The sequence below is a fragment of the Diceros bicornis genome, chromosome 21 (assembly GCF_020826845.1).
Source record: "Diceros bicornis minor isolate mBicDic1 chromosome 21, mDicBic1.mat.cur, whole genome shotgun sequence".
Taxonomy (NCBI): domain Eukaryota; kingdom Metazoa; phylum Chordata; class Mammalia; order Perissodactyla; family Rhinocerotidae; genus Diceros; species Diceros bicornis.
This window is the reverse complement of record NC_080760.1, coordinates 8,236,219-8,379,086: the sequence shown is the minus strand read 5'-3', so window position 1 is coordinate 8,379,086 and position 142,868 is coordinate 8,236,219. Positions and strand designations below refer to the sequence as shown.

The following is a 142,868-nucleotide window of genomic DNA, read 5'->3' as shown; positions in this document are numbered from 1 at the left end:
CCATATACTAAGAAAAAAGCATGCCTCTATAAATTTAAGAAGATTGAAATCATAACAAACGTCTTTTCTGACCACAATGCCATGAAGCTAGAAATCAACTACAAGAAAAAAACCAGGAAAGTGACAAATATGTGGAGACTAAACAACATGCTACTGAACAATCAATGGATCATTGATGAAATTAAAGGACAAATCAAAACATATCTGGAGACAAATGACAATGAAAATACACTGTACCAACTCATATGGAATGCAGCAAAAGTGGTCCTGAGAGGGAAACTTATAGCAATACAGGCCTACCTTAACAAACATGAAAAATCCCAAATAAGTAACCTCAAACTATGCCCAACAGAATTACAAAAAGAAGAATAAACAAAGCCCAAAGGCAGCAGAAGGAGAGAAATAATAAAAATCAGAGCAGAAATAAATGAAATCAAAACAATCAAATAAAAAAAGAGTAGAAAGGATCGATGTAACAAAGAGCTGGTTCTTTGAGAAGATAAACAAAATTGAGAAATCTTTAGCCAGACTCACCAAGAAAAAAAGAGAGAAGGCTCAAATAAATAAAATTAAAAATGAAAGAGGAGAAATTACAATGGATATCACAGAAATACAAAAGATTATAAGAGAATACTATGAAAAACTATATGCCAACAAATTGGACAATCTAGAAGAAATGGATAAATTGTTAGACTCATACAACATCCCAAAACTGAATCAAGAAGAAATAGAGAACCTGACTAGACCAACCACAAGCAAAGAATTGAAACAGTAATAAAAAACCTCCCAAAAAATAAAACTCCAGGACCAGATGGCTTCTGTGGAGAATTTTACCAAACACTCAAAGAAGACTTAATACCTATCCTTCTCAAACTATTCCAAAAAATAGAGGAAGAGGGAACACTTCCTAACACATACTATGAGGCCAACATCACCCTGATACCAAAGCCAGACAAAGACAGTACTAAGAAGAAAAACTACAGACCAATATCTCTGATGAACATAGATGCAAAAATCCTCAATAAAATATTGGCCAACCGAATACAGCAATACATCAAAAGTATCATACACCATGATCAAGTGGGATTTATACCAGGGACACAGGGATGGTTCAACCTCTACAAATCAATCAATGTGATACACCACATTAACAAAATGAGGAATAAAAACCACATGATCATCTCAGTAGATGCAGAGAAGGCATTTGACAAGATACAACACCCATTTATGATAAAAACTCTTAAAAAAAGGGGTATAGAAGGAAAGTACCTCAACATAATAAAGGCCATATATGACATACCCACAGCCAACATCAAACTCAATGGGGAAAAACTAAAAGCCATTCTTGTGAGAACAGGAACAAGTCAAGGGTGCCCACTCTCACCACTCTTATTCAACACAGTACTGGAGGTTATGACCAGGGCAATTAGGCAAGAAAAAGGAATAAAAGGAATCCAAATAGGCAATGAAGAAGTGAAACTCTCACGGTTTGCAGATGACATGATCTTATATATAGAAAATCCTAAAGAATCCATTGGAAAATGATTAGAAATAATCAACAACTACAGCAAAGTTGCAGGGTACAAAATCAACCTACGGAAATCAGTTGCATTTCTATATGCCAACAATGAACTGACAGACAGAGGGGTCAAGGAGACAATCCCATTCACTATTGCAACAAAAAGAATAAAATATCTAGGAATAAATTTAACCAAGGAAGTGAAAGACCTATACAATGAAAACCATAAGACATTATTGAGTGAAATCAATGATGACATAAAGAAATGGAAAGATATTCCATGCACATGGATTGTAAGAATAAACATAGTTAAAATGTCCATACTACCTAAAGCAATCTACAGATTCAATGAAATCCCAATCAGAATCCCAAGGACATTCTTCACGGAAATAGAACAAAGAGTACTAAAATTCATAGGGGGCAACAAAAGACCCCGAATAGCTAAAGCAATCCTGAGCAAAAAGAACAAAGTTGGAGGTATCACAATCCCTGACTTCAAAACACACTACAAAGTGATAGTAATCAAAAGAGTATGGTACTGGTACAAAAACAGACACACAGATCAATGGAACAGAATTGAAAGGCCAGAAATAAAACCACACATCTACGGACAGCTAATCTTCAACAAAGGAGCTAACAACATACAATGGAGAAAAGAAAGTCTCTTCAATAAATGGTGCTTGGAAAACTGGACAGCCACTTGCAAAAGAATAAAAGTAGACCACATTCTGTCACCATACACAAAAATTAACTCAAAATAGATCACAGACCTGAAGGTGAGACCTGAATGTATAAATCTCCTAGAAGAAAATATAGGCAGTACACTATTCATCATCGGTCATAAAGGGATCTTCTTGAATTCCATGTCTACTCGGACAAGGGAAACAAAAGAAAAAATAAACAAGTTGCGGCTTCATCAGACTAAAGAGCTTCTACAAGGCAAACGAAACCAGGATCAAAATGAATAGGCAACGCTGCAGTTGGGAAAAAATATTTGCAAACCATATATCCGAAAAGGGATTAACCTCCATAACATATAAAGAACTCACACAACTGAACAACAACAAAAAAACCTGATTAAAAAGTGGGCAGAGGAAATGAACAGACACTTTTCCAAAGAAAATATGCAGATGACCAATAGGCACATGAAAAGATGTTCAACATCAATAATCATCAGGGAAATGCAAATCAAAACTACACTAAGATACCATCTTACACCCATTAGAATGGCTATAATCACCAAGACAGAAAACAACAAATGCTGGAGAGGCTGTGGAAAACAGAAACCCTAATTCACTGCTGGTGGGAATGCAAACTGGCACAGCCTCTACGGAAAACAGTATGGAGATTCCTGGAAAAATTAAAAATAGAAATACCTTATTTCTATTTTTAGAACAGCAACTAGAAGGATGTGCAGCTATGACATACAACTATCTACTGGGGCTTTGGGGGGAAAAAAATAAATAAAATCTTAAAAAAAAAAGAAAAAAAGAAAAGAAATACCTTATGATCCAGCTATCCCACTACTGGGTATCTACCCAACAAACCCGAAATCAACAATCCAAAGAGGCGTATGCACCCCTGTGTTCATCGCAGTGTTATTCACTATAGCCAAGACATGGAAGCAACCCAAGTGTCCCTTGACTGATGAGTGGATAAAGAAGATGTAGTATATATACACAATGGAACACTACTCAGGCTTAAAAAAAGACAAAATCGTCCTATTTGCAACAACATGGATGGACCTGGAGGGTATTATGTTAAGCAAAATAAGCCAGAAAGAGAAAGACACACTCCACATGATTTCACTCATAAGTGGAAGATAAACTAACACATGGACAGAGAGAACAGTTTGGTGGTTACCGGGGCAAGGGGGTGGGGTGTGGGCACAAGAGGTGAAGAAATGCATTTATATGGTGACTGACAAACAATAATGTACAACAAAAATTTCACAATAAAGAAAAAAACAACTACAAGGGCAAAAGGAGTCCTACACATATTCTGGGGGTTTGAGAGTTACATGAAAATGTTGTGTTTGTATTTGGATTATAATTTAAAAACACATACACATATTTACACACACATGTACGTATATTTAACCAGTATACATGTTCGTATACATGGATACATTTATTTTGCAGTAATAATGTGTAATTCAATAGAACAAGACTACTTTTAGCTCAGGATGACAGTGAAGAAAGACTCTTCAAAGGATCAGACTGTTCTCTGTGGTCATATCCTCTGCATGGCCTTGCAGTGTGAACTTGCACACAGTGACATTTCATTTTCTGCCAGCTCCCCAGAGCCTACCCTGGGTGCATGGTCATCCTATCCCTTCAGGTCCCCTCATTCATCCTGGTACTTGTCTTCCTTCCCAATTCCTCCCTGCCTTTCACCTCTCCTATCTTTCTCCTCTCTTGGACCCGGTGTCTACACCTCAAGGTTGGGGAAGACCACACATATCCAGCTCCTTTCCCCTTCATTGCAGTGAAGTAGCTGATTGTGCCCCACCTTTTTTCTTTGCCATCTCCTCACATTAATGATTAAATGGAGGGATGAATTCTAAAAAGGTCTGGGGTTGTTTGTAGGGAAGGCCCCAGTCTTCTGTAGTATTTGCTATATTACCACCCAAGAGCAGTTAGACAAGATGGGCCCCCTACTTTGCCCCAATAAAATAGCATCAGCCTTCAGATTGAAATATCTAATTAGTTGAAATTTGCTGCTCATAAAATTCAAGAGTCTCCAATTCATTTTCTGTCTCTCAGATGCCTTATTACTTCTAGCACAGACTCCCTGTTCTTTTAATGGGATTTCAAAAAGAAAGTGTGCGATCTGATGTCTTTAAGCCCTGTGAACTCTAACTGCACAATCTTACAAAAATGAAAAACAGTTTTTCCTTAGTTGGAAAATTATATTGTAATATAATAGTTGATAAAAAAAATTGAAATCAGTTTGAAAATTGCATATAGCATCTGTCATGACAATTTCTATATGCTATCTGCTGGGATTATTTAAAACAGAGTTTACAGCAAAAGATTTCCTGAAATTATCGTTTACTTCTATGTTATCAGATACATTCTGAACATTTGAGAGACCAGAGGGTCAAACTCAAGCTCAGTGCAAGCTGCATGTAAAGTGTGTGAAATCTCTTCCCCTGAATCATGGAACTTTGGAAAGGGCTGAAGGCTCTAGAGAATTAAATCATTATTTAATTGGTAAAATACTCCTCCTCCTCAGTACTTTTGGCATTATTACAGACACAATATTTGACTCAAGAATAAAGTTTAATGACTGTTTCTTAGAAGACTCTTGGAAATTAAAAAAGGATACAAATAAATGGAGACAAAGAAATAAAAATTATGGACAAGCACAGAGAAGAAAGCTTTAGAACCAGGTAGAACAAACACTTGTTTACTTATTCAGTAAATGTCTGCAAACATTTATAACAATTGTACATTATGACCCAAACCAATTCTCCCAGTGGCTTTGTCACAGAACCTAAAATTGCCAAATCATTCATGACTGGAGCTTAGCATTGAAGTTTGTTGTCAAAATGCAAATATTTCTAAGGAGTCACACATTAACCTACTATCAAATGTGAAATTTTACTTGAATGAGTTTATAAATTAGATGAGACTACAAGAGAAAAGATGCCAGGTTGGCAAATTTTTAAGTATGTTAAACAATTTGCTTCCTTATTCTCAATATCAGATTTCCAGATTGTAGATGATCATATGTAAACTCTGGTTCTCATCGACAAAGAATAGTTTCATGAAACAGGTGTGAATGTGGTGTTCCAAATGGTTTTCAAACTGTAGAATCTGCTGGTGCCATGATCCTAGACTTCTCAGCCTCCAGAACTATAAGAAATAAATATCTGTTGCGTATAAGTCACCCAGTCTCTGGTATTTTATTTTGTTACAGCAGCCAGAACAGACTAAGACACCAGCTTTCCTTCATATCCGCCCTTGCTGCCTCTGAATGTACGGCAGTTCTCTGGACTTGCCATGCTCTCCCTCACTCTGTGCTTCTGCACAAAATGCCTTTTTTCTTCTCTGACTAGCTCCCGCTCGTTCCACAAGATTGAGGCCAAGATGCACTCAGGAGCCTCCTCTAGGTCCTCACATCGCCGCACCTTCTCTATCACGATCTTGCTCCACATTGCAGTGCTTTGCCTACCTGCTGCCGTGGCTCTCATCTTCTCTCCCCAGAGCCCAGTGCAGGGCCTGAGTCCTCAATGAAAGTGAAAAAATACATAAATACAACTAGAATGCACCTGTAGTCCCATGAGCTCTTACCTAAATTCAGCATATAGAATATAAATAAAGCTTCATGCTGTTGTTAAAAGATAATTTTTTGAAGGAGGATATAATTAAGGCACTGAAACATAAAATGAACATGTGTCAAAGATTTTATTTAACTCAATTAATCAAGGAATCAGTAAGAAATTACTACTGGTTCAAATGAAAAATCAGGGATAAGAAATTTCACATATTGAGGTATATGGGGTATGTTCTGGTTCAAACCTGATTTGGCCTGAACTGTATGTGAACTAAAGAAGCCTGACTTATGTCAAACATACACTGTACATCTGCTTTAACCATTAAAGTAAGAGATGCATTAAATATTATCCCCAAGTGAAGAATGCACTCTTTGAAGACTGGGATGCATACTTCCTTTCCTACGATGCCAGTATTCGTACTCATTTGAAGATGTTTCCTTTGCGAGACATCAGATCATGTTGACCTGCTAATCTGTAACTAAATATCTCTTTGAAACTTTGAGGAATAAGTAGCCTGGACATGTTTGCTGTATGTTCTTTGTTCTAAAAAGGTATAAAACTGTGCTAAAAACCATGCTTCTCCAGAGAGATTTCTTCCGTTCTGGAGACTGCGATCCCAGGCTAGTCCTCAGTTTGCTCAAGTAAAACTCACCTTACCTGTCTTATCTATAGATTGGTTATTCATTATTTGCATTGACAAAAGAAATACTGGCATGAATTTACAAATTGAAGAAATAGGACTATACACAGGGAATAATCAATTACAATCCACTGGACACAATTTCTTTGTATCTCTATGGACAAGAATTATTGCCATCGTTATCAGTTTTCTACAGCTTAAAGAGTTGTAAAATAGCTCAAAAACGGCAAAAGGAGCAGAGAACCTACAAAATCGGGTAACCCAGACAATACCTAGTTTCCATCATATATGTCCAGTAGGCTTCTTGATCTGTTTCAAAGTCTTTTATAATTTTTCCCTATACTGTTTTAAGTTTTAAATTGCCAGAAGCATTAAAAAATTTTTTATTATAAATGGCAACAGCAGGGAGACAGCAATTGAAACCATCATAAGATATATTTTCTTTTTCTTCTTTAATAATTTTTATTTATTTATTTTTTACCCCCACAGCCCCAGTAGATAGTTGTACGTCATAGCTGCACATCCTTTTAGTTGCTGTATGTGGGACACGGCCTCAGCATGGCCGGAGAAGCGGTGCGTCGGTGCACGCCTGGGATCCAAACCCAGGCCTCCAGCAGCCGAGCGCGTGCACTTAACCACTAAGCCACGGGGCCGGCCCAGATATATTTTCTTCTATAAATAGTATGAAACAAGTACTCTACTTTAGATCAAGGTGGAAAAGAAAAAGGAAACAGTGAATTCACTGTAAGTTCAGGTGTATCTAAAATAATTAGGTACATATGCATTTAATTAGCACTATCAAAATCACTTATGAGTTTGGTGATGATCTAAAATATATTTCATAAATTCTGACGGCATCTTGTCAAGCATAAAATTATGATTTGGATGGGTAAAAGGAGATTCTGTGCAAACCCATTTGATGAGTGTCCTTATCTCTGCACGTTGAATTAGTTGGATAGACAACAGGTAGAATATGTAATTTATGATAAAAGTTAGAACATAGTCCAATTTAATCTTACATGAAGCTTTCACAGCCTCCTGATTTGTCAACCAACAGATTATTTATTCAGTTCTTGGGTTATAAATATTCTGTGCCTGCGGTGGTTTTGTTCTATGTCAACTTGATTAAGCTAGAACTTTGTTTTGCGGAATTTCCCTGTATCGTCTGGGTTGGAATGGCCACAGGAGAGATTTGCAGCAGGTAAGGAAGGTGCAGTAAAGAAGCAGCCATTCTGTCTGCAGGTTGTGCTGTCTCTCAGGTACAGAGTTGCTGGCTCACCTGTTGGTGGGAGGCAGACCCCTCCTTCAGGAGCAGGTGTGACCACAGCCTTATGGCAAAGGGCACCACCTTCTCTTCAGGTCCTCAAAACTGTGCAGACACGACACAGGCCCCTGTCTGTCCTGGCTCCCCCAACATCATGTGCAGCTTTCCTGCCTGCTGACCCGCGGCAGCTTCGGCAGTAGTTTCATCTTAACAAAGCTAAGTCCTCCAATCCATGAACACGGATGTCTTTCCATTTATTTACGTCTTTTAAAATTTCTTTCAATAAGTGGGTTTTTATAGTTTCAGTATACAATCTTTTTCTTCCTTTTTAACTTTATTCCTAAGTATTTTTTATGCTATTGTAAATGAAATGATTTTCTTAATTTCCTTTACAGATTGTTCACTGTTAGTGTATATAAATGCAACTGACTTTTGTGTGTTGATTTTGTATACTACACTTTGTTGAATTGGTTTCTTAGTTGCAAAAGTTTATTTTGTGGAATTTTTAGGGTTTTCTACATACAAGATCATGTCATCTGCAAAACAGATAATTTTAATTCTTCCTTTCCAATTTGGATGACATTTACTCCTTTTTCTTGCCTAATTGTTCTGTCTAAAACTTTCAATACTGCATTGAATAGAAGTGGCAAAGTGGGCATCCTTATGTTGTTGCTGATCTTATGGGAAAAGCTTTCAGTCTTTCACCACTGAGAATGATGTCAGCTGTGGGTTTTCCTTTTACGGGCTTTATCATCCTGAGGAAGTTTTCTTCTATTTCTAATTTGTTAAGTGTTTTTATCATGAAAAGGTGTTGAATTTTGTCAAATGCTTTTACTGCATGAATTGAGATGACCGTGTGCTTTTTTTCCTTCATTCTATTAATATGATGTATTATTATATTGATTGATTTTCCTATGTTGAACAACCTTTGCATTCCTGGAATAAATCCCACTTGGTCATGGTGTATAATCCTTTTAATATGCTGCTGATTTCCGTTTGTTAGTGTTTTGTTGAGAATTTTTGCATCAGCATTCATAAAGGATACTAGTCTGTAGTCTTCTCTTCTTGTATTGTCTTTGTCTGGCTTTGGTATCCGGGTAATGCTGACTTCATAGAATGAATTAGGAAATGTCCCTTCCTCTTCAGTTTTTGGGAAGAATTTGAGAAGGATTGGCATTAACTTTTTAAATGTTTGGTAGATTCACCAGTAAGCCATCTGGTCCAGGGCTTTCTTTGTTGGGAGATTTTTGATTATTGATGCAACCTTCTTACTACTTATAGATCTATTCACAGTTTCTATTTCTTCATGATTTAGTTTCGGTAGACTGTGTGTTTCCAGCAATTTGTCTATTCCACCTCGGTTATCTAATTTGTAGTGTACAATTATTCATAGTATTCTCTTATAATCCTTTTGATTTCTGTAAAATCATTAGTAATGTCCCCACTTTCATTTTTGATTTTAGTCATTTGAGTCTCCTCTTTTTAGCTTACCTCATCTAGCTAAAGTTTTGTCAATTTTGTTGATCTTCTCAAACAAACAACTTTTATTTCGTTGATTTTTCTTTATTGTTTTTGTATTCTCTATTTTATTTATTATTATTTATTTCCTTCTATCAGCTTTGGGTTACTTTGCTCTTTTTTTCTAGTTCCTTAAGTTGTAGTTAGATTATTAATTTGAGATCTTTCTTCTTTTTAATATATATGTTTACAGCTATAAATTTCCCTCTTTACAGTGCTTTCACTGCATCTCCTAAGTTTTGCTGTGTTGTGTTTTTGTTTTCATTTCAAATTTTCTAATTTCCCTTGTGATTTCTCTTTTGACATATTGGTTGTTTATGAGTGTGTTGTTTAATTTCTACATATTTGTGAATTTTCCAGTTTTCCTTCTGTTAATGATTTCAGGTTTCATTTCATTGTGATCCGAAAAGATACTTAGTATGATTCCAGTCTTTTAAAATTTATTTAAGATTTATTTTGTGGCCTAACAGATGGTCTGTCCTGTAGATTGCTCCATGTGCACTTGAGAAAAATATGTATGATACTGTTGTTGGGTGGAGTGTCCTATATCTGTTAGGTCCAATTCATCTACAGTTTGTTCAAGTCGTCTATTTCCTTACTGATCTTATTTGGTTGTTGTATCCATTATTAAAAGTGGGGTATTGAAGCCTCCAACTATTACTGTAGAACTGGCTATTTCTGCTTTCAAGACTCTCTCTTGTCTTTGTCTATGTCTTTTACAGCCTATTTCTCCCTTTAATTCTGTCAACGTTTGGTCCATGAGTTTTTGAGCTTTAGTGTTTGGTGAATGCTATAGACTGAATGTTTGTGTTTCTCCCAAATTCATATGTTGAAACCTAACCCCCAATGTGATGTTATTGGGAGGTAGGGCCTTTGGGAGGTGATTATGTCATGAAGGCAGAGCCCTACTGAATAGGATTAGTGCCCTTACAAAAGACAACCCAGAGAGCTCCCTCGACCCTTCCATCATATGAGGACACAGCAACAAGATAGTTGTTATAAACCAGGAAGCAGGCCTTCATCAGACACCAAATCTGCCAGCATTCTGACCTTAGACTTCCCAGCCTCACATTTCTGTTGTTTATAAGCCATCTAGTCTATGGTATATGGTTGTAGCAGCCCGAGCAAACAAAGATGGCAAAAATATATCTATAGTTGTTATATCTTCTTGGTGAATTGACCTTTTTGTCAATGTATTAAGCCCTTCATTGTCTCTTATAACAGTTTTTGACTTAAAAGCTATTTTGTCTGATATTAGTATAGCTATCCCAGCTCTTTTGGTTACTATTTGCATGGAATATCTTTTTCCATCCTTTCACTTTAAACTTATTTGTGTCTTTAGATCTAAAATGAGGCTCTTATACACAGCCACAGCATATAGTTTTTTTGTAAGTCTACACTTCCAATATCTGCCTTTTGATTGGAGAGTTTAATCCAGTTAAATTTATTAATTCCTGTTGAGGAAGAACTTGTTTCTACCCTAGGCTCTTTGTTTTTTGTATGCCTTCTCATTTTTGTCTCTCATTTCCTCCATCACTACTTCCTTTTGTGTTTAGTTTTATAGTGACATGTTTTGATTCTCTTCTCATTTCCTCTTGTGTATATTATATAGATAATTTCTTTCTGTTGTCATGGGGATTACATGTACCATCCTGAAGTTATAACAATCTACTTTGAATTGATACCAACTTAACTTCAATCACATACATACAGAAACTCTACTCCTACACATCTCCATTCCTTCCTTTATGTTACTGACGTCACTAATTATATCTTTATATATTATGTGTCCAATAACATAGATTTATAATTATTTCTATGCATTTTTCTTTTAAATCCTGTAGAAAATAAAAAGTGGAGTTACAACCCAAGATTTTGATATTACTGGCTTTTATATTTGCCCATGTAGTTACCTTTACCAGAGATCTTTTTTTTTTTTTTTTTTTTTTGCTGAGGAATATTAGCCCTGAGCTAACATCTGTTGCCAATCTTCATCATTTTTTGCTTGAGGAAGATTAGCTCTGAGATAACGTCTATGCCAGTCTTCCTCTAATTTATGTGTGGGTCGCTGCCACAGTGTGGCTGAGGAGTGGTGTAGGTCTGTGCCTGGGATCTGAATCCACGAACCTGGGATGCTGAAGCAGAATGCATCGAACTTAACCACTACACCATGGGGCTGGCCCCACCACAGATCTTTCTATCTTCACAACAGCTTCTAGATACTGTCTAGCAGTCTTCCATTTCAACCTAAAGGACTCCCTTTAGCAGTTCTTGTGGGACAGGTCTAGTGGTAGCAAACTTCCACTAGAAGTTTTGTTTATTTGAAAATGTCTTAATTTCTACATCATTTTTGAAGCATAGCTTTACTGGATATAGAATTTTTTTTCCTATATAGATTTATTGATTGACAGTTTTTTTCTTTCCACACTTCAAATATATCATCTCATGTCTTTTGACCTCCAACGTTTCTGATGAGAAATTAGCTGAGGTTCTTATTGAGGATGCTCTTATGTGATGAGTTGCTTTGAAGATTATTTGTCTATGCCTTTGGACAGTTTGATTATAATGTGTGTTAGTGTTGTTCTCCCTGGGCTTATCCTATTTGGAGTTCATTGACCTTCTTGGATTTATAGATTCATATCTTTCATCAAATTTGGGAAGTTTTTGCCATTATTTCTTCAAATATTTTTTGCTCCTTTCTCTATCTTTTCTCCTTCTGGGACTCCCAAAGTGCATATGTTTGTCCCCTTGATGGTGTCTGTATTAGTAAGTTTGGGCTGTTATAACAAAATACCATAGACTGGGTGGGTTAAACAATAGAAATTTATTTTCTCAAAGTTCTGGAGGCTAGAAGTCCTAGACCAAGGTCCAGCAGAGTCAGTTTCTGATGAGAGCTCTCTTCCTGGCTTGCAGATGGCTACCTTCTTGCTAACTCCTCACATGGCCTTTCTTTGGTGCATGAACATGGAGAAAGAAGGCAAGCTATCTGGTGTCTCTTCTCATAAGGACACTAATCCTATCAGATGAAGGCTCACCCTTACGACCTCATTTAACCTTAATTACTTCATACTCTAACCTTAATTACTTCCTACTCCAACTTCCTGAAGTTACATGGGGGTTAGGGCCTCAATATGTGAATTTGGGGAGAATACAAGCATTCAGTCCATGATAGTGTCCCATAAATTCCTTAGGCTCTTTTCATTTTTTTCATTCATTTCTCTTTCTGCTTCTCAGACTAAAATAGTTCAATTATCTTATTGTTAAGTTTGCTGACTCTTTCTTCTGGTTACACAAATCTGCTGTTGATATTCTCTAGGGAATTTTTTTTTTTTAATTTCAGGTATTGTAATTTTCACCTCCAGAATTTCTGTTTGGCTCCTTTTAATAACTTCTATCTCTTTTTTAATATTCTCATTTTGTTCATATATCATTTCCCTGATTTCCTGTAGTTCTTTTTCCATATTTTCCCTTAGCTCTTTGAACATATTTAAGACAGTTGTTTTAAAGTCTTTGTCTAGTAAGTTCAATGTCTGTTCTTCCTCAGGGATGATTTCTGTTAATTTATTTTGTTCCTTTGATTGAATCACGCTTTTCTGTTTCTTTGTATACCCTTTGTTTTTTTCCCTGAAAATTGGGCAATTGACTGCCATAATGTGGTAACTCTGGAAATAAGATTCTCCCCCTTCCCTAGGTTTTGCAATTTTTTTTATTGTAGAAGATTGTAGTTGTCCATTTATTTTGAGAGTTTTCCAAATGATTTTTGTCTCTGGATATTCTGTGATTTCTCCTTTAATTTCTTCAATGATCCATAGGTTGTTCAGTAGCATGTTGTTTAGTCTCCATATGTTTGTCACTTTCCCAGCTTCTTTCTTATAGTTGATTTCTAGTTTCATAGCATTATGGTCAGAAAAGATGCTTGTTATGAATTCAATCTTAAATTTATTGAGGTTTGCCTTGTTTCCCAACATATGGTCTATCTTTGAGAATGTTCCATGTGCACGTGAGAAGAATGTGTAATCTGTTGTATTTGGATGGAGTGTTCTATATATATCTATTAAGTCCACCTGGTCTAGTGTTTCATTTAGTTCCACTATTTCCTTGTTGACTTTCTGTCTGGTTGATCTATCCATTGATGACTGTGGGGTGTTAAGGTCCACTACTATTGTTGTGTTGCTGTTAATGTCTCATTTTAAGTCAATTAATAGTTGCTTTATGTACTTTGGTGCTACTGTGTTAGGTGTATATATATTTATAAGTGTTATGTCTTCTTGGCAGAGTGGCCCTTTTATCATTATATACTGCCTCTCTTTGTCTCTCATTGTCCTTTCTATCTTGAAGTCTACTTTGTCTTATTTAAGTCTTGGCAACACCTGCTTTCTTTTGTTTGCCATTAGTTTGGAGTATGTCTCCCATCCTTTCACTCTAAGCCTGTGTTTGTCTTTAGAGCTGAGATGTGTTTCCTGGAGGCAGCAAATTGTTGGTTCTTCTTTTTTAATCCATCCAGCCACTCTGTGTCCTTTGATTGGGGAACTTAATCCATTTACATTTAGAGTGATTATTGATGTATGAGGGCTTACTGCTGCCATTTTATCAACTGTTTTTCAGTTGTTATGTGTGTCCCTTGTTTCTTGTTTTGTGTATTTTGGACTGCCTGTTCAGTTTGGTGGCTGTCTGTGATGGTTTTCTCTTTACTTATCATTTATGCCTTTGCTCTGATTTTTTGTTTAGTGGTTACCGTGAGGTTTGTATAAAAGGTCCCGTAGATGAGATAGTCCATTCTCTGATAGCCTCTTATTCCCTTAGTCTAAGCAGGTTTCATCCCTTTCCTCTCCCCGCTTTAAGTTGTTGTTATCACAACTTATTCTGTTACATTTTGTGAATTTGTGGTTAAAACGAAGTGATTATATGTATTTTTAATATTTTCCTTCCCTTTATCTTTAGAGTTATAATTGTTTGCTAATTAGTTCTGATAGAGAGTTGCAATTTTCTGAATTTTTCTGCCAATTTATCTCCTTGCGGAAGGCTTTGTAAATCCTTTCTTCTTTCTTTTTCGGATATGAGGGCCTTGTTGATCAAATCTTGTAGGGGGGCTCTTGTGGCAATGAACTGCCTCAGCTTTTATCTGGGAAAGTTTTATTTCTCCACCATATCTGAAGGATATTTTCACTGGATATAGTATTCTTGGCTGAAAGTTTTTGTCTTTCAGAATTTTTAATATATCATTCCACTCTTGCCTAGGCTGTAAGGTTTCTGCTGAGAAATCCACTGAAAGCCTGATAGGGATTCCTTTGTAGGTTATTTTCTCCTACCTGCCCTTAATATATTTTCTTTGTGATTGACTTATGCCTTGGAGAGGGTCTTTTTGCATTGATGTAGTTAGGGGTTCTGTTGGCTTCATTTACATGTAGTTCCAGCTCCTTCTCCAGGTTTGGGAAGTTATCAGCTATTATTTCTTTGAACAATCTCTCTGCTCCTTTCTCCCTCGCTTCTCCCTCTGGAATACCTATTATCCTTATGTTGCATTTCCTAATTGAGTCAGATATTTCTCAGAGAATTTCTTCATCTATTTTTAGTCTTAGTTCTCTCTCTTCCTCCATCTGAAACATTTCTGTATTCCTATCCACTACATTGTTAATTCTATCCTCCATATTGTCAGCTCTGTTATTTAAGGATTCCAGATTTTTCTTTATTTCATCCATTGTGTTTTTCATCTGCAACATTTCTCATTGGGTTTTCTTTATAGTTTCCATCTCTTTTGTGAAGAATTCCCTCTATTCATTAATTTGGTTCCTGATGTCATTGAACTGTCTCTCTGAATTCTCTTGTAACTGGTTAAGCTTTTTTATGATGGCTGTTTTGAATTCTCTGTCAATTAGATTGTAGATTTCTGTACCTTCAGGATTGATTTCTGGCTGTTTGTCTTTTTCCTTCTGGTCTGAAGTATTAATATATTTCTTTATAGCATTTGATGGAGTGGGTTTGTGCCAGCACATAGTAATAGTATCTGGTAACCAGTTCCACCTGCTGCCACTGGGTGGTGGGGCAGGAGCTGTGTAATCTGAGCCCACTGCCACAATCCCTGTCAGGTGTGCCTGTCAGAGCCTGGGACCCTCCTTGGGATCATAGCAACCCTGTGGGGTCTCCTACCAAATGGGAAAGCAGTCACTCAGGGGGCTCAGTGCTGCTGCCACCTGCTTCCACAGTCCCGCCAGGTCTCAATCCCCACTTTGGGGCTGCAGCAGTACTATGGGCATTCTTGGCAGCCGGGAGCTCATTGAGTTCATCCAAACTTGCAGCTCATCTGCCGTCTGCTCCTAGTTCACACCAGCCATTGTGATCGGTGGGAAGGGCCTCCCCACTGCATCTGAATCAGAGCCACTCCCTGGGACCATGGTGGGATTGTGACTCTCCCACCTGACAAGAGAGTGATCACATGGGTGCTCAGGGCTGCTGCTGCCTGCTCCCACAGTCCTGCCAAGTGTTGAACCCCTCTGTGGGGCCGCAGCAGTACTATGGGCATTTGTGGCAGCTGGGATCTTGTTTGCCTGGGCCACAGCTCTGCTGCCGTCTGCTCCTAGATCTGCTCTTAGGTCACACCAGCCTTTGTGCTTGGTGGGCAGGGACTCCCCACTGGATCTGAGCCTGAGCCACTCCCTGTGGACTGCATGGCCATGAGGACTCTCCTACCAGATGGGGAAGTGATCACACAGGGGCTCAGGGCTGCCATCACATGTTTCCACAGTTGCATGAAGGCATGCTCCCACCATCAGGGCTGCAATGGTGCTATGAACATTCCAGCTGGTAGAGCAGTCACAAGTATGCACTGGGCTGCCTGGGGCCCAGAGGGTGCTCACCTATCTCTACCACCTCCTCGGGGATAGTCCATCCACCTTCAGATGTATAGCTGCATGGATCTCTCAGGCATCCTGATGTGCTGTGTTGGTATCCTCTGCTGATCAATGAATGTCCATTTAGTTGTAGTTCGAAGGGAGAGAGACAAAGGGAGCAGCTCACTCCACAATGTTGCTCCCATCACCTGAAATGATTTTTGCAAATACTATTCCTTGTCATGTGTGATCACTGAAGTCTCTGTTCCTTTAGTTAATGTTCAGCTAATATTTTAACAGAGATTTCCTTGAATGGCAGGAGCTGAAACAAACAAATAAAAAACACCAAAAAACCTAGAAAAAAGAGAAAGCAAACACTAGGCTCAGGGTTTGCAGAATGGCTCTCTGGTGGGGCAATCTTTCACCACTCAGCTAGGCTTGCTCTGAGCCTAGGGATCAGCCACAGTTGAAAGCTTAAGGTCTTGTCAAGACTTTCTGAGCACGCATCTTGTCTGGACTTATGTATGGCTTTTTAAATTCCCAGAAATGGAGAATGTTGTGAACTTACTTAAGTCACTTTGGTCATTCACAATTACTAGATTTCTTTGGGTTGATATTGGTAGCTTCTAAAAATGCCTTCTCTTTTCAACTTTGCTACCAGATAATTTTTTTAATGAAAGCAAGTATCATGCTGAATTCTGTAGACATATAAAATTTATAGGACAAATTCTTTTAGCAAGTAGGCACAAAAAATTTATATAATGTTCCTAAGCTCAAAGGTGTCCTGGCTGTCCATATTTTTAGATGATTGGGCCACACCTAGGCCAATAGAGTAACATAGAGACAAATGCAAGATTCAGGTAATGTCCTCTGGAATCATAGCTGGATCTAGAGTCACTGACCTCCATGATCATCCTAAAAGATGGAGGGGAAGAGTTTGCTAGATTTTAATGGCCTATGTATACAGGGGTGCAGAAGGTCTCTAAATCATTTTATCCTATCTTTATATCTTAAATTCAACTAATTTCACCAATAAAATCCCATTTCTAACACTCATTGTACTAACTAAGCCACTAATTTCACCAATGAAAGCTCATTTCTGATATTCATTGTGCTAATTAGTAAAGTTTCTGATGTTGAAAGACATAAAGACACCTAAGGGCTTATAGTGTCAACCTAAGTAGATTAGCCTTTCTGATAAAATGCTAGGAAGTGTAAATTCCAGATAACAACTCCCTTAAAGTTTATCTTAAACAAAATAACTCTCTATGTTGTAGAGCTTTAAAATAAATTGATGATGTCAAAACAGAGAGGGTGGCATGGGGATGGGCTTCAGGCAGGGCTTCTCCAGGTGATGGAGACTAAAGTCAACTTGGAGCTTGGTGGCTAGCAGGAGGGTAGTAATGACTACAAGATGGGCCAATGTGATTAGATTCTAGATTTTAAAATTTTTAAACTTTGTTTCTGAATAGGGAATGCACTTACATAGTGCAACGCACTAAGGATCTAAACTAGCACACAGTGGATGTTCTTTCTCTTTTTCTTATCTCTCCAGCTCCCTTCTTAGGAGATGAGAAGTGTTACTCTATTCTTATGTATCCTTACAGATATACATTACACAATTTGCTTTATTCTTAAGCTTTCTAGAATAAACTTCTTAGTTTTGTATCAAGAAAAATGTCAGGGCCGGCCCCGTGGCTTAGCGGTTAAGTGTGCGCGCTCCACTGCTGGCGGCCCGGGTTCGGATCCCAGGCGCGCACCGACGCACCGCTTCTTCGGCCATGCTGAGGCTGTGTCCCACATACAGCAACTAGAAGGATGTGCAGCTATGACGTACAACTATCTACTGGGGCTTTGGGGGGAAAAATAAATAAATAATATCTTAAAAAAAAAAAAGAAAAATGTCATAAAATAAAGAATACATGCTGTTATGGATTAGATTGTGTCCCCTAAAAGTGTATGTCCAAGTTCTAACTCCTGGTATCTGTGAATGTGACCTTATTTGCAAATAGATTTTCAAAGATGTAATCAAATTAAGATGCAATTATATTGGGTCAGAGTGAGCCCTTAATCAAGCACCAAGAAGAGAGAAATTTGGATATAGAGACACAGGGAGAATACCATGAGATGATGGAGGCAGAGATTGGAGTGATGTGTCTATTAGCCAAGGACTGCTGGCAACCAGAAGCTAGGAGAGAGGCATAAAACAGATTCTTTTTAGAGACTCCAAAAAGGAACCAACCTTGCAGACACCTTGATTTTGGATTTCTAGAATCCAGAACTGTAAGACAATAAATTTCTCTTGTTTTCAGCCACCAAGTTTGTGATAAGGTGTAATGGAAGCCCTAGGAAACCAATACAGACCCATACTATTTAAAATTTGAAAACTATTTAAAATTTGAAAACACCAAGGCACAAACAGCACTAACCATGCCTTGTCTTTTGTGTGTGTCAAGTGGCTGTGACCATATACAAAGTATGGTTGTCTTATTAACACAACCTACCAGTGTTGAAACACTAACTGGGTGTCCCACAATTCAATTTAATTCTGACACTAACTACCCAGAGTTAGCACAGATCTCACAGGTTAAAGGCAAATTCAGTTGCAAGACTATCCCCACTTCAGATGCCAGCTACAATTCTTGTGGACCACCTGCAGTTCTAACCAACCAGCTATAAATTCAGGGATTCTCACAATCCCCTCAGGTTCAATAATTCACTAGAATTACAAAACTCAATGAAAGTGCTATACTTACAATTACAGTTTTATTATAAAGCATATTATGATGGTTAATTTTACATATCAACTTGACTGGGCCATGGGGTGCTCAGATATTTTGTCAAACATTATTCGAGATGTGTCTGTGAGGGTGTTTCTGGATAAGATTAACATTTTAAGTGTTATACTGAGTAAAGCAGATTGCCCTCCCTAATGTAGATGGGCCCCATCCAATCAGTTGAAGGCCTGAATAGAAAAAGAAGGTGGACCCTACCATGAGTAAGATGGAACTCCTCCTGCCTTTCTGCTTTGAGGTGGGACATCAGTCTTTTCCTGCCTTCAGACTTGAATGGAAACATCAGCTCTTCTTGGGTCTTCAGCCTGCCAGCCTTCATACTGGAACTTCCACCATTGGCTCCCCTGGCTCTCCAGCTTGCTGACTGCAGGTCTTGAGACTTCTCAGCCTCCATAACCATGTGAGCCCATTTCTTATAATAAATATCTTTCTCTCTATGTAAACATCCTATTGTTTCTGTTTCTCTGGAGAACTCTGACTAATAACACAGGTAAGAACAGTCAAATGAAGAGACACATAAAGCAAGGTCTAGGGAAAAGGGGCAGAGCTTCCATGTCCTCTCTGCATGGAATCCAGGCGTGTTATCCTCCCAGTACATCAATGTGTTCGCCAGCCAGCAATCTCCGTGGAGCCTCTGTGTCCATATATTTTATCAAGGTTTCATTATGGAGGCATGATTGGTTAAATACTTGGACATGTGATTGAACTCGATCTCCAGCCCCTTTCTTTCCCCAGAGGTTGGGCTGTCCCAAAGTTCCAACCCTTGTTCTTTTTTTTTTTTTTTTTGTGAGGAAGATCAGCCCTGAGCTAACATCTGTGCTAATCCTCCTCTTTTTGCTGAGGAAGACCGGCTCTGAGCTAACATCTATTGCCAATCCTCCTCCTTTTTTTCCCCCCAAAGCCCCAGTAGATAGTTGCATGTCGTAGTTGCACATCCTTCTAGTTGCTGTATGGGGGAGGCGGCCTCAGCATGGCCGGAGAAGCAGTGCGTTGGTGTGCGCCTGGGATCGGAACTGGGCCGCCAGTAGCTGAGTGCGCATGCACTTAACAGCTAAACCACGGGGCCGGCCCTAGATATACTCTTTATTCTACCACACTAATACACTCATTGTTTCCTCTGAAGAGCCCTGCCATCCAGTAAGCATTTGATGGTGTTATGACCCCCTCAGGTTTGACAATTCACTAGAATAACTAGAAGCAGTACATCCTGAAGGAATCTGCCAGTAATGGGGGAGACTATTATTATATACTTCAGGTCTAAACCCCCAAAGTTATGTACTTTAGGTGGGAACCCTCAATATTTTTTAGTTTTATTACTAGTACGTCTTGGGGAGAGAGAAATTCCTCCCACTACCCTTTTTGTGTTCTGATGGTTGGACTAACAAAAAAATTGACATAAGACCAGATTAACAGGAGAAAAATCAATTTAATATTTGTGCACTGGAGATCACCATAAATGCTCAGGGGCTGGCCCCATGGTGTAGTGGTTAAGTGCGTGCCCTCCACTCTGCTGCTGATGGCCCAGGTTCGGATCCCGGGCGTGCGCTGATGCACCACTTGTCAGGCCATGCTGTGGTGGCATCCCACATAAAGTGGAGGAGGATTGGCATGGATGTTAGCTCAGGGCTGATCTTCCTCACTAAATAAATAAATAAATAATAAATAAATAAATAAATAAATAAGTAAATGAATGAATGAATAAAAAGCAATGCTCAGAGACTGAACAGAGCAGGCATTTTATATATCTTTTTACACAAAGAGACAACAAATATATGAGGAATTGACAGGACAAAGAAACTTAGGTTTGGTGTATGTAGTGAGAAATTTAAGCAGAGTTAGTTTAGGCTTGCGGTAGTACATTAGCAAAAGTAATAAGATTTGTTTAGACAGGCTTCTCAGCCCTCTTTAGGCCCTCTCCCTAGCTCTGGTGATAAGGATTTCTCTCTATCTCCTGCTGCAAGGGAGGTACTTATTTCTTTTTTGTGTGTGTGTGAGGAAGATCAGCCCTGAGCTTACATCCGTGCTAATCCTCCTCTTTTTGCTGAGGAAGACCGGCTCTGAGCTAACATCTATTGCCAATCCTCCTCCTTTTTTCTTTTTTCCCCAAAGCCCCAGTAGATAGTTGTATGTCATAGTTGCACATCCTTCCAGTTGCTGTATGTGGGACTCGGCCTCAGCATGGCCGGACAAGCAGTGCGTCGGTGTGCGCCCAGGATCCGAACCCGGGCCGGCAGTAGCGGAGCGCGTGCACTTAACCGCCAAGCCATGGGGCCGGCCTGGAAGGTACTTATTTCTTGCTTTCAGGGGGAACAGAGAGAGGAGGGTCAAAGTTTTACTTTAAGTCAAAACAAGTAACTTTAATTCAAAATAATCAATATGCCATTGTGGGATATTTGGGGCAGGCTGCCCAACATATGTAAAAACTGTCTTCTAATACCTTCATATTCACATGTGATCTGTTCTCATATCAGAACTGAAACTTTGTGAGGCAAGAAAAAAAGTATCTTCATTTTCTTTCCTAGAATATTATTCATTAATAAAAATAGTAAGAATTAATAAATGTTTGCAGAGAAAATATTGAAAACTGATGATAAACTTCACATTCTGTTAACAGGACAATGTTTCTCTAATATAGACTTAGATTAATTTACTCAAAAGTGGCTGGGATTAACACTTGTCTAGTTAAAAAAAAATAATCTTGTACCCAGAAGTCACTAAAGGTCTATTTAAAAAATTCTAGTATTTGATGTGGAACATCAACCAACACATAGACAGATAGAACTGTTTGGTGGTTACCAGGGGCAAGGGGGGTGGGGCGTGGGCACGAGGGGTGAAGGGATGCATTTGTATGGTGACTGACAAACAATAACGTACAATAAAAATTTCACAATAAAGAAAAAAGTCTGTTATTTGAAAATAATTTAGAAATAATGAAATTATTTGTGTTTCTGGACACACTACTGAGGATTCTCTAAGTGTTCATGTGCACCTGAATGATACCACTTGGATATTGTATAAGAAGTGTTATTACAGTCATCTGGAATGAAGTACACTTCCTTTTCGATTAAAGTTTTATGGAGATTTTCTTTTTTGAAACACAGCCAACTAATCCTCTGATTTCCCCCATTATGACCTTAGATGGTTAGAAATGGAAGGAGCTCTCATGTCTGTGGTGATTATCTTATGTCTCAGGTCTAGATTTCAAGCATGTTCTGCTGGTTAAAAAAAAACAATTTTAAAAAAGAAAATAAAAACCTAACATAATGCAGAGAAATGGAAAGTTCAGTAGGAATGATTGAGTCATCTTCAATCAGTCAGGTTACTTTCCAAACCAAGGTCTCCAGCTATAGATTCCTTCAGCTTAATTTAAATGAGGGCAGCATTAAAGGCTTAAGACTATTTCTTCATTATAACATACTCACTCAGAAACTTGAGAATTCGTGGATCTGTAAGAAAAGTAAGAGAAATCTTACTGTGACTAAAAAGAGATGTTCTACCATATGTTGTCAAGCCCATTGAATTATTTTAATGATGACCACATATTGGCACAGACACTGATATTGCAACTGTTTGTAGCAAACATACAATTAAAATTTTAATATCTAATGGCAATTATGTAGGAAGAGCTATGTAAGACATATCATCTGATCCAGCTATTACATTCCTAGAAACATATCCTATTGCAATGGTTCAGCATAAGCAAAAATATGCTTACTCTAGACTTGTCAAAAATAGTAAATATTGGGAGCAGCTGACAAGTGTCCAAAATTAAGAGAATGACTTGATAATGTGATAAATATTTTAAAGCCTTTAAAATTATAATTATGAAGACTGAGTGGAAATAATATTTTTACTGAAAGTAGTAAATAATATATAGACTATGAAAGCAATGATAAGAAAATATGTTTATGCAAGAGGCATACAAGAAAGGAAAGGTAGATGTGTTAAAGTGATAAAGTTATGAATAAATTATTATAGTGGAATTATCAACAAAATATTTAATGTTATTATCTCTTTTCTCTAAAAAAGAAAAAGGAATTTAGATATCTAGGAAATTTATGACTTTATGTCAGACCCTCCCTCTCAATGAGTTCTGTGTAACCCTAACTGAGTTATCACCCTACTTTCAGCATACATGTTGTTTCAGTTGTTATCCATTTTACCCAGCTAAGCACTTGAAAACTTCAAAAATTACCCATATTCCTAAGAATCCCCTTACATAGTAAGAAAAAAACCAAGAGAGTAACAACAAATTCCATCTGTATTATCTTGGTTTCATCATCTCTTGTTTATTTAGATTTAAGAATACTTCAGCTGCTGAATATGAGGACGGGGAAGAATGGACCCACCGAATTTGGACTTGACACTGTGACAATCAATCAATATTCAGTCAAATGAGAGATGGGGAATTGAGAGTGTCATACATTTTAATCTTGGCATTGTGGTGAAAATGCTTATTTGCAGGGTTCTGGGCTTGAATAATCACCTCTCAGTAGGTGGCCAAGAATGAAGAATGAGTGTACTTTCCCCCAACAGCTTTGTCACTCCTGGACCCCTCAGAAAAGACCCATTACATCTGAGGATGATTGGAACTGGCAGCAGAAGTGTGTGGACCTTCCCTCAGGAGTTTGTCCTTAATGGAGCACAGCCAGCAACAATCTCTGTCCAAATCTGAGGTGATGGGATCTGATCAGCCTGACTGAGAATAGATGACCATTTATGGACTTTGGCCAGAGGTACTGCCAAGACACTGCAAAAAGCAGGCAGGGCTCATGTTCAGCTGATATGTATTAGGAGGAAAGCAGGCCAAGGAGAAGTAATGGCCAGTGAAAAGACCTGGAGTGTCTGTGAATCTGCGTTACCAGAGGGATAGTGAAGAAGCCCGTGGTTTGGATATAAAAGAGCACAGAGGACAGGAGTAAGAGATGAGTATGGGAAATAAGTGGGCAGGCATGAGACTAGATCATATAGAGCTTTCTAGACTGTTGCAAGAATGTTAGGTGAGTAAAATGGAAGCCGCTGGAGGATTTTTTTAAAAAAATAGACTTTATTTTTTTTTATAGCGGTCTAGGTTCACAGAAAAATTGAGTGATTTCCCATATACTCCCTGCCCTCAAACATGCATAGCTTCTCCCATTATCAACATCCCCCACCAGAGTGGCACATTTGTTATAACTGATGAACCTACACTGACACATCATGATCACCCAAAGTCCATAAGTTACATTAGGGTTCACTCTTTGTGTTGTACATTCTATAGGTTTGGACAAATGTATAATGATGTGCATCCACCATTGTAGTATCATATAGAGTATTTTCATTGCCCTAAAAATCCTCTGTACTCTGCCTTTTTGTCCCTCTCTTTCCCATAACCTCTGGCAACCACTGATCTTTTTACTGTCTCCACAGTTTCGACTTTTCCAGAATGTCATACAATATGTAGCATTTTTCAGATTGATTTCTTTCACTTAGTAACATGCATTTAAGTTTCCTCCATGTCTTTTCATGACTTGATAGCTCATTTCTTTTTAGTGCTAAATAATATTCCATTGTCTGGATATATCAAAATTTATTTATCCATTCAGCTACTGAAAGACATCTTGTTTGCTTCCAAGTTTTGGCCATCATGAGTAAAGCTGTTATAAACAACCACTTGCATGTTTTTGTGTGGATATAAGTTGTTAATTCCTCTGGGTAAATACCAGGGAGCACAATTGCTGAATAGTATGGTAAGAGTATGTTTAGTTTTGTAAGAAACCTGCAAATTGCCTCCAAAGTGGTTTTGCCATTTTGGATTCCCACCAGCCATGAATGAGAGTTCCTGTTGCTCTACATCCCCACCAGCATTTGGTGTTGTCAGTGTTCCAGGTTTTGACCATTCTAATAGGTGTGTAGTGGTATCTCATTGTTGTTTTAATTTGCATTTCCCTGTTGGCATATGATGTGGAGCCTCTTTTCCTATGCTTATTTGCTATATCTTAATTGCTATATCTTATGCTTATTTGTATATCTTTTATGGTGAGGTGTCTGTTAAGGTTTTTGGTTCATTTTTTAGTTGGGTTGTTTGTTTTCTTATTGTTGAGTTTTAAAAGTTCTTTTTGTATTTTGGATAACTGTCCTTTATCAGATGTGTCTTTTGCAAATATTTCTCCCAGTCTTTTCATTCAGGCTTGTCTTTTCATTCTCTTGACAGTATCTTTCACACAGCAGAAATTTTAAATTTTAATGAGGCCTAGTGTATCAATTCTTTTTTTCATGGATAGCACCTTTGGTGTCATATCTAAAAGTCATTGCCAAACCCAAGGTCGTCTAGATTTACTCCTAAGCTATCTTCTAGGAGTTTTATAGTGTTGTGTTTTATATTTCAGTCTGTGATCCATTTCAAGTTAGTTTTTGTGAAGGGTGTAATGTCTGTGTCTAGATTCACCTTTTTTGAATGTGGGTGTCAAGTTGTTCAAGAATCATTTGTTGAAAAGACTATCTTTGCTCCACTGTATTGCCTTTGCTGCTTTTCAAAGATCAGTTAACTATATTTATATGGGTCTATTTCTGGGCTCTCTATTCTGCTCCACTGATCTATTTGTCTATTCTTTCACCAGTACAACACTGTCTTGATTACTGTAGCTTTATAGTAAGTCTTGAAGTCCGGTAGTGTCAGTCTTCCAACTTTGTTCTTTTCCTTTAATATTGTGTTGGCTATTATGGGTATTTTGCCTCCCCATATACCCACAAAATAACTTACTGGGATTTTGATTGGGATTGCATTGAATCTATAGATTAAGATGGGAAGAACTGACATCTTGACAATGTTCTCTTCCTACCAGTTGCCATGGAATATCTCTCCATTTATTTTGTTCTTCTTTGATTTTGTTCATCAGAGTTTTGTAAGTTACTTATATAGATCTTACATATAGTTTGTTAGATTTATACCTAAGTATTTCATTGTTGGGGTGCTTATGTAAATGGTATTGTGTTTTTAATTTCAAATTCCAATTGATCATTGATGATATATAGGAAAGTGATTGAATTTTGTATATTAACTTTGTATCCCACAATCTTGCTATAATAGCTCATTAGTCCCAGGAGATTTTTTTGTTGATTCTTTCAGATTTTCTACATCGACAATCATGTCATCAGCAAATAAATACAGTTTATTTCTTTCTTGCACAGTATAATGTTAAAAAGGAGTGGTGAGAAGGGTCATCTTTGCCTTGTTCCTGATATAAGTGGAAAATCTAGTTTGTCACCATTAACTATCAGCTCTTGGCTTTTTGTAGATATTCTTTATCAAGTTGAGGAAGTTCCCCTGTATTCTTATTTTACTGAGAGTTTTTAAAATCATGAATGGGTGTTAGATTTTATCAAATGCCTTCCTGGATCTATTGATATGATCATGTGGTTTTTTTTTTAAGCTGTTGATGTGATGGATTACATTAATTGATTTTTGAATGTTGAAATGGCTTTGCATCCCTGGGATAAATCCCACTTGGTTGTGGCATATAATTCTTTTTATACATTGTTGAATTCTATTTGATAATATTTTGTTGAGTATTTTTGCATCTTTGTTGAAGAGACATATTGGTTTGTAGTTGTCCCTTCTTGTAATGTCATTGTCTGGTTTTGGTATTAGGGTAATGCTGGCCTCATAGAATGAGAGAGGAAGTATTTCCTCTGTTCTATCTTCTGAAATAGATTGTAGATAATTAGTATAATTTCTTCCTTAAATGTTTCATAGAATTTACCAGTGAATCTATCTGAGCCTGGTGCTTTCTGTTTTGGAAGATTATTAATTATCAATTCAATTTCTTTAATAGATATAGACCTATTCATATTGTCCATTTCTTCTTCTGTGAGTTTTGGCAGATTGTGTCTTTCAAGGAATTGGTCCAGTTCATCTGGGGCATCAAATTTGGCGCATAGAGTTCGTCATAGTATTCTTTTATTATCCTTTTAATGTCCATAGGATTTGTAGTGATGTCTTCTCTTTCATTTATGATGTCAGTAATTTGTATTGTCTCTCTTTTTTTCTCTCAGCCTGGCTAGAGGCTTATTGATTTTATTGATCGTTTCAAAGAACCAGCTTTTGCTTGTTGATCTTCTCTGTTGATTTTCTATTTTCAATTCCATTGGTTTTTGCTCTAATTTTTATTATTTCTTTTTTTCTGCTTACTTTGGATTTAATTTGTTCTACTTTTTCTGATTTCCTAAGGTGGAAACTTAGATGATTGATTTTAGTTCTCTCTTCTTTTCTACTATATGCATTCAATGCTATAAATTTCCCTCTAAGCATTGCTTTCACTGTATCTCACAAATTTTGGTAAGATGTGTTTACATTTATTTAAAAATATTTGTAATTTTTTCTTGAGATTTCATCTTTGACTCATGTTATTTAGAAGTCTATTGTTCAACCTCCACATATTTTGGGAGTCACTGGAGGTTTTTGAGCAGAGGAGTAACATAATGTGATTTATGCTTTAAAATGATCCCTCTGGCTGCTGTGGTAAGAATGAGCTATTTAGGGGAAGGGTAGCAGCAGGGAGGCTCTTGGAATAAGCCAGGTGAGAAACGATGGTGACTTGTACTAGGGCAAAGCAGTGGAGGCTGTGAGCAGTGATAGCATGTTAGATATATTTGGAAGGTAGAGCTAACAGAACTTCCAGATGGACTGGATGCGTGATGCGAGAGAAAAAGAAATCAAGGATGACTGCCAGGGTTTTGGCTTCAGCAAGGAGAGATTTGTCATCAACTGAGAAAAGAAAGGCTTCAGGTAGAACCGTATTGGAAGAGATCAGGATCACAGTTAAATTTGAGACATCTAGTAGACATACTTTTAGATGCTAAGTTGAGTAGGTGGTTAGATATTAGAATCTAGAGTTTAATGGAGAGGTTCAGGTCTGAGATACAAATTTTGGAGTCAAAGCATACAGATGCCACTCAAAATCATGAGCCCAGATGTGATCATCAAGTGAATGTAGAGAGAGAAAAAAAATGTCCAAGGACTGAGAACTAGCCCGCAATGCTATGAATTCATAGAGAAAGGGACGAATCAGAAAAGGAGACTCAGAAGGAATAGCCAGTGAAGTAGGAGGAAGACCAAGTGTATTAACCATGTCTTTTATTTTTGGTATTTTGATGTTTTGCCATTTTGGGGCCTTGCTGACCCTTGAGACATGGCCTTTCTCAGGGTTAGCTGATTCCCAGAGGTGGTAAATAACTTGCCTGGGATTGTGCCTTTCAAAGGCAAACCAAGCAATCTAGAGTCTACATCCCCATCACTTCCTTTATTAGGCTTTCTTGCTCTGAACCGCTATTCCGCTGCCCGAATCACTCCAGTGCAAGGCATCAGGATGACTAGGGATATCCCTTATGTCCCAGAGCCCACCAAAAGTATTCAAAGTAGGCAATCCTAAGCCTGTTTGTTCTGCCTTGTCCATTCTTTCTTGTGGAATCCACAGTACAGGCTGTTATTCACATTTTCCCCTCACTCTCCCTGCCTCCTGACAGACCCTGGTGCTTCCCCATGTGGCCCAATATGGTGTACCTGTCTTGACATGAGTACAGCCATGTTTGGCCGCTCCATTGACCTACAGCCACCAGCACAAAAAAGAAATACAAAGCTGCTTTCTGTGTGGTGGGAACTGGCCTTTTCCCGGGAACTGGCCTTTCTCCCACGGAGGGGGTTGCAAGTTATAACATTTCAAGGCTCTTGGAGCGTCGTAGCGCGGGATGGACTGGCCACCTGTGCCGGGCTAAGATGATAACCAAAGAAAACAATGCACGTACACACTACTGGGCTGGGACGTTAGCCAAGGGGCTCAGTGCACGTACGCCACTGATAACTATTTTGTGCGTGGGAACACTAGATGCTTGCTCTGTAAACTCTGTGACTGCTTATATAAACTGCTGGAGACTGAGACCTGGTGAGAGTTCCACTTGTGGAAGGGACACCTTGCCCAGGACGTGTGATCCTTGCCAAGCCGCGTCGATTGACAGGGCTCTCCCAGCAGTGGGGTGTGGATATTGTGAGTAACTGATTTGATGTGAGTAATTGATTTACTGTGAAGTAACTGATTTGATGTGTTCTCTTTTCGGTCAACCTGGTGTTTCTCTTTCCGGTTGATTTGTGTCATTTCCCTTCAGTCGATCTGGTGTTTCCTTTTCCGATTGATCTGATGTTTTTCCCTCTTATTATATGACCTATTCGGATCTGCTGCTATCTCAGCCGATGTGGATGTTTTCCCTTTCCAGTCGAGCTGGTGTTTTTTCCCTCTTATTATTTGACCTATTCGGATCTGTTTGCGGACTATCGCCTTTACCATCCTCTATATAATAAAATATACCTTCAGTCCATTTGTTTGGAGTGGAAAGTGTCTTTTACGTCTCCGATCGAATCCCCAAACCTCTCATAACAGTACCATGCCTACTTTTTCTAGGGTACTGTGAGTATACAAATTTATACCTTTATGATAGTCATTTCTGTATCTGTGTGTCTTATGATACCGGCTTTAGAAAGAAAATCCCAGTCACCCTTATAACACCAGGAAACTGTGGTGACTTTGAAGCAAAATGAAAAAATTCATCCTCATATAACATAATGGTCAATTGTGCTATCACCTGCTTACAGGTCAGGTAGGATGAGCACTAGGAATTAACCATCAGATTCCATAATTGGATGACACTGCAATACTGGATGGCATGTAACCAAGGAAAAGATAACACAAGTGGAGAAAGGTAAGCTTTAGAGCAAAGACTTTAAGTGGTTGAAATTTGTCCCAAACAAGAGAAAAAAGCTCAGCTGCAAAGGGCAACACAGGGAACATCGCATTAAAATGTTGAGAATACAGACATATTCCCAGAATGAATAATGAAATTTTACGTGTGTACATGTGCATGAGTGTGTTTTAATCACAGGTACCGAGCTTCCCATTTGTGATAAGGTCCATGAATGCATTGGGTTTTGAGGCCTCATGACTTTGTGGGTCAAAAAGTCAAGTGGCTCCAAATGGATCTGATTTTTATGTTGCAGACAGAACCTGTTAGCTTTTTCTTGTACTACCTCCTCAGTACAGACTAAAAGACCTGGAGCACTTTAATGAAAGGACAAGAAAAATTAATTAGGAAACAACTCAGGAAAGTAGGATTTGATTGGGCCTGGAGAAAGGATAGGACATTGAAAGGCAGAGGGGAGAGGGGAAATCTAAGGTAGAGAAACAACCATGGAAGTGGCAATTAGCATATAGCAACAGCACACCTAAGAGATGGCTTGGTGGTAGTACGGGGTGTCCATTGGAGAGTGATGGAAATAATGCAGGGTAGGTCGGTGGAGGCTGGATTGTGGAAGATTGTGAAAGTCAGGCAGTGGTGTTTGGACTTGATATCCTTGGCCAGTTTGTTAGATGGACAATTGTTTGCTGTAACTCCCTATGGCAGACATCAACACTTGATGACAGCACTTTTTTTTTTTTTCTGTTGAGCATGAATATAGCCTTAGAACTCACCAAATAGCTCTTCAGGTAGCCATTATGAATTATTAGAACTGGCAATCAATATGAAACTTTTTGCCAGCCCGGTGGTAGGCAAAAGGGAACAAATGCAGGTTTTCTCAATTAGAAAGGGCATAATGAAAGCAATGTTTAAGAAACTTTGATAATTAGGATAGTTCAGCTGAGAGGCTGTTGCGATCTAGGTATGTAATGTAATGCTGAGGTCAGTAGGAGTCGAGAAGACAAACTTGGGGAAAGTATATTTAATAATTTGATGATTGTATTGGGGTTTTTTCCCACACTGGTAAGAAATTCCAGTTAGGTTATTCTGTCCCTCTCCTTTGTGAGAAAAAAAGACTCACTCAAGCTTTGTCAAGTCACGGGGGTTTGCTATAAGGATACTGTATTAGTTTTCTATTGCTGTATAACCAATTACCACAAACTTGATGGCTTAACCAACACACATTTATTTTTTCACAGCATCTGTGGGACAGGAGTCTGGGCACGTCTCAACTGGGTTCTCTGCAGGGCTGCAACCCGTATATCAGTTCAGGGTGTGTGGTCTCATCTCAAGGCTTGACTGGGCAGGGAGCTATTCCAGGCTTATGTGGTTGTTGGCAGCATTCAATTCCTTGCTGGCCATTGGACTGAGGGCATCAGTTAACTGCTGGCTGGTAACGAGAGGCCACCCTCAGTTCCCTGTCACATGGCCCTCTCCAAAGTGAAACTTGCAACATGGCAGCTTGCTTCTTCAAGTCCAGCAAAGGAAAAAGCTTCCTTGCAAGATGGGCATTACAATAGTATGTATCATAATTCCACAAGTGACATCCCATTACTTCACCATATTCTTTTTTTTTAATTAATTAATTTTTCCCCGAAAGCCCCAGTAGATAGTTGTATGTCACAGTTGCACACCCTTCTAGTTGCTGTACGTGGGACGCGGCCTCAGCATGGCCGGAGAAGCGGTGCGTCGGTGTGCACCCGGGATGCGAACCCGGGCTGCCAGCAGCAGAGCGTGTGCACTTAACTGCTAAGCCACGAGGCCGGCCCACTTCACCATATTCTAATGGTTAAAGACAAGTCACAGTACAGTCACGGAAAACAATATGGAGGTTCCCTAAAAAATTAAAAATACAACTACCATATGATCCAGCAATCCCACTCCTGGGTACATATGCAAAGGAAATAAAATCACCATATTGAAGAGATATCTGCACTTCTGTGTGTATTGCAGCATTATTCTCAGTAGCCAAGATATGGAAACAACCTAAGTGTCCATTGACAAATGAATAAAGAAAATGTGGTGTGTAAACACACAACAGAATATTTTTCACCCTTAAAAAAGAAGGAAACCCTTCCATTTGTGACAACATGGATGAACCTGGAGTGCATTATGCTAAGCGAAATAAGCTGGACACAGAAATACAAATTCACTTATACGTGGAATCTTGAAAAAAAAAAAAAGTAACAGAGAGTAGAATGGTGATTTCCAGGGGCTGGGATGTAGGGGAAATGAGGAGATATTCATCAAAGAGTATAAACATTCAGTTATAAGATGAATAAGTTCTGGAGACCTAATGTATAGCATGCGACTATAGTTAATAATAATGTACTGAATACTTAAAATTTGCTAAGAGAGTAGATCTTAAGTGTTCTTATCACACATAAAAAATGGTAATTATGTGAGTGATGGATATAGCTTGATTGTGGTAATCATTTCCCAGTGTATACATATATCAAAACATCATGTGGTACAACTTAAATATATACATTTTTTGTTTGTCAATTATGCCTCAATAAAGCTGGACAAAAAAAAGACAAGTCACAGGTCCTGCCCACACTCAAAGGGAGGGGATCACACAAGTGAGTGAACACCAAGAGGTGGGATCATGGGGCATCTTATACTGTCCACCATAATGGAAACGTCACACTAATGGAAATGAGGGAGGCAGAAACTTCATGGGAGTTGTACGTCTACTCCTTGGAAGAAAAGGAACAGTTATTTTGGCAACTAGAAGCATCTGACATGGATCTAAGGACTGGTCACCTTAATGCCTTCAAATTCCCATTAAAGGGGTTCTGCAACTCCTCTCCTCTCTGTGTCTATGTGTCTTCTTGTGTGTCATTCTTTGCTTCCCACTTCAATCCATAGTTGCTTTCTGTAATTTCCAGGACAGATGAGGGGGAGGTGGGGGGGAGAAAGAGAGAGAGAGAGAGAGAGGGAGGGATAGAGGGAGGGAGGGAGGGAAAGAGAGAGATTGATGATCATATTTGGCAAAGGTGTTTGTTGCAACAGACCTCCACGTAGGCTGCAAGTCAGTCTACAGAATGGATGCCCTTGGATCCATCTATATTAGCTGTGGTTGGCAGGAGGTGGTCAACATATTGCCGCTTGACCACTTTTGTTTGAGGAAAAGCTTAGGTCATCTTCCACTAGAGCGCATGATAGGGCATTTTTTTTTTTTAAAGAGGGGATTAGAAAATGGCACAGGGACTCAGTTATCCAGTGGCTATATAGAAATCAAAGGCCTATAAATAGCTTATTTATCATCTTTTAATACTGTAATTCTTTCTAAAAAAAAAAGAGAGAATTTGTGGTAGCTTATAGAGATATATGAAATACCATAATAAAGAAGCAAATAAATACAAAACATGATGAGGGGAGAAATAAGAAAACAAGGTGAATTGAGAGGTGAAGTCAGAACATACATTATATAACAGAAACATTTACTAAGAGACATGCTAAAGATTTGGCTTTGAGTGTCCTAGCAGCCAGAGCCAAGAGGAAAAGACAAAATTCCTATAAGAATTATTTGCCTAATAGTACAAAGAACAGTTTTCTCTTAGGGTTTAACCATAATAATTGCAACCATTTATTGTGCACATATGATGTGCCAGACACTGTTAAATATATTAAGTATAAATGCTAAGATCACTCCCATTTAACTGGTGAGGAAATGGAGATTAAAAGAGATTAAATGCTTTTTTTAAGGTCACCAAGTGAACAAGTGGTTGGACTTAGATCTCTCTGGCTCCAAATCCATCCTCTTTCTTCATCATACACTGATGAGCTCAGTGAGCAGGGGTGGGAAAATGATGGGGAGCTCTATACCCATTGGGTATAGGGGAGACAGGGGTACAGGGTTATTAGGTATTGGGATTGGGGAACTCTATACCCATTGGGTGTAGGGGAGATAGGGGTGCAGAGGTATTGGGTATTGGGGAGCTCTATACCCATTGGGTATAGGGGACATGGGGTACAGGGGTATTGGGTATTGGATTGCGGAGCTCTATACTCACCTTGGTCTTTACTGCCTCTCCTGGGCTCTTGAGCCCTTCACACTGTCCTTCCTGGTGCTGACACCCCACAAACACCAGACTTTGCTTCCGCAGCTGTTCTATGACTGCTTCTTTCTAATACTCCAGATATCTTTTTTTTTTTTTTTTTTTTTTTTGTGAGGAGATCAGCCCTGAGCTAACATCCGCCAATCCTCCTCTTTTTTTGCTGAGGAAGACGGCCCTGGGCTAACATCTGTGCCCATCTTCCTCCACTTTATATGGGACGCCGCCACAGCATGGCTTACCAAGCAGTGCGTCGGTGCGCGCCCGGGTTCCAAACCAGCGAACCCCGGGCCGCCTCAGCGGAGCTCGCGCACTTAACCGCTTGTGCCACCGGGCCGGCCCCTCTTTTTTTTTTTTTTTGAGGAAGATTCATCCTGAGCTAACATCTGTTGCCAATCTTCCTCTTTTTGTATATGAGCCACTGCCACAGCACGGCCACTGACAGACAAGTGGTGTAGGTCTGTGCCTGGGAACCAAACCTGGGCCGCTGAAGTGGAGTGCGTTGAACTTCATCACTAGGCCACCAGGGCTGGCCCTCCAGATATCTTTTGAGTTGCTTCTTTCTACAATTTCATTTCCATACTGTTCAAAGATTTATTAGTCAATTTTTTTGATTTCTGTGATCTTCTCTTTTTCTTTTCTGCTTGTTTCTGTTTCTTCTTTGTCTCCCACGAAATTTGATGTAATTTTTCACCCTTACTTTTTCCTGCTTGTCACTGAGGCTTGTTGCTTTATATACTATTGAGAATACGCAAAAACGGAGCATCTTGTTTTTCAAGTTACACAAAATCTGACTTCCTCCCATATATTGTAATTTGCTCTTCAAAGAACTTTAGATAGAAAGATGGCAGGGGCTGGCCCCGTGACTTAGTGGTTAAGTGCACGCGCTCTGCTGCTGGCGGCCCGGGTTCGATCCCGGGCGCGCACTGACGCACCACTTCTCCGGCCATGCTGAGGCCGTGTCCCACATACAGCAACTAGAAGGATGTACAGCTATGACATACAACTATCTACTGGGTCTTTGGGGGGGAAAAAAATAAAATAAAATAATTAAAAAAAAAAGAAAGATGGCAGGACTACTACTGGCTTTGCAACTTTGTTCACAAAATGTGACAACAATATTTATGTATTTTGTTATTAATATTTAAGCATTTCCTGAGAAAATATTTACAATTTGTAAAGTAGAACTGAATTTGGTCACTGTTTTTCTAGTTGTCACTTTTGATTCTGTTGGTTGAGGGATAATACTTAAAATTGCCATTATCCATCAGTCTGCCATAATAAAATGGTAAATATATGTCACTAGAGGTTTATCAACATCCAAGTGTAATTGGGTTGGACATTTGTGAAAAATGTATGTTACAGAAGCAGGTTCGTTTTGCCTACTGCACGATTATGCCAATCACTGTGACAATGAGTTTGCAGCAGAGAAAGGGTTTAATTCACAAGGCAGCCGAATGAGGACATGAGAGAACAAATCTCAAATCCACCTCCCCCAAAAATAGGGATTAGGGATATTTATGGAATAAAGGGGTGGGGTGGTCTGAAGTGTGGCAATAGCTGATTGGAGGCAAGGAGAAGTGAGGTAATTGATGATCTGCTCAAGTGTAGTCAAACTTCATGGCTCTTCATACAACGCTTGTTCACAAAATCGTGGCTTTACTGTGATCTGAGGGTGGAGTTTTTAGCTCCCTGACATTGGGAGGTCACTTAGTCATCCTCACAGGCCCAGTTGATGATTTGGTGATCTAAACTGCCCTGAACCAGACCAGGAGTAGGCTCTCAGTTCCCGAAAAACTTCAGCACCCTGCCCATTACTGTGGTGACCCAAGCATCAGAGATGTTATCTACAGGGTGGGCTTTAGTAATTCATTGTCTAACTACTTTTGCAAACAGACAACTAACTGAGTAAAGTTAAAGCAAGTTGGCCCCCAGTTTTATGTATGATAATGGTTACTTGTTTTATGTATGATAATGGTTACTTGTTTTATGTATGATAATGGTTACTCAATGTTTGTAAGATTAGGTAATGTACAATAACAGTAGCTACCATACAATAAAAGTACCACTGTAGCAGCTTCAGCTTTCACTACCAGGACCAGCATTGTCACTGAAACCAGGAATGAAAAGAGCATTGACTTTGGAGCCAAAACTTTGTCAGAATCCCAGCTCTCCTCGAACTCTTGGTAGATGTGCACTCTTAGGAAAGTCATTAAAGTGCTTTGAGGTTTAGTTTCATTTCTTATAAAATAGGGATGATAGTATCAAATGCTACTAACTATATTTGTGAAGCAGCTCTTGAGAGCTGTCATGGTTACATAGCACTGGATGGCAACATTTCTACTGTGTTGCTAGAGTGAAAATTAGGGATGTAAAATTTTTGCATTTTGAATTACATAATGCTTCCTAATTACTTAGAAAATTTTATACTTTTTGAAAGAACATTCTAGACTTAGACATAGATTTTAATCATGTTTCACTATCATGCTTATCTCAAAAGTAAAATATGAATAAGTTGGTTTAATTCTAAGGAGTTCTTTAAATTTTTTGTCCACCTCCAATCATTTCTCAACAAAGAATTGTCAACACCCACATTTTGTTACGGCTTTTATTTTAATACTGTATTTTATTTAGCTCAGTATATCAAAATATTATCATTTTCACATTTAATCAGTGTAAGATATTCTTATTTTTGTACGTGGGACACCACCACAGCATGGCTTCATGAGCGCGTGTACGTCGGCACCGCGGTTCCGAACCCGCAAACTCAGGGCCACAGAAGCGGAGCGCTCAAAATTAACTACTACGCCACTGGGCCAGTCCCTAAAATATTCTTAATGAGATTTTTTAAAATATATATATAATATTACGTTCTAAGAGTTTTAAAATCGGCAGCTGTTCTCCCTCACAGCACGCAAGCCGCCTTGGAGCCCGCAGCACCACTGCACATGCCTTTTAAAAAACCCTTTCTCTTCGTCCTTTTGCTCTATATTACGGTGACGGACTCAACTTTGTCTCCCAACCCTCCCACTGAACTTTTTCTTGAAGGTTTTATACTGAGTTAATCGTGGAGTCTCAGGAAGCCGCCCAACAGCAGCGACCCGCTGGGACCAAGAGCACGGGCGCCCCGGCGGGGCGGAGTCCACGGTTACGCAAGCAGGGAAGCCGTGGGGTGGGCGCGGCAGCACGCTCCCGGAAGTGACGCGTGACGTCGCCGTGCGTGCAAGCGGCTGCGTCGGGCTGCAGGAGAAGATGGCGGTCTCCACAGGTCGGTTCCTTGGCCAGGCTGCCTGCTTTCCCACTCCGACGCGGCTCTGCCCTTCCGCTTGCTACTGGCGGCAGGGCACTGGCCGTCTGGGAGAAGCCGGAGTGCGCCTTCTCGGACGCCGGGCTCCCCGGCGGCGAAGCCGGGCGCAGGGAGGGTCCGGGCGGGACAGGCGCCTAGAGCCCGTGGCGGCCGTCGGGGGTGGCGGGTCGTGCTCGCGCGTCGACCGTGCGCCTCCGGGCTGGGGGCGGGGTGCGGGTCCAGTTGGTGCGCGGAAGGCCGTGCGGGAGGGAGGAGGGGAGGCCCCCAGGGGGCGGTGTCAGCCTCGGGAACGCGGGGGCTCGTGGTAAGGGGTGTCCTGGATCCAGGAGTTCCGGTTTCCTTGGACTCGCCTTGACGTGGGTGGAGGAGGACAGGACTGTTGCTCTTCGTTATAACCGAGAGATGAATATTTTTAGTTGACTGGATACGTGTTGTCTTTTTTCATTTAAGTAAACAACTGCAGTGCACATAGAAGCACAGAGCAAGATGAAAGCTAATTGAAGAAGTAATTTCTTAGATAAGCTGTTCAACTCTTCTCTTGTACAGAATACAATGTTTGGTTTCCCTATGAGCACAGACTTTGAAATTGTGTTAACGCTGAGGTTTTAGAAGTTTGACCGTTTAAAAAAATGTTAAATTTAAAGTGTTAAGCTTTAGTGCTTAAGAATGTTAATACTTATGATATTTCATTTTCCTTATCATTATTGAAACGAGATTGTAGAACGGTGTGGTTTAATATTTCATGCCACTGTTGCATAATAAAATGAATTTTCAAATCTGTGTCTGCTAAAATGGAAGGCTTCAATGTATATTGTGATTGGTACTTTTAAAGTGATACCACAGGATACATTGTTCATACATTTTAGTGAAAAATTGTCTTTTAAATCTCGTCTTTGTTACGTACGTCATAGATAAGATCTTTAACGATTTTAGCATTAGGGAAATATTTCCGTATACTTGAGGTCAGAGCTAACTAGTAAAGCAAGGATTATTTAAAAAGTGACATTTTGGTGTTACAACTTTATTTGCTATTTGAAATCAAGTGTGCATGTGAATGGGGCCATATCTTTTTAAGAGAAGTGCTTAGTACTTAGAAGTTCTTGAAAATTTAGTAATAAAATAGTGCAGTTTAATTTGATAGTTTTAATTTTGTGGATTGCATTATTTAAACACGATTTTTTTCTAACATTGTACATACGACTGTGGAAATATTTTGAAAAGACCAAAGATTAGATCATATTAATGGCGGGTACTTTTTGTTAACCATGTTGAGTAATTTTTGGAAGTTGAATATAAATTATAAAGAAGTTGCTGATAGATATTAGCATATTTGTCCTACGTTGGAAGCCTGTACTTTCTAGTTTATATTTCAGCATTCTAATTGTTAGATTTTCACCTCGTTTATAGATTTATGAAATTTGAAGTCCTAGCATAATTAAAAAGAATATATTTTAGGCATTTAATTGAGTTTTCTTAAATCACTGAAATTCATTTTGAAACTGTTGCTAAAAACTTGCCCAGGTCACTTTCTTATTGCATTTATCCGTTTCCTGTGCTTTACATCATTGACAGTATTGTTGAACTGGGAGAGAAATGAGTGCAGAAGCAGCTTTGGACTATGTTTTGAAACTTTTTAAATTATGCTTTCTTTTAGCTGTACTATTTAACTTCTTGGCATTGGAGGGAAACAGTACCTGTATATATGTGAAATAAATGTTACATAGCTTGAAATTTAAAATTAGATGAGCTAGATGGATTTAATGTACATGTTTTATATTTAAGCCAAAATAATCTTGATAAAAATAGTTGTTTGATAGGCCAAAAAGAAAAAACACCTGACAAATATGTTTTGGTCTTTATTAAGCATTATATTTTAATGTGCGTTATCTAAGTCATATACTTTTAGCCTTTTTCTTACTAGAAGAAAAATTCGGGGGAAAAAATTCTAATTAGACTGACATCTTTAAGCTGAAACATACTTTGCCATACCATTTAGTCCTCTTATTCTGCAGATGAGAAAACTGAGGCCTAAAGAAATATAAGGTTTTACATAGTTGGTTAGTAATAGAGTCAAGATTAGAATCCAGGTTGTTTTACCCTCAGTCTAGTGTTCTTTCTGTTATGAGGAACTGTGAATTTGCAATATTCCTCAAATCGTGAATCTTGCTCCCTTTCAGTCTTGAGAGTGGCTTTCACACTTTTATTCCTAGCAAAATCCTTGTTTCAGATTCTTAGATACTTCTCAAGAATGGAAGTAGGACTGTGGTGGACACCCTACTGGCTAGGTTACCCTTTTCTAACAGAGTCATCTCTGGGGATCAAGAGAATTTCATAGGACATAGCTTAATAAACACTACTCTAGAGAATAGAAATTTATTAGTACATTTAGTACCTGTGATTCAAAAATTTAATTAGATCCCAGCCTAATAAAAGAATTAGTGTCAGATAAAAGTTTGTCCAGTACTTTTTTAAAAATTAAAAATTTTTAGTTTTAGATTTACAGAAAAGTTGTGAAGATAGTACAGAGTTCCCATATACCTCATATTCAATTTCCCCTGTTAACATCTTACGTTAGTATGGTACTTTTGTCACAATTAATGAACCAATATTGACACATTTATTATCAACTACAGTCCATACTGTACATATTCTGGTTTCCTTTGATTTTACCTAATGTCCATTTTCTGTCCCAGGATCCCATCCAGGATACATTGTAATGTGAAGCGTTTTAAAATTTCTTATCACTTAAATTATTCTAGTGTTACAGTGGGGCTCTAGTCTCTGAATGCAAGTGATTGTAAAATGTCTTTAAGTAATGAGAGGCTCAGAAAAAATGGAATATTTTTTCTTTGACAGTAGGTCTATGTAAGCTGTATGGATGGAAAACAAAACCAAAATAAAACCTAATTACCCTCTTCAGAAGTGGGCAGCATTGTGTATACTTGGACCAGGAACTGGATTGGCAGTGTTTTAATTCCCCTGCTGCCCCTGATGGATTACTGTGCCATGGTAGGCATGCCACTGGATCTCTTAAACCTTACTTTCCCCATGCTTTCCATGAAAAGTTTGGAGAACAGTTTTGTTTGTTTTCCACATCTTCAAGATGAAGGTAACTGAATGTGGGCAGAACTTGGGAGTAGTAATAGAAGAGATTTGCACGTGTAAATTATAACATGGAAACTGGGAGCTAAACAATAGAAGAGCTGAAGTGTAGTGGTCTATAATATTTCCCTCGTGAGGCTTTAGTCACTGGCCTGGTAGATTTTTCTATGTCAGTTAGGAACCTGGATGGTCTTGATATACATTTGCTCTTGATAATGATTAAATAATACAGCCTTACTACACAGGCAGTACTCTGTTTGCACAGTAGTACAGGTCAGTAAAAATGACCATGCAGACTGAGGCTATTCAAAGCAGTCTTACTAACTGAGAAGAATTTGGTTTATTCTGTGACCTTGAAAATGTTTGCTAAAATGTTAAAAACTCTTCCCGTGGTTACAAGTGTATAGGAAAATGAAAAAAACAGTAAAACTAATATTTGTGTAGTACACTGTAATTTAAACATAAGAGACATTAAGAATTACAGTGTTTTTTTTTTTTTATAAAAAACTTGTCAAGAGTACTTTGAACAACGCTTGCCTTGTTTTTCTCATTGTACTTATGTTGAGCAGGCATCTTTTCTATGCTTTGGTGAATTGTCATACTCTTAAATATAGATCAGCTTCCAATATTTTATCTTTTGTGCTTTCCCTGTTAAGAAATATCTGGAGAGTTTCTTTATTGTGAAGTTTTTCACTTCCTCTGGGACATTGTCATCCTTTTCTGACAACCACTTTCCTCATTTACATCCATAAGCTCACCTTCACAAAGTTCCTCTGGCTGCTCATCTAGAGTCTCTCCCACGTTCCAGTGGTCGGGTATTCTATACCTACTTACATTTGATTCAGATTTCACTTTCAGTGTTACCAGTTTTTGTTTCTTTGCTGCGTTTTCATCTTTGTTAGCTAATTTCCTTTATTGTCTGTTTTTATAGAATATCACAGGGTAGACACAATTTGTCTACCTTGTCACCACTGGTAGACAAGGAGGCAACACTACTACATGCTTTGATGTCTGTATGTGAACTGAGTAACAGACGTGCAGTGACCTTTCAGCAGACTTTGAGAGATGTGGAGTGTTTGGCCACAGATCAGGATGCTCATCTGTTATTTACATAGTGATTTGTGGAATGAAGAGCTAGCAGCAAAGTTTGTACTTGATGCAATTACTCATAGTTAATCCACTGTGGCAACTGAAGTTTGAACCGTGTGTTGGGGGACTGTTGTTAATTAACTAAACTGTGGTAATTGAAAATCATGTGTGTGGAAACCATGGAAAGCAAAGATTGCTCATAATGTGGAAACATCCACTTAGCAATTATTTGGGGAGCTGTTTGACACAAAACTTGAAAGTGGATATGCAGCATGTAGACTAGAATAAATGGAATAAAATTCAGTGTTCAAAAGTTTGTTTTAAAAGTAGTTGACTTTTTAAAAGAGCTGATGTATTTATAAGTAAATCTTTGAGATATTACTGTAAGATGGGACTTCAGGACTGGGTTTGGGAGTGATTTATTCTTGTGTACAAAGTCTGCACTGATTTGTATAAGAGCAGATGTTATTTTCAGTTTAAGTTGGAACTTAACTTCAAATCACAGTTTCAAATCACAGAAGGAGACAAGTCCTTATGGCCTTGTATAGGTCTTTATATATGTTGAAATAGTGTGTTGAAATAGTTCTAATGGAAAGTACATTATGGGTCATCTAGGCTCTAGGCCAAGTTCATTTTATAGATGAGCAATGGAAATCTAGATATAAAATAATTTTCACAGGATTATTTAGTTAGGTGTTGAGTCCAGAGCTAGTTTCTTGATTTCAGCTTCTTTGATGCTGCGTTGTATTACACTGTATTCTATAAACGTTTTGGTTGCTTTCATTTTGTGGGAACCCAGTAATGTTATTTCATAAATAAATGCCATTAAGGATCAAGACAACACTTGATAGAGTCTAATGGCATTATAAGTAATTGAAACTACAAGTTCTTTTGAGGAGTAGATGATTGTGTTGAAAAGAATAACAACAAATTTAGGAAAACTGATTTTAGTGACTAAATATTGTTAGACATTTACACAAATCTTTTTTTGTGAGCACAAATTTGGTATTGCAGGCAAATAGTAGTAATTGTTTGCCTTAGTGATTCTTATAAATCTGAGATTTTCTCTCTGAGCTTATTTTGGAGAGCAGGGGGAGGTTATTGGGTCTGCTGTGAGAGGTTTATAGAAACTCATCACTGTATCAGAAGTAGGAACCACAACCTAATGAGTTATCTTAAACATTTCTAGTGTTGCTGATAAAGTGGCCCTTTAGAACATTTAATACTCATCCTCCCCCGGCCCCCCCAATTCTTCCTTTTACCTTCTCCAAATAGCATGCCTCTGCACAAGACTGTGTCTGTTTATCAGGTAGGAAGAACTTGGTTCCAAGATTGGTGGGACTAGGAAGACTGGGCAACAGCTATGTAACCTGGGTTCCTTATTCTCTCCTGGGGTTTTGAAATGGTCTCAAATCCAGGGTCCTGTGGAAAAAGGCCAGTCTTCTCCATAAGGTCCTTAACTCCATCTTTGAGTGATGGGTCATAAGAAAGCTGAAGCGTCTGGGAGATAGAGCTGTAAATGAATATTGTTTGGTTTCAGGAAGTTGCTCTTTTCTACTTTATTGTTTTAACACGTTTATTGAAATATAATTCACATACCATACAATTCACCTATTGAAAGTGTCCAATTCAGTAGTTTTTGGTATATTTACAGATGTGTGCAACCATTACCACAATAATTTTAGAACATTTTTATCACCTCAAAAAGGAAACCCTGCACACTTCAGCTCTCACCACCCTGTCGCCCCACTCTCCCCTCCCAGCCCTTGGAAACTACGAATCAATCTACTTTCTGTCTCTGTAGATTTGTTCATTCTGGAGTTTCATATGAATGGAATCAAATAGTATGTGGTCTTTTGTAATCTGGCTTCTTTCACTTAGTATAATGTTTTCAAGGTTCATTGATGTTATGGTATAATATTTTCAAGGTTGATTGATGTTATAGTATGTATTAGTGCATGTATTCAGCTTTTAATAGGTGGATAATATTCCATTGGTGATATATACTACATTTTATTTATCCATTCATCTGTTGATTTGGATTGTTTCTACCTTTTGGCTATTACAAATAATGTGTCTTTAAACATTTATGTACAAGTTCTCTACGGACATGTTTTCATTTCTTCTGGGTATATACCTAAGAGTGGAATTGCTGGGTCATATGGTAACTCCATGTTTTATTGTTTGAGGAACTGCCATACTATTTTCCCAAGGGAAGTCATTTTATATTCCCACCAGCAATGTATAAGATTCCCAATTTCTCCACATCATCATAGACACTATTGCCTGACTTTTTGGTTCTGGTCATTGTAGTGGGAGTGACATGGTATTTCATTGTGGTTTTAATGTGCATTTTCCTGATCACTAATGATTTTGAACATCTTTTTAGGTGATTATTGGCCATCTGTGTATCTTCTTTGGAGAAATGTCTATTCAGATCCTTTGCCCATTTTTATTTTTTTTATTTTTTTAATTCTCACCAAGTGTCTCTCTCTCATTTTTTTGTGAGGAAGATCAGCCCTGAGCTAACATCTGTGCTAATCTTTCTCTTTTTGCTGAGGAAGACCAGCTCTGAGCTAATATCTATTGCCCATCCTCCTCCTTTTTTTTCCCCCAAAGCCCCAGTAGATAGTTGTATGTCATAGTTACACATCCTTCTAGTTGCTGTATGTGGGACGCGGCCTCAGCATGGCCGGAGAAGTGGTGCATCGGTGCGCGCCCAGGATCCGAACCCGGGCCGCCAGTAGCGGAGCGCACGTGCTTAACCGCTAAGCCACGGGGCCGGCTCTGCCCATTTTTAAGTTGGGTGATTTTTTTTTTTATTGTTGAGTTGTAAGAGTTCTTTATAAATTCTAGATACAAGTCCATTATCAGATACGTGATTTGTAAGTATTTTATTCCATTCTGTGGGTTGTCTTTTCGTTTTTCTTGATGGTGTCCTTTGAAACCCCAAAGTTTTAAATTTTGATAAAATCCAATTTGTCTATTTTTTTCTACTTTATTAGGATGCAGATTCTGGTTTTTGGTATGTACTTAATTGTCTAACTGGCTCTGTTTTAAAAATGTTATGTTGACGTAAGTTCTGATTGATGGTCTGGTTGTGATTATTTTACATGATTAACTCTCTGACAGAGGGGCAAGAATCTAAGCTCCGCATTGCTGGATGTGTGGTTTAACTTTACATTAAAAAAAGTTATATAGCTAGATATCAAGTATACTCCAAGGACTTTATTCTTTATAAGTAGTGTAATTATGTCCTAGATTTTTCAGTCTAATGACTGGAATGTTATTGAACAGTACAAACAATGCATAGCTTGGTGTACTGTTTGTTATTCATGCTAGTGTCACCTGCTACCTAAATTATCAGTTGTGGTTTACTAAAAGTATTGATTTAAGTGGTTATTTTCTGAGAGGAAATACTTAAGTTACTGAAAAGATTTTAATTTTCTGAAGTGTTTACCTTACAAGCAATGTTTGGAGGGATATTTATGTATTTTGTTTAATATGGTTTTCTGACTGTGCAAGGTAACTGCAGCTTCCTGGACTCCCAGGAGAACAGTTATGCTCATTTAAATGGTGTTTGTCAGGAGAAGATCTCACATCTTCTAGAGTGTATGCCATTCCTAATTTTACTTAGAAATTCATACTAGAAAGGAACCAGAGTGTATTATAGCTTACTTAACTTTCCTCCACTCCTTAGTTTATTCCAAGGGAAGTGTCCCTTCATAGTTCTGAAATAAACATTGTTAGCTACTATCCTGGAGAATCTTAAGTAACTTCTGTATTCTCCCTTCGTTTGTCTATCTCATTGAGATATGTATAGTGTGTTAGAGCAAAATCTTCTGCAACAACTTATTATTGCATTGTATTTGAATGTGTCTGCTTGCATCATTGTCTTTACCACCATTGGAGTGTAAGACCTTGGGGAAAGGATTCTGTCTTTGTGTTCAGAATCAGCAACACCTGTTGCCGGGCTTGTCCATAAAATTAGAGAGAAAGATTGAAAGTAAGCATCTGCTGTAAATTCACCAAGTGTTTGTTGAGTGCCTCTTGTGTTGTCATCATTTTCTTATGGTGTAGTTTCCATGTAAGTGACTTAGTAATAAAAGTGAGAAAATAATAAGTGAGAAAATAAATGGCTCAAGTAAAATCTAGTTTTCTTCCTTTGTATGTAATGGCGTTTTACTCATAAATTTTGTTTTTAGTGTACTCTTCTGAAGTGAAACAGTACTGAAAGGATATTGTTCAAATACATTCACTAAATAAACACATTAAGCTACTTATTTTTTCCTTATCCAGCTAAGTTTGTATACAGCACATAGACTCCTGAATGAATTATTCATATAGTTGCAGAATTTTGGGGAAGTGGCTGGAGGCGGAGTGGTTTTGGTTGTAACCTAAAGAGTACCAGTAGCATGATTCATATTCTCTGCTACATAATGCATCCCCCACACCACTTTGCAAATCTTCTAATCCAGAGGTTTTTTTCTATCTGTTTGAAGATATAGTACAGATACTTGAGATGTGCAATGTTTGATTTGAATTTTGTTTTTTCAGATATATTTTACCATATTTTATCAATTCTAAGATACATGTTAATATCTGAAATTGGTATATGTCATGTATTTATTTAATTGGTGGTGTTTTTTAATTTCCTAAAATAACGGTCCGTCATATAGTTGATGCCGTCTTAGATTTGATGAAAGACAATATTTTTTTTTTTTTTTTGTGAGGAGGACCAGCCCTGAGCTAACATCCAATGCCAATCCTCCTCTTTTTGCTGAGGAAGACTGGCCCTGGGCTAACATCCATACCCATCTTCCTCTACTTTATATGGGATGCCGCCACAGCATGGCTTAACAAGCGGTGCGTCGGTGCGCACCTGGGATCCGAACCGGCGAACCCCGGGCCGCCGCAGCGGAACGTGCGAACTTAACCACTTGCGCCACCGGGCTGGCCCCTGATGAAAGACAATATTTAAAAATCTACTAAAACATACTTACTGGTGTGAATATATATCAGATTTTAAAATACTGGGTTCTACAAATAGGCTAACATGTTCTCGTTTATTAATTGAATATTAAGCTGTTGTTATAAATTTAAACTTAAATGTATTTCAGTGAAATAAATTTTAATCTCGTAATTTTTTTGAAATACTTGAGCAAAAGTTAAAATTGTTGTATCTGATAAACCTTCATTTCAGCAAAGGAGTTTATCTACTGATTTTTTTCTGTGAATTATATATAAATATAATTTTTAGGATTAAGTCAGTATTTGTGTAAATTCACACCATCTGATGGATGTAATTTAATTCTAAAGTTTTTAAAATGTAAATCGTATGCTTTGATGCCAACAATTGTGTATTCTTGACATTTTTGACATCATTCTTTTGCGTTTCCTTGTTTCTTGTCCCATTTGCTTCGGACTACCAATTCAGTTTGGTTGTTCTGTCTTATGACTCTTCTAGTTTTCTCTTTATCATATGTGATTTTGTTTTGATTATTTGTTTAGTGGTTACCTTAAGGTTTGTGTAAAAAATCTTGTGTATGAGATAGTTCATTATCTGATGGCCTCCTATTTCCTTATACTAAGTCAATTCAATCACTTTTCTCTTCCCCTTCTAAGTTGTTCTTGTTATACTTTATTCTGTCTTGTGGCTGTGTGTTTACAGTGATGAGGTTAAATTTATTTTTGGTGAATTCCTTCCTTTGATCTTTGATTTTGGTATTTAAGTGGTTGCTAACCTATTCTGGTAAAGATATACGATTTTTCTGAGTTTATCTACCTATTTTTCTCCTTGCTCCAAGCTTTGTATTCCCTTTCTCTTCTTTTTTTCAGGCCTGAGGGCCTTCTTGAGTATTTCTTGTAGTGGGGGGTCTTGTGGCCATGAGCTCCCTTAGCTTTTGTTTATCTGGGACAGTTACTATTTCTCCATCATATTTGAAGGATATTTTTGCTGGATAGAGTATTCTTGGCTGAAATTTTTTGTCTTTCAGTATTTTGAATATATCATACTAGTCTCTCCTAGCTTGTGAAGTTTTTGTTGAGAAATCCACTGAGAGCCTGATGGGAGTTCCTTTGTACGTTATTTTTTCCTTTTGTCTAGCTGCCCTTAATATTGTTTCTTTGTCATTGACTCTGGCTAGCCTTACCACTAGGTGTCGTGGAGTGGGCCTTTGCCTGTTGACATATTTAGGTGACCTATTGGCTTCACTTACTGGTATTTCCTGCTCCTTCCCCAGATTTGGGAAATTCTCAGCTATTATTTCCTTGAATAGGTTCTCAGTTCCATTTTCCCTCTCTTTTCCCTCAGGAATACCTATAATTCTTATGTTACATTTTCTAATAGAGTCAGATATTTCTCAGAGACTTTCTTCATTTCTTTCTTTTTTGTTTTTTTTTTCCCTGTATTTGTTTGTTTATTTTTTAATTTTTTGTTTATTGCAGTAACATTGGTTTATAACATTGTATAAATTTCTGGTGTACATCATTATACTTCTATTTTTGCATAGATTACATCACGTTGACCACCCAAATACTAATTACAACCCATCACTACACACATGTGCCGAATTATCCCTTTCGCTCTCCTCCCTCCCCCCTTCCCTCTTCCCCTCTGGTAACCACCAATCCAATCTCTGTCTGTTTGTGTTTGTTTATTGTTGTTATTATCTACTACTTAATGAAGGAAATCATATGGTATTTGATCTTCTCCCTCTGACTCATTTCACTTTGCATAATACCCTCAGTGTCCATCCATGTTGTCACAAATGGCTGGATTTCATCGTTTCTTATGGCTGAGTAGTATTCCATTGTGTATATATACCACATCTTCTTTATCCATTCGTCCCTTGATGGGCACTTAGGTTGCTTCCAAGTCTTGGCTATTGTGAATAATGCTGCAATGAACACAGGGGTGCATGTATCTTTACGCATTGGTGTTTTCAAGTTCTTTGGATAAATACCCAGCAGTGGAATAGCTGGATCATATGGTAGTTCTATCCTTGATTTTTTGAGGAATCTCCATACTGTTTTCCATAGTGGCTGCACCAGTTTGCACTCCCACCAGCAGTGTATGAGTTCCCTTCTCTCCACATCCTCTCCAACACATGTTGTTTCCTGTCTTGTTAATTATAGCCATTCTGACGGGCATGAGGTGATATCTCATTGTAGTTTTGATTTGCATTTCCCTGATAGTTAATGATTTTGAACATCTTTTCATGTGTCTGTTGGCCATCTGTATATCTTCTTTGGAGAAATGTCTGTTCAGGTCTTTTGCCCATTTTTTAATTGGGTTGTTAGTTTTTTTGTTGTTGAGATGCATCAGTTCTTTGTATATTTTGGAGATTAAGCCCTTATCAGAAGTATGGTTTGCAAATATCTTCTCCCAATTGTTAGGTTGTCTTTTCGTTTTGTTGACGGTTTCCTTTGCTGTGCAGAAGCTTTTTAGTTTGATGTAGTCCCATTTGTTTATTTTTTCTGTTGTTTCTCTTGCCTGGTCAGACATGGTGCTTGAAAATATGTTGCTAAGACCGATGCGGAGGAGCGTACTGCCTATGTTTTCTTCTAGAAGTTTCATAGTTTCCAGTCTTACATTCAAGTCTTTAATCCATTTGGAGTTAATTTTTGTGTATGGTGTAACGTAAGGTCTACTTCCATTTTTTTGCACGTGGCTATCCAGTTTTCCCAACACCATTTGTTGAAGAGACTTTCTTTTCTCCATTGTATGTTCTTGGCTCCTTTGTCAAAGATTAGCTGACCATAGATGTGTGGGTTTATTTCTGGGCTTTTGATTCTGTTCCGTTGATCTGTGTGTCTGTTTTTGTGCCAGTACCATGCTGTTTTGGTTATTATAGCTTTGTAGTATATTTTGAAATCAGGGAGTGTGATACCTCCAGCTTTGTACTTTTTTCTCAGGATTCTTTTACTTATTGGGGGTCTTTTGTTGTTCCAAATAAATTTTAGGATTCTTTGTTCTATTTTTTTGAAAACTGTTGTTGGAACTTTGATAGGGATTGCATTGAATCTGTAAGATGGCTTTAGGAAGTATGGACATGTTAACTATGTTAATTCTTCCAATCCAAGAGCACGGAATATCTTTTCCTTTCTTTTTGTTGTCTTCAGTTTCTTTCAGCAATGTTTTATAGTTTTCTGTGTACAGCTCTTTTCACCTCTTTGGTTAAGTTTATTCCTAGGTATTTTATTCTTTTTCTTGCAATTGTAAATGGGATGGTATTCTTTTTTTTTTGAAGATTCTTTTTTTTTTTTTTTTTGATTTTTATTGATATTTTAATGGTTTCTAACATTGTGAAATTTTGGGTTGTACATTTTTGTTTGTCCATCACCCCATATATGACTCCCTTCACCCCTTGTGCCCACCCCCCACCCCCACTTCCCGGGTAACCACAGTCCAGTTTTCTCTGTCCATGTGTTGGTTTATATTCCACATATGAGTGAGATCATACAGTGTTTGTCTTTCTCTTTCTGGCTTATTTCACTTAACATAATACGCTCCAGGCCCATCCATGTTGTTGCAAATGGGACGATTTTGTCTTTTTTTATGGCTGAGTAGTATTCCATTGTATATATATACCACATTTTCTTAATCCAATCGTCAGTCGAGGGACACTTAGGTTGCTTCCACTTCTTGGCTATGGTGAATAATGCTGCAATGAACATAGGGGTGCATAAGCCTCTTTGGATTGTTGATTTCAGGTGCGTTGGATAGATTCCCAGTAGTGGGATGGCTGGATCATAGGGCATCTCTATTTTTAATTCTTTGAGGAATCTCCATAGCGTTTTCCATAGAGGCTGCACCAATTTGCATTCCCACCAGCTGTGTATGAGGGTTCCTGTTTCTCCACATCCTCTCCAACATTTGTTGTTTTTTGTCTTGGTGATTATAGCCATTCTAACGGGCGTGAGGTGGTATCTTAGTGTTGTTTTGATTTGCATTTCCCTGATGATTAGTGATGTTGAGCATCTTTTCATGTGCCTATTGGCCATCTGTATATCTTCCTTGGAGAAGTGTCTGTTCATTTCCTCTGCCCATTTTTTGATCGGGTTGTTTGTTTTTTTGTTGTTCAATTGTGTGAGTTCTTTATATATTATGGAGATCAACCCCTTGTCAGATGTATGTTTTGCAAATATTCTCTCCCAGCTGGTTGGTTGTTTGTTCATCTTGATTCTGATTTCATTTGTCTTATAAAAGCTCTTTAGTCTGATAAAGTCCCACTTGTTTATTTTTTCTTTAGTTTCCCTAGTCTGGGTAGGCATGTCATCCGAAAAGATTCCTTTAAACCCAATGTCAAATAGTGTGTTGCCTATATTTTCTTCTATGAGTTTTATAGTTTCAGGTCTCACCTTCAGGTCTTTGATCCATTTTGAGTTAATTTTTGTGAATGGCGATAGCACATGGTCCACTTTCATTCTTTTGCATGTGGCTGTCCAGTTTTCCCAACACCATTTATTGAAGAGACTTTCCTTTCTCCATTGCATGTCCTTAGCACCTTTGTCGAAAATTAGCTGTCCGTATATGTGTGGTTTTATTTCTGGGCTTTCAATTCTGTTCCATTGATCTGTGTGTCTGTTTTTGTACCAGTACCATGCTGTTTTGATTACTATTGCTTTGTAGTATGTTTTGAAGTCAGGAATTGTGATGCCTCCTGCTTTGTTCTTTTTCTTTAGGATTTCTTTAGCTATTCGGGGTCTTTTGTTGCCCCATATAAATTTTAGTATTTTTTCTATTTCTGTGAAGAATGTCATTGGGATTCTGATTGGGATTGCATTGAATCTGTAGATTGCTTTAGGTAATATAGACATTTTAACTATGTTTATTCTTCCAATCCACGTGCATGGGATATCTTTCCATTTCTTTATGTCATCGTAGATTTCCCTCAATAATGTCTTGTAGTTCTCATTGTATAGGTCCTTCACCTCCTTGGTAAGATTTATTCCTAGGTATTTTATTCTTTTTGATGCAATTGTAAATGGTATTATCTTTTTGAGCTCTCTTTCTGTTAGTTCATTATTAGCATATAGAAATGCAACTGATTTTTGTAGATTGATTTTGTACCCTGCAACTTTGCTGTAGTTGTTGATTGTTTCTAACAGTTTTCCAACAGATTCTTTAGGGTTTTGTATATATACAATCATGTCATCTGCAAATAGTGAGAGTTTCACTTCTTCGTTACCTATTTGGATTCCTTTTATTCCTTTTTCTTGCCTAATTGCTCTGGCCAAAACCTCCAGTACTATGTTGAACAGGAGTGGTGAGAGTGGGCAGCCCTGCCTCGTTCCTGTTCTCAGAGGAATGGCTTTCAGTCTTTCCCCGTTGAGTATGATGTTAGCTGTGGGTTTGTCATATATGGCCTTTATTATGTTGAGGTACTTTCCTTCTATTCCCATTTTATTGAGAGTTTTTATCATAAATGGATGTTGTATCTTGTCAAATGCCTTCTCTGCGTCTATTGAGACGATCATGTGGTTTTTATTCTTTGTTTTGTTGATGTGATGTATCACGTTGATTGATTTGCGGATGTTGAACCATCCCTGCGTCTCTGGTATAAATCCCACTTGATCATGGTGTATGATCTTTTTAATATATTGTATTCGGTTTGCCAATATTTTGTTGAGGATTTTTGCATCAATGTTCATCAGCGATATTGGCCTGTAATTTTCTTTCTTTGTATTGTCTTTGTCTGGTTTCGGTATCAGGGTGATGTTGGCCTCATAGAATGATTCAGGAAGTGTTCCATCTTCCTCTATTTTTTGGAATAGTTTGAGGAGGATGGGTATTAAATCTTCTTTGAATGTTTGGTAAAATTCACTGGAGAAGCCATCTGGTCCTGTGCTTTTATTTTTTGGGAGGTTTTTGATTACTATTTCAATCTCTTTACTTGTGATTGGTCTATTCAGATTCTCCATTTCTTCTTGGTTCAATTTTGGGAGGTTGTATAAGTCTAAGAATTTATCCATTTCTTCTAGATTGTCCAATTTGTTGGCATATAATTTCTCATAGTATTCTCTTATAATCCTCTGTATTTCCATGGTATCCGTTGTAATTTCTTCTCTTTCATTTCTAATTTTATTTACTTGAGCCTTTTCTCTTTTTTTCTTAGTTAGCCTGGCTAAGGGTTTGTCTATTTTGTTTATCTTCTCGAAGAACCAACTCTTTGTTTCATTAATCCTTTCTACTGTTTTTTTGGTCTCAATATCATTTATTTCTGCTCTGATTTTTATTATTTCTCTCCTTCTGCTGGCTTTGGGCTTTGTTCTTCTTTTTCTAGTTCTGTTAGGTGTAATTTAAGGTTGCCTATTAGGGCTTTTTCTTGTTTGTTAAGGTGGGCTTGTATCGCTATGAGTTTCCCTCTCAGGACCGCTTTTGCTGCGTCCCATATGGTTTGATATGGCATGTTATCATTTTCGTTTGTTTCCAGATAGTTTTTGATTTCTCCTTTAATTTCATCAATGATCCATTGGTTGTTCAGTAGCATGCTGTTTAATCTCCACATTTTTGTCACTTTCCCAGTTTTTTTTCCTGGTTCATTTCCAGTTTCATAGCCTTATGGTCTGAAAAGATGCTTGTTATGATTTCAATCTTCTTAAATTTATTGAGGCTTGCTTTGTTTCCCAACGTATGGTCTATCCTAGAGAATGTTCCATGCGCGCTTGAGAAGAATGTGTAGTCAGCTGTTTTTGGGTGGAGTGCTCTGTATATGTCTACTAGGTCCATCTCGTCCAGTTTTTCATTTAAGTCTAATATTTCTTTATTAACTTTTTGTCTGGATGATCTATCCATTGCTGTAAGTGGGGTGTTAAGATCCCCTACTATTATTGTGTTGTTGTTGATTTCTCCTTTTAGGTTTGTTAATAGTTGTTTTATGTACATTGGTGCTCCTATGTTGGGTGCATATATATTTATAAGTGATATGTCATCTTGATGTAGTGTCCCTTTTATCATTATATATTTCCCTTTGTCTTTCTTAACCTGTTTTATCTTGAAGTCTACTTTGTCTGATATGAGTATGGCAACACCTGCTTTCTTTTGTTTGCCATTAGCTTGGAGTATTGTCTTCCATCCTTTCACTCTGAGCCTGTGCTTGTCTTTAGTGCTAAGATGTGTTTCCTGAAGGCAGCATATTGTTGGGTCTTGCTTTTTAATCCATCCTGCCACGCTGTATCTTTTGATTGGAGAGTTCAATCCATTTACATTTAGGGTAATTATTGAAATATGAGGGTTGAATGTTGCTGTTTTGTCACTTATTTTCTGGTTCTTTTGCATTTCCTTTGTTTCTTGTCCCATTTGTTTTGGACTGCCAATTCAGTTTGGTTGTTCTGTCTTATGATTCTTCTAGTTTTCTCTTTGTTTATCATATGTGGTTTTAATTTGATTATTTGTTTAGTGGTTACCTTGAGGTTTGGGCGAAAAATCTTCTGTATGAGATAGTCCATTATCTGATAGCCTCCTCTTTCCTTATACTAAGTCTATTCAGTCACTTTCCTCTTCCCCTTCTAAGTTGCTCTTGTTATACCTTATTCTATCTTGTGTTGTGGCTGTGTGTTTACAGTGATGAGGTTAAATTTATTTTTGGTGAATTTCTTCCTTTGATCTTTGAGTTTAGTATTTAAGTGGTTGCTAACCTATTCCGGTAAAGATCTACTATTTCTCTGATTTTGTCTACCTACTTTTCTCCTTACTCCAAGCTTTGTGTTCCCTTTCTCTTCTTGTTTTCAGGTCTGAGGGCCTTCTTGAGTATTTCTTGTAGTGGCGGTCTCGTGGCCATGAACTCCCTTAGCTTTTGTTTATCTGGGAGAGTTACTATTTCTCCATCATATTTGAAGGATATTTTTGCTGGATAGAGTATTCTTGGCTGAAAGTTTTTGTCTTTTAGTATTTTGAATATATCATTCCAGTCTGTTCTAGCCTGAAAAGTTTCTGTTGAGAAATCCGCTGAGAGCCTGATGGGAGTTCCTTTGTACGTTATTTTTTGTTTTTGTCTAGCTGCCCTTAATATTGGTTCTTTGTCGTTGACCCTGGCTAGCCTTACCACTAGGTGTCGTGGTGAAGGCCTTTGTCTGTTAATATATATAGGAGTCCTGTTGGCTTCGCTTATTGGTATTTCCTGCTCCTTCCCCAGATTTGGGAAATTTTCAGCTATTATTTCCTTGAATAGGCTCTCTGTTCCTCTTTCCCTCTCCTCTCCCTCAGGAATACCTATAATTCTTATGTTACATTTTCTAATAGAGTCCGATATTTCTCGGAGTCTTTCTTCATTTCTTTTTAGTCTTAGTTCTCTCTCTTCTTCCATCTGGAGTATATCTGCATTCCTATCCTCTAAAGTACTAATTCTTTCCTCCATATTGTCAGCTCTGTTCTTTAAAGATTCCAGATTCTCCTTTATCTCCTCCATTGTGTTCTTCATCTCCATCAGCCCTGATAGGTTTTTCTTTATGATTTCAATCTCTTTTGTGAAGAAACTCCTAATCTCATTTAATTGTTTGTCTGTGTTGTCTCGTATTTCGTTGAGTGTTTTTATGATAGCTATTTTGAAATCTCTGTCATTTAGTTTTTGGATTTCTGTGTCTTCGGGGTTGATTTCTGGGTGCTTGTCATTTTGTTTCTGGTCTGGTGATTTCATATATTTTTGCATTGTGTTTCCTGTGTTGGTTTTGATTTTCCTCATCCTGGAAGTCTCTGGTTGCAATTTCCACCTGCCGCCACTGTGTGGTGGTAAAGGGCTGTGTAGTCTAAGCCCCCTGCGCTCTGCCCCAGTTTTTCTGCTGCGATCCGCAGTTTTGTTTTGTTTTGTTTTGTTTCTTTTCCCCACTGCGATCCACGGGTCCAGTCCAGTTTATTCAGGTCTGCCTCGGACCGCTAGATCTGGTCGAGCTGCAGACTCCGGGTTGCGGGGAGGGGGGAGCTCTCTCCTTTGCCCTCTGGGTCCCTGACGTGGGAGGCTTCTCGTTTGCCCCTCTTTATCCGCTCTCTGGGGTGCTCAGATGTTGATGGTAGCCCTGTGGCTCCTCTGAGCCCTCTGTGCGGGGGTTTCCCACTGGCTGAGAGAGCCCGAAGAGCTACAGTTTCCCGCCGAGGGCTGCCCCTCCCCCCTCTCTGGGAGCCGCGCGGACCGGATCGCTGATCTGATGGGGAGGGAGCGGAGTTCTCCTTACCTCTCCCCACTTCCTCCGGGGGCCCAGCACGTTCCGCTCTCAGATGTGCGGCAGTGTGGATCCCTCCGCTCCAGCTTTTGACTGTCTGGGATTCCGTTGTTGGTCTGTGGCTGTTACTTTTGTTGTATTTTGTGGGGGAAGAATTCATGGGAAAGCTCACTCCGCCATGATGCTGACGTCACTCCTCGGGATGGTATTCTTAATTTCTTTTTCTGCTACTTCGTTGTTAGTGTATAGAAATGCAACTGATTTTTGTATGTTGATTTTGTATCTTGCAATTTTACCATATTTGTTTATTACTTCTGAAAGTTTTCTGGTGGATTCTTTAGGGTTTTCTATATATGAAATCATGTTATCTGCAAATAGTAATAGTTTCACTTCTTCTTTTCCAATTTGGATCTCTTTTATTTCTTTCTCTTGCCTGATTGCTCTGGCTAGGACTTCCAGTACTATGTTAAATAGGAGTGGTGGCAGTGGGCATCCTTGTCTGGTTCCTGTTCTTAGAGGGATAGCTTTCAGTTTTTCACCATTGAGGATGATATTAGCTGTGGGTTTCTCATATGTGATCTTTATTATGTTGAGGTACTTTCCTTCTATACCCATTTTATTCAGAGTTTTTATCATAAATGGATGCTGTATCTTGTCAAATGCTTTCTCTGCATCTAGTGAGATGATTATGTGATTTTATTCATTTTATTAATGTTGTGTATCACGTTGATTGATTTGCGATTGTTAAACCATCCCTGCGTACCTGGAATAAATCCCACTTGATCATGGTGTATAATCTTTTTAACGTATTGTTGTATGCGTTTTGCTAGTATTTGGTTGAGGATTTTTGCATTGCTGTTCATCAGTGATATTGGCCTGTAATTTTCTTTTTTTTTGTGTTGTCCTTGTCTGGTTTTGGTATCAGGGTAAGGTTGGCTTCATAGAATGAGTTAGGGACCTTCCCCCCCTCCTCAGTTTTTTGGACGAGTTTGAGAAGGATAGGTATTAAGTCTTCTTTGAATGTTTGGTAGAATTCACCAGGGCAGCCGTCTGGTCCTGGACTTTTATTTTGGGGGAGGTTTTTGATTACTGTTTCAATCTCCTTACTGGTGATTGGTCTATTCAAATTCTCTACTTCTTCTTGATCCAGTTTTGGAAGGTTGTATGATTCTAAGAATTTATGCATTTCTTCGAGGTTGTCGAATTGGTTGGCATATAGGTTTTCATAGTATTGTCTTATAATCTTTTGTATTTCTGAGGTGTCTGTTGTAATTTCTCCTCTTTGATTTCTAATTTTACTTATTTGTGCCTTCTCTCTTTTTTTCTTGGTGAGTCTAGCTAAAGGTTTGTCAATTTTGTTTATCTTTTCAAAGAACCAGCTCTTGGTTTTATTAATTTTTTTATTGTTCTTTTGGTGTCTATTTCATTTATTTCTGCTCTGATTTTTATTATTCCCTTGTTCTACTGATTTTGGGCTTGGTTTGTTCTTCTTTTTCCACTTCCTTTAGGTGCATTGTTAGATTGTTTATTTGAGACTTTTCTTGTTTGTTGAGATAGGCCTGTATTGCTATAAACTTCCCTCCTAGAATTGCTTTTGCTGTATCTCGTAAATTCTGGCGTGTTGTATTTTCATTTTCATTTGTCTCCAGGTATTTTTTGATTTTTTCTTTGATTTCTTCGTTGACCCAGTCGTTGTTCAGTAGCATTTTGTTTAATCTCCATTATTTGTGGTTTTTCTGATTTTATTCCTATAGTTGACTTCTAGTTTTATACCATTGTGGTCAGAAAAGATGCTTGGTATTATTTCAGTTTTCTTAAATTTATGAAGACTCGTTTTGTGGCCTAATAATGTGATCAATCCTGGAGAATGTTCTTTGTGCATTTGAAAAGAACGTGTATTCTTCGGTTTTTGGATGGAATGCTCTGTATATATCTACTAGGTCCGTCTGTTCTAGTGTATCATTTAAGGCCAGTGTTTCCTTATTGATCTTCTATTTGGATGATCTATCTGTTGGTGTAAGTGGAGTGTTACAGTCCCCTACTACTATTATTTTACTGTCTATTTCTGTTTTTATGTCTGTTAATAATTGTTTTATATATTTAGGTGCACCTACATTGGGTGCATAGATATTTACAAGTGTTATATTCTCTTGTTGGATTGTTCCCTTGATCATTATGTAATGCCCTTGTCTCTTTTTACAGTTTTTGTTTTAAAATCTATTTTGTCTGATATGAGTACTCTTACCCCAGCTTTCTTTTCATTGCCATTTGCATGGAGTATCTTTTTCCATCCCTTCACTTTCAGTTTGTGAGTGTCTTTAGGTCTGAAGTGTGTCTCTTATATGCAGCATATATATGGCTCTTGTTTTTTTATCCAGTCAGCCACCCTATGCCTTTTAATTGGAGCATTTAGTCCATTGACGTTTGAAGTAGCTATTGATAAGTATGTCCTTACTGCTATTTTTTAACTTTTTTCCTCAGTGTTTTAGTAGTCCTTCTGTGTTCCTTCCTTCTTCTATACAGAATTGATGGTCTCTTTAGTTTGACCTGTGTCTGAAAGCTCTACTCTTTAACTCTCCTCCTCCCTCCTTTGATGTTTTTGATATATCTAATCTCTTTTTTGTGCATTTGTATCCACTTCCCTCTTATCATGGAAATAGATAATTTTTCCTATTTGTGGTCTTCTCTTTTCCCCTTAAAGCACTCCTTTTAACATTTCTTGTAGTACTGGTTTCTTGGTGACAAACTCCTTTAATTCTTCATTTCCATCAGCACTGATTGGATTTTCTTTATGATTTCAACCTGTTTTGTGAAGAAACTCCTAATCTCATTGAATTGTTTGTCTATGTTGTCTCGTATTTTATTGAGTGTTTTTATGAAAGCTATTTTGAAGTCTCTGTCATTTAGGTTATGGATTTTTGTGTCTTCAGAGTTGGTTTCTGGGTGCTTGTCACTTTCCTTCTAGTCTGGTGATTTCATGTATCTTTGCATTGTGGTTCCTGTGTTGGCTTTGTTTTTCCTCATCCTGAAAATCTCTGGTTGCAATTTCCTCCTGCTGCCACTCTGTTGGGGTAAAGGGCTGTGTAATCTGAGCCCCCTCCGCTCTGCCCCAGCTGTTCGCTGCGATCCGCGGATCACTTAGTCTGGTCTGATCGGCTGAGCTGCAGGGTCTGGTTTGCGGGAAAGGGGGTGGCTCTCTCTTTTGGCCGCTGGGTTCCTGGTGTGGGGGGCTTCTTGTTCGCCCTTCGCTATCCACCCTGTGGGGTGCTCAGATGTTGATGGTACCCCGTAGCAGTTCTGAGTCCTCTGTGTGGGAGTTTCCCCCTTGGCTGAGAAAGCCCAAAGAGCTATGGTTTCCCCGCAGAGGGCCGACCTTCCCCCCTCTCTGGTAGCTGCATGGACCAGGATCGCTGATCTGATGGGGAGGGAGAGGAGTTCTCCATACCTCTCCTCACTTTCTTCAGGGGCCCAGCATGTTCCACTCTCAGATGTGCGGCAGTGTGGATCTTTCCGATCTTGCTTTTCCCTGTCTAGGATTCCGTTGTTGGTCTGTGACTGTTCCTTTTGTTGTATCTTATCGGGGGAAGAGTTTACGGGAAAGCTTATCGGGGGAAGAGTTTACGTGATGCTGACGTCACTCCCCTTGACATCATTCTTGATGATAGTATTTATAGTGGGGTTGTAATTTCTGTGTTTGAAACAGCCAGTAGAGTTTACAGGTCCAGTTAGAATTATGGAACAGGATTTTTCCTGACTGAAGAACTGTGATAGGGATTAATGATTCAGGCCAGTTTGTTCATGTACTGAGTGAGTATTCAGAGCTAATAGGATGACAGGCCCACCCAACTAGAAAATCCACTGATGGTGCCTGGAAGGGAGCAAGTGCATATAGTCCTGAATGGAGGGCAGTAAAGTGATCCTATGGAATGACTTCATTTACTTTTGGGAAGACTTTTTTTTGTTATGTTCTAAAATATTCTGTTATTAATAACTTTATAAGGTAAAAAGGGCCAGGGAGTTTAAAGCATCAGTTGTAGCTTATCTTTGAGTTCATACTGACCTACATTTAGAAGCTTTTGATAATTATGATCAATGTTTATGTGTTGTTATTAGGTCTGTTTTCTCACTTATACACTGTTAATATAATTCATGTACTTTAAAATGAGTTTACATAATGTTTTAAATATGTGACCTGGTTTACCTGAGTGTATGCCAGTTGGCCTCTTTAAGGTTTGCACTGCTGAACATTTTTCTCCAGGTTGCTTTTCCACCTGCTCTTCTCCCCTTCAGTCATCTATTGCTCTGTAACAAATCACCTCAAAACTTGGTGACTTCAAACAGTGATTATTCTTTTGCACGATTTGGGAGTTGACTGGTGGTTCTGCTGGTCTCACTTCACTTGATGATGGCTGGTCCTCTTGCCCAGGTGCCTTGGTTCTGTTCCACGTGACTACTCTAGGTGGCTTGTTTGGACTTGCTCACATCCTGGTGGTATCAGGGTGGTCAGACTTCTTACATGATGGTTGGCTTCCAAGAGAACTAAATAGAAGCTACAGCCTCTGAAAAACAAGTGGGCCAGCCCGGATTCAAGGGGAGGGGAGATAGCTGCTATTTCTTGAGAGGAGGCGGGACATGTGCCTAGAGGGAGGAGAAGAATTGTTCACAGCTGGCTTTGGAGGCAGTCTACACTCCTTGTGTTTTGTTCTTGAGTGTGAATTTCACAAAGTGGAATTTTAAGTCAAAGCATATGAATATGTAAAAATTGTATTTTGTCAAATTACCTGTTCAGCAAGATGTAATTGATTTCCCAGTGATTGTATAATGACGTATAATTATGTATAAGTATAATTTTTCTACATTTCAACCACCATTTCATTTAGCATGTTTTTAATTTTATATTTCGATGGATATATGATAACCTCATAATTCTTTTAGCTTGCATATTTTTATTATTTTCTTGTTTGGTTTATTTTCTTGTTGGATTATCAGTTGTATTTCATATCTGTCTATGAAATATATACTATTCATTACTACTTGTTATATATATGTATATATCCACTTACTACTTGTTCAGTGGAATTGGTTATTGATAGGATACGGATTTAATAGTTTAAAAATAAACCTGAAAATTTTATACTTTATTACTTTTTCCCTTTGCTTTTTTTTTTTATTAAACTTTTAAGGATAGGGTCATGTATGATGTTCTTAGACAGTCTTCCAAATGAAATGAAGGAAGGTTTTTAAATGGGGAGGAAAATTAGACTCCACATCTCAGTGGGAGGAGAAGTAAAGAATTGCTGGCCTTCTTTAATCTGTCACAGAATATAATGTTTCTTGACTGTTTTGACTGATTTAATAAATACAAGAATCATGAATTTTTAGGAAGTAAAACAATATAAATTACACAGCACTAAAACTACATTTGATCTGTGATTGAAAAGGCATTTCAAGCATCATATAGATTGTTTTATTTTAAAATCAATTTATGATAGCTTGCTTTCCTGGAGTTCAAGAATCCTGAATTTGGAAGGAGCTTTAGACATAAGGCAGTTCAGCAAGGATTCTGAACCAGAGGATAGAGATGGGTTAGAGAAAAGATGATAGAATTCCTTCTTCCTGTTGCCTCCTCTTCTTTCTCCACAGTCCAGAGGACTCCCTCCTGTAGTAGGCTTTTATGTGTTGGTCATTGAGATACGTTGGGGTGGACAAAAGGTCATACATACATCACTCATGTAGTTTAGTCCCACATTTTACATCAAAATATGCAAAGTGTAAAAAGAAAACACTGTTTGCCCAAAGTTATCTGGCTAGTTTCATGGTAGAGCAAAACTACTACTTTATGAAAATTTCATGTTGCCTTTTTTCATTTTAGCATTTCTCATATTCTAATTGATTTCTGTGTCTTGCTCCCCTGTTAATTTGTAAGATCCATGAGAACTGGGACTGTGACTATCAGTGCTAGATCCCATTGGCTTAGTACAGTTCCTTGCTTGTAGTTGATATTTGATTTTGATTAATTGGAAATAAATAAAATTACAGAATTACAGCAATAAAATGAGCCACAGTTTTCTTGGTTGAGGCACTTAACATTTCTTCCTTGATGGGTCTTTCTTCATGACTGCTGCTGCTCTCACCCTCTTCCCTCCCAATCCATGAAGTGTATGCTTAAAATCCCTTCCTGGATCCTCATTGCTGCAGGTAAAGTCTGAATTTGCAAGCGCATCTGTCCTTCCTCTGCTGAGCCCTGCCTTCCAGTCGATTTCTGGATCTTTGATCCTTCATACTCAACTACTACCTTCAAACATTGTCTGCCATTCTCTTTCTCTCCTTTTTTTTTTTTGGAATGTCCTTCCTTCTTTTGATAAATGAAAGATTTTAAACACCAGAAAAATGCATGAATACACATGTACCCACCCCAAGCTTTCTCAAATTCTAATAAAATATTCTTGTTTCACATTCTTTGAAGAAATAAAGCATTACAAGTACTCTTCCAAGTACTAGGCCCCTTCCTCTTTGCCCAGAGGTGGTCACTTTCCTGATTTTGAAGTATATTCCACAAACATCTTTATGCGTTTGCTGCATATGTATGTACTCATGCACACTATAAAGATCTATTTATATATAGATTTTTGTGGGTTTTTTCTTTTTAATTGTGATAAAACTTACATAACATAAAATTTATCTATTGTTTTTAACTGTGCAGTTCAGTAATGTTAAGTATATTCACTTTGTTGTGTAACTAATTTCCAGGATTTCTTCAACTTCCAGAACTGAAACTATATACTCATTAAGCAGCATATTTGAAAAATTTTAGGCTTGATTGATACTTGTAGCTCCAATTCTTTCATTTTAATTGCAGCAGTATCCTGTCATTGATTATACCGTGTTATGCTTACATTGTTTCTAAATTTCACTATTAGAAGTAATGCTTAGTGAGAATCTTGTTCCTGCCTTCCTGTGAGCACTTGCATGAGTTTCTCTAGCTCTATGCCTGGATCTCCATAAATTTTACCAATTCGTCACCAAAGTAGTTGTACCAGTTTGTTCTAACCTCAGCAGTGAATGAGCTTCCATTGTCTACATCTTCGTCAAACCAACTATTGTCCGACTTAATAATTGTCAATCTGGTAGATAGTCATTATGGTTTTAATTCATGTTTCCCTGATTACTGCTGAGGTTGAGCATCTTTTTATATGTTTATTGTTCATTCTTATTTAATAGTTTATAACATTGTGAAGTTTCGCTTGTATATTATCATTTGTCAGTCACCATATAAATGAGCCGCTTCACCCCTTGTGCCCGGCCCCAAACCTCATTTCCCCTGGTAACCACCAAACTGTTCTCTCTGTCCGTATGTTAGTTTATATTCCACATATGAGTGAGTTCATGTGGTGTTTGTCTTTCTCTGGCTTATTTCGCTTAACATATACCTTCAAGGTCCATCCATGTTGTTGCAAATGGGATGATTTTGTCTTTTTTTATGGCTGAGTGGTATTCCATTGTGTATATATACCACCTCTTCTTTATCCAATCATCAGTTGAGGGACGCTTGGGTTGCTTCCACTTCTTGCCTATAGTGAATAATGCTGCAGTGAACATAGGGGTGCATAAGCCTCTTTGGATTGTTGATTTCAGGTTCTTTGGGTAAATACCCATTAGTTGGATAGCTGGATCATAAGGTATTTCTATTTTTAATTTTCTGAGGAATCTCCATACCGTTTTCCATAGAGGCTGCACCAGTTTGCATTCCCACCAGCAGTGAATGAGCATTCCCTTTTCTCTACAACCTCTCCAACATTTGTTGTTTTTTGTTTTGTGGATTATAGCCATTCTAATAGATGTAAGGTGATATCTTAGTGTAGTTTTGATTTGCATTTCCCTGATCATTAGTGATGTTGAACATCTTTTCATGTGCTAATTGGCTATCTGTATATTTTTGTTGGAAAAATGTCTGTTCATATCTTCTGCCTATTTTTTGATTGTTTTTTTTTTGTTGTTCATTTGTGTGAGTTATTGATATATTATGGAGATTAATCTCTTGTCAGATATGTGATTTGCAGATACTTTCTCCCAGCTGGTGGGTTGTCTTTTCATTTTGATCCTGGTTTCCTTTGCCTTGCAGAAGCTCTTTAGTCTGATGACGTCCCACTTGTTTATGTTTTGTTTTGTTTCCTTGTCTGTGTAGACATGGAATTTGAAAAGATCCCTCTTTGACCAGTGTGTAACAGTGTACTGCCTATATTTTCTCCTAGGAGTTTTATGGTTTCAGATTTTACCTTCGAGTCTTTGATCCATTTTGAGTTAATTTTTATGTATCACAAAAGATAATGGTCTGCTTTCATTCTTTTGCAAGTGGCTGTCAGTTTTCCCAGCACCATTTATTGAAGAGTCTTTCCTTGCTCCATTGTATGTTTTTAGCTCCTTTGTTGAAGATCAGTTGTCTACAGATGTGTGGTTTTATTTCTGGGCTTTCAGTTCTGTTCCCTTAATCTTGTGCCAGTACCATGCTGTTTTGATGATTATAGGTTTGTAGTATATTTTTAAGTCAAGGATTGTGATGTCTCCAGCTTTGTTCTTTTTTCTCAGGATTGCTTTGGCTATTCAGGGTCTTTTGTTACCCCCTATGAATTTTAGTGTTCTTTGTTCTATTTCTGTGAAGAATGTTATTGGACTTGTGGTTGGGATTGCATTGAGTCTGTAGATTGCTATAGGTAGTGGAGACCTTTTAACTATGTTTATTCTTGCAATCCACCTGCATGAAATATCTTTTCATTTCTTTCTGTCATCATCGGTTTCTTTCAGTAATAGCTTATAGATTTCATTGTATAGGTCTTGGTTAAATTTATTCCTAGATATTTTATTCTTTTTGTTGCGATTTTAAATGAAATTGTCTTCTTGAGTTCTCTTTCTGTTAGGTATTAGAGTATAGAGATGCAACTAACTTTTGTAAGTTAATTTTGTACCCTGCAACTTTGCTGTAGTAGTTGATTATTTCTAGTAGTTTTCTAATGTATTCTTTAGGATCTTCTATATATAGAATCATGTCATCTGCAAACAGCGAGAGTTTCACTTCTTCATTGCCTATTTGGATTCCTTGTATTCCTTTTTCTTGCCTAATAGCTCTGGCCAAAATCTCCAGTACTATGCTGAATAGGAGTGGTGAGAGTGGGCACGCTTGTCTTGTTCGTGTTCTCAGAGGGATGGCATTCAGTTTTTCCCCATTGAGTATGATGTTGGCTGTAGGTTTGTCATATATGGTCTCTATTATGTTGAGGTACTTTTTTCTATGTCCACTTTATTGAGAATTTTTGTAATAAATGGATGGTGGATTTTGTCAAATAGTTTCTCTACATTTATTGAGATGATCATGTGGTTTTTATTCCCCATTTTGTTAATGTGGTGTATCACATTGATTGATTTGCAGATATTGAACCATTCCTGTGTCCCTGGTATAAATCCCACTTGATCATGGTGTGTAATCCTTTTAATGTATTGCTGTATTAGGTTTTCCAATATTTTGTTGAGGATTTTTGCATCTATGTTCATCAGTGATAATGGCCTGTAATGTTCCTTCTTTGCGTTGTCCTTGTCTGACTTTGGGATCAGGGTGATGTTGGCCTTGTAGAATGTGTTAGGAAGTGTTCCATCTTCCTCTGTTTTTTGGAATCATTTGAGAAGGATAGGTATTAAATCTTCTTTGATCGTGTGGTAGAATTCTCCATAGAAGCTGTCTGGTCCTGGACTTTTATTTTTTGGGAGGTTTTGATTACTGTTTCAATCTCTTTACTTATGAATGGTCTATTCAGATTCTCTATTTCTTGTTGATTCCGTTTTGGGAGGTTGTATGAATCTAAGAATTTATTCATTTCTTCTAGATTGTCCAATTTGTTGGCATATAGTTTTTCGTAGTATTCTCTTATAATCCTTTGTATTTCTGTGGTATCTGTTGTACTTTCTCCTTTTTCGTTTTTAATTTCATTGATTTGAAATTATTCTTTTTTTCTTAGTGAGTCTGGCTAAGGATTTGTAAATTTTGTTTTTCTTCTCAAAGAACTAACTCTTTGTTTCACTAGTTGTTCCTGCTGTTCTTTTTTGTATCGATTTGGTTTATTTCCACTCTGATTTTTATTATATCTCTCCTTCTGCTGACTTTGGGCTTTGTTTTTTCTTCTTTTTCTAGTTCTGTTAGGTGTAGTTTAAGGTTGCTTATTTGGGATTTTCCTTGTTTGTTAAGGTGGGCCTGTATTGCTGTGAATTTCCTTCTCAGGACCCCTTTTGCTGCATGCCATATGAGTTGGTATGGAGTATTTTCTTTTGAGGAAGATCAGCCCTGAGCTAACATCCATGCTAATCCTCCTCTTTTTGCTGTGGAAGACTGGCTCTGAGCTAACATCTACTGCCAATCCTCCTCCTTTTTTTCCCCCCAAAGCCCCAGTAATAGTTGTATGTCATAGTTGCACATCCGTCTAGTTGCTGTATGTGGGATGCGGCCTCAGCATGGCTGGAGAAGCGGTGCGTTGGTGCGCGCCCGGGATCCGAACCTGCGCCGCCAGTAGCGGAGCGCGCGCACTTAACTGCTAAGCCATGGGGCTGGCCCCTGGAGTATTTTCATTTTCGTCTCCACATATTTTTTGATTCTTTCTTTAATTTCATCAATAATCCATTGGTTGTTCACCAGCATGTTTAGTCTCCAGATCTTTGTCACTTTCCCAGTTATTTTCTTGTAGTGATTTCTAGTTTCATAACATTATGGTCTGAAAAGATGCTTGTTATGATTTCAGTCTTCTTAAGTTGATTAAAGCTTGCCTTGTTTCCCAACACATGTTCTATCCCTGAGGATGTTCCATGTGCGCTTGAGAAGAATATGTATTCCACTGTATTTTGATGGAGGATTTTATATATACCTATTAAGTCCCTGAGCTCTAGTTTTTCATTTAATTGCACTGTTTTCTTGTTGACTTTCTTTCTGGATGATCTGTCCATTGATGTAAGTGGGGTGTTAAGGTCCCCTACTATTTGTGTTGTTGTTAATATATCCTTTTAGGTTTGTTAATAGTTGCTTTATGTACTTTGGTGCTCCTATGTTGGGTGCATGTGTATTTATACGTGATATGTCTTCTTGGTGGAGTGTCCCTTTTGTCAGTGTATATTGCCCTTCTTTGTCTCTCGTTACCTGTTTTATCTTCAAGTCTATTTTGTCTGATATAAGTATGGCAACACCTGCTTCCTTTTATTTGCTATTGGCTTGGAGTATCATCTTCCATCCCTTCACTCTGAGCTCTCGTTTGTCTTTAGAGCTAAGATGTGTTTCTTGGCGGCAGCATATTTGTTGGGTCTTGTTTTTTAATCCATCCTGCCACTCTGTGTCTTTTGATTTGAGAATTCAGTCCATTGACATTCAGAGTGATTATTGACATATGAGGGCTTAATGCTGCCGTTTTATCACTCGTTTTCTAGTTCTTTTGCATTTGCTTTGTTTCTTGTCCTGTGTGTTCTGGACTACCAATTCAGTTTGGTAGTTCTCTATGATGATTTTCTTAGTTTTCACTTTATGTGTCATTTGTGTCTTTGTTCTGATTATTTGTTTAGTGGTTGCCCTGAGGTTTGCATAAAAAATCTCGTAGGTGAGCTAGCCTATTATCTGATGGTCTCTTATTTCCTTAGACTAAGCTGATTGTATCCCTTTTTTGTTCCCCTACTAAATTGTTATTTTCATAGCTTATTCTATCTTGTGTTGTGAGGTTGTGGTTAAAATGATGGTATTAGATTTATCTTTACTGTTTTCCTTCCCTTTTTCATGTTACAATTGTTTGTTAATATGTTCTCATAGAGAGGTGCAATTTTTCTGATTTTCTTCGTAACTATTTTTCTCTTTACTCAAGGCTTTGTACCCTCTTTATTTCTTTCTTTTTTTTTTTTCCAGGTCTGAGGGCCTTTTTGATCCTTTCTTGTAGTGGGGGTCTTCTTAGCTTTTGTTTATCTGAGAAAGTTTTTATTTCTCCATCATGTCTGAAGGTTATTTTCACTGGATAGAGTATTCTTGGCTGAAAGTTTTTGTCTTTCAGAGTTTTGAATATAACATTGCACTCCCTTCTAGCCTGTCAGGTTTCTGCTGAGAAATCGGCTGAAAGCCTGATAGGGGTTCCTTTGTAAATTATTTTCTTCTGCCTTGCTGCCCATAATATTTTTTCTTTGTGATTGATCTTGGCTAGCTTTACTGCTATGTGTCTTGTAGAGAGTCTTTTTACATTGATATAGTTAGATCTGTTGGCTGCATTGACTTGTATTTCCAGCTCATTCTCTAGGTTTGGGAAGTTCTCAGCTATTATTTCTTTGAACCAGCTCTCTGCTCCTTTTTACCTCTCTTCTCCCTCGGGCATATCTACAATCATTATGTTCCATTTCCTAATTGAGTCGTATGTATCACAGAGAATTTTTTCATTTCCTTTTATTCCTCGTTTTGTTAATGTCGTGTAACATGTTGATGATTTGTGGATGTTGAACCATCCCTCTGTCCCTGGTATAAATCCCACTTGGTCATGTTGTATGATCTTTGTAACATAATGCTGTATTTGGTTTGCCAATATTTTGTTGAGGATTTTTGCATCTATGTTCATGAGCGATATTGGCTTGTAATTTTCCTTCTTTGTATTGTCTTTGTCTGGCTTTGATATCAGGGTGATGTTGGCCTCGTAGTATGTGTTGGGAAGTTTTCCCTCTTCCTCTGTTTTTTGGAATAGTTTGAGAAGGATGGGTATTGTAATCTTCTTTGAATGTTTGGTAAAATTCTCCAGAGAAGCCATCTGGTCGGGGACTTTTATGTTTTGGGAGGTTTTTGATTACTGTTTCAATCTCTTTACTTGTGATTGGTCTATTCAGATGCTCTATTTCTTTTTTTTTGGGTGGTTGTGTGAATCTAAGAATTTATCCATTTCTTCTAGATTGTCCAATTTGTTGGCATATAGTTTTCTATAGTATTCTATGAAATAGTATACTTATTTATACATACATAGTATACAGAATCGTTTGTATTTCTGTGGTATCCGTTGTAATTTCTCATCTTTCATTTCTAATTTTATTTATTTAAAATTAGTCTTTTTTTCTTAGTGAGTCTTGCTAAGGATTTGTCAGTTTTGTTTTTATTCTCAAAGAACCAACTCTGTTTCACTAATCGTTTCTACTGTTCTTTTTCGTTTTGATTTCATTTATTTCTGCTCTGATTTTTACTATATCTCTCCTTCTGCTGACTTTGGGCTTTGTTTTTTCTTCTTTTTCTAGTTCTGTTAGGTGTAGTTTAAGGTTGCTTATTTGGGATTTTCCTGGTTTTTTAAGGTGGGCCTGTATTGCTATGAATTTCCCTCTCAGGACCACTTTTGCTGCATCCCATATGAGTTGGTATGAAGTATTTTCCTTTTCATTTGTCTCCAGATATTTTTTGATTCCTTTTTTAATTTCATCAGTGATCCTTTGGTTGTTCAGTAGTGTGTTGTTTAGTCTCCAGATCTTTGTCAGTTTCCCAGTTATTTTCTTGTAGTTGATTTCTAGTTTCATAGCACTATGATCTGGAAAAGATGCTTCTTATGCTTTCAATCTTCTTAAATTTAGAGAGGCCTGCTTTGTTTCCCAGCATATGTTCTATCTTTGAGAATGTTTCATGCACACTTGAGAGGAATGTGTAGTCAGCTGTTTTTGGATGGAGTGTCTGTACATGTCTATGGAGTGTTCTGTATGCCTCAGGTCGTTTTTCGTGTAAGTCCAGCATTTCTTTATTGACTTTTTGTCTGCACGATCTATCCATTGATGTAAGTGGCGTATTGAGATGCCCTACTATTATTGTGTTGTTAATATTTCCTTTTAGGTTTGTTAATAGTTGCTTTATGTATTTTGTTTTTCCTACATTGGGTGCGTGTATATTTATATGTGATATGTCTTCTTGGTTGAGTGTCCCTTTTGTCATTATATACTGCTCCTCTTTGTCTCTCATTACCTGTTTTGTCTTGAAGTTTACTTTGTCTGGTATAAGTGTGGCAACACCTGCTTTCTTTCATCTGCTGTTAGCTTGGAGTATTGTCTTCCATCCTTTCACTCAGAGCCTGTGTTTGTCTTTAGAGCTGAGATGTGTTTCCTGGAGGCAGCATATTGTTGGGTCTTGCTTTTTAATCCATCCTGCCACTCTGTGTCTTTTGATTTGAGAATTGAATCCATTTACATTTAGTGTGATTATTGATATATGAGGGCTTAATGTTGCTGTTTTATCGCCTATTTTCTGGGTCTTTTGGATTTCCTTTGTTTCTTGTCCTGTGTGTTTCGGACCGTGAATTCAGTTTGGTAGTTTTGTCTGGTGACTCTCTTTATTTTCTCTTTATTTATCATACGTGATTCTGTTCTGATTATTTGCTTAGTGGTTACCTTGAGGTTTAGGTTAAAAATGTCGTGGATGAGGAGCCGACCTGGTGGCGCAAGCTGTTAAGTGCGCGTGCTCCACTGTGGCAGCCCAGGGTTCGCCAGTTCAGATCCCGGGCGTGCACTGATGCACTGCTTGGCAAGCCGTGCTGTGGCGGTGTCCCATATAAAGTGGAGGAAAATGGGCACGGATGTTAGCCCAGGGCCAGTCTTCCTCAGCAAAAAAAGAGGAGGATTGGCAGATGTTAGCACAGGGCTGATCTTCCTCACACACACACACAAAAATCTCATGGATGAGATAGTCCATTATGTGATGACCTCTTATTTCCTTAGACTAAGTCGATTCAATCCGTTTCCTTTTCCCCTTCTAAGTTAATATTGTCACAACTTAGACCATCTTGTGTTCTGAGTGTGTGTTTAAAGTGATGAGCTTGTATTTATTTTTGATGTTTCCTTCCTTGGCTCTTTGAGTTTGGTATTTAAGTGGTTGCTAACCTATCCTGATCAAGTACTACTATTTTTCTGATTTTTGTCTACCTATTTGTCTCTTTTCTGGAAGCTTTGTATTGTTTTTTTTTTTTTTCCTGGCATGAGGGCCTTCTTGAGCATTTCTTGTAGTGGGAGCTCGTGGCCATGACCTCCCTTAGCTTTTGTTTATCTGGGAAAGTTATTATTTTTTCCATCACATTTGAACGATATTTTCACTGGATAGAGTATTCTTAGCTGAAAGTTTTAGTCTTTCAGAATTTGAATATATCATTCTAGTTTCTCCTAGCTTGTAAAGTTTCTGTTGAGAAATCTGCTGAGAGCCTGATGGGGTTTCCTTTGTTTGTTATTATTTGTTTTTATCTAGCTGTCCTTATTGTTTCTTTGTCATTGACTTTTGCCAGCTTTACTACATATGCCTTGGAGAGGGCCTTTTCCTGTTGATATATTTAGGCGAGCTATTGGCTTCGTTTATTGGTATTTCCAGCTCCTTCCCCAGATTTGGGAAGTTCTCAGCTATTGTTTCCTTGAATAAGCTCTCTGTTCCTTTTTCCTTCTCTTCTTCCTCAGGAATACCTATAATTCTTACATTGCATTACCTAATTGAGTCTGATATTTTTCTGAGAATTTCTACGTTTATCTTTAGTCTTAGTTTTCTCTTCTGCTCTATCTGGAGTATATTTGCATTCTTATTCTCAATAATGTTAATACTTTCCTCCATATTGTTAGCTCTGTTCTTTAAACAAGATTTTCTTTATCTTGTTCATTGTGGTTTTCATCTCTATCAATACTGGTTGGTTTTTCCTTATGGTTTCAATCTCTTTTGTGAAGAAATTCCTGATATTGTTGAATTGTTTATCTGTGTTCTCTTGTAATTCGTTGAGCTATTTTATTATAGCTATTTTGAATTCTCTGTCGTTTAGATTATAAATTTCGGTGCCTTCAGGGTTGATTTCTGGGTGGTTGTCGTTTTCCTTCTGGTCTGGAGATTTAATGTATTTTTGCGTCATGCCTGCTGACGTTGCCTTGTTTTTTGTCATCCTAACAATATTTGGTTGCAGTTTCCACCTGTGGCCACTGGGTGGGGGTCAAGGTCTGTGTATTCTGAGCCCACTGAGGTGTGCGAGCTCTCTGGCTGACTGGTTGTGCTGGAGCGCTGGGTGTGCGGGAGGGAGGGGCTCTCTATTTTGCCTGCCCGGTCTCAGGGATCTTTTCGTTCTTTCTTTGCTGTCTGCTCTTCTGGGGTGCTCAGATGTTGACGGCACCCTTGCAACAGTTCAGACTCCTCCATGTGGGAATTTCCCACAGGCTGTGAGAGAACTTGGAGAGCGTCGGTTTTCTCGCATTGGGCCGTTCCTCCCCCCTCCCTGGGAGCTGTGTGGTCCCAGGAGACACCAGAGACCCCTGTCGGATGGGAAGGGGGAAGATGTCTCCTTACCTCTCCCCACTTCCTCCAGGTGCTCTAGCATGTCCACTCTCAGATGTGCAGCTGCCTGGGTCTTTCACATGTCCTTCTGTGTTGTGTGAGTGTCCTTTGTTGGTATGGAAATGTCATTTTTGTTGTGTTTTATCAGGTAAGAGTTTACTAGAAAGCTCACTCCACCATGATGCTGACGTCACTTGTTCATTTCCTTTTCATGTTAGTTCTTTCTTCTCCTTCATCTGAAGCATTTTTGTATTACTATCTTCTAGATTGCTAATTCTATCCTCCATATTGTCAGCTCTGTTATTTAAGGACTCTGGATTTTTCTTTATCTCTTCTGTTGTGTTTTTCATTTCCAACGTTTCTGATTGGTTTTTCTTTATCGTCTCAATCTCTTTTGTGAAGAAGTTCCTGATTTTATTGAACTGTCTATCTGTATTTTGTTGTAACTCATTGAGCTTTTTAATGATAGCTATTTTGAATTCTCTGTCATTTAGATTATAAGTTTCTGTGCCTTCAGAATTTATTTCTGGATGCTTGTCCTTTTTCTTCTTGTCTGGAGATTTAATATATTTTTTCATACTATTTGACTGTGTCACTTTGTGTCTCCACATAGTGATAGTATCTGATTGCAGCTTCCACCTGCCACCACTGTGTGGGGGTCAAGAGCTGTGTATTCTGAGCCCACCGTGATCCCTGGCCTCTGGCTGCTGCTTTTCTAAGAATGCGTGGACGCTGTGGCCAACCAGCTGAGCTGAAGTGCTGGGCGGGCGGAGGGGCGCTTTCTTTCGCCTCTGCGATCTTGAGGGCTTCTCCTCTTTGCTTGCTGTCTGCTTTCCTGGGGTGCTAGCTTGATGGAGTCATCCCCGCAATAGTTTAGTCACCTCTGTGTGGGGGTTTACACTGGCTGTGAGGGAACTTGGAGAGCGACAGTTTTCCCCTGGAGGGCTGCCCCTCCCCCCTCTTCTCTGAGAGTGCCACGGTCCCAGGGTTGCTGCCATTTGGGAGGGAGAGGAGCTCTCCTTATCTCCTTCCACTTCCTCTGGGGGGGGGGTGGTCCAATACCTGCACCTTCAGATGTATGGCTGTGTGGGTCTCTCAGATGTCTTTTGTGTTGTGTGAATGTTCTCTGTTGGTATATGAACATCTTTTTTGTTGTACCGTAGTGGGGAGAGTCTAAGGGGAGAGAGTTCACTCCGCCATGATGTTGACGTCACTCCTTGGCCTTTCTTTTTCATTCGTCTGTTTGTCGATTCCTGCACTAATTTCACATGAACTTGATTAATTTCTTTGGTTCATGAGAAAATCTTAATATTTAGGTAAAGTATCCTTAAAAATTTCCTACAAACTGTTGCTCCTTATGTTTTCCATAAGAATATTAGGACTCTTTGTCAGGTACCAGGAACAGGGCTATTGGAGCTTCAGTTTAAATTGAAAGAATCTGTAGATTAATTTGAGGAGAACTACGTCTTTGTAATGAGTTTCTTAGGGAGGCAGATTGCTCTGCTTATTCAGGTTTTTGAAGTTCTTCGCTTGTGTTTTGCAGTTTTCTCCACAGACATCTTACATGATTTCATCTACTCTTTACCTGAATGATTTCTGTTCTTTATGATGTACTTGGAGAGTTTCTTCTTTAAGGAGACCTTCCTTGTCCCTTCTTTTGGGGTTAGCTGTCCTTTCTAGATACACTCCCATTGGATTTTGCACATTGTATTGTGCTGTCTCTATAATTGTCCTCTTCTTGTAGATTGTAAACTTCTTGAGGGTGAAGCAAGGTTTTAGTCTTCCTGGTATCAAGTGCCTAGTATAGTAACTCCGTTAGTAGTCAAATGTTTATTGAGTGAAGGAATGAATTAATATTAAAGTGAATGGATGACAAAATGTAGGTTTCCCAGTACTTTGCTGCCTTATGTGTGTTTCTCTACATGGTGTTATTTTCATAATTTTTTCGTCTCATTAAGGAAGATAAGAATGTTAAAATAAAACCAAATATTTGAGTCTTCAGTTTTTGAAAAGTTAGAAAATAGTACTCACAGAAAGCTTCTATAAATGCTTCTATTAATATATGATTTTAAGCATGCAAAACCAGAAGGTGAGTTCCTATTTCTTGAACTTAAATTTTAAAACTTACTTTATGGTGTTTTTGTTAATATAGCGAAATTTCAACAAATATTTTTTGAAAAATATGTATTTTAAGTTGTATGCATTCTGTAGTCTCCCTATTTTTTTATTTTCTGGATTTTGAGATGCAGTATACAGTAACAGGAGCAGTGTTGTACCCATGTTGGGAAATTGGAGTTTTAGTTTTGACTCAGCTGCTAGCTTGCCATGATCTTGAATGAGTTTCTTCATATCTTTGGTCCTTGTAAAATGTGGGTATATCTGCCCATCATATCTCAAAAGATTTTTCCTGTATTCACATAGATGGCTGTATGACAAAGTACTTTGAAAAATATAAGATGATAATTATGTTATTTCCCTAGATAGGAGTTTTTTGCTTTGAGCACACCCAGTATGTGGTATATGGAAAGGTTCTTTTTAAGAGAGTTCAGAACAGGATTTATTTTGTCAAAGTTGCTCCCACAGTTGGTCAAGATGTGTTCCTCATCCCCAACAGATTTGTAGTGATTGGGGATAATTTAGCAGGAGCTAGGGAAGTGGGTGCCATCTAGGACTTGTGGGTTCTGTGCTGAGGCAGTGGAGAATAATGGTTAAGAGCTTGGGCTTTGAAACCCACATTTCAACCCTGACTCCCCCACTCACTCTCCATGTTGTTAGATTGAACTTTATGAAATTACTATTTTTGTTGGTTAAAAAGATGTCTGAATATCAGCAGTTTTGTTCATAGGGTTCAACCTAAGAATTTAGCCTTAGTTTTCTTACCTCAGTGAAGTGATATTAATAACAACTTACAAGGTGAGAGTTAATGAAATACCTCTGCCTGTAAAGCTTTTAGCAAGTGTCTGTTACATAGGAGGTGCTCAATAAATATAAGTCATTTTTAACCAAGTCAGCTTGTTGGAGGTTTGAGGGGAACTCAGAACTCCCAGAGTGGGGCGGGAACCAGACGACTAAAATTACAGGTGGGACTTTTTATGAGTTCCATCTTAACAATGTGTCCCCTCAAGTTTGAAGAGTGGCAGAAACCCATGTGCCTAAGAGAACTCTGCAGGGGACAGGTAAGCAGCCTGGCCACCCCATAAGCTAGGTGAGAATCCTGGAAGGTCCAGTTATTTCAGGGTGCATGTGCCCCAGATGCTCTCTTCCTTAACCGCACAGACACTCTGGGCAGTGGTGTAAGGGGAAAGGGACCCGTAGCTGCAGGGTGTTCATGAGGAAAGTCGGGTTGGAAAGCAAATAGGACATAAAAGATTTATTCCATTCCTACTGGTGTTTCCTTTCATTTTTGAGTAGATGATGATTCACCTGGTCAAATAGTATGAAAGGGTGTACAATGAAGTCTCCTTACCCCACCCTCAACAAGACTATTATTATTCACTAGGGCATTTTAAAGTGGTACTTGATTATCTTTGACATAGAAATACGTTTGTAAGTGGGGAAAAAAGTTACAAAATTATAAGTCATCATCTCATTTTGGGAAAAAACATAGAAACCATATATTATTATGTATGGAAAATAATCTGAAAAGAAATACACTAAAATGTTGATAATAATTATTTCTGAATTTTGGGGGGTTTTATATGTCTCAGACTGTTTACCATCAGTTGGAACTGGAATCCACACTGCCCTCTCTAAAAGTATACTAGCTCTGATCTTTTAGTGTTATTCCAGAACTTTCTTAATTTAGATGATTAGTTGCAAACTCGTATTAAATTTGCTTTGCTGTTGTTTCTCATACATTTGTGTGAACAGATTGATAGATTTATTACAATTCTAGGTCTTAATTATGCTGTTGTCTCTGTAACTTGAAAAAGGTAAAAATTTATGAGTTAAACTTGGGAAATCCTTATTCCTAATAAACACAATATGGTCAAGACTCATTCTGGTATTTATTTGGCACTCTTTATGCCTTTATTTTTGGTATCAAAGCAATTAGGCAAGTGATAGGAATCTGATATCCTTCAGATTAAAAACTGGAAGCATATTTTCTAGATTGTTTGCATTCAGGATTTCGCTTATGAGTATTATTATTTTTGGTCTTAGCTCTTTTGAGTGGAGGTTCCTTGTAATGTAGTAGAGAGGAGACTAGTGTAGTGAGAAGCCTAGGGACTTGGGTTTTTGACTTGGTTTGGTAACTAATTAGTAGTTAAGTGACTTCAGGATTGTCACCCAACTTTTCCTGATGATAATTTTCTTTCCTTTAAAGTGTTAGGTTTTAGACTGGGTAATCTCTGAGGTTCTTCTGGACCTAAAAAATTGACAGCATTTTAAAAGAGTTTCAGAGCCAGCCCTGATGGCCTGGTGGTTAAAATTCAGCATGCTCCACTTGGGCAGCCCGGGTATCGTTCCCGGGTGTGGAACCATACTGCTTGTCTGTCAGTAGCCGTGCCGTGATGGTGGCTCACATAGAAGAACTAGAAGGCCCTACAACAATTATGTACTGGGGCTTTGGGGAGGGAGGAAAAAAAAAGATTGGCAACAGATGTTAGCTCAGGGCCAATCCTTCCCTGAAAAAAAAAACGAGACAGAGTTTCAGCTAGAAAGTGGTGGGTATATGGGCTACTTTTTTTCTTTTAATGGCGATCCTAGACTAAGGGGATTAAAATATTTAAAACTATTAAAAAAATCACATGAGCGCATGCGTGCACGCGTGCGCACACACACACAGGAAAAAAGACAAGCAGAACTACAGAAAAAGGGTCATAGATGGTAAGAGATCCAGAGGGCAGCTTACTTGCACACTGCAACTTTCGTGGAGCAACATTCTCATCTTGTGGCTTTTTTCTCTTCACAGACATTAGTGGTTGGGTGAAATAAAAGCAGAGTGCTCTAGCCCTGAATTTGAAAATTAGAGCTCACTGGGGATTTTTTTGTTTTTGAATATTATACTTTAAAAACAAAATAGTCTTAGCTGCTATACCCTTTTAAATGTTAACATTGCCAATAATTGGTCTATTAATCTTAGAACTATTTTCCTAAAATGCTATATAAGAGAAATGGTGAAAAGTTGAGCAGTAACTAGTTTTATCACTTTTATGGCGCTTATGTAAAGGGAAACATTAATTTTACATTGTTTACTTTGTAGTTTTGGATGCTCATAAAGGTCACCTGACTGAATTGTTTATAAAAAGGAGGCAACGAAATTCAACACAAATTTAGAATTATTCTTGGAGAATGACTTCATAGTGGTAAGGGTAATCAAGCTTGTTTAAGACTAATTTAGAAAACATTTCAATAGCAATATTTATATAGATCATGGCTATACAGCTATAGGAAAATAGCAGTTGTTACAGTGTTACATGAATAGAAACTTACAATTTAGCATAAAATTTCTGGGGGCCATCCTACCGGATTGTACATAGAGCTTTTATTCTCACACAACTTAGATGGAGGTGAATAAAAGTTTTATGTAACTCTACTTAATATGGACACTAAAATGATCATAGTCAACATTTATTGTATTTAAGATGGATTACCTTGTTTAATTTTTACTGTGATTCTGTGATGTAGAAATTATTGTTATCTCACTTTTATAGGTGAGAAAACTGTGCTGGGGTCACATGTCAAGTGGACCGCAGACCTGGGAGCTGGACTTGGGCAGTCTGATTCCTACGTCTGTGTCAGGGTGTGCTGCCTGTGTAGCTTGGAGTGCTGTGTAACTTAATGGTTAAAAGAGTGACTTTGGTCTAGAAACTGAATTTTAATACTGGATCTGCCATTTACAGCTGTGTGACCTTGGGTAGGTCACATAACTTTTTCAAACTTCAGTTTCCACAATGGTAAAATGGGTGCTTTTAGGATTAAATGGGATAATTTATTTAAAATAGCACACAATGTATGCTAAACAAATGGTTATTAATAATCATAGTAGTTGTAATAATGACTACTCTTGTTTTTGTGATTAATAACAGCTCCATATTTCTGTGCCCCAAGATTTTCAAGCATTTTTTTTATGAAGTACAGTATATAAAGTGGCTAATGTTTTTAACTTACAGTACTTACTGGCTTTTCATTATATGTCCAGGATTACTATGAATTAGTAAGTGAGAGAGGTTTTAGTTTCAGCAAGAGAGAGAAGTTATATAAAATGATAATCGCTTTAAAAAGAGATGTCACTTCTTTCTTTCTGCCTCAGAATTGTGTGTATACGTGTGCATTTGAGAGAAAGAGAGGGAGACAGAGTGCACCAGAGCCAGAGAAAGAGGATTCTGAGGGCATTTACCTAATTTTTTCAAGGCTTATGCAGTGGGGCTGGAAGATGTTTCACGCTACATGCTGTTGAGAACTTGGAAGGCCACAGGGTTCATTCTTTGGAGAGGCCAGTCCAGTAATCCTAGGAAAGGTTCTGATACATTGGAAGAATCATGGTTGGATTCCAGGGATCAGAAGTCAAAATGATGGCAAAGACCAGGTTCAGTGAGAATGAGAAGTGGGAACTCTGAAAGGCTAGGAGATTAGAGGCAGAGAGGAAGATATCTGTGTTAAGATTTTGGAAGTAAAGTAAGGAGTGCTGAGGTCTAAAGAGTAGAGAGGTGGAGGTGTAAGAAGGGCTAGTGGATTGTGAAAAATTCGCTAGGTTGGGCCAGGAGGTAAAGGGCATGTCCTAGGAAACTGTTATATTTATAAAGGAAATTTGTTCTCAAATTGAGTAACTCCTCAAGTGAAGATTAAGTGCCTGTGGGAGAGGTCGGACCCCATTGGGAAACAGGAAAGAGACTGACTGGGGACCATGGGTGGGGCTGCTTCAGCATTCTAGAAAATAGTACCTTTTAGTGCATTTTTTAAGATAGGACATATTCATTGTTGTTTAAAAGTCATTAGGGAGTATATTTTAATGAAATTAAGCATTTATGAACTTTCTGGTCATGTCCATTTATTTGATGGTGTTCTTGGCTAGGAACACAAATCTCAATTATGGAAAATATTCACTTTATAATGATTTATGATTGATTTACATCAGTATAAAATTGATTAATTAGGAATTTATATACATGTTCTATACTGCTGTTAATGTTTGGTACAGTGCTTTAGCGTTTTCATTTTGAGGAGTTTTTAGATTCAGCATTTTCTGGGGCAAAATGCTTTTTAAAGGGGATTTTGTCTTTTTGCGAAATAATTCGTAAGGGTTAATTTGGAAAAAGCTGAATTTGAATATGTGTAGCTCTTATAATTATAAGATAATTTTTACATTTACATTGACATTCTTTTGTATAGGAGTTAAAGTTCCTCGTAATTTTCGCTTGTTGGAAGAACTTGAAGAAGGACAAAAAGGAGTAGGCGATGGTACGGTTAGCTGGGGCCTTGAAGATGATGAAGATATGACACTTACAAGGTGGACAGGCATGATTATTGGGCCACCAAGGGTCAGTGCTATAAATTATATATTTTTGATTAATATTTATTGTCACTTTAGAGTAAGCATTTTATAATGTTGATATTAAAGTAAATAATTATGGTAACTTCTAACTGAAACAATTACTCTCTTTTTATTTATTTTGTATACATTTATTGATGCTTCCTGTGTGCAGGGTATAATGCTTGATTTTCTGGAGGATTGGGGGGAAAAGATTGATATGGTCATTGCCGTCAGTGTTTCTAGTTTAGTAGAGGAGAAAAAGTAAATACAAATGACAGATTCTAAATATGGCAGAGAAAGTTCACTACGGGACTTCAGAATATGTTTCTTCTAGCTGGAATAATTGAGGAAGGCTGAACAGTGAAGGAAGTTGCCTTTGGAATGAGCCTTAAAGGACTGACTGGTAGGATTTCAGAAGGTGGTGATGGGGATGGAGAGCATTCCAGATAGAGAGGAGAAAAGGTGAGGAAATGGAGGGGATATTTGGGAAGAGCAAACAGTATGTTTTGACGTAACGTATTACTAACCCACTATGTGTGTAACCAAGGGTTTCTAAATTGGTTTGTATTGAATGCATGTTGCTGTTTGTCCTCTGACATTTGACTTGCCGTGTAAATGCTATAGGCCTCAATTTCTTCATCTCTAGACTATATTGAAAGTCTGTGATTTCTTTCATATTTTCTAGCATTGTTGGCATCATGCCCGTTATGTTTAATTCTTACATCTTTCTCAAGTTTATGAAGTTTTATTTTTACTCAAAATCTTTTTCAGATTGGGAAATTTTTTCCTACATTGCATTCCTTACTCAAAGGTCCCATTTACTGCACTCTCTGCAGTGAGTCTTCAAAATATGTGTTGTGTACTGTTTTTGACTTGCTGGGAAAGAACACAAATTTGAATGTCCTTTTAGTCTTTGGTTTTGTATACTGTTTGCTAGCTTGTGATGAGAACATTTCACCTGTTTTGCTCTTGGGTAGAGTTTAGATTTCCTCTTGATTATTACAAAAGGAAAATGGATCAGGTAATTAGCAATGTTAACTTTAGAGAATGAATTAATGTATGTTTTATATTTTCTTGTGTTCCTTGGCAAAATTTGTGCACACTACTGAACTAACTCCCTCTCCCCTCCACTGCTCTGAGTTTTCCATAAGACATTTGAGGAAGGAAATGTAATATTGATGGTTAGAATTCTTGATGTTTTATAACTTGTAATGAAAACCTTGATTTTCACTGCCTGTGAACATTATTACCATGGTCTGTCTGGTAAAAAAAAAAAGTGCTTATAACTTATGAACATTCTTACTTAATGAATAGTTTGAAGATTTGACAGTCTGAATTTGGTGGAGTATAAATTTGAAATTATTCAGATTTGGTTTTTCTCCAGCCCACTACCTCCAGTGGACTTTACACTTGAAGCGTGTTTTGGAGCTTGTGTGTGAGTTCCTCAGTGATTTTGTGGGTTGTCCCACAGCACAGTTCCCAGGTGTGGAAGAGCAGCTCCTGCTTGGTCTCTTACCCCGTTGAAGTCGCCATCAGGGCTCCCCAGGCTGGCTTCCTTTCCTGGTGTCACTGAGCTGCAGGAGGCTCCCGTGGCCAGGCTGTGCCTGGGGGCGAAGGCTGTTCTAGCTTGGGGGGAAGGTGGGGCCTGCTCACAAGGGGCACAGAGACAAGATGCTGCTGACTGCCATGCTGGGCTTCTCTTCCAGTGGGCCCTCTGTTTTCTGTGGGTGGTCTTAGTGGAGCCCCTTCTCCTTTCCTTTGGGTGCCAGGAAGAGGCAGGAGGGGAGTACCTTTGCAAAGGCACAGCATTTTTCCCAGCCAGACTGTGTTCACCACCTGGTGATTTTCTGCGTTGCATCACCCTCTCTCCAGTTTTCTCCCTCACTGAGGTGTGTAGTCACAGCACTCATTCAGTTGCCTTCTAATAACACTTGCAGGGGTTGCTGTCTTGCCTTAGTTTATTTAGAGCAATTTTGTCCCCAGCTTTAGGTATCTACATTCAGCCAGGGTAATAGGAAAATTCTTACCTTAACATACTGTTACTTGGTTAGTTGTTTTTTATTCTTTTATACATTATTCATTAAGATCCCTGGTTTTTTATGTTATTTATTTGGATTTATATGATTAGCAATTTTGTTTCACCATATATGTTTGTGTGTGAAATTTTCTGAAGCAATCTTTTTTAGCATTAGAGGTTTAGTAACTTGTCCGTTTCCTTATATATAAATGGAAGTTACTATATGCATCTTTAAGAAATTTTGAGAATTAAATGAATTAATTAGACACTAGGAGAGTACCTGACTATAGTACATACTTAGTAAATATTAGTTCCTTTTACTACTTTCTTTTCTATTTTGTTTTACTTTTTGGTTAGATAACAGAAACACTTGGCTATTAACTTAAAATTTAGAGGTGATAAAATTAATCCAAGGTGTCAAAAGATAAAGTTAGGATGCTGTTTACTCTATGCATTGAATTAGATCAATAGGTTAGCTTAGAGTTTTTTTAACTCAAAAAAAAGTTGAGGTATAATTTATATACAGTGAAATGCACATATTTTACCATGAGTTTCGACAAATGTATCTTGTTGCCTACCCCCGTCAAGATACAGAACATTTCCATCACCCCAGAAAGTTCTCTGTGCCCCTTCCCATCCTCATTCCCACCCCAACCACTACTTCCTGCATCCTAGAGGAGTTTTGTGTATTGTAGAGCTTTGTATAAGTGGAATCAGGCAGAGTGTGTACTTACTGGTCTGCTTCTTTTGATGCAGCATAATGTCTCAGATTCAGCTGTGTTGTTCTACGTTCCATATAATAGTGTGTTTCTTTTTATTACTGAGTAATATTTTACTGTGTGGATATACCCTAATGTGCTTATCAGTTCTCTTGTTCATGGTATTTGTGTTTTATCTACTTTCTGGCTATTACAAATAAAGCTGTTATGAGCATTCTTTTAAAAATCTTTTTGTGAACATGTGTTTATTTCCATTTCTCTTGGATAAAATGCCTAGGAATGGAATTGCTACATCAAAGATAAGTGTATGCTCACTTATCTTTATAAGAAAATGCTGAATTGTTTCCAAAATGGTTATACCATTCTGTACACCCAGCAAAGTATGAGAATTCTAGTTGTTTCCGCATACTTTGAGTATTTTTGACTCATGGAATTTCAGTGGAATTTCTCGGGGGCTATTATTATTATTATTAATGCAAGTTTTCTAGAGAGGCTGATGTGCATCCAGATTGGAGAACCAAAGATTTGATGATTTCCTTGAGATCTGTCTGATTTTAGTCCTTTTTATACATATCCAAAGTACTGGGCATATTATTAATATGTTTGCTATTAAACTTGGGTGAGTTTTATACAGCTGTTACTTTTTTAAAATATTGAAATATTTAGTAATATATATACAAGATTGTTACATACATTTTAAATTATAGTAGTTTAGTATTCCAGATCTGACCTCCACTTGGGAGTAGCTCTTACTTAAGGGAAGGAAGCTGTGGATCAGTTTGGGTAAGTGAAATCTATAGATGGTTAGCTTCTTTTTCTTTTTCCAGATTCGTACAGGAACCAACAGGTATTAAATTTGTCACTTTCATTTATTTTTTTACTTTCCTGTTTTAGTTGTACAATAATAAGTTCACAAAGTGAACAAAAGCCATAAGGATAAAGAAGAGTTAATTATAGGCATGAAAAGAAGCCCTGAATAATCTAGAAGTATTCTAGTAATCTGGTAACTCGAACATGGCTGTTTGGCTGTTTTGTGGTAATGTTGAACTTTTTGATTAAGAAACCCTATTTTAAAATGATGTGGAAACTTAAAGTTTGCTGTTGTATCTCTGAATTCAGGTAATGGAATTTAATGAACCACAAAATTAATGCAGTAATGTAAATATAATAAGAGGCATGAAGTAATTATGTTGTATTGCTGTAAGATGGTATAATATGGTGTTTTCCCTTTTGCCAGAAGTTATTGATTGCCGTATAAGTGGAGTAACCATATAATTTATTGTTCAACCAGATCCTTATAGAATGAAATGAAGTATTATTAGTAATTAATACTGGGACAATAGAGGTAAACAGAATTGTCTGGGACAAATGGGAACCTTTATATATGTGTGACACAAGTCGAGTAGTCCCTTCCCCCACAATGAAAACTTGTTTATAATAAAATCTGAATTTAAATGGGTTATCTTTTCCTTTTAATTTGTTACAGGCATTATTTATACCACAAAAAGCAAATTCGGATCATTTTGATACCACTTTCTGTAATTATTTTAATTTTATAAAATCTCTACTCTTTTTTTTTGTGAGGAAGATCAGCCCTGAGCTAACATCCATGCTAACCCTCCTGTTTTTTTTGCTGAGGAAGACCGGCTCTGAGCTAAGGTCTATTGCCAGTCCTCCTCCTTTTTTTTCCCCCTAAAGCCCCAGTAGATAGTTGTATGTCATAGCTGCACATCCTTCTGGTTGCTGTATGTGGGACGCGGCCTCAGCGTGGCCGGAGAAGCGGTGCGTCGGTGCACACCCGGGATCCGAACCCGGGCGGCCAGTAGCGGAGCGTGCGGACTTAACCACTAAGCCACGGGGCAGGCCCTCTACTCCTTTATATATGCTTGCTGCCTTTCTTTCTGACCTCATATGTCAATTAAATTTGAATGTAGAAAAGTAAATTCTTGATCGTGCACACAGTAATATCAAGTTCAAATTCATATTGTACTTTTTCTCTTTATTAGCACTTGAATATTATTATTATTTTTGCCTTCCAGACAAATTATGAAAACAGAATATATAGCCTGAAAGTAGAATGTGGACCTAAATACCCAGAAGCTCCTCCATCAGTTAGATTTGTAACCAAAATTAATATGAATGGAATAAATAATTCCAGTGGAATGGTAAGTTAAAGTAGTCATTTCATTCTTATATAACCTATCATATATAGTCAGGAGAAAGTTAAAAAAAAAAAAAAAGGACCTTTGTTTAGCTGAAAGTCTAAAGAAGTTTATCTTATGTTGTTTTTCTCTTAAAAATCAACTTATCTTTGAAAACCTTTATGTACCAGCCTAGATAGATGTGATGGTAACACTTCTCTTAGGGTTTTATCAATTGCTTCAATAATCATATTTCAGTGGAATCTTTATTTGGTGAAAAGAGGATCATTATTTCTCTCTGAATGTTATTTTTCTTTAGGGTTAAGGTACATTTGGTGAGATTAAAAGATGGATATTCATGAAGAGGAAGCTTTTGTTTGAGGAGCAAGTATCCCTGTACTGGAGCAGATGGTCATGGTTGAGCGTTGTTGTCTGTTTAAAGCAAATAAACTAAAGTGACATGCTCCACCTGACTCACACAAGGAAGTTAGTGAAAATAGCTGAATTTCTAACATGAGTAGATTGTTAGGTTCATGTTCAGACTTTGAAATCCAGGCTCTTGAGGTGCCATGTTGACAGCACACTCGTGCAAAATACATGTTAGGAAGCATAGTAACATAATAAAGTGAACATCATCCATCTTAGGAAATAGAGATCATTATCCTTAACTTCTTGTGTGTTCCTCCTCATCCCATCCCTGTGTTCCCTTTCCCCACCAATGGTAGTTAACATCTTGAAAATTTTCTTTTATGTTCTCTTAGTTTTCTTTATAGTTTTATCCAATGTGTTACATATGTATACCTGTCCTTCCTCCCTCCCTCTGTTCTTCCTGTGTATTGTTCTTTCTATCTATGTATCTATCTATCTATCTGTCTATCTGCCTGCCTACCTACCTACCTACCTGCCTACCTATCTATCTACCTATCTGTCTATCATCTATTAAAAACCCTGTGTTTATACCAGTACCTCCCATTCTATTCCAACACTACAGGGTTTATTCCAGATGTCATCATTTTCATATTTGTAATTCCCTCCTCCAGCTGTGAGAACCTGGCTCTCATTGTCCCCAATATATTTACTTAAAATTGCTCAGGTTCCCCTGTAGGTAACCTCACTTATGGCAACAAATTGAGCCCTGGACACACAGGTAGCCCCCCACCAGCCTAGTATGCAGGCCCAAAGCGGGGCCCCAGATGGGCTGGTGCCTCCCTGCTGGATACACTGGATGAAAGCATGACCCTGATAGGAAGAAGGTGGAAAGGTCATTAGAAATCTTGGCTCTGGACCTCCTGGGTCAGTCCCAAACCTCCCTACCTGGTGTGTGCCAACTCAGAGCTGGGCCCTGAGAGTCTTCCCTGTCAATCTGTCAATCTTTGTAATTTACCAGGAACATTTAATGTATTTGCATACAATGTACAGTACATTGCCATGTCCAGGTTTAAATAAATCATCTTATTTTGTGGCTCTATTTTCCCACATGTTTCTTGTTTCTTGCCTACTTTTGGAATGGTTCTCAACTTTTTAAATTCTGTTTCTGTTCTTTCAGTGGTTATTCTAGAAATTACAATGTGCATACTTAACTATGTGTCAAGTAATATTAAGAGATGTGATGGAAGCAGATTTATGAAACAAATTGTGAATTTACAGGAGGAATATTGTTTAGGGAATTTCTTTTATGATACATTGCCTTTATGAGGAAGATATTTTTGTTGAATTTCTCTATCAGGAGTAGCTGTTCTCAAATGCTGGTTTGTTTTCATATTATAGACTCTGTAAATTAAGTAATTAATGCTGAGTTCTGCGTTGCTGTGGGAACTAGGAAATTAAGGATTAAATTTCAAACCCACCTCTAACAAGTTTATCTGATCTCATGGGCTTCTTGCACATTTTTTGATATTTTGACTCCCTCTCTACCTCTCTTCCCTCAACCCATCTATCGTTAACTCCTGTCAGTCTTTGTTTAAAATGTAACTTGAGTCAGGTCTTATTTTTCTATTTACATTGCCACCAAATGAATGTAGACCATCATCTCTTGTCTGGACCTTTGCAACGACCTATCTAATTCTGCTTTTTCACCCTCTCCAATCTTTGCAAAAGCAAGCAGCCGGAGGGATCTTCTTAAAACACAAATGGTGTCATGTCACTTCTGTGCTTTAAAATCCTTTAGTGGCTTCAGCTACAATGTGCATGCTTTTTGCTGTGGCTCTTTTTTTTTTTTGGTGAGGAAGATTAGCCGTGAGCTAACGTCCGTTGCCAATCCTCCTCTTTTTGCTGAGGAAGATTGGCCCTGGGCTAACATCCGTGCCCATCTTCCTCTATATGGGACGCCGCCACAGCATGGCTTGACAAGTGGTGCATCGGTGCGCGCCGGGGATCCGAACCTGCGAACCCTGGGCTGCAGAAGCTGAGCGTGTGAACTTAACCGCTACGCCGCCAGGCCAGCCCCTGCCATGGCTCACTGGGAGCACACAGGGTGCACACTGCCCTGCATACTTTTCATTTGGCCTCAGGACCTTTGCATTTCCTGTTCTTCCTATCTGGACATCTCCCCTACTCTGGCTAATCCTTACAGATCCTTCACTTCTCAGTGTAAATGTCACTTTCTCAGAGAAGTCTTTCCTGATTCCTCAATCTGAATTATATCTCTTGTTACTCTGTTACAGATACTTGTTATTCTTTTCTTTTGTAGCAGTTACTATAAATTTATTATCATTTTTCTCTTTGTTTTTATTTTTGGTGTTTTTAAAAGAAATATTTCTAACATGCAGACAATTTTTAGGGAATGATATAACCAATATTCTCCACTTACTCTTGTCTTATCTTAACACTTTTTTCTTATTTTTAACATAGCTTTTTTTTTTAAAAGAAAGAGTACATTATAAATAGTTAACATTGTGTGTGCCTTTCCTCAGTTTCCCCTTTTTCCATAGAGAAAATACCACCTTAAATTTGGTGTTTATTATTTCCATGCATGAGTGTTGTGCTTTTACTATGTACGTGTACAATATAGTATCACTTTTGTATGGAATCATATGTCAGTGATTTTAGAGCTTCATCCATGTTGAGTTCATGTAAATTAGATTGTTCCTTTTTATTGTTTAATGTTCTGTTCTTCACTTGCTGGGCATTCAGGTTGTTTTCAGTTTTCACTGAAAAGATTGCTACAGTGAACATTCTTATACAAGTATTCTTGTACCTTAGGGCAGTGCTTCTCAGGACTGGGTGTTTGTTAATTTGTTGGTTGATTCTAATATATTGTGGATCAATACTTTTGTAAAATACAATAAAAATGAATTACTGGGAAAATGAAATAAAAAAGACAAAATGCAAACTCAGATTTTTTTTTTTTCTGAGGAAGATCAGCCCTGAGCTAACATCCATGCTAATCCTCCTCTTTTTGCTGAGGAAGACTGGCTCTGAGCTAACATCTATTGCCAATCCTCCTCCTTTTTTCTCCCCAAAGCCCCAGTAGATAGTTGTATGTCATAGCTGCACATCCTTCTAGTTGCTGTACATGGGACGCGGCCTCAGCATGGCCGGAGAAGCGGTGCGTCGGTGCGCGCCCGGGATCCGAACCTGGGCCACCAGTAGCGGAGCGCGCACACTTAACCACTAAGCCACGGGGCCAGCCCCAAGCTCAGATTTTTAAAAATAAAAATTTCTATGGCAAATGGCTGTAGAACTCTCTAAATGCTTAATTAGAGATTGTTTCTCTTGTGATGGACCAGTAAAAATCAGTTCGAGGCCTGGCATTGATCTGTGGAGCATACTTTGAGCAGCACTGCTCTTAGGGCATACACCTGGAAGTAGAATGTCTGCTAGGTGTGGGGCTGATCTTTAGCTTGATTGAATATTGTCAGGTTGCTCTCCACAGTGTTGTGTCCATGTCTGTCTCCTTAGCTGTGTGTAAGAGTACCCTGTGAATGTGTATCCCACCATTGTCAAGCTGAAATGGGGATTTGAAAACAGAAAAATAAACACTAATTTTAGTTATTAGAGAGTGTAGGTGTGTGTTTAGAGGGTTAGAAGTAGGGTGAATGTTTTGGACATCAGTTTTTCTCTTGATTGATATCTAAGAATTTAAATTATTACTTTTATAACTAGTAAATAAGTAGCATGGAATTTCTCATTAACCATTGGTAATTGTGCTAGGACAATTTTATATATTTTGAGGTTATATCATTTAACATTACGGCTGGAAGTGTTTGTTTCTGCTTTGGAAATAGCTTGGTATTCTCTCCACTTGTAAGCTGTTGTTCACTTATGGAGTCTATTTAAAATAGGCTAAGGGGATTGCTACTCCTTAAGTTAAAGCATTAGAGGAAGCATTTAAAATACATCTTAACATTATAACTTTCTTATTGTTTCAGTTACTTGTAAGAGAAGTATTTAAAAATTATTTTTCTTTCCTATTTTTAAACTGTTTTATTGTGATATAATTCACATACCATACAGTTCATTTAAAGTGTATAATTCATTGTTTTTAGTATTCACAGGTTTGTGGACCCATTACCACAATCTAATTTTAGAACATTTTTGTCTCTTTCAAAGGAAACCCTGTGCCCATTAGTTACTTTCCATCCCACGTTTTCCACCCTAAACGACCACTAATCTATTTTGTCTTTATAGATTTGTCTATTGTGAACCTTTGCATATTAATGGAATCATATAATATACATTCTTTTGTGACCAGCTTCTTTCACATAATATTTTCAAGGTTCATCCATGTTGTAGCATATATCAGTACTTTATTCCTTTTTATTGTGGAATAATAATTCCATTATATGGATAGATGACCTTTTGTTTTTCCATTCATCACCTGGTGGATATTTGAGTTTTTCCACTTTTGGCTGTCATGAGTAATATTGATGTGAACATTTGTGTACAAGGTTTTGTGTGGGCAAATATTTTCATTTCTCTTGGGTTTATACCTAGGAGTGGAATTGCTGGGTCATATGGTAACTCCATGTTTAACTTTTTGAGGAACTGCCAGACTGTTTTTCAAGTGGACATACCCATTTTACATTCCTACCAGCAGTGTATAAGGGTTCCAACTTCCACATTCTTTCCAACACTTGTTACTGTCTGTCTTTTTGATTATAGCCATCCTAGTGGGTGTGAAGTGTTATTTCATTGTCTTTTTGATTTGCAGTTCCCTGATTAGGCTAATGATGTTGAGCACCTTTTTACATGCTTATTGACCATTTGTGGCCATTTTTCTTTGGAGAAATGTCTATTCAGATCCTTTGTCTATTTTCTTAAAGCAGTTTAAAACAAGAATTTATTATCTCACAGTTTCTGTGGGCCAGGAATGTAGGAGCAGCTTTGCTGGGTCCTATGGCTCAGAGTCTCTCACAAAGTTGTAATCAAGATGTCAGCCTGTGCTGTGACCTCATCTCAATGCTCAACTAAGGAAGGATCCAATTCCAAGCTCACTTGTGTAGTTGTTGGCAAGATTCAGTTCTTTGTAGGTTTTTGGACTGAGGGCCTCTTTTTTTGCACACTATTGCCCAGAGACCACCCTTGGTTCACAAAAATACCGTAGACTTGATGATTTACACAGCAGAACTTTATTTTTTACAGTTCTAGAGGCTGGGAAGTCTGAGATCAGGCTGCCAGCGTAGTTGGATTCTGGTGAGGACGCTCATCCTGGATTCTGGATGGCTGACTTCTTGCTCTGTTCTCACATGGAGGAGAGAGCAAGCTCTAGTCTCTTTCTCTTCTTAAAAGGACACTAATCCCATCATGAGGGCTCTACCCTTATGCCTTCGTCTAAACCTAATTACTTCCCAAAGACCTCAGCTCCTAATACCATCCCTATGATGGTTAGGGTTTCAACATATGAATTTTGGGGGGAACACAAACATACAGTCCATGACAGCTGTCTAGTATGATCTGCCTTTGCCCATATTTTAATTGAGATATTTAGTCTTCTTTATTGAGTTGTAAGAATTCTTTATATACTGAATAAGAGCCCCTTATCAAATATATGATTTGCAAGTATTTTATCCCATTCTATGAATTGTCTCTTTGCCTTTCTGTTAGTATGGTTTGCAACGCAAATATTTTAAATTTTGACATAGCTAATTTACCTATTTTTTCTTTTGTTGAATGTACTTTAGGTGTTATATCTAAGAAACCCAATGTCATGAAGATTTACCCCTGTTTTCTTTTTATGGCTTTAGCTCTTAATTTAGGTCTATGATGCATTTTGAGTTAATTTTTTTGTATGGTACGAGTTAAGGGTCCAACTTCATTCCTTTGCATATAGATATCCAATTGTCCCAACACCATTTATTGAAGAGACTATCCTTTCCCCATTGTGTATTCTTGGCACCCTTGTCAAAGATCAGTTGACCACATATGCGTGAGTTTCTTTTGGGGCTCTCAATTGTATTTGGTTGATCTGTATGTCCATCTTTATGTAAGCACCACCCTTCTTGATTATTGTAGCTTTGTAGTAAGTTTTGAAATTGGAAGAACTTTGTTCTTCTTTTTCATGTTATTTTGGCTATCCTGGGTTCCTTGCATTTACATAGGAATTTTAGGACCAGCTTGTCCATTTCTGCAAAAGAAAAAAAGGGCAGTTGCAATTTTGATAGAGATTGCATTAAATCTGTGGATCAGTTTAAAGAGTATTGTCATTTTAACAATATTAAGTCTTCTGATCTATGTACATGGAATGTCTTTCAATTTATTTAGATCTTTTAATTTGTCAACAATATTTTATAGTTTTTAGTGTATAAGTCCTGTACTTCTTTTGTTGTTAAATTTATAACTGTCTATTTTATTCTTTCTTATCCTATTGTAAATGGCATTGTTTGCTTAATTTTATTTTCAGATTGTTTGTTGCAAGTATACAGACATAGTTTTTATATAATGATCCTGTATCCTGCAGCCTTGCTGTACTTATTAGCTCTAATAGCTTCTTTAATGGATGCCTTAGCGTTTTGTATATACTAGAGCATGTCATCTGCAAATAGAAATAGTTTTACTTTTTTCTTTTCAAGCTGGATACCTTTTATTTCATTTCCTTGCCTGACTGCTTGACGAGAACCTTCAGTACAGTGTTGAATAGCAGTAATGAGAGCAGACATCCTTATCTTGTTCCTGATCTTAGGAGGAAAGCATTCAGTCTTTTCACCATTAAGTATGATGTTAGCTGAATATTTTTTGTAGATGCCCTTTATTAGGTTGAGGCAGTTCTCTTCTGTTCCTGGTTTGTTGAGTGTTTTTATCATGAAAGGTTAGGTTTTGTCAGCACTTTTTGTGTCTATTGAAATAATCATGGTTTTTGTTCTCTATTCTATTAATATAGTGTATTACATTGATTTAAAATATTGAACCAACCTTGCATTTCTGGGATAAATCCCACTTGGTTATGGTGCATAATATTTTTTATATGTTGCTCAAGGTCAGCCACAGGTGAGAGTTTATGGCCTTCTCAGGTCTTTCTCAAGCCTGCGCACAGCCTGTGTGTGGTTGTCTAGATTCACAGGCATATGTTGGAATATTTCAGATCCCCTGTGGACATCTCATTTTCCAACTTAAAATTTTGATCACCTTCCTGTTTGCCCTATTATTGTCTCCCCAGGCCGTGGAGATTTTAAACAATTGATACTGATTATTTTTGACAGTGCCTGGGGTGGAGGTGGAGGTGGGTGGGTGAGGAATAGGTGGTGCTCAGTGTTTCTGAGTGCTGAGGTCAGATAAAGAAAGACCCTTTGAGTGGAGTTTTCCAAGGAACCACCAGACAGGTCAAGTGATGTCCGTTCCCTGGGAATGAGGCATTGATGGAGCTCCAACGCCATTCTGTCAGTCTCCTACCGTGGAAAATTTATTTAGTATGATGCAGAGAATACATTGGAAAGAGAAATCTGAAGGCAGAGATGTGGTTCACAGCTTTTTTTTAAATCCCTGTGGAGAATATTGCTCAGATTTTGGGTAGTGGCATTGGAAATGGAGAGGAACCTTCCGACCTTATCAAGAAAGAATATAAATATGTTTGCAATGTAGTTATTTAGTATAATGTTATTTCTAATGACCAGAGTTCACTACATGTTTATTGTGAAATATAGAATAGCACGCACACACAAAGACACTAATTTCGAGGAAACATCTTAAGAAGAAATATTTTCCCTAAGATTATTTGAACCTGTAGTTTTAAAATGTTCACTTTTATGAAAATAGAGCCATGCTATGAATTTTTAAAAACACTTCTTATTAAAGTATATTTAATAAATTGGTGCCATAGCACTTTAAGCTTGGTAGTTAATTCTACTCTTTCCTCTCTTTCAGGTGGATGCACGGAGCATACCAGTGTTAGCAAAATGGCAAAATTCGTATAGCATTAAAGTTGTACTTCAAGAGCTAAGACGTCTAATGATGTCCAAAGAAAATATGAAGCTTCCACAGCCACCAGAAGGACAAACATATAACAATTAATTTTAGTGGATCTCAAACTTGTCTTAAATCAGCAACCTTCTATTCATGTTAATGTCTTGATTAAATATCACAATGCAGAATACCCACACATTAAGTAAAAAAATTCCAGCTGGTAAACATGACCTGGACATTTGTAAGAATATATTTAATATATGTACACCCATTATGATTTTAGGTAACAGGAGGAAAAATGCAGCACAATTTTTTTTCTCTTGTTAAGGCGCTGTCATTTAAGCATAAACCTGGAGTACTCAAAATAGAATTCAGGTTTACAAGATGAAAGCGTGGCGAGAAGTGTCAGATGGCTGTTTAAGCATGTGTGTTTTTGAAAAGTAAAAGTCTCAAGAAGGAAAAACAAATGGCATGCTTTATCCATCTTGCTTAATGAAAGAGCTTAGGTTGAAATTGTCTAAAGTAGCAGGTACAATGAATATTGTTACAAATTGTGTTAATTTTTGAAGCGGTGTGGGTGCTGACTACTAGTAGTATCAAAAATATGTTCAGGATTGTTTTGATACCTGTATTTATAATTAAAAAAAAATGTCTTGGGCGAGGTCGATGAATTTCTGTTAAAAGCTGTTCCTGTGTGTTATATGTTAACAGACATGGTAAATATTTGTTTACAGTCTTTGTTTGACAAACCATGCATTTAAGAGTAAGTGAAATCAATAAAAAGGAAATAGGTGTATGAATATGTGATTTTGAGATTAAAGATTGTCTTAAAATGTAAATAAAATGTGGAACATGTCCTCAGAAACTGTGCCATTTCTATTATATTGATGTGGTATATGTACAGTATCTTGCTGAGGTAGCAAAAATTGGGATTATTGTAGCTTTTCATCTATACGCACCTTTTATTATTTATGCTATTTTGTATACTTCTTGTGAATTGGAATTTGCAGATTATTTCAGAGAACAAATTGCCTAATTAGTTTAATTTCTTCTTTGGAGAAGGAGGAATGCCAGGTATTATGTTTTGAATTTGATTTCACCAGACGTATTATTAAAAAGATGCTTGAATAATAGCAATTCTTATAGAACTAATCGCAAATTATCCAAATATACGTTCCCTTTTTTCTTCATAACATCTTTTTTCTTTATCTTTTTGTGACATTTCTTCTTCCAATGCTTTTAATACTAACTTGGATTAATTTTATCCATTCCACTTTGGCAAATATGTAATTCTGAATTGAAAGTTCGTTTATGTTCTGCTTTTACCAAAATTACTTGAGGCTTTAGGCCACTGTTTTCCATTTCAAAGCACTGGCTATACTACTTTGTTGAAAATACTCTTCGGAATTCACTGAAGAAGATAGGAGAGTGGTCAGGTAACAAGGACGGATTTCTCAAACATGTCCTGACATGTTTTTATCAAGTTCATTCCAAGTGAAAGCTCTGAGCTATCTCTTTTGGTCAATAATACTTTAAAGTCAGTGGCAGTTTGTCAAGCTTATTAATTTCAACATGGCTATTCTAATTATCAAAGATGTTTAAAATGACACATAGAGAATATATACAGACAACTTAATGAATGTGTAATTTATTAAAATAGGTTGTAAATGAACTCTATTACCTTGGAATACATTCTTAAAAATTTTAAATGGTTGAAGGTTAAGTTGAATTACGTTGAGGTCATATATAAGAATCTGATGGTTACTGATGGTCTAAATCAATTTCTCTAATAACTTCTTTTCCACCTTGAAAACCTGTCTTGTCATACATTGGAGCTAATAACCATTTGAATGCTGTTAAATTATTTATATGTATATTGGTGGGCTAAGAATCTGGGTAACTTGATCTTTTGTCCTCTTTCTCCATATCTACTTTTGTGAACGTTTTTTTCTCCCAAGTATATGTTGTCTGAGTCATCTATTATCCCCTCTTTCGTTTTTCGGAGTATGGGTCTCTGCAGAAATCTGCATGCCACTTAGCCAATTTCCAAAGCAAAATTCATTTTGTATGTCATAATCAAGATGTACATGGCAATCTAAGACACACTGGTTGATTATAGGAGGAGTTAATATAGAGCTGCTCTTGACTGTAGTAATATTTCCAAGACAGCAGTTTTGAAGCAATTTTTCCTTTGTCTCTTGTAAAGTGGCTAAGGTTATAGGTGTGTGTGGTATTAATTTAAATGAACTGTAAAATTGCCTTTGAGGTTTGTTTAAAAGGCTAGCAGGTGAGACCCTAGGGGACGATTATGTTAATAAAGGTTACAAAAATAAAATTCTTGTCCTATTAGGTCAGTGTTATGCTTTAATGGTTTTAATTATTTACTAATTTTCAGAATTAATTTTTAAAAATATTTTTTCTAGTATTTTAAGTAATGGCATTTGTTATGGGTTTATGTGTGACTTTTCAGGATTTTGGAACAAACATAAGGATAGTCAATGGTATTTGAGTCTTTTGAGTGTAAAATAGAAAAAAATTATAATTTTAAGTTATTCTTTTAGAAGAATTTATCACACTTCGAATTGGAGTAAGTGCTTGGAGGGTGAATTAGTTTGACTCGCATATGGTATATTAGTCTGGATTATTTAATACCAATTCGTTGATTTGGACTTTTCTTACTAAATATTTGTTATTGATAAATACATATGGAATTCATATTGTTTTGAAAATGTAGAGGACACAGCTGGAAGATATTAATGCATTTTTCTTAATAGATTTGGTGTGTATGGCTTTGGGTGGTTCTGGTAGGTGCATCAAGGAATTATAAATTTTGGTCAAAACTTTGTTGACTCTTAATGAGCGTGTGACTATGTTCTTATGTATATTTTAAAGAATATAAGTACTAATGATAAAGTCTGATATCATGAATAATAGGATTTGGGGAGGTATTTAAGGAATTTTTTTTCCAGATTTCCTTTTATAAGTATATTTTTTAGACATATTTATGTGTAGAATCATAGTATCATTGCTAGGAAGGATGTAAAAGGCACTGATTTTATTTTATTATTATTATTTTTTTCGTTATATACATGTGCTTATATTTTTGTGTAATTCACCAGATAACGTGACAACATTGTACACATTTCAAATGCCTTCATTCCTGACAACTGAATTGGCTTTGCCTTAATGTTAAATATTACAAATAGTCCTTCCAGGTCCCAAAATAAAGAAATATCATTCACATGCTTGAAATGACTAAAATGGCAACTTTATAAATTCTAATCCAGGGATAATCATGTTTTCATTTTATCTGTATTCTGAAATATTACAAACTTAAAGGCTAAAATTAATATTGGTTATAATTTTTTTTAAATTTTCTGTTTATTGCAGTAACATTGGTTTATAACATTGTATAAATTCCAGGTGTACATCATTATACTTCTATTTCTGCACGGATTACATCATGTTCACCACCCAAATACTAATTACAACCCATCACCACACACATGTGCTGAATTATCCCTTTCGCCCTCCTCCCTCCCCCCTTCCCCTCTAGTAACCACCAATCCAATCTCTGTCTGTATGTGTTTGTTTATTGTTGTTATTATCTACTACTTAATGAAGGAAATCATACGGTATTTGACCTTCTCCCTCTGACTTATTTCACTTTGCATAATACCCTCAGTGTCCATCCATGTTGTCACAAATGGCTGGATATCATCGTTTCTTATAGCTGAGTAGTATTCCATTATGTATATATACCACATCTTCTTTATCCATTCATCCGTTGATGGGCACTTAGGTTGCTTCCAAGTCTTGGCTATTGTGAATAATGCTGCAGTGAACACAGGGGTGCATGTATCTTTACACATTGGTGTTTTCAAGTTCTTTGGATAAATACCCAGCAGTGGAATAGCTGGATCATATGGTAGTTCTATCCTTGATTTTTTGAGGAATCTCCATACTGTTTTCCATAGTGGCTGCACCAGTTTGCACTCCCACCAGCCGTGTATGTGAGTTCCCTTCTCTCCACATCCCCTCGAACACATGTTGTTTCCTGTCTTGTTAATTATAGCCATTCTGACGGGCATGAGGTGATATCTCATTGTAGTTTTGCATTTCCCTGATAGTTAGTGATTTTGAACATCTTTTCATGTGTCTGTTGGTAAAAGGCACTGATTTTACTTTCTAAGTAGCAATATAAATTTTCCAGTACCAACCTGATTGACTTTTGCTTATTTTCACAAAAAGATTCCAAATCTCAAGATTTTTGAAAGTGTGTATAGTTTATATATAAAATAGAAACATAAAAAGGAATGGATGGAGTATATTACAGAATTGCTAGGAGCATTAGCACTTATTTCCACCCAGTACTCTGTTTATTCAAAACCAGGAAATGTATGGAATAGAATATCTTTTATGCTAAAATTAATATGCCTTATAGAAGTTACTAAAGAGTAGATGGAAATCTTATTATAATTCTTACTGAAAATGTTGGTTATTTAGGAAGTATAGTTGAGTATTGAAAGTAAAAGATACAACATAAGCATTTTCTCAAGGGGAAATTAATGAAGGTATTTGATGATACAGAAAATAAATGACAAGTTAAAACCAGCATTTTGTGAAATAAGGGAGTTTTGGGAACTCAGGGAGTGAGTGTATGATTAAAAAAATTGTTGGATATGAAGAGGTTGCAAGGGTGTTTACATTCTTAGTAGGATATTCTCATCTAAAAAAATTTCCAAGTGTCTGAACCATCTCATTTTTACATGTAATCTGTAAGACCAACCCAAGATTTTTTCAGCAAGTTCATTTATGATATCAATGATAAAAGCCAGATCTCTCTTTTTTCTTCTTCTTCTCGAAGCCGCAGTGCATGGTTGTGTATCCTAGTTGTAAGTCCTTTTAGTTCTTCAATGTGAGCCACCACCACAGCCTGGCAACTGACAGATGGGTGGTGGTGGTCTGCGACCGGGAAGCAAACCCAGGCCACCGAAGCGGTGAGATCGCCGACCCTTAACCACTAGACCCTCAGGGCTGGCTCTCACTTCGTTAACTTAGATTCGAGGAATCATCCTTTCTCAAGTGAATAACTGACCAAATACCTGTAAGGCTTGTGCAGTGATCCATTTCTGTAAGGATTATGCAGTGATCCACTTGCTGCCAAATGTAGACTTCTTATGTGAATTCTTTTATCTTGTCCTTGTTCAGTAATGAGCAGCTACTTTAAATTTATCTAGAAATTTTAGTAGCCAAAAGATGATACAAAAGTACAGTTATTAGTCTTCCTTTGGAGGTAGAATATTAGGTGGCACTAAGAAACCAATAATAGTGAGAAACCTGTGGTCAGTAAAGAAGGAAATCATGGAACTAATTGATAGTGAACATTTTAGTTGGTTGTTCAGTGCATTAGTTGAGTAATTTTAAAAAATATTGTTCAAATATTATAAGGAATCACTGTTAACAATTGAGTATATATTCTTCCTTCATGTAATATCATAGGTTTTTAAAAAAATAAACAGGCTTTTAGCAATAGATAACTTTACAAAGTAATCTGGAAAATTTACAATATAATGGGAAATGAGATTTTTTTTTTTTTTTTTTGTGGTGAGATCAGCCCTGTGCTAACATCTGCCAATCCTCCTCTTTTTTTGCTGAAGAAGACTGGCCCTGGGCTCACATCTGTGCCCATCTTCCTCCACTTTATATGGGACGCCGCCACAGCATGGCTTGCCAAGCAGTGCGTCAGTGCGCGCCGGGATCCGAAGCGGCGAACCCCGGGCTGCCGCAGCGGAGTGCACGCACTTGGCCACTGGGCCGGCCCCGGAAATGAGATTTTTGAAAGGACATCCATATTAAAATGCAGTAAAATTACTTATAATACTTAATGCTATTTTTTTTGGGTCCAAAGACTCATCCTTTTATAGTCAACAAGCATGGTATTTGTAAATGCTTTATTGCGCAAGGGTGGGATTTTATAGCCTTTGTAGTTTATCAGCCCTTAATTTAAGGAAAAAGATTTTCTTCACCAGTGATAACTGACAAAGAGAAATGTATTGTTTTTCTTCTTCTCAAGCTGCCTTGGCCAAATAAGTAGTGATGGTCAGATGTGCAGATTATATACATTATCATAAACTTTCTATTGATGTAATTTTAAAAATCCAGATAATTCTAATGGCTATACAGACAAATTTTAAGTGGGGGATAGACTCTTTTTCACTTATCTTAATACTCAAGTGAAAATAATTGAGTTCGCAAGTAAAGTAAAATATCTAATTGTCTGGGTTTCTTAATCTTGAGTAAAGTGTGGACTTCTTTAAGGAGAAAAATCGTCCTTATTGTCTTAAATTATTTTTGTTAAACATTGTTTAATGCATAAAACTGTATTCGTGCACATGTATTGACTTATGCTTTTAGCCCTTATAAAATTTTAAGGTAAGTTACAACACACAAGTACACGGTAATTAAAGTGTAAAATAATTTAATATTGAGAATGTTTTATTGAATTAATCTCTGCTTGAAATGTGAATATTGTCATCATCTCCTCTTGGCTTTTTTTTTTTTTTTTTTTTTTTGCCATGTCTGTACTTTGGTGTACTGCTGAACCTCAAATTTTCTTACCTTTTTTGTCTTGGCAAACTGGTACAAAAACACCTTTGTTGTGGTACCTGACCTTCATTTGGTATAAATACAATTATGTATTAACGTCCACCTCTGTTCTTGTCTATTTGCCAGAGACAGTTCTTGCAGAGAACCAGGACAAAGTCTTTTGATTCCACTTTGAGACCACAATGGTCTTAAACCCTTGATTGTGAAGAATTATGATACTCACTTTGCTGTGGTTGTGGGCCTATATAGGAATAAAAATTATCTATGATTGGTGATGGTGGATAACTTGATACATTAATAACATCATTTTAAATTAGGATGACACATTTTAATCAATGATACCTTAAAGCTAAATGGTGTGATTCTCTAAGCTCAGTGGTAAGGAGTACCGAATATATTTATTGGTTTAGAAAATAAACTGCAGTTAAAATTGGCCCCTCCCTCTCTCTTTGTGACTACTGCGCCATCAATCTCTGGTGAATCTCCCTTGCTATCAAGCCTATGGTCACCTCTGATCTTCTTATGACCAGTTTTTTCTGTTCCTGTTGAGTAGATCCTTCCTTTAAACCCCTTGAACCTCTTTCAGTCTTCTTTTCCCCATCATCCTGAATGTGATTACCCTCTTCCTTTTCCTTTGACATCAACACTAACCATGACTTTGAAGAATACTCTTGAGAGATTGCTTCACCAACTTGAACCATTTGCTATGCTCTGACTCCTTCCTACCCCTGTGCCTTTGTTTACCACCTCTGTTAATGTTTATTCCTGTTCCCTTCATCACCCTGGGACCTCTTCTAACTTCTTTACCACTCTAATTTTCAGATCTTTTTCTCAATCTATCACTCTTGCCTTCCTTGAAAACAGTGTCCTTGCATGTTGATGTTTTTGGTTTTTACTTGCTTTTAAGACTTGATGTCCAAACAGCCAACTATGATGGTAGTGACCATCACACTAATTAAGTTGTAAAATTATTCGTAAATGTATTTTAATAATTTAATTATATTCTTTGAATTAAAAAACCCACATCTCCAAAGTATGTTTTTTGAAACTAAAATTCAAATATTGGATGTTTTCTTATTTGAGATATTTAAGATTATTAAATACCACTTTTTGAAAACAATGTGTTTGGCTACAAAGAAGTGTTAGAATCATTTATTTGGATTAAAAATCATTGAAATCATGACTGCCAGAATCTAGGTAACTTTATGCAATGAAAACTTGACTGAATTCTGCTTAGCAAACACATTGGAATGCTTGTTTTCAGACCCTCCCTATGTTAAGTCCTTGTGAAATGCTACTTATTTAGGACATGAATGTAGATGATAATATTGAGGTTATAGGTAAATATAAATTATGGTCCACTCTTGGTTATGTAGTGGATAGTCAAGTCTGCGAGTACCTCAACTGGCACTCCTCCTTACTGAAACAGCCTGCGTGCCCATTAGCAGTAAGATTCTAAGCTGAATGGGATTGTAAATTGATAAATGAAGAGCAGTAGAGATGAAGCTAGTGCAAATCCTGGGGCAAATACCATTTTGCCCTATGCCCTATGATTTGGGCAAGTTAGCCCCTGTAACCTTCTGTAAAGGCCCCCTCTATGCTTACCCCATAGAATTGTGGTTTTATGAAATAATATGCATGGATTTAATCACAGTCTGATGCAGAATGATTGATCAGTAAATGATAGCATTTAAAAATGTTATTAATCTAAGAACATTCAGTCTTAAATTATGTTAAAGTGTGCATTTGCATGCAGGGGCCCTGGTGGGTCTCCTCTGGGTGGGCACTGCTGCTTTGCCCCTAGCAGCAGGTCTTTAGGATGAAGTCCATTGGAAAGGTAACTCACATGTAATGCAAGAGAAAGCTTGTGAAGCTCAGGCTGAAAAGCCCACACTATTTCAACCACGTTCCAATAAAAGACTTGCTATTTGCAACATACATGAAGTAAATGTGTATGCTAATAAGAAGCATGATTAATTAGGAAAGATTAGATTTTAAACTTGGCTCTTCCACTAATCATTCTCACTTTTGAATGTAATCACAGTGAAAAGTCACCTGAGTTGCGGAATCCTCCACACCCCTCAAAAAAGTCTATAATACAGAGTTTCTACTTTTAGTAAATGTCACTGTATGGTACTTTCAGGCAAATCTCAAGAGTAGGACTTTCATCTTGTTCATCCTTGCCTTCTGGGAGTTGTATGTAACTTAATTCTTGGATAGGTTAAGACCTCAGCAAATGATTATTCATTTGGTTTTTATCTAGTGAAAATGTGCATTAAGCTAATAATATTTGCTAATAATTCTCCTGCCAGGGTGTTAAAAGACTGACATTTAATACTGGCTTCACCACTAACAGCTGTGATTTTGATCAATTGATTTCATTTGGTTATATTAATTCAAGAAAAATGCATTACATAATGTAAAAATGCATTACATTAGGTTTTTTTTTTTTTTTTTGGTGAAGAAGATTGACCCTGAGCTAACACCTGTTGCCAGTCTTCCTCTTTTTTTGCTTGAGGAAGAGTGGCCTTGAGCTAACACCTGTGCCAGTCTTCCTCTATTTTTGTATGTGGGTCGTGTCCACAGCATGGCTTGATGACTGGTCTAAGTCTGTGCCTGGGATCCGAACCGTGAACCTGGGCTGCCGATGCGGTGTGCCCTGAACTTAACCACTACGCCACTGGGCCGGCCCCTAGGTATGTTTACAGTGGTGTCACAGCCTCCCCTCACAGACTGTAATCTAGTGGGGCTTAGAGATAGGCAATTTGTCTAGTGACAAATGCCAAAAGAGGTGAAGTATTGGTATTTGGGAAGCATTCAGAAGGAGCACCTGCCCTCTTGGGACTAAATTTTTTTAAGGTTCTTGAATAGCTAAAAGTGTTATGATTGATAGTATGTCTTTTAAAGAGGACATAAACCATACCTAAATATTGATTTGCTCTTCGTCCTGGTGTTTGGTAACCTGTAATTAAGGAGTTATATTGTCATTTAAAAAAACTGTTAGACTTTGGTCAGCCCAAATGTTCTCTGGAATGGTTTCCTCATCCACTAAAAGAGGAAATTGGAGTAGACAGTTCTGGACACCTTCAATTCTTTGATTTTTCAGTCAATTACTGTGTGTGTTCTAAGCTGCATAGAATGCTTTACCGTGTGTTGAACATTGCTGGTCCTATGGAAGGCACACACAATGATAGTTTTATTCATATGTAGTGTACAGTCTGTCTTTTGAAAGGATTTAATTCAGTGGTATAGACTAGTGCTTCTCACTCAGATTTTAATGGCATTCGTGGGGGTTTGTTAAAATGCAGATTTTATTTTTTATTTTTATTATTTGTTTTTTTCTGTAAGATCAGCCCTGAGCTAACATCCATGCCAATCGCCCTCTTTTTTTTTTCACTGAGGAAGACCGGCCCTGGGCTAACATCTGTGCCCATCTTCCTCCACTTTATATGGGACACCGCCACAGCATGGCCTGACAAGTGGTGCATCGGTGTGTGCCCGCGATCTGAACCCGGGCCGCCAGCAGTGGAGCGCATACACTTAACCGCTACGCCACGGGGCTGGCCCTAAAATGCAGATTTTAATTAAGTAGGTCTGGGATGGGATCCAAGGTTCAATATTTTTTAACAAACTCCCAGTGATATCCCCTAGTTGGTAGACCACACTTTGAGTACTAAAGGGTCTAATAAACAGTATTTGGGGAGAAAGTAATGGAAGGGTATCTAGCATGGAGCAGACACTGCTGAGTAGGAAATGTAGACTGTTTTGGTTGCATAAACTCTTGCCCTATGCAGAGGAGCAAGAGCAGGCTCACTGAGAAGCCTTCGTGTGTGCTGGTTCTCTCTCCCCAAACTCTCCCTTCTTGCTCACATTTCCCCATCCTCTGCTGTTAATTCCTCTGATCTTCTTCTCCAGCTCCATATTTGAGATCTGCTGACTGTCAAAGCATGTGTATTTGTGTTGGGTTGAGTGTAGGGGTGATTCCATCTCAGATATCTAAATTTGCCTTGCCACGTCATGAAGGCTAATTCCCTTTCAAATGTTCCCATCTAGAGTATATATAAATTGTTTTTACTCTGGTTGCTGCCCTTGGCGTTGTCCTGTGCAGACAGTGACATTTTCCTGTTCCTCCAGCCTGTGCCTTGGCTCTCTGCAGACTCACTGTGGGTACATGCCCACATTGCTCTGGTCTGCTTGGATTTATTTGCAAAGCTACTCCCCATGGTAGGATGGGCATTTCTGAACACTGCCTCACAGATTCCAATCCTTCATCTCCTGTTAATACTTGTTCTTTTTCCAAGCCTGGGAAGCTCCTCCTCCTCGCCCCTGATCCAGGCACATGGCTATTTACTTTTGCAAAACAAACGAGATTTCTTTCAGGTAGGTTTTATACCCCAAGACTATCCTCTTATCTGTTAAGGCCAAGTTCAGATTTTACCTCCTCAATCAAAAATTTCACCTCACACTAATTTCTTCCTCCCCCAAACTGTACAAGGGAAAGCTTACAGGTCGAGGCATTATTTTCCTGGAATGGGCAACAAAGTGGCTTGCCATGATATAAGCGCAGTCCTCACTAGCATGGAGTGTGTGCTGCCCACTGTCACTGCCAGCTTCAGCTGCCTGGTGTTGCAGAACCTGAGTGAAAGGGTCAGAGTGGTAAGAAGCAAACTACTGGACAAGGTTACAGAGATGCCAGCCTACAGTGGCAGAGGGAAATAAGTGAACAGTGGGGCCTCCCTCTCGGTTCTCATCACTGCTAGCTAGAACTGTTGAAGGTTTTTTGTTTTTTGAGACTCTATTTCTCAAATTTTTTTAAAGGACCAGGGCATAATAGATACAAGTAAATAGATAGTAGTTATTTGTCAATTTAATAATTTACTATGTAATTGTGATTCTCAGGTTATCTGCAATGTTGTCTATTGAATGATCTTTATTTTCATTCCTTTAGTTGTAAACTTCAGCACATATGTTGTGGGGTTAGGAGAAAGCCTCTTAAAACATTCCAAGAACTGCAGACATTTCTTTTTCTGAGATTATATTGTTACTTTATCTAAGGCTTCCCTGTTAGGACTTTTGGGTGGATATGATTATTCTTTAATTTTGAGACCATTTCTTTTGAGGAAAAAGTCTCAAGTAATAATGATGGCTCTAGGTATTTGGTTGCCACTGAGTTTCAAGATATATTCTCTGGGCAAGGGAGAAGTCAGCTACTTGTCAAGAGTCAGCTATGTAAAATGTGAATCTTGCTAGAATCAAAGATGAGGAATAGTGACATCATGAGCCACCCTTGTGTTAGAAAATACTGTCTAAGTATTTTCTAACAACAGGCACTGAAGATTATGCCTGTTGTTGTTATCAAATATATTTGTTTGATGAATTGTCTCTAAGCAAAAAGTAAAGCTGTGGATAAAAACCCCACGAGGACTTCAGATTCAGTTTCTAAATATTCATGTTTTAGCCTAGATTGAAATTTTAATGTTATGTATAATTTGGAACAAATTTTAAAAATCAATGTGGTAGACAACAATTGTGTGCCTCTTTCCTTTCATCTGCGAAGTGGACATTGTTCATTCCCCCCCAGGGCCAGATGTGTGTGATAGGAGGAAGAGGAAGCACTGTGGACCTTAATCCTCACTTTGAGGGTGAAACTAGGCCGAGAGGACGAGCTAGCCCACAGAGACAGAAGTAAGAGAGGGACAGAGAGAACCATAGTGTTATTCAAGTCTGGCTTCTGTTGCCTCTGAAGCCCAGCTCCACTCCTGCCCTTTCCATGGTCATGTGAGCTATTAATATGTTTATGATTGTTTGCATTGTTTTTCTGTCCTGACTAATACAAGTTACAAATTAAACTGGGAATGTTGTTGTTGGTGTAATTCATTCAACAGAGGTATTGGTATATACTTCACTGGCCCACCAGAAATATAGACTTTTGACTTGAGTTTCAAAGTAGCCATGTAGAAGTTTGGACATATTGGACCAAAATGGACATGTGGAGGTTGGACATGTAGAGGAAGCCAACTTGGAGCTAGCTTGGTATGAAATGCTGCCCAGTGGGACTCTTTATTAGAAGGTGGTGACCCAACAACCTGGTGGGATCCTTTCTCCTAAGCGTGAATGATTTGTGCCCCTGGGGAGGATGTTCCCTGGAGTTGAAGCTATGTTGGACAGTGCTGCAATGTTGCCTTGCTGCTCTAGGAGACCCACTCCATTCCAGCCCTGGGAGTGCTGGGCCCAAGGCCAGGATAGCTGGAGATGAGGTTCTGTCATACCTGCATTTCCTGAGCTTTTCATTTCTATTCCTTTTTAAATCAATATATGTCATATACCATAAAATTCACCATCTTAAAATGTGCAGTTCAGTGTTTTTTTGTATATCCACAAGATTGTGCAACTATTGCCACTGTCTAATTCTAGAACATGCCCGAATGATGGACATTTGGGCTGTTTCTATCTTTTGGCTGTTATAAATAATGCTATTATACACATTTGTGTACAAAGTTTTGAGTGGACATATGTTTTCATTTCTCTCTGGTCAATATCTAGGAGTGGAATTTCTGAGTCATAGGGTAACTCTGTTTAATCATTTGAGGAACTGCCTGGCTGTTTTCCAAAGTGGCTGTGCCATTTTACATCCCAACCAGCAGTGTATGAGGGTTCCAATATTTATACATCCTCATCAACACTTATCACTGTTTGTCTTTGATTCTAGCCATCATAGTGCTGTAAAGTGGTATTTCATTGTGGTTTTTCCTAATCACTAATGACGCTGAGTGTCTTTTTACAGGATCATTGGCTGTATATTTTCTTTAGAGAAATGGCTGTTCAAGTGCTTTGCCTATTTTAAAATTGAGTTGTCATTTTATTGTTGAGTTGTAAGAGTTCTTATATATTCTGGATACTAGCCCCTTATCACGTATATGGTTTGCAAATATTTTCTCCCATTCTTTGGATTGTCTTTTCACTTTCTTGATAGTATTCTTTGATACACAGAAGTTTAATTTTGATGCAGTACAATTTTTCTGTTTTTTCTTTGGTTATTTTACTTTTGATATTATATCTAAGAAACCATTGCTTAGTCCAAGGTCATTGTGATGATTAGTTTTATGTGTCAATTTGGGTAGGCTATAGTAACCAATTATTTAATCAAACACCAATCTGGGTGTTCCTTTGAAGATATTTTGTAGATTTGGTTAACATCTACAATCAGTGGACTTTAAGTAAAGGAGATTACCCTCAATAATGTGAGTAGGCCTCATCCCATCAGTTGAAGGCCTCAAGAGGTTTCCTGGAGGAGAACAAATTCTGCTTCAAGACTGCGGTATCAAGTCCTGCCTGAGTTTTCAGTCTGCCAGCCTGCCCTACACATTTCAGACTGGCCAGCCCCCACAGGCACTTGAGCCAATTCCTTAAAATAAATCTCTCTGTCTCTATGTTTGTCTGTCCATCTGTCTGTCTGTCTGTCTGTGTATCTATCTATCTATCTATCAGTCATCTCCTGTTGGTTCTGACTGATACGGTAACAAAGGTTTACATCTATGTTTTATTCTAAGAATTTTATACTTTTAGCTTTTACATTTGCATCTTTGATCTTTTTTGAGTTAATTTTGTATATGGTGTGAGGGAGGAGTCCAAATTCATTCTTTTGCATGTGGATATCCATTTAGCACCATTTGTTGAATGGTCTTGGCACCCTTGTCGAAAATCAACTGACCATATATTTATGGCTTTATTTCTGGACTCTTAATTCTTTTCCATTGATCTGTATGTCGTTAATGGCAGTACCACACTGTCTTGATTATTGTAGCCTTGCAGTGAGTTTTGAAATCAAGAAGTGTGAGTCCTCAAATTTTGTACTTTTTCAAGATTGTTTTGGCTATTCTGGGTCCTTTGCATTTCCACATGAATTTTAAGATCAGCGTGTTCGTTTATGTAAAAAAAAAGTTGAAATTTTGATAGAGATTGCATTGAATCTGTAGATTGCTTTGGGAAGTATTACCATTTTAACAATATTAAATCTTCCAACCCATGACCATGGGATGACTTTCTGTTTATCTACATCTTTAATTTCTTTCAACAATCATTTGTAGTTTTCAGTGCACAAGTCTTGTACTTCTTTTTAAGTTTACACCTATGTATATTATTATTTTTGATGCTATTATAGATGGAATTGTTTTCTTAATTTCATTTTCAGATGATTCATTGCTACAGCTGGTTTTTGTATATTGATCTTGTATCTGCAATCTTTTTTTTTGTTTGTTTGCTGTAGGCTCCCTGAAGAGAACTTATGTGTATTCTGTAGGTCTAAGCTGTTTGTATCTGAATTAGATTGGTCTTATATCCTTAAGAATCTAAGGCTTCTACTATTTTTTATTAGTAGCCTTTACATTACTCCCAGGTAATGACCAGCACTGTCAGCCACAGCAACTTATCAAAGTCAGGTGATGAAACTAGTTAGTTGCTAGGCTTTCATGAAGTTTATTTCCTTTCTCCCAAATATTGTCTAAACTTTTGACCTTTGCTCCCTTATTTGTTAGATGCTGTGTGCTTAGAAAAAAGGGTGTTTATTAATGTACAACCATGAAAGCCCAGGGCTACTGGTCCCTACAGTCAGGCTCTGTTAGTCTATAGGACCATTTCCGTTTAGGACAGCTCTATCTGGACCCTTCAAGTGGGGCTTGTGCCAGGAGGGGTGGCAGAAGAAGCTAAACAAGTTCTTACGAACATGAGTGAAATGCTGAAAGCTGCAGGCTGTGACTTCACTAATGTGGTAAAAACAACTGTTTTGCTGGCTGACATAAATGACTTCAATACTGTCAGTGAAATCTGCAAACAGTACTTCAAGAGTAGTTTTCCTGCTGGAGTTGCTTACCAGGTTGCTGCTTTGTGCAAAGGAGGCCATGCTGAGACTAAGACAGTAGCTGTCCAAGGACCTCTCAGGACAGCAGAGCTATAAGCAGGCCCAGTGTTCTTTAGTCTTGAATTTTCATAATCTTTTTAAATTAACATCTTAATTTTTACAATTGATGTTGGAAAGTGTAAGTTAGACTAAAATATCTGGTTATTAAGGAATTACCATATGATAAGGGGAATTGAACATACATTGAAGATTAGAGGATGTGTCCAGTTACTGATGTTATCAATCATACTTATGCACACTCATATTACTGGATGTGGGGAAAGAGACACTCATCACATAGTTACTCAAATAAATAACATGTAGGAAAGATGTTACTATTCCTGAGAAATAATAAACACACCTAATACAATTATGTATATAGTTATATATATAGCACTGTGAATTAATAAAATAAGATTAGGCACTGAAAACTTTTAGACATTTTTGCATGAAGCAGTATAGTCTAGTGCTTAAGGGTGTGGACTCTAGAGCCAGATGACCTGAGTTCAAATCCTGTTCTACTATTTATTAGCTTGTAATGTGGGTCAAATTACTTAAGCTCTGTCTCCTGTTTCCTCTGTAAAATATTTCTTCTGTTTCATCTGTAAAATGGAGATATTGCTAGTATCTACCTTATAAAGTTGTAAGGATTAAATAAATTAATATGTATAAAGCACTTAGGATAATGCTTGGCACATAGGGATAATGATGATGATGATGGAGACAGAAGCCTTCTCTTTGAGTAGAATAGTATTTGGCAATAAAAAGAAATGAGTTATCAAGCCACAAAAAGACATGGAGGAACCTTAAATGCATGTTGCTAAGTGAAAGAAGTCAGTCTGAAAAGGCTCCATACTGTATGATCCCAATTATATAACCTTCTGGAAAAGGCAAACAGTAAAAAGATTAGGGGCTGCCAGTGGCTTGGGGATTGGTGGGGGAGGTATGGGGAAGACGAATAGGTAGAGCACAGGAGATTTTTAGGGCAGTGTGGTACTTTAGTGTTGGGTGCATGTCATTATGCATTTGTCAAAACCCATAGAATATACAACACAAAGAGTGAACCCTACTGTAAACTAAAGACTTTAGTTAATAATAATGTGTATTCTCTGTATATAAAATGTCCTAAAAATTAAAAAAAATTAGAGAAAAAAATTGTGTTTATTATAGTAAGATATAAATATTAAAACCAATAACTAATTTAAGAAAGAATCTTTTGGGATCCTTGGAAGATAAGTGAGCTTGATGTCTGGTATAGGCTGGAACTTTGCAGGTAAATAGACAGCGATAGAGACATATGATCTTTTTTCTGTGTGTTTTAATTTTTATATGAATGGAGTGAATTTTCTAAATCAGAGTGGAACGTATCTGCATCCTTGGCCACCCTGGCAATTCCTAGGCAGTGAGCCAGTCTAATTTGCACATTCAGTAATCTGAGGCAACAGCCAGGGACAAGAGGTTCTCCACACACGTCCCAGTTCCATGTCACCGATGGCCAAGTCAGGAGCCCCAGGTAAGAACCGACCTTTGTGATTGGTAGAAGCAGAGAAAGAGTGGGAGGTTATTGCTGAAACTGAAGCTGATTGGGTTCTGTAATTGAGAAGTGGCAGAGATGTGTGAAAATTAAGCTAAATAAAGAAATTCTGAATAAGATAGTGCTTTATATTCCATTATTATGGTTAAAGCCTGGGCAATTCTGAGAAAAGCAGTATTAACCTAAGTGAGGAATGCTGTGAGTTGGCAGTGCTCAGGATAAAGGATTACTTACAAAATCCTCTCTGTTTCTTCTATTGGCGTATATATAATAGCTGAAAATCACATCAGACTTGATGTGAAAATAAGCAGGCTCAGTGGGACAGCCATTTGGGGAAATTCACTAGGGCTGACACAAGACTCAGAGAGAGAACGGAGCTTGACATAACCCGTTTTCATGTATTACTTTCCAGAAAAGCTTTCTCTGCTGTTTATAGGCACATGTGTTATCTTGGCGCTCTGGGGGCAAAAATTCGTTTGACCAGAAGAGTTTTGCTAGTAGGCAGCTTCCTAAGAGAAACAGAACATTTGTTTATTTGTTTTACTTTTGGTTCAGCTAAATAAAAGCTGAAATTTTGCAAAGACCAGAGTTGTTTAATATCAAGCACTTTGTAGATGCAAAAATGTGCAGATGTGTTTTATTGCAATTATCTGTCATTTTGTAACGCGATAGAAATCAGAGCAGCCACAGGGTTCAGTGCTGTACCCAGTGAAGGGAGTCCAGATTGGGTGAAGCAAATGTGTGCGTAAGAAAACAAAGTGTCCTGAAAAGAGACTAATTAGAAGCCAAATTCATGTCCTTACAGCATTTAGATGCTTTCCCTTTTTGACTCTTCTGAAGAATTTCCTTTTTATATCTTGCTGGGAACACATAAGTGGAACCTATATAGTTCTGAAGCCCTTTCTTCTCCTCGCTGGCTCTTAACACATGGATTGCCTCGAGTATGACTGACTTCCTTTCTGGTTCTGAATTTGCTGGCGGAAGGTCTGAGGTGATGGAGGCAGCCTGGCTGTGGGAGTTAGGGAATAAGGTGCTCAGAAATTTAAGTGAGGGAGCATTGTCCACTCCTTTTAGTGAAACACTACTAATATATGTGACAACAATATTATAATTGTGACAACAATTAGTGTTCCAGAGAGACTATGGATGATGTGTCCTCAAATAATCCTGGCGGTTTTAAAATAAAACCCATTACGAACAGACACTGATCTTTTGATGAGCAAACAAAGACTGTACCAAAGAATTCTGGAGGGAAAGATGAAATTGTGCCATTTGTGATAACATGGATGGACTTGGAGGGTATTATGCTAAATTAAATAAGTCAGAGGGAGAAAGACAAATACTGTATGGTTTCACTCATATGTGGAAGATAACAACAACAACAAACAAACACATAGAGACAGAGATTGGATTGGTGGTTACCAGAGGGGAAGGGGGGAGGAAGGAGGCAAAAGGGCTGTTAGGGCACATGTGTGTGGTGATGGATGGTAATTAGTCCTTGGGTGGTGAACATGATGTAGTCTGCACAGAAATCAAAATATAATGATGTACACCTGAAGTTTATATAATGTTATAAACCAATGTTACCTCAATAAAAATTAAAAAAAATGATAATCCATAAAGAAAAGTTCTGGAGAGAAATAAAAATTGTTGGTTACTATTAGGGTATTGATTGAGAAAACTAAATGCCAGCAGGGCTCTTATCTACATTCTGATTGAATTTCTGGTGTTGAATTTAAACTAATATTTTCTCTAGGGCCCCAAATTATTATTTTATCACTTTGGCACGTTATTTGGTCATGTCTCAGTATAGACTTGGCTATGGTCTTTAATGTACAGGGTTATTTTTTTAATATATAAAAATCATTTAATCAAGTGTGATAAAATTATGAGAGAATTGCAGTAAATCTCATTGCTGGGATAATTTGCATTCATTTGATAAATTGAATAGAGATATTGATTAAAAATATGAAGTTTATAAATATGGCATCTGTAAAAATTAAAGTTCAAGGAAGACATGTTTCAGTCATCCTTTTGTTTCAGGCTCTTCAAATAGCCTCATATGACTTCAAGGGCTTGTTTTTACTTTTGGTAATTTCTGGCTTTTGTGGCAGGTAAAAGGACCTTTGAGAGAAGGGAAAGAAAGGGAGAAAAAGGGGGTGCAGTAACTAAATTTCTAACTATTTCTCCTTGTCTTACAGAGTTAGCAGTTTTCTATTAGGGAACAATATTTAAGTTATCTTAGGATTTGGACTACATTGCCTGTTTTCATGCTTCAGAGGGCATTGAGAAAAGTGCTTTGCTTTCTCTTCTTAGGGATTGGATCACTGAAGGCATTGATGGAGAACATGTAGTTGACTGGAGACATTATTTCATTATTGCTTTAATCTGTTCACTAAGCTTTTCTCTAGACAATCTGTTTTTCTGAATCAGAAGACCAGTATTCTCATACTGGCTGTCATGTTCAAACTGTTCTGTTTGTTTTGAACTTGCACACAGAGCATATTTTATTCACTTAATGCATCCTGTGGCTACATATGTGACCCTTTTTGCTTTTGGTGTATTTGCCAGTTTAACAACATTCCCTTTGTTCTCTCTTTTGAAATCTACAGTCTGTAGTTCAGAGGCCTAGGCGCTGGATGCACCTTCAAGGCTGTGAACCCTGGATCCCTTTATGGATACTGGGAAGTCAGAATTAACAGTTTTGTCATTGAGAACCTAATGCCAGGGCGTGCCCATCAGTACTGGATTGGATCAGCAATGGAGAGTAGTAGGAGAAGATGCTCACACATACTTTGGCTTAGGCTGGTATTTTTGTCTCTAGCCTTGCCCTCTGTTGCAAGCAGGTTCCCAGGATGTACACTCTGAGATGGAGATTTTCAGGCAGGAGGTTTATTGAGAAGTGCCCTTGAGAGCAACACTGAAGGGAGTAAAGAAAGCTGGATTGGCAGAGAGAGAATCTGAGCTGGGATGCAGTCACAACAGAGACCTCAGCCACACCCATGGGGTGCTCTGGAGCTGGGATGTCCCTTCAGAGTTGTCCTAATTTGGGGCAAGGGGGCTGGGCCTTTATATCCTTGTACTGACAGTCATGGTCCAGGCTGCCCCAAGGAACAGGGCACGAGGCTTGTGGGCAAGAAAGTCTCACCCATCCCCAGAATATGTCTATTCCAGGTAGGATGAAACCACCCTTCCCCAGGATGGGAAAGGTCCAGTGGGACTCAACTTACCCCAAAGTGTCTGGTTGATCATCTCAGGGATGTCGTATTGGGGCTCAGTGTTCATTTCCGTGACTGGCAGGTTGGACACTCAGCAGCAGCAGTTGGAAGACTGGCCTATGTGAGTGGAAGCTCACACTATTGGGCCCACAGCCTCTACTTCTACCACCATCGATATTCTTTTCATGCACTCATTGTGTCAGCACCAAGGTGGCAGTGACAGACTAGCCGACGTCAACTGGCTGAGTCATTCTGTCTACTTGGATGTTTAGTGTTTCTTCTGGGGTGGATGTTTTCAGGTGGGCATTAACCTGTGATCCAATGATTTTCACATTTTGTGTCCACATCCACATGCCTCTTCCTAAGACCTCCTTGTCTCTGACCTGCCAATCATTCTCCTTCCAGGACCCTCACCAACCAGCCTAGCCTTTTGCCACTTCCCACGAGTCCATGTACATTAGGCTTTTTCCTTTCTCACAAGGTGGATGGTGAGGTGTGGCACCCACGGCTATGTCCATGGGGAGGATGTCATCCACTGCTCTCTCTTAGGGCTGCCTTAGGTGTGGCTGTGATGCAGCAGTCCCTTTTTGGCTTGTACTGATATGTGAAACTGACCAACACACAAGCCAGGCTTGGCCTTGTTCCTCCTCAGTAAGCTGGATTCAAAGGTTCCCTGTACCCTTCAGCTACGGGTGAGAGCTGAAGAAGAGGCACTGATGCAACAATGGGGATGACATGATATTCAGGTCATTCGCTTGTGAAACTCACTTGTTCCCTCTGGCCCTGCTCATGTCTGATGCCTTGGTGCCATTTCCTTTTACAATGGATTGCTGATGGGTCCTCCCATCAGCACGCGCTCCGCTGTGTGCACCCAACTGCTAAGCCACCGGGCCGGCCCCTGTTTTTCAAAAGACATAATTGTCTGCTATGGAAGGCAGGGCCTTGCTTCAGAACCTTAGCAGTATAATGTGATTCTGTAGGGACTTGACGTAAACACCACACAGTGTCTTTTCTTACACAGACACCTCTAATATCATAGGTTTCCTGAGTTGTGGGGCCTAACTGGCAGGGCCACTGCAGCACAATGTTGAGCTGAGAGGTGGTCACAGCAAAGGATTGGCTGCAGCCAATCCCATGGGATCTCTGCAGTGGGGAAGCCCTTCAGAGTTGTTGCAAATCAAGGTAAGGGGACTAAGTCCTTAGATTCTTGCATTGACCAGCCATTGCATGTGGGCTGCATCTAAAAAGGGGAAATAGCATCAGGCACGGTGATTCTCATTAGCCATGACCACTGCCCAGAGTGGGTCTCATCTGAGAGCTGTCAGCTGCCAAAATTTGCTCTCTCTTCCCCTCTCAATTTTTGATTAATATTATTTCTTCACTGCCAATATTTATAATATTTATATTATTCTGTAATCATAATTGCCATATTTGTTTTAATCTTTGTCCTATACTTGCCACTCTTTTTTACAATAGCTTTCCTCATATGTTTGATTGGCTGACATTCATCCTTTAGTAATTTTTAAAGATAAACCCATGGGAAGTAGGAGACTGAGGCTTTCCCATCTTTTACCTTAGTTCTTGAAAGACAGTTTGGCTGTATTTAAAGTTCTTGGGTTATTCATTCTTTCTTTGATCACATTTAGACATTGCTCCGTTGTCTGTTAGCATTGTTGTGGAGAAGTTTAGGATCAGCCTAATCTGCTCCCTGCTTTCTCCACTTATATGTGACTTAAACTTTTTATCTGGATGTACAAAGATGTTTTGAAATATGCCTTGGTGTTGAATGTTTTGTGTCAGTTTTTCCTAGGACAGTGTGGGTCCTTTTCAATCTGTAGATTTATGTCTTCTGTTATTTCTGGAGAGCTTTCTTGAATTGCATCTTTAAGTATTTAGTGTGTCTCGTTGTTTTTACTTTCATCTCATGCGTACATTAGGCTTCCATCACCTTTCTTCCATAGCAATTACTTTCTCTCTGATCCTTTTAACATTCTTTGTTTCTGTTTCCTTTTTCCTGCTTTTCTAATTCTTTTCCTCTATGTCTCTTACTGGGTTTTATGCATCATATCTTTTGTGTTGCTTCCAATTTTGCTTTCATTTTTGTAATTTTTTTCTTCTACTTCTTTTCTGAGATCTGCCAGCTCATTGAAAAAATTCTTTCTCTTGTCAAGTATTTTCTGTGTACTTGTATTTCTGCTGTGTAGTGTTTCGAATCTCCTGAATCATATTCGCAATTGCTTCAAAAACATGAAAAAGTTCATGATGAAATACTTGTTTGTAATTTTCATTTGTTCTGAAACAGGATGCATGCTGTAAGTGAAGGTAAACACTAAAAGAATGGTAAAGAGCATATAATTTCTTATCTAATGGGGGGAGAAATGGAATAATAATAATAAAAAAAATCCAAAAGAAGGAAAGAAGGAGGGGAAAGGAATACAGAATAGTGACAGGAGGAGCTTTATGAGATGGTAGATTGAAACTTAAATGTATTAGTAGTTATGTTAAATGTAAATGGTAAGAATGTTCTAATAAAAGACAAATATTGTCAGATTGGATACAAAGAAAATACCTAGTTATATGATAGTTAACATGACAAACTGCTAAAACATAAGGATACAGATTTCTGTTTATAAAAAGATAGAATAATGGGAACCAAATTTACCCTCTCTCCTGAAATAACCAATAATTCAGACAAAATGTATGAAACCATGGTTCTGAGGTGTTGAACGCGAAGCAATGAAGACAGGAAACAAATGAGCTGAGCCCTACAATTCCTCCAGTTTACTGCCTGGAGAAAGTTTCCTGAGGTACAGGGAGGGGAAATCAGGTGGAGCCCCACAGTCTCCCTGATTTGAGGAGATAGAGCTGGGAACCTGGGGAGGCCAAGGTGCTAGATTTTGCAGGCAAATTATTGGAGAGGAGAGAGCTGCACAGTAAGAGATTCTGTAGATCTACAGAGCATCTCCATTTAGTGTTCAGTTCATTACAGATCTGCACGGTGTGTGAGAAAAGCACCTGAGGCTGCAGAAAGAGAAGTACCTGAAAGGATTAGAGGGAACAATCCTTGGAGTGCACGTGGGACTTGGAACAGTGCCTGTTCCCATAAGCAGAGTTGAATACCTTATTTCATGTGGTATCAGGTAGAATACTTAGAAGAGTTTTGCTTCAGTAATGAGGATAAATTAACCCTAGACTAAAAGCTGTTATGGTCCTGACTAGCAAAGTTTAAAAGCAAGAACTGAAAGGATCAAACTGTTTCTAAGAAATTTGTGTCCCATAACAAAGCACAAAAATATTTATAGGAATACAAAAATCTTTAACAACCAACAATCACATTGCCTGGCATGGGTCAAAAATTACCTGGCACTCAAAGTAGGAAAATAAGATCCATAATGAGGAGAAAAAAATCCATCAATTGAAACTAACCTGGAAATAACATAGATGATAGAATGAGCAAAGAAGAACATTAAAACAGTTATTATAACTGTATTTGATATGTTCAAGAAACTAGAGGAAAGATTGAACATGTTAAGTAGAGACATGGAAGACATAAAAAGACCCAAAATGAACTTTTAGAAATAAAAACTACAATGTCCGAGATGAAAAATAGGATTGATATGATTAGGAATTAATAGGAATTAATCCTAACTGAATAGGATTAAAAACAGATTAGACATTGCAGACTAAAAGAGTAGTGAGCTCAAACACATAGCAATAGAAAGTATTCAAAAAGAAATACAAGAGAAAAAAAAGACTTCCAAAAAAAAAAAAAAAGGGACTCTCTGAAGGAGCCTGGGTGTGGGAAGAAGTAATTGCTAAAAATTTCCCAAATTTGTTGACAACTATAAACCCACATATTAAAGAATCTCAATGAACAACAAGCACAAGAAACGTGAAAAAACTCCATTAAGGCTAATCAATTGCTTGAAACCGGTGATACAGAGAAGAATCTTAAAAGCAGCCAGAGAAAGAAGGTGCATTGTGTACAGAGGAACAATAATAACGATGACGGCAGGTTTCCTGTGTTTCTGGTGCTCTAGCTGTGCAAGCTAGAGCACAGCAGAGCAACAGCTTCAAAGTACTGAGGGGACAAGCCTGTCAGCCTGGAGCTCTTTACCCCCTGGAAACATCTTTGGAAAACAAAGGCGACATAAAGACATTTTCAGGCGTACTGAAGCTGAAAGAATTAATCACCAGCAGACCTGCTCTACAAGAAATATGAAAGGAAATCTTTAAAGCAGAAGGAAAATAGTACCGGAAGAAATATGGATCTACACAAAGAAATGAAGAACATGGAAAATTTTATATATAGATACATACACACATTTTTCTTCTTAATTAAATCTTGAAAAGACAGACTGCATAAAGCAAAAATAATATCAATGTATCTTAGGGTTTATTTATGTAAAAGGAAAATGTATGCTAACAGCACAGTCTTGGAGGAGAGAAATAGGACCAACTGTTATAATGTTCTTATATGATATGGGAAGTGGTGTAATATCACTTGAAGATCAACTGTGATATGTTGAATATGTATAGTAGATATCCTAAGGCAACTATTAAAATAATTTAACAGAGTTATAGCTGATAAGCCAATAAAAGATATAAAATGGAATAATAAAAATCACTAAGTCCAAAAGAAGGCATAAAAGAGGAAAAGGGGAAAAGAGAAAAAATTGGACAAATAAAAAGAAAATAATAAGATCATAGATTTACATCCAATAACACCAACTATATCAATCATATCAATTAAATGTAAATGGTCTAAACACCTCAATTAAAAGGCAGAGATTATCAGATTGGATTGAAAAAAATAGACCCAAATATATGCTGTCTACAAGAATTCTAATTTTAATAACAAGACACAAATAGGTTAAAAGTAAAAGAATGGAAAAAGATATAACATGCAAACTCTAATGAAAAGAAATCTAGAGTAGCTATATTATTATCAGGCAAAGTTGATTTCAGAGGAAACACTATTATGAAGGATAAAGAGGGTCATTTAGTAATTATAAAATTATCAATTCATCATAGGGACATAACAGTCTTAAACATTTCTTAATAATTGGATAGAACAAGTAGACAGAAAGTAAGGACATAGCAGTCTCAAACAGCACCATCATCCAATTTGACCTAATTGACATTTATAGACTACTCTAGCTAATACAGAATATACGTTTTGAACATGGAAATTTACCAAGCTAGACTATGTTTTAGGTCACAGAGCAACAAATTTGAAATGATTCAGATCTTACAAAGTATGATCTTTGAGCGCAATTGAATTAAATTAGAAGTCAACACAGAAAGATATTTAGAATTACCTCAAAAATATAGAAAGTGAATAACACACTTCTAAATAACCCATGAGTCAAAAAGGAAATCATAAGGGAAATTAGAAGTATTTTGAAAGTAATAAAAATAAAAATACCACATGTCAAAATGTGTGGAATGTATATTTAATCAATAATTAGGGAGAAATTTATAGCACCAAATGCTTTTATTAGAAAATTCTCAAATAAATGACCTAAGTTTCCTTTTTAGTAAACTATCAAAAGAAGAAAAAAATAAATGCAAATAAAACAGAGAAAAGGAAATAATGTTAGAGTGGAAATCAGTGAAATAGAAAACAGAAAGATAATACAGAACATGAAGGAAACTCAAATCTGGTTCTTTGAGAATAATCAATAAAATTGATAATACGTAGCCAGACTGATCAGGAACAAAAGAGAGAAGACACAAAGGCCCAATATCAGAAATGAGAGAAGTGACATTGCTATAGATTTTAGTGATATTAAAAGTATTATAAGGGACTGTTATGAATAACTATATAGAAATACATTTGATACCTTAGACGAAATTACCGACTTACTTGAAAGACATAAGCTACCAAAGCTGCATATTGTTAAATAAATAGAATTTGTAGTTAAGAAACCTTCCTTTGTTAACATAAATGCAAAAATTCTCGATAAAATTTTAGCAAATAGAATCTACCAATATATAAAAAGGATAGTAGATCATGACCATCTTTGGAATGCAAAGTAGGCTTAATATTTGAAAATTTTAACAGACTAAAATAGAAAAAGTTATAATTTCAATGTATGTATAAAAAGCATTTGAAAAATTTGACACCTCTTCCTGAAAAAAACTCTCAGCAGTCTTGGAACTTAACCTAATAAAGGGCATCTGCAAAAAGTCCTACCTAAGTAAGATGACATACTTACTGGTAGAAGTCTGAATGTTTTTCCCCAAGACTGGGAACAAGTCAAAGATGTCTGCTCTCACTCCTATTCAGTATTGTACTGGAAGTTCTGACCAGTACAATAAGGCAAAACAAAAACAAAAACACTACCCAAAAAACCAACAAAAATATCAAGTCATCCACATTGGAAAGGAAGAAGTAAATCTGCTTTTGTTTGCAGAAGACATCATTGTTTATGTAGAAAATCTGATGGTAGCTATAAAAAAGCTATGAGAATGAATACATGTGTTTAGTAATGTTTCAGGATACAAGATCAATAAAAATTAGTTGTGTTTTCTGTATGTATTTTATATTTATATATTGATATTTCTGCTGGAAATCAAAATTAACATAAATGTAAGATTTATAATAAAATCTTTCAGTGTATTGAGGATACACTGAAAACTACTAAATATTGTTGAGAGAAATCAAATAAGACATAAGAAAATGGGGAGGTATACTGTTTGAGTCAGGATTCTACAGAGACACAGAGCCAGTAGGGTATATACATATATTTGTGTGTATACACATACACAAACATATATACATATATATGTCTATATAAAGAAATTTCTTATAAGGAATTGGCTCACATGATTATGAAGGCCAGAAGTCTCAAGATCTACGGGGTGAATCAGCAAGCAGGAGGCCCAGGAGAGCCGATGGTGTAGTTTCAGTCTGACGGCCGGCGGGCTTGAGATCCAGGAAGAACTGACCTTTCTTTCTTTCTTTTTTTTTTGTGAGGAAGATCAGCCCTGAGCTAACATCCGTCCTAATCCTCCTCTTTTTGTTGAGGAAGACCGGCTCTGAGCTAACATCTATTGCCAATCCTCCTCCTTTTTTTTCCCCCAAAGCCCCAGTAGATAGTTGTATGTCATAGTTGCAGATTCTTCTAGTTGCTGTATGTGGGACATGGCCTCAGCATGGCCAGAGAAGCAGTGCGTCTGTGTGCACCTGGGATCTGAACCCAGGCCGCCAGTAGCAGAGCATGCGCACTTAACCGCTAAACCACAGGGCTGGCTCAGAACTGACCTTTCAGTTTGAGTCTGAAGGCAGGAAAAAGCTGCTGTCCCAGCTTGAAGGCAGGTAGGAAGAATCCTCTCTTACTTATGCCAGGGTCAGCCTTTTTGTTTTATTCAGGCCTTCAACTGATTGGATGATAGTCACCCACATTAGGGAGAACAATCTGCTTTACTCAGTCTACCAATTCAAATGTTAATCTCATCCAGAAACGCCCTCACAGACACACGTAGAATAATGTTTGACCACATATCTGGGCACCTCATGGCCCAATCAAGTTGACACATAAAATTAGCCATCATTTATACCATGGTCATCTATGGGAAGACTCACTATTGTTAAAATATCATATGTCCCCAAATTGATTTGTGAATTCAACACAGTCCCAATAAAAATCCCAGTAGGCTTTATTGGTAGAATTTGAGAAGCTAATTCTAAAACTCATGTAGAAAAACAACGTTGAAAAAGAACAAACCTGGAGAACTTACAATACCTGACTTCAAGACTTATAAAGCTACAGTAATCAAGATAGTGTGGTATTAAAATCAAGATAGAGAAATAGATCAGTGAAACAGAATGGAAAGTCCAGGTATAGACTCATACATTGATGGTCAAAGTGCAAAGGCAATTCAGTGGAGACAGAATAATCTTTTCAACAAATGGTTTTGGAACAACTGGATATTCTTATGCAAAACTTCAGTCCATACCTCACACCATACAAAAAAGTTAATTCAAAATGGATAATAGACTTGAATGTAAAACCTAAACCTACAAAACTTTTAGAAGAAAATATAGGAGAAAAGATTTCTTTTTTTTTTTGGGGGGGGGGAGTTAGGCAAAGATTTCTTAGAAAACCAAAAGCAAAATCCATAGACCAAAAATTCATAAATTGAACTTCATTGAAATTAATAGCATCTGCTCTTTGGAAGACTCTGTTAAAGAATAAAAATGTCAGCCACAGACTGGAAAAACATATTTGCAAATCACATATCTAACTGTGGTCCCCCAAAGCTGTCTATGTCCTAATCCCTAAAATTTGTGAAAATGTTCTGTTACATGGCAAGAGGAATTAACGTTGTAGATAGAATTAAAGTTACTAATCAGCTGATTTTAAAATGAAGAGATGATCCTGGATTAGCTGGGTGGGCCCAATGTAATCCCAAAGGTCCTTTAAATGTGGAAGAGGAAGGCAGAAGAGCCAGTGTCAGAATGGTATGATGTGACAAAGACTTGACCAGCCACTGCTGGCTTTAAAACAAGAGAAGGGGCCATGAGCTAAGGAATGCAGGTAACCACTAGAAGCTGAAAAAAAGTAAGAAAATGGATTGTCCCTTAGAGCATGTAGAAAACCTTAATTAAGCCTTCCCAAAACCTTAATTTTAGCCCAGTGAGACATATTTCAGATTTCTAACCTCCAGAACTATAAGTTAAAAAATTTGTGTTATTTTAAGCCCCTAAATTTGAGGTTGGTTGTTTTGACAGCAATGGCAAGCAAATGGGCAAAAGATTTGAACAGACACTTCAGTAACAAAGAAATACAGATGGCAAATAAACATATAAGATGGTCGACATCATTAATCATTAGGGAAATGCAGATAAAAACCATAATGAGATATCACTTCACATCTATTAGAATGTCTAAATTAAAAAGGACTGACCATACCAAATGTTGCCAAGGATGTAGATTAACTGGAATTCTCATACATTGCTTGTGGGATTGTAAAATGGCACAACTACTTTTGAAAATAGCTTGGCAGTTTTTAAAAACGTTAAATACACACCTACTATATGACCTAGGTTTTCCATCCCTAGGTATGTACTGAAGAGAATTAAAAGCATATGTCCATATAAAGACATGAATATTCACAGAAACTTTATTTGTAATAGTCAAAAACTGGAAACACTCAAATGTCCATCAAGTGAATGAATAAAAAAACTGATACATCCACAAAATGGAATACACTCAGCAATAAAAAAGAAGTTCAAAATAATTATGCTGAGTGAAAGACAAAAAAAGAGTACATACTATATTATTTCATTTTATGAAATTCTGGAAAATGCAAACTAATCTATAGTGACAGCAGATCAATGATTGCCTTGTGGTGGGGGGTTGGGAGGGTAGAAAATACAAATAAGCATGAAGATACTTGGTGATAATGGATATATTAATTGTATAATTAATTTTATAATGGAATAATGGATTAATTATATAATGGATATATTAATTATAATTAATTAATCGGGATGGTTTCATTTATATACATATATGTGAAATGTATCAAACTGTACAATTTAAATATATGCAGTTTATTTTATTCTACCTCAATAAGGCTGTTAAAAAAAATAAGGATACAGAAAGGTTGAAAATGAAAGGATGGAAAAAGACATACTATGCAAATACTATACAAAGACAAAGTTGATTTTAGAAACCAAGAGGAAAACTTGCTGAAGATAAAGGAATCTAATTGCTAGGAAATATCAGCCTTCTACATCTCTTTGCACTTAAACATAGCCTCAAAATATGTACAGAAAAAGTTGATAGGAAATTATAGAACTTTAAGAAAAAAAAGACACATTCACAGTAACACCCCTTTCTCCCTGTAACTGGTAACACGGGCCATTAAGCTTATGGAAGATTGGAACGTGATTAGCAAACTTGACCTGAAGTGCCTGTGTAGAAAACTGCACCCAACAACTTCAGAATAAACAACCACTGGAAGCCTCGCAGATCATGTACCACTGTGTGTATTCTCTGACCACAGTGGAATTAAGCTGGAAGTCAATAACAAAATGATAACTAGAAAATGATTAGATAAGAAATTAGGTAATACTTGTATAAATAACCTTATGGGTCAATGAAGAAATCACCTTGAAAATTGGAAATATTTTGAACTGAGTGATGACAAAAATACTACATATTAAAATCTGTGGGATGCAGCAAAAATATTGCTTAGAGAAAAATGTATAGACTCAAAATACATATACTAAAAATTAAGAAAGGCTGAAAGTTAAACATTTAAGCATCCATCTCAAGAAGTTACAGAGAGAAGACAAAGTTAAAGTAAGTAGAAAGAAGGAAAGAAAGATAAAAATAGAAAACAATAAATTAGAAAATAAATGTATAAAAAAGAGGACCAGCAAATCCAAGTTCAGCTCTTTGTTAAGACTTCTAAAACTGGGGAGACTGCTGGGAAGATGGCGGTGTAGGCAGACTCTGAACTCACCTCCTCTCATGGACACAACAAATTTACAACAACCCTTGGAACAATTACCCCTGAGCGAGAACCAGAAACTGATAAAAAGAATCCCCACAGCAAGGGACAGAGCAGAGCGAGGTGGAAGAGGCAGAAATTCATTTCTGGAGAGAAAAAAGCTGCCTTCTAGCTGCGGCACTTCATTGCCAGGAGCAATCTTAAGCCACATAGGGGTTAGGCCCCACCTCCCAATGCCTGAAACAATTGTGTGCTGCCATGCCTGGAGCTGGCGCCAACCAGCTGCACTACTGAGAGCTGACAAAAGCCTTGCAGGCCAGAGGCCTACAGCAATTGTGAGCCCCTGAGCCTGGCAACCAGCCATGCTGGGGCCCTACTCACTTAACAGAAAAACTGCAGCAGGAATGTGCTATTAGACCTTGCAGCCAACTGTGCTGGCACTCCCCACACCTGGTAAAGTGACTGAAGGGACCATAGCAGCCACACACAGCCGAGCAATACAACCAGCCAGCCAAGGAGACAGCCCAGCATCCCTGGGCACCTACAGCAAGAGCAACCTTGCCACAACAGAAAGACACATGTAGCTCACATGGGGGTCACTCCTGGAACATTTGGAACTGGTAATGAGAGGGAAGCACACTGCTGGACCTCAAAAAGCGTCTCTTACATAAGGCCACTTCTCCAAGATCAGGAGACCTAGCTGACCTACCTAATACAGAGATATAAGTACAGGGAAAGAGACAAAATGAGGAGACAAAAGAATATGTTCCAAATAAGGGAACAGGACAAATCTTCAGAAAAAGAACTAAACAAAACAGAGATAAACAGGGACATTATTGCTTACCTTAGAGAAATAAAAAGGATTATAAGGGAATCCTATGCTAACACATTAGATAACCTAGACAAATTCCTAGAAACACATTAACTAACAAAACTGACTCAAGAAGAAATAGCAAATCTAAACAGGCTTATAACAAGAAAAAAGATAGTAATAAAAAAACTTCCCACAAAGACAAGTCTAGGCCCACATGGCTTCACTGATGAATTCTACCAAACATTTAAGAAGAATTAATACCAATTATTCACAAACTCTTCCAAGAAGTAGAAGAGGAGAGAACACTTCTCACTCATTTTATGAGGCCACTGTTACCCTGATACTAAAACCAAAGACATCACAAGAAAAGAAAAATATAGACCAATATCTCTTATGAATATAGATGCAAAAATCTTCAACAAATTACTAGCAGACCAATCCAGCCACATATGAAAAGATTATATACCATCACCAAGTGGGATGTATCCTAGGAATGCAAGGCTGGTTCAATATTCAAAAATCAATAAAGTAATACACGATAGTGATAGAATGGAGGACAAACACCACAGATGATCTCAATAGAAGCAGAAAGAGCATTTACCAGTCCCACACTCTTCATGATAAAAGCACTCAACAGACCAGGAATAGAAGGGAACTGCCTCAACCTGATAAAACGCATCTACAAAAACCTACAGCTAACATCATACTTAGTAGTGAAAGACTGAATGCCTTTCTCCTAAGGTCAGAGATAAGACAAAGATGTCCGCTTTCACCACTGCCATTCATCATTGTACTGGAGGTTCTAGCCAGGCAGTTAGGCAAGAAAATGAAATAAGAGTCATTGAAATTGGAAAGAAGGAATTAATACTATCTCTATCTCAGATGACATAATGCTGTGTATAGACAATTCTAAGCAGTTCACACACATACACAAAACTATCAGAGCTATTAAACAAGTTCAGCAAAAATTAACTGTACATAACTAATTGACTTATGTTCTCTATGGAACATAAATTTATGCAAATTCCAAGGGGCCTATGTGTTTATGGTCACTTCTGCTCCGGGTCCTGCTTTCGGTAGAGCTACCTCTATTCCCAGTAGCATTGACCTAGACACACTAACTCTCTTGATCAGTTTCTATTCTAAATGTCACTTACAAAGGCATCCTTAAGCAAAGTAACTTCTTTTTTTAGAATGGGAGAAAATTTGAAGGGGTTAATAAAAGAAGGATCTATAACACAACAAAGCAAACAAATTGAACATCAGACATGCTCTTTCTAGAAATGTCTCTCAGCTGTTCCTTACAAGGCTGCTCACTCTTCTTATCCTCAGCCTCCTTCTCTTCTTTCTCCCTCCCAGGAGAAAACAAAAATCAAACCAAAGAACAAGTATACAAGAAGTCAAAGAAGCTTAATCATCTTTTGTGGTTGATTGAGCCACTGATGATACACCAGTTGAAGGCTCTCATCTTGGCCTCCAAATGGCCTATCACAGGAACAGAATTCCAAGAAGAATGCTGGTGCCAAAAATTATATTTTCACTTCAATACACTTGATTTCAAAGCAGGTAAAAGATGTATCCTTGAAAAAAGTTCTATTCTTGAAAATCTTAACTGAAGGAAGAGACATGTATAAATCTCAAAGTTTGTTGGAGGAAACTTTAAAAACAATTTCTTGCTTTGCATTTATCTGTTTGAAGCCTCCAGCATTTGGTAGAGTGTTATTGATTTGATCAGTGGAAAACATAAACTTTTACACCATTCAATGCACAAGCATATACACATCGCTCTCCCTGGTTAAACATTGTATATATAACAGTAAATATGCATTTTTTGGTGGGTGAATGATGATATATGGATTACTGTCATAGGAACAATTTTATCTGAAAGACTTCTGTGGAAGATGTGAGGTGAACTGAATTTGAGTGTGCGGAGGAAAATGAGTAGATGGGGGACTTCGAGGGATATGTGGTGGTGAGTGTGGCAAGTTGGAGGGGCTTGCAGGTCCAAGAGAGAAATCTGTACATTCATTGCCTCATTCATTTATTCAATGAATATTTATTCAGTGGCTACTAATAAAAGGCAATATTGTAAGCCCTGAGTGAGGGGTGGGGAGGTGAGGATAGGGAGGGGACAGGGAGGAGGAGCAGAGTGAGGTGAGGATGGGGGCAGGACAGGGAAGAGGGGGAGAGTGAGGGAGGGATGGGGAGGTGAGGATAGAGAGGCTCATCAGACCATTGTGAGGTCTTGGGCATTTCCTGACACAGATTCTTGGGCACATTTATGGAGAATCAGTGCAAGCACAGCTAGAAGGTGCAGGCATAAGTCAGGGTCTAGGGAAAGCTGTAGTTCCAGGAAGAGCTATCAGGTGATGGAAGGCCAGCTGCTTGGAGGCCCCTGATCTGAAGTTGAACTGAGATGAAGCTGATCACGGTGAATCCACATGATGTAGACCACTAGCCCAGAGGAAACATTTTGTTATCAACTCAGGTTGCCAAGAGGAGTAGACATAAAGCTCACTCCTGAGGTAACAATAGTGTCTGTTTTTTTTTTTTTTTTTAATACTTGTGTGACCTAAAGATTTTGAATTGCTTCCCCAAATGCTTTTTTTCTGGGTTGCCTGCCGAGAAGTTTTGTTTCTTCCAAATAAGGAGAAACACAAAGTGAAGTAAATAATTTTGGGTGTGGGAGTAAGGATACAGATAATTAAATGCAGAACAAAGATTGCTACATCTACTAAATTCTATGGCTTAAGGGGATTTCAAGAAATAAAAGGGTTTTTTTAGTACTATTTCTTCAAGGAAACAATTTGGAGTAATTTAATCATGTTCTAAATCTCAATTTTAACCCAGACACTCATCAGACAGCAGACTCATTGCAGCAAATCCGTTTATTATAGTAAATGGTTTCTGAACAACATTCTATACTTAAAACAACAAAAACAAAACATGGGCTCCTTAGAGATTGAAGTTCCTTTCTTGTTGTGTTTACACAGTTTTAAAACAACATAAATGGGTTTATTCTATGTGTAATATTCCGTGTCTTGCTTTTTTTTTTTTTTTAACCTACTAATGTGCGTTATTCGCCTTTCTGTGTCAGTACATATCGGTCCATGTCACTCTTTAAGTGGCTCCCTTATATTCACTTTGAGACCGCCATTCTATTGATACACATTCAGGTCTATTTTTAGTTTTCACCATTACTGACAATGCTGCAAAGAATAAATTTGTGCAAATATCTTTATGCACATGTGTGGATATTTCCCTAGGAGAGATTCCTGTATGTGAAAATTTATATCTCATTAAGATTCATTCTGTGTTTCCCTAATGATTGATGACTTTGAGCTCCTTTTCATGTTTATCAACCATTTGGGTTTCTTCTGGGGATTTTCCTATTTTTTTAATCCTTTGCTGTTTTTTTCTTGTCTCTTTTTTCATAGTGATTTGTCAGAACTATTTGTAAATTTGGGGTATTAATCCACTGGTTTTATGCACACTGAAAACAGTTTCTCCAAGACTGTCACTTATTTTTTACTCTGCTTATGTTCTATTTCATCATTTAGAAGATTTTAGTTGTCTGCCCATAAGGTAAGCATTTTCTCTTCCTTTCCAATATTCTCTTTTCCTTGTCTGTTGCATCAGTTAGAGCCATATTGTGATGGATAGAAGTGATGGTGGTGGGCAACTTAGCTTGTTCCTACTGCAACAAGAATATGTTGTTAGCTGTCAGCTTCTGCTAGATATCCTTCATTAAGCTACCTTTCAGTTCAGAAACTTTCTATTCTTATATTGTTAGCTTGCTAAAAGTTTTGATTAGGAACAAGTGTGACTTTTTTTTTATTCTATTATGGAATGACCTGTGTCTGGTGTGTCTCATATTTTATGAGCTGGTGAAAATGAATCAGATGCTCAGGAATCCGTGGCTCTTTGTCTTGCAGCTCTGTGGGGGCTCCTTTTCAGGTGGACTTTCACCTTCCCTAAACCCCACTTTCTATCCCCAACATGGAGGCAACTCTAGGCTGGATCTCGTCTGCCTAAGTATCCAGATTGCTTTCTCCCAGTTGTTCCCATAGAATCCTGGGGCTAATGCTTTTCAACTTGGGGCTACACTCCCATCCAGGAGCCTAATCACAGGTTCTTATTGACCAGACCTTCCACATGTTCACCCTGGAGCCTGAGGGTGGGCTTGGCCATACCCAGCTCACATGGACTGAGGATGGGATGGAGGTGTCTCTCCTTAGGAAACTGCTGTGCTGGGAGGCAAACACAACAGGTATTCACAACAGCCTCATTAACATTAGCACCCCATGTTGACAAGCCAGGTTCTTGGCCTCCCAAGCCCATTGAGAACTCTTGGTCCCCTCCTGCAAAGCGCCTTCTTCCCTATTATTTCTACAAGTCTCCAAAGAGGTAGCAAACATGCCCGACATCTCTGTCCCCATTGCTCCTTAGAGAATGTTCTAGTGCGTGCCAAGGGTGCCCACCCCAGTTCTCTCACAGCTGCTGTGGTCCATCCACACACTCTGCGAGGTGTTCTTCGCTTGGGTGGAAGAAGCATGTGCTCACCTGCAATGTGGCCTGGAGAGCAGGTAGTATCCTGTCACTGTGGTGACTCACGTCTCAGGAAATCAAAACTACAAGGCAAGTCTGTAAGGCTTTTCTGCCATAGTTTTTGTTCTCTAGTCCAAACCGTGGGGTGATGTAGGCTGTGCTTCCCACAGCCTTAGTGGTTGGAGATATAACATGAAAACTTGAGAGATGGTGTCTTTATTGTTGCCCTGGAGTTGGTAGATGCCAACACTGACTTTGGAGCTTGGAAACTTCCACCACCCTGTCCCTCCAGTGCCTTGTTGACACTGGTTTTGCTTCTTTTTACTAATATTATGAGGGGGAGGGAGAGAAGGTAACTTGAAATAGTCACAAAAAAACTATGTTTGCATCACTCACATTCTGGTGAGACAGGAGAGAGGACCTCCTCCAGCCTTTGTCCTTGGACCCAGGGCCACCCCTTTCTTAGGCCTCTGTCTCTCCCTGTTTCTCTTTCTCCACCAGCCTTTACAACCACAGGGTGTTATATATCCAACACCCCACGGACGCTATAGCAACTCATCTCACAGCATCTAGATACCTAGAAATGAATGCAACAAACTGGTACAAACAATTCTGAAGAAAACAGGAAAACCTCATTGAAAGACGTAAAGTGAATAGGGAGAGAGATTGTGTGCATGATCGGAAAGACTTGATATAAAAAAGATGTCATTTCTCCCTGATTAATTATTAGAGTGCCAATCAAAATATCAACAGGTTTTTGTTAAAGCTTGGGATGCTGATCCTAAAATTCTTACGGAAACTCTAACAGCTAAAAACAGTAAAAACCAAATCTTTACACTTAAAGAGGGAGTATTATTCCTACAAGATATCAAGTTTCTTAATAAACCTATATAATTAAGAAGCAGGAATAGGAAATAACTCAATTAAGCAGAGGAGACAGAGCCCAGAAACAGACCCACATGCATATGGAAACCTGATCCAAGGCAGAAGCATATTTGGAAACTGGTTCAGAAGGAAGGACTCCTCCACACAAGACACCAGGAGGAGAGGTTAAGTGATTAGAAATGAATTAAAGTCCCCTCCCCACTCAGAAACCAGTTTGAGATAAATGCAGGCCTACATTTAGCAAATGGGCCTACAAAAGCAAAACTCTAAAACTTTGACAGAAAAAATGTAAGAGACTGCTATGGGTGGAATTCGGTCCCTCAAAAAAGATATGTTGGAATCCTAACCCCCAGAACCTCAGAAGGTGACCTTATTTGGAAGTAAGGTCTTTACAGAGGTAATCAAGTTAAAATGAGATCATATGGATGGGCCCTAATCCAACATGACTGATATTGTTATAAAAAGGGGAAATTTGGACACAGGCAGACACCGAGGAAAGACCATGTGAAGACACACAGGGTGAAGATGGAGTGACGCATCTACAAGCCAAGGAGGGCCAAGGATTGCCGGCAAACACCAGCAGCTGGAAGAGGAAAGAAAGGATTCTCCCCAAGAGCTGTCAGAGGAAGCATGGCCCTGCCAACACTGATTGCAGATGTCTAGCCTCCAGAAGTGTGAGACAACAAGGTTTTGTTGTTTTGAGCCACTCAGTTTGTGGTACTTTGTTATAGCAGGCCCAGAAAACTCATACAGAGACTATCTTCATGACCTTGGATATATTAAAATATCTTAATATACAAAAAGCCCAAGTCATAAAGAGACTGATAAATTTGACTAAATTAAAGTAAAAAAACTCCTTTATATCAAAAGTTACCATAAATGAAGTGAAAAGACAAGCAAAAAACTGGGAGAAAAAATTGCAGGCCATTTAAGAGACAGGAGCTGAATTCAAGAACATGCATGGTAGCCTTGTGTATAATCACAAAACTTGTGAGATATTCATAACAATGGAATATGATACAGAAATGAAAAGGTACTTGCATTGGTATGGGTATGGGTAAATCTTAAATATAACATAAAGCAAAAAAATCTAGCTTGCAGTAAATATATACTGTGATATTTGTGTAAAGCTTGAAAACATGCAGAATAATAGGATATAGAGGGTGAGCCTCTACACACATGTGGTAGGGGTATAGAAGCACGTGTGGAGGGGCCGCCGGTGGCATAGCAGTGAAGTGCGCGTGCTCCGCTTTGGCGGCGGGGAGTTCGCAGGTTCAGATCCTGGTGCTACCGAGGCACCGCTTGTCAAGCCATGCTGTGGCAGCGTCCCCTATAAAGTAGAGGAAGATGGGCATGGATGTCAGCCCAGGGCCAGTCTTCTTCAGCAAAAAGAGGAGGATTGGCAACAGATGTTAGCTCAGGGCTGATCCTCCTCACAAAAAAAAAAAACAACCATGCGTGGAAATGATGACGATGCAGGTCAGTGGTTTCTTCTGGGGAGAAAAGAAGGGCACAGGGTGCTTCAACTTGATCTGTAGTTATTTTTATTAGAACATGAAACAAATATGACAAAAGAATATTAATCTTATTATCCATGTTCTTCATGCTTGAAATAGTTCAGTGAATTAGTGTGAATCTGAATGTTCTGATGTGTGAGTGCTGTGGACGAGGGAGGGAAGGAGAGAATGCCCACTCCTCCAGTGTGCACAGCTTCTGCTGTGGGCCCCTGGGGACATCAGAGCTGCAGCAGGGAGACAGACGACAGATGTGAAGGTAGCATAGAACTGAAGAGCCTGTTATGTCAGAAGGTGGTAAGTGCTCTGAGAAAAAAACAGCTGGAGAGAGAGGATGGAGTCAGCTCTGCCTTTGAACAGGGAGGTCAGGCGATTTGACAAAGGTGAGGGAATGAGCTGTGTGGAAACTAGGGGAGTGTGGGAGGACCAATGAGCATACTGAGGTGGAGGGACAGAGGTCAGAGGTCACGGTGCAGGTCAGGGAGGACGTTGGTTTTCTCTCTTAGTGACATGAGCAGCCATTGCAGGGTCCTGAGCTGAGGAGGGACATGTATGAAAGTAACTTTTAACACTATCATTCTGGCTGCATTGTTGAGAAAAGACAAGACTAAGGGGTAGAAGTGGAGCTTCTGCAGTGGTTCTGCTGCTTGGATAGGGGAAACTGCTGCGCCTCCTCAGGAGGCTGCCACCTGTGGCCCCCCGCAGTGGCACACGGCTAATGAAAGAGACTTTACAACCAAGACCAAGGGCGCCTCTTCTTCACTTTCAAATTGTGCAGGACTTGGGCAGTGTATTTTTCTGTCCAGTTCAATATTTCATTTCCTTGAAGATTAGGGTCCCCAGAGTGCTATAAACAGAACAGGACTCTGGAATACCACAGACCATGGCAAAATTATCCTATTCAGTATTTTGAATTTAAGATTAATTTGTGCAGCTTTTCTTTGTCATTTTCATCGAGCTGTAGCAGCAACTTGTTGCTGAAGTGATTTCCCATGGAGGTCCAGCCTCCAGGCTCCACACAGCCGTGGCAGGGCCACGGACCAGCAGATGGCTCAAGCACACTATTGATGTTGCATCGTGGAGACCCTGTGTCCCCCCAAAACACTGTATATTTTAAGGAAAATGTTGTATTTTTTAGAATTCATAAACGCCATTTTGGTCTCTTTTTGCTTTTTAATGGGAGTCACAAGAAATATGGCCTAGAAATGTGAGCGACACAAGGTTAAATTTGACAAGGAAACAGCAGTGGCCTGGAGAAGCTAAGATCTTCTATAGGGAGTGACGTTGAAGGTAATTGCATGTGGAATGCTGCATGAGTTGTTATTTATATCGTCATACATGTGCACAAGCCTTCTGAAATGCCATCTGCCAAACGAAGGGCAGAACAAATCTTTCTCTTGGGAGCTTTTTATAAGTAGAAGGCCCAAGACGGGACAGAGTGTACTGCATAGTACAGAGAATTTATAGGCAGGATGTGAAATGGTGGGTGGTCTCCCTGGAGGAGTCTGTATGGTCATGTATTTGATGACTAGGGGAGTCCCATCCTTCATACTGTGGGACAGTTAAACACTTAATGAACACGACTTTGGAAAACCTGATTTTTTATTTTCCCCAATTTAGTCACTAGGAGGAGCATGAACATAGCAAGTCCATGTTGTTTTCTTAAATTCTGACAAATTTCAGAAATTACATTTTTAAGTTTTTAGCTGCATAAGTTCTCAGCTCCAGTTCTTCCCCACGGTTGTTTCATGTAGAGCGAATTTTCATTTGCTGTAAGAACTAAATGAGATTTTGATGAAGAGTGTGCTGAAATCAGAGTAGAAGGCTGCGAGATTCCGCTTTTTGCTCTTGCTGCCAGCCCTGCTGTGGTGATGGAGTTGACTAATAATCCATGAAAATTTGAGTCAGAGTTTCAGATGCTTTCAGGACACCTGTTTTCTACATCCAGAATATTTCTGCATTTACTCTTGGGCATGTTTGGAACTGACAGAGAAACACAGAAGTCTTAGGAACAGGTTTCAAAATATGATGTGAATGAAATATGCCTTATTTTGATTAATACCTTTCTTAGTTCTTGTTATTATAGATATTTTAGGGTACTATTTTTTTAAATTTTTTAATTGATGTTTGAATAGTTTATAACATTGTGAAATTTTGGGTTGTACGTTTTTGTTTGTCTATCACCATATACATGTCTCCCTTCACCCCTTGTGCCCACCCCCTACCCCCATTGCCTCTGGTAACCACAATACAGTTTTCTCTGTCCATGTGTTGGTTTATATTCCACATATGAGTGAGATCATACGGTGTTTGTCTTTCTCTTTCCGGCTTATTTCACTTAACATAATACCCTCCAGGTACATCCATGTTGTTGCAAATGGTACGATTTTGTCTCTTTTTTTATGGCTGAGTAGTATTCCATTGTATATATATACCACATCTTCTTGATCCAATATCAGTCGAGGGACACTTGGGTTGTTCCACTTCTTGGCTATAGTGAATAATGCTGCAATGAACATAGGGGTGCATAAGCCTCTTTGGATTGTTGATGTCAGGTTTGTTGGATAGATTCCCAGCAGTGGGATGGCTGGATCGTAGGGTATTTCTATTTTTAATTTTTTGTGGAATCTCCATACTGTTTTCCATAGAGGCTGCACCAGTTTGCATTCCCACCAGCTGTGTATGAGTGTTCCTGTTTCTCCACATCCTCTCCAACATTTGTTGTTTTTTGTCTTGGTGATTATAGCCATTCTAACGGGCGTGAGGTGATATCTTGGTGTAGTTTTGATTTGCATTTCCCTGATGATTAGTGATGTTGACCATCTTTTCATGTGCCTATTGGCCATCTGTATATCTTCTTTGGAGAAGTGTCTGTTCATTTCCTCTGCCCATTTTTTGATCGGGTTGTTTGTTTTTTTGTTGTTCAATTGTGTGAGTTCTTTATATATTATGGAGATTAACCTCTTGTCAGATATATGTTTTGCAAATATTTTCTCCCAGCTGGTGGGTTGTCTGTTCATTTTGATTCTGGTTTCACTTGTCTGGTAGAAGCTCTTTAATCTGATACAGTCCCACTTGCTTAGTTTTTCTTTAGTTTCCCTAGTCTGGCTAGGCATGGCATCCAAAAAGATTCCTTTATGACTAATGTCATATAGTGTGTTGCCTATATTTTCTTCTATGAGTTTTATAGTTTCAGGTCTCACTTTCAGGTCTTTGATCCATTTTGAGTTAATTTTTTGAATGGCGATAGCAGATGGTCCACTTTCATTCTTTTGCATGTGGCTGTCCAGTTTTCCCAACACCATTTATTGAAGAGACTTTCCTTTCCCCATTGTATGTTCTTAGCTCCTTTGTCGAAAATTAGCTGTCCGTAGGGGTACTATTTTTTTTAAACTGAGTTTTATCAAATCTAGAAGTGTTTTTTCTCCTATGTGCTTGTCATCTCATCTCATGGGGCTTCTTAGGATTGAACTATTTTGAGAATGTGGAGGGTAAAAATAATTTGTTAGGGTGTAGGGACGGTAAGTGACTTAAAAATTACTTTTGTTAATGTTGGTCTGGCTTTATTAGGGCAATACTGATAATACTAATGGCTTGAGAAATTTTGTTTTTCTTCAATTTTAAAATCCAGTGCTTTTTCTTGGTCCTATCAGGTAAGAATGTAAATCACTCCCCCACATTCTCCCTAACTCCCCATTCTCCACATCATCTGGAACATTTTTATTTAATACTTACCCAAAATATATCTAAATAGAAAAATGTCACTTTCATTGTATAAAAAGTACCTTGAGACTTTTTCTATTAGGCTGCAGTTGGTGTTAATGTATGTTGATTTCCGTTTGTCTCTTAATATGAAGGTATGTTGTATTGCAATTGTATTTGATGGAGGAGATAGAATTTTGAACAATAAATTTAATCATTTTTTCAGGTCTTGTATGATACTGCATTAACCACAGATTCATTTTTGTATTAGAAAAGTGACAATATTCATATGCTTTTAAAGTACTTTATATGTGATTTAAAAAATCAAACTCATTATTTTCCAAATTACTGTAAAAATTATACTATGCAATTCCATAAGACTCAATCAATGCTACCTTTTTGATTTCAGGGACTTCATGTTTTTTAAACATGTTTTTAAAACACAAAAAAACACTTTTGTGTTTTGTTGAAGTGGGCATTCTTTGGAAATATTTTACTGTTTCTGACAAACTCATATATTTTAAAGTTATCCATCCTCTGCCAATATCCAAATTTCTCCAAAGGGTTTCACTAGAATGTTTCCATTCCTAGTGTGCTAATGTGTGGGAAGAGAGAGAACAGAGAACTTGACCCCAACGCCACAATATGCTATTTTGATATCACAGAGCAGGACAGAACCCTGGTGCGTAGGACCCATGTCCAGCTTTGTTCGCTCTGTTTGCCTTCACTGGACTAGAAAAGAAAATGGGATATACAAACCATCATTTTACAGCACACTGAAGGAGGAGACTTTGTCAAGCAGGAAGAAAGGAAGTGTAGAGACTCACAGACTCTCTGTAGAACACTTGCCCTGCTAACCTGGGCTCAGAGGAGAAGGTGACCTAGGCATTTGCAAAGTGAGTCAGGATTGTGACTTGGCCGTTCCACAGAACCTGGCAGCCTGGCAACAAGCCCCTTGGACCTCTTTCTTCCCTCCAGTGCCCTTGGCCAGGACAGGGGCTCCTCTGTCCTGGAGATAACTGGAATGGAATAGAAACTAATCTTAATCTATCTGAAGTTTCTGAAGTTGATCGTTAATTTTTTAGGTGAAAATGATCAAGACTGTCCAACATGAAAGGCTGTTTATCTATCAGAGGCAGGCAGCTGTGAAAAAATAAGGAGTGTGGATCCTGTTTATTCCTCACTGGGTCATTCAATTTGATCAAAAGCTAAAGTGTTTTAGAGATTACAAACAACACTCACATTTTCCGATGAGTAAAGGACAGTTCTGTGATTGGCACATAAACTGTTTTAAGTTAATTATTCTCTTTTAGTGAAATGCCACGTAGGATACAAAGTTTATGTTTTTCTTAAGGTGGTCTCTTTTGCCCTCAAGTGAAGCTGTGTGTTCCTTGCCAGACCTTTCTGCTCTCCACTGCTTCCATTGCTGCCCCTCTCCTTAGCAGAGTCTTTGCTCCCATAAACATTCCTTCCTATCTGTCCTCTCTTATTTCTAAAACCTCTGCATTTCATATTCTGATTTTCATATTCTGATTTTACTGACACATTATGATCACAATGAATGGTCATTATGAACCCCAGGAATCTAGAAGAGAAAGAGATTTTTTAGAACAGTAAGATGTTAAAAAATTGAATTCTCAAAGAGCAAGTATTCTCTAGACGCTGAGTGTCCTGTGAGAATTTTTGGTCTGTGGGTTTGAACCCCAAGGCTGCAAGCACTGCTGGGAAGTACCTACAGACCCCTGGGCATCCCATTTTAGCCCAAATGGTCTGCCCTAGATTTAGACTGTGAAACAGTCAGTAATCATGCTAGAGAAGTTTTGATTCTTCTATAAATCCCAAATGTCCCCAGGAAATGTATTCTTATGACCTGGGCCCATCCTAGACCAAGTCCAATCCAAACTAGAGGGTTTTGGAAGATTCCTTGGGTGTACCTAAATCTTGAAGTATTTGTTTTTTCTTGAAATGAATATTCCTCTGAAATGTTTACTCTATCAGACAAACTTACACCTTTGGTCCATTGCTTCCCGTACACTGGCAGCGTACTAGGGCTTCTGCTGAGTAACGTGGTGGCTGGAGGGAGCCCGGCTGCTAATCCATGAGCCCAAGGTGCAGCTTTTGCTGCTATGGGATCCTGGAGAGCTAGAGTTCCTTCTCAATGTCACTCTGACTTATGGCCTGTGATCCCCAGGCAAGGGAGAGTAGGCGCTTTAGGCCATTATTTGGATGCCTGAGCTAACCCCAACACACCCGACACTCATTTCCTGAATTACTTGGGTGATTTATTTTAGCTTTGAGGATCTGGTCTGAAAGTGGTGGCTCCAGGAGACACATTCAGACCTGCCCTTTGGAAAGGAGCGTGACGAGTGCCGACCCAGCGCAGGTAGGACAAACAAGCTAATGTTTGCGAAGGGTTCTGAAATTCCTGGGTGAACGATGCCGGATAAGTAGGGAGCATTTTAATTATTGTTTTAATGCCTCTAGAGACAAAACCAGGCAGAATCACTGAGAACAAGCTTTTGGCTGGCGCAATTCAGAGTCCACCATCCAGCTGTCCCGAGAACCAGAAATGTTTTCCCTGTAGAGCTGGTCAGACTCCAGGGAGCCACACACCTTTCATGTTTTGTGACATTCACCAAGCAACTTTACGTTAAATAAATGCATACGGAAAGCTTGCAGGTGGTGCTGTTCAAGAAAAATATTTGCTTTGTTCAGTTTTGCTCTATTGAGTCTAATGTTACTGGAGGAATTTGCTGCTCAGCCTGTCACTGGGCACCGTCAGTTCTCTTAAGGAACTGGTTAAAAACAAAAGCAGACATTTAAAGGTGGATTGAGTTTTTTGTTTGTTTACACAATTGGCTAATTTTAGCATTCAGATTCACTCATTTTCCATTCTGTTTTTAGTAAAGCTTCAAGGGGGTTACTTAAAAGAGAGATTTCAGCAAATGTTATAACTATAATGAAATCACCAGCCCCTTCTCTGCTTTGTCATCATTTTACAAAACTCAGTCTATGAAGTTTATTGTGCTGCTTTTACTCAAGAATAGCTGTTTGATTTAAAATTTGTTCATGTTCATTGCAGCTTTTAGCTGAGGTGTCCTTCACACTATATGGCCACGTTGGCCAGAGGGCCAGGGTGTTCCTTGTGGTCAGTGGCCCTGGTGCCTAGCCCAGGGTCTAGCAGAGGAGGGCACTCACTCTTGGATAAATTCCGTATGATTGTTATCCTCTGTGTGGAGCTGGTGCCATCAACCGCAGTCAGTAGACGCCATTTGGCTCTTCTCTGCATTGCTTTTCAGCTTCTGTGTCCCCATGCTCCTCCCTAGCTCCTGTGGGGTGTTGGAGACACTGTCCATGGCTTTATGCAGAGGGATGCCTGTGCTGTGGCCATGGCCTTCAGAGGTGAGGATTTGCCCCGGGGAGTTCTAGTTCGTTTGAGTAGCCAGGGTCCCCGACTCATCTGTGTGCAGGTGTCTCCTTTGTGACCCTCTGAACTGTGCTGGGACCAAGGTCTTGTGGTGAAGAGTCTGGTTTGGATGCTCAGAGACCAAGGTTTAGTCTGTCACAGGGTACTGGCCTTGGTTAACGAGCTGTGGGATGGCACCAGGGATGGACGTCACCTGGAAGATCAGAGAGAGGGGATGCGTCCTCCTGGTCTGTTTCCCTCTCGGGAGCAGGGATTGATTGGGAGGGAGAGAGACTCCTGCCCTTACTTATATTAAGTATCTTTTCCCACCATTTTTGAGTAATCAGCAGAGGGCAGTACCTACCCTTATAAAAGAATGAAGGAACCTGTTCTCCGAGGAAGGATGCCCATGCCATGTGAACATGGATATATCTGGATAGAGTGAGGGATGTTGCTTTTCCTACCTTCTCAAAAAATATTCTCTGGTTAAAACTTATTTTATATATATATATATATATATATATATATATATGTATGTATTGTGGACTTTTCCTCTCTAAACCCGTTTGAAATCTCTGACAAGACATTGCTGTTTCTCTAAATATAAACATGAATAAAATACAGAGACATCATATTAACGTTTCTGAAGATAGTCTTGAAGTAAAATAGGCAGGATCTGGGAAGTTCTGTTTCCGATAAATGAGGAATCTTATTTTGTTAGCTTGAGAACAGCTCATAATCACCCATAATCACTCATGATCAGTATGGGTGAATTGGACCTGCAGAGACCTGGGCTGGTGTCTGACTGCTTCCTGTGGGGCCCTGCTGATAATCAACGGTCTAAATGAAAGTTGGAAATGGGGTAAGCGGGTAGTGGGGTGCCGTGGGGTGAGAAGCCCATGGCGCAAGTCACTGCTGTGGACCTCAGCCTGTTGTGTATTTAGTCCCTCTGTGCCTCTTACATGGTTTAGGTCCAACACCTGCTCTCCTGTCCTAGTGCTTGTCCTTGGGGAGATGCAGCATCCACAGGGAAAGAGACAGAGGGCGGCTCCATATGTGAACTGTCCCAGTTGACACACAACTGTCTGCCTTTGCAGTGAGCTCTGAAATGTTTCTGCTCCGGTTCAAATTAGAACTTTAACTTCCAGTGGGCTTTAAAACTCACTTCTGTTCTAACAACATCCTTTGCCTGGTTCGTCATTTCTTTTCTTTATATATTTGCGAGATGCATAGAACTTGGAAAAGAGGAAATGTTTCTAATATGTTCAGAATCTTCACTTATACAGTTTAGTAGCTTTCATCAGTGTGGAAATCTGGACTACTTCCTTTTGCCCTATTAACCACTATGGGAAACAGCAGAGAAGGACACCCACCATCTCACTGCAGCTAATCTCCACAGGGTCTGAAACAAGCGAAGAGGTCAAGAGCACACTGTTCCCCACCCTGTGGGGTCTGAGCAAGGTGAGACGGTGAGGTGGGGTGTTGGAGAAGCTCCTGCAGGAGAAGCTGCCATTGGGACAGGACAGATGCCAGGCTTGTTGCACCGCATTCCTTACTGGAAGTTACTGCAGAGTTTGGGAATGCCATCCTGACCTGGCTCACGGTCCCAGCCCCTGCAGCTTCCTGGGCTGTTTGTGGGAGGATATTGGGTGGATGTTTACCCCTTTGTGGTTCTTCCACAGGAACCGAGGAGAGGAAGGGACTGAGATGTCTGTGTGATGAGCTGTAAGGCCAGAGAGTTAGAGTTAATAAGGTTACATAATTGTTGACAGAGATATGTATCTTTATGTCTATATATATGCATATTCTTTTTTCTTCCCCGAGAGGACACGTATGTCTTTTATATGAAGCCCAAATATGTCAAAGCCTTTCATTACCATTTATAAGCTTGACTATTTCTTACTGTCTCCTGGAAATGCCTTTCCAGTGCTATCTTGTGTTAATTTAATCTTCACCTGCTTAAGCTATCTATTGAACTTAGCCATAACAGTTGTTTGTGTTGAGGTTTTCACGTGTTGGCATTTCTCTAAGGATGCCTGTGCTGCTCTCCTGGCCCAGGTGACACATGCTCTTCTCATGCCTCTGCATGTGTTACATACACTATTTGCTTGGCACTTAGCTAATGTTTGATTGGTATCTTTTCACATAGAAAAAATAATGAACTTGTCTCGATCTTTCAAAAATGCCTGCCTCTTAGGCAATTGACATACTCTTTAGGCCTCAATGTTTTTTATGTGCAAAATAACGAGATGGGCTTCCACCCCTCCTTGGAGCCTTAGGGATTGAGTGGCATCCCTTTAGGGGCTACTGGGATATAGCAGTGAGCACCGAGGGCCAGGGCCTCACCCACCTCTGTTTCAGCCAGAGAAATTCCATGTTTGTCTCTTTACCCTTTAGCATTCCAATATGTTTCCATTTGAAGAAAGGATTCTAAAAAGAAAATTACTAGATTATTTCTGACATTCCATCAAAATGCAATTACAATGTTTTGTTTATTGAAGTGAAATTATATAACATAACATTAACCATTTTATTTTATTATTATTATTATTATTTTATAATTTTATTTATTTATTTATTTTCCCCCAAAGCCCCAGTGGATAGTTGTATGTCATAGCTGCACATCCTTCTAGTTGCTGTATGTGGGGCGTGGCCTCAGCATGGCCGGAGAAGCGGTGTGTCGGTGTGCGCCCGGGATCCGAACCCGGGCCGCCAGCAGCGGAGCACACGCACTTAACTGCTAAGCCACAGGGCCAGCCCACATTAACCATTTTAAAGTGTACAATTAAGTGGCATTTAGCACATTCACAATGTTGTGCAACCACCACCTCTATCTAGTTTCAAAATATTTTAATCACCTCTAAAGGGAACCCTGTACCCATTAGTAGTCACTCTCCATTCTCCCTTTCTTCTTGTCCCTGGCAACCACAAATCTACTTTCTGACTCTATGAATTTACCTATTCTGGATATTTCATATAAATTGAATCATACAATATGAGGCCTTTTGTATCTTATTTCTTTCACTTAGCATAATATTTTCAAGATCCATCCATGGCATAGCACGTATCAGCACTTCATTCCTTTTTATGGCTGAGTAATATTCCACTGTATGGATACACTACATTTTGTTATCCCTTCATCCATTGATGAACATTTGGTTTGCTTCCACCTTTGGGTTATTGTGAAAATGTTGCTATGAACATGTGTACAAGCATTTCTCTGATGCCTGTTTTCAATTCTTTTGGGTATATCAGAATTGCAATTTTAAAGTAAGTTCCTTAAAGGAGGGAATGGTGAATTATGCCCATTTAGATCACCCATGGAATCAAACTCCAATGTAGTATAAGCTCTGAATCACTTGCTTGGTGCATACTTTTTTCTTGCTCTTTCATCCATATATACCTCCTTCTTGGAGGGACCCTTTTCTGTTTCTGGTTGCCAAAATTTGCTGTCTTGTAGAAGTGATATCCTTAATTGATGTATTTTCCCCAGGTGCCACACATTTCTAATCTCATTTGGGATTCTTTAATCACAATGATATCTAAGTTCCGCTGGATGGCATGCTCCAGCCAGAGTGTTATAAACACAGACCACAATTCCCTTCTCGCTTTTGACACCTCTGTCCTGCTTTCTTGGTTGCTTGACCTTATTGACCTTCTAAATAGTGAAAAAAAATGGCTCAGCAAATTTAGTGAATATGTGGACACTGAATTTCAGGTGTTCAGAAGCTTCCTTGGTTTCCTGTTTGGTCAGCTTTGAGGCCACTGGGGAAGAAGAGAAGCAACCATTACAGGACCTCTTTTTACATATTTATGGATGAATATTCCTTAACAGAAAAACACGGAACCTATTGGATGCATTCATATGAACTGATTTACTTTGTCCCGCCCCCTTCTTTCTCTTAAGGGAGAAGCAGGCGAGGAAAGAGAAAGGCTCTGGCCATCAGGAGGTGGCTGCTGCCCTCCTGAGAAATGTCCTTCTTTGAGACTCTAGCTCAGATTTGCAAATGGGCAGTAGTGGCCCCCAGGCCCCAAAGGCACAGAGCACTCGTTGGCAGAGTTAGCTGGACTCTATCAAACCTGGAGCTTCCACTGGGGAGCTTTGAAGATTTGAACAAGTCATAAAGAGTATTTTACAGCCTGTCTTTTGGAAGTGCTGTGCTGTAATTTTCCACTAGACAAGAATGGCACCCGGCAATTATTCTCCCAAAAGGTCGGAGGGCAAATAGACAGTGTCCCTTGATTTGACTGGGAAATGATGCTTGACAAGACACCATAATTCTTGTGCCCATGCGGAGGAGATAAGGAAAAGTCTGGAGAGGCCTGCCTTTTCAGGTGGGCTCCCCAAAGATAAGAGAGGAATTTTCATGCTGAGATTTCTGGCACCAGACACATTAATAGATCACAAGGATTTAGGACCCAAAGAACACAGGTGATTTCAATTGACTTTAGCTCACGAAGATCCTAGCAGGGGAAGGGTGGTCAGCAGGACATCTAAGACTGAGCATTCACGGTGGACATTTGAGGAGGAGATACTGGGAGCCACCCAGAAACAATCTCCTGGGCCTGAGCGGTGGGTGGTGGCCATAAACTAATTTCAGAGTCTCTTCACTGTCATAGAACCTTGTTTCTTCTAGACCCCTCCCAATAGCATGTCCTTTCCTCCTCCTTATTTACATTCCTGAACATTTCCTCTTGGAGCAAATGAAAAGGAATTACAGTGGAATGTTGAATACAAGGGTGTCAGTATCTGTGCCAGGATATAGCGTGAAAGAGAGAGCAATGTAGAAGGAGAGGGAGAGAGGCCATGGAGTCAAAAGTGATTGGAAAATAGAGCTTAAATTCAGGCTAGCCTCCCCTCCCCTCCCCTGCCCTTCTCTTCCCTTCCCTTTCCTGCTCTCCCTTCCCTTCCCTTGCCCTCCCCTGCCCTCCGCTGCCCTC

At 38.2% G+C, this 142,868-nt stretch overlaps 1 protein-coding gene across 3 annotated transcripts; it reads left to right on the top strand.

Moving 5' to 3' along the window:
* The first annotated feature begins 36,886 nt into the window (after positions 1-36,886).
* UBE2V2 (ubiquitin conjugating enzyme E2 V2) lies at positions 36,887-93,196 on the top strand. 3 transcript variants are annotated; one of them, XM_058564530.1, is made up of 4 exons: positions 36,887-36,938; positions 78,976-79,124; positions 83,893-84,018; positions 92,293-93,196. In XM_058564530.1, the coding sequence occupies exons 1-4, from the start codon at positions 36,923-36,925 to the stop codon at positions 92,437-92,439; spliced, it is 438 nt and encodes a 145-aa protein (XP_058420513.1). In that variant the 5' UTR covers positions 36,887-36,922; the 3' UTR covers positions 92,440-93,196. The 3 variants fall into 3 exon arrangements, with proteins under 3 accessions (XP_058420513.1, XP_058420515.1, XP_058420512.1); XM_058564529.1 differs by lacking the exon at positions 36,887-36,938 and adding an exon at positions 73,675-73,732; XM_058564532.1 differs by lacking the exons at positions 36,887-36,938; positions 83,893-84,018 and adding an exon at positions 73,646-73,732.
* Positions 93,197-142,868: the final 49,672 nt, after the last annotated feature.

What these genes read in the sequence shown, in the direction of transcription:
- UBE2V2 (XM_058564529.1), top strand. Translation starts at nt 73,690, where the DNA reads ATGCTTCTATTAATATATGATTTTAAGCATGCAAAACCAGAAG. An exon ending in TGATTATTGGGCCACCAAGG is followed by an intron (nt 79,125 to 83,892) that starts GTCAGTGCTATA and finishes TTTGCCTTCCAG; the next exon opens with ACAAATTATGAAAACAGAAT. An exon ending in TAAATAATTCCAGTGGAATG is followed by an intron (nt 84,019 to 92,292) that starts GTAAGTTAAAGT and finishes CCTCTCTTTCAG; the next exon opens with GTGGATGCACGGAGCATACC.